This window comes from Phocoena sinus, chromosome 1 (assembly GCF_008692025.1).
Source record: "Phocoena sinus isolate mPhoSin1 chromosome 1, mPhoSin1.pri, whole genome shotgun sequence".
NCBI classification, from domain to species: domain Eukaryota; kingdom Metazoa; phylum Chordata; class Mammalia; order Artiodactyla; family Phocoenidae; genus Phocoena; species Phocoena sinus.
In genome coordinates, this window is record NC_045763.1 from 18,987,293 (window position 1) to 19,106,169 (window position 118,877).

General features: G+C 47.2%; 2 protein-coding genes across 2 annotated transcripts; one reads left to right on the forward strand and one right to left on the reverse strand.

The window, feature by feature from the left end:
• Positions 1–26,714: 26,714 nt before the first annotated feature.
• GRHL3 (grainyhead like transcription factor 3) lies at positions 26,715–62,242 on the forward strand. Its single transcript, XM_032642325.1, has 16 exons — positions 26,715–26,944; positions 38,673–38,859; positions 41,602–41,663; positions 43,901–44,246; positions 44,504–44,577; positions 45,037–45,190; positions 45,395–45,506; positions 46,911–47,005; positions 49,255–49,413; positions 50,005–50,083; positions 50,205–50,338; positions 52,048–52,082; positions 53,276–53,364; positions 54,216–54,301; positions 56,737–56,801; positions 61,285–62,242. The coding sequence occupies exons 1-16, from the start codon at positions 26,928–26,930 to the stop codon at positions 61,397–61,399; spliced, it is 1,809 nt and encodes a 602-aa protein (XP_032498216.1). The 5' UTR covers positions 26,715–26,927; the 3' UTR covers positions 61,400–62,242.
• Positions 62,243–66,798: 4,556 nt separating this feature from the next.
• Positions 66,799–117,827, reverse strand: STPG1 (sperm tail PG-rich repeat containing 1). Its single transcript, XM_032644660.1, has 10 exons — positions 117,757–117,827; positions 115,303–115,421; positions 107,534–107,674; positions 99,779–99,897; positions 90,477–90,578; positions 85,933–86,103; positions 80,992–81,100; positions 77,078–77,243; positions 68,659–68,858; positions 66,799–66,875 (listed from the first exon to the last, which is right to left on the reverse strand). The coding sequence occupies exons 3-10, from the start codon at positions 107,604–107,606 to the stop codon at positions 66,799–66,801; spliced, it is 1,017 nt and encodes a 338-aa protein (XP_032500551.1). The 5' UTR covers positions 107,607–107,674; positions 115,303–115,421; positions 117,757–117,827.
• Between the last annotated feature and the right edge of the window lie 1,050 nt (positions 117,828–118,877).

Below are 118,877 nucleotides of genomic sequence, written 5' to 3' on the forward strand. Positions count from 1 at the left end.
CCTTTTCACGTATTCTTTGTCCCACCTTTCCCTTCTCTGGCTGCACCTACAAAAGCAGACAACAATCTGAATATTGGAACATTGAAGGCAATAAAATTACTTCCTAACACCAGGTTGAATGGGAACTTTTCCCTTTGAAATGATGGTCCTCTTCTCTTCTCTCCCATCACCTCAGGTGTGACCCTGGGGCTCTGCTCTCTCCTTGGGATTCCCATGAGTCTGCTTAGCACAGATCTCGCTGCTTATGGTTAACAGTCAAAAAAAAAAGCTTCAGGCTCGGAGCCAGGATGGCAACTCACTAGGGCTGGGCTGCTGTTTACTCATCAATATTCCCTGTGCTCAGCACAGATCAGTGCCTTGTGAAAGGCTATCAGCTGAAAAAATAGGGCCCAGGAGTGAACGGAGCTTCCCACTCCAAACCTCCCCCAGTACCAGGTAGAAGGCAAAGAACACGTGTCAGCAGTGTGTGCTCAAGAAGCAGTATCTCACTTACTGGTATTTTCAGCTTAGTCTAGTCCATCTAAACTTCCTAAATGGCCCTAGACACATTTTTTCACTCTAACGAAACTGTGGTTTCATTAGACATTTCACCCTAATGCAACCTGGGAGAATAATGTAAATTTCAATTTTTAATTTTAAGAAACTTTTAATACTGGAGAGAATAGTCAGAAAAACGAAGGGAGCAATGGACAGAGTTAGCACTCAAAATATATTTGTGGAGGGGTAGGAAAAGGGAGGAGGCTAAATGCCTGACAACTGGATGACCAGAAAAACTAGCAAATGAACCAATGCATGAATGAAATGGAACCGCTGTATCTCCCCCACACCTGACCACGGCTGGAAAGGGAGAGTGGTGAAGTGAGTTGGCCAATATAGAACAGGCATTAGCACAGCAGGTATACTGGCTATGCGACTGGTTCTGTGCTGTGCCTTTTGAATGTATTAACTAACTGAAACCTCAAGCCAATTTCTAGAAGATAATTATTGCTGTCCCCATCTTACAGATGAGCAAACTGAGGACCCTGAGAAGCAAAGCAACTTGCCCAACCTCACAAGGCTGGTTAGCAGGGCAACTGGACTTGAACCCACATGGCTGGCTCCAGAAGCTGCCCTCCCAGCCACTACAAGACACTGTCCCTCTGGGCTGTGATGGCTCTGGTCCCTCAGAGACACTCCCAGGAGGCCAACACCCTACCCGGTGGTGCAAGAGAGGGGTTGTGCCCTGCTCAGGATGGTGCCTAGATCCTGCTGCCCAAATCACTGGGTCCGGACTCCTTTGCTGCCTCTTTCCCATTTCTCCATAGTCTGGTTCCAACAGAACTTTTTGCATCTTATCTCCTTCTGCTTTTCCTGTACCAAGTGCTGCGTCCCAGCCCGGCTGCTCCCTGGTCACACCCATGCGTTCCTGTCTCTACGCCTATCCTACTGCTGCTCCTGCCCTGGCCCAGAATGCGTTCTATTGCAATCCTCCCCACGTCTCCAAGCCAAGCTTCCATGCTACCTAGCCCATGAAGCCCTCCCTGGTTGTCCCTGCTGGAATGCATCACACCATGCCTGCCTTTAGGCGTCAGTAGCTAACTATCATACCCACCCCCGCCCCCACCCCCGCCCCGCCCTGGTCCTCTCCCCCTCTGCCCACCATTCCCATCCTAAGAAAGTCTCATTGACCAACAGCGTGTGCTGCACCTTCACACCCCTCCCCACCCCAGACCTTAAGATGCTGGAGAGCAGGGAGCTTAGTCCATCTCACGCCCTTGTCCCCACAACCTGGCACTGCAACTGACATAGTAAATGAACATACCTCTGACCTTTTGGATACAATGAGGGTATTAACAGTAAAAGTCGATGACAGTTTAAAAGCCATCTGCTCCATGAGTCCATGTTCCGCTGCTAGCTGCTAATAACATGCTGGCGTCCCAAAGTCCTTAATTCCAGGACTCCTTAAGACTCCCTCGGTACACACCGCTTTTCATCACGCTTCTGTGCCTTTGCCATGCTGTTCCAATATTTGGAATGTTCTTTCCCATCTCAGTTGCTCAGAGAGAGAATCCTTGTAAACTTGGTTCAATGTCCCCTCCTCTAAGAAGCCTTCCCTGACCACTTAGCGCCCTCCTTTGCCCCAGAGTGAACCACTTCTTCTTTCGAGTTTCTCTGCACGTCACACCTACCTGGGTGGTTACCAGGCTTGCTGCTGTACTGCAATGGATATTTCCATGTGTCTGTCCCCTGATAGCTCTTTGAGGCCAGGAACATGTCACATCATCTCTATGGCCCCAGGACCAAACATGGTAATGTTCAAGCATATTTTGGGGTAGATTTCTCCAAAAGAAAATCTATGTGTATTTGGATAAATTACTACACATGTAGTGCTTAGAACAGCATCTGGCACATAATAACTGCTACAGACATATGAGCAATTGACACAGCCCAACGGAGCTGTGGTGAGGATTAGATCAGATCATACTAAAATGTGCCCTGTCCAGAGCCTGGTATATGGTAAGAGTTCAATTGACAGAAGCTGTTATTTCGTATGAATTTAGCTCAAATTCAGCACATTACATATGAGCTCTTGGGGAAGAAAAACAAACCTGGACAGAAACTCCAAGGCTTTCGATCTCACTCTGCAATCTCCTGTGAAAGGGAAGTGGGTGTGTCCTGCTGCCTGACTCAGAGAGAGGCGCCCCCTCCCACCTGGTCCTACCCGTCTTCTTGTGTCTGCCCATCCATGCAGTGATCAGACTTGACCCTGGAGAGGAGCAAAGATCCTATCACTGCCCCAGGGTGGGGGCTGGCAGGAGGGGTTATAATTATGGGTTTCACTGAAATTGTGGATATAATGAACGCTGCTTTCTACGGCTCCTCTAAGGGTTCTGTGGGCCCTTCCACGACCCCTCCTGCCTGGGTGCCCCCGGAAGCCAGCACTCCCAGCCCAGCGACTAACTTAACTTAACTGTGTGCGCTAAGCACTTTATGTGAAGTATCTCATTTAATGTCCACAAAGGGCATTCTTTTCCCCATTTCACAGATGAGGAAACCGAGGCTCAGGGAGGCAAAGGGGGTGGCCAAGACAGGCTCCAAGGTCTTTTTGAACCTCGGGCCCGTGATCTTTTTTTTTTTTTTTTTTTTTTTTTGCTGTGTGGGGGCCTCTCACTGTTGTGGCCTCTCCCGTTGTGGAGCACAGGCTCCGGACGCTCAGGCTCAGGGGCCATGGCTCACGAGCCCAGCCGCTCCATGTCATGTGGGATCTTCCCGGACCGGGGCACGAACCCGTGTCCCCTGCATCGGCAGGCGGACTCTCAACCACTGCGCCACCAGGGAAGCCCGGGCCCGTGATCTTAACCTCCACTTGGTACCAAATGGTACCATTTGCATCCCAAATGGTACCAAGATCTGGTAGTAATCATACAGTTAGGAAACTGGGCTCTGGACCCCAAGAGCCCTGGGTTTGATTCTTGGCTCTGACCTGTGTCATCCTGGGCAGTCACAGCACCTCTCCGAGCCTGAGTTTCCTCCCAGGTTTGTTGTGAGGACTAGCTGAGAAAATGTATGTAAGTGTCTGTAAGTGCCTGGGACAGATAAGGGTTCAGTAAGACTCGGATAATAGTCATTCACTGTCATTGTCGTCGTTAGGCTGCAGAGTCCTGAAATCACTGTCTACATACATACAGACATCAAGGTGTTAAGAAACCTCTTGGTATTAGACATGCCACATGTGACATTTCCAATTTTGTCCAGATCTTGAGTCATGAAAAAATGCACTGAGTCCTGGGCTTTCCGTTTTGCTTTTATTAAGCCATCAAGTTGTGGGATGTATAGTAAGCAATAGGATCTTCAATGGAAAGCAAATGAAATGGATCCCTGATTTGCTGTGTGAGTTGCATCCAGTCAATGAACCTCTCTGTTCCTGAGTTTCTCTCTGAGGTTCATAGTGACCATAGGGTAGAGCCTGGAGCTCTTGGAGGGAAAGGGGTTTTAGAAGCCCTGGGTCATCCTGTCCTTGTTTCCCTTTTCCTGTCTTCTGTTTCCGTGATGAATGCCTGGGAGGGGAAGATGTGCAACAGGGAGGAGGAAAGGGAGGGGACTGTTATTTACTGATCTGGGAGCACCTCTCCAAGACAAAGCACAGAGCCTCATGTCTCCTGTGACCCACTTCCCTCTGTGGCCCCGAGCAAGTATCACCCTGGCTCACGGTGACTATGCTACGATCACCTCCCTCCAACTTACTCACCTCTCCCGGCGAAGCAGGAAGGAAATACCGTGCCTGGCATTGGGCAATGCCAAGGCCCAGGCGGGGCTCCATTAAACCCCGAAATGAACCCCGGGTCCCATCTGCCGGGCCCTATCCACACGTGTGCTGGGGCTTCCTAGGTAATTTGTGAGCTTCTTCACTTTGCCTGTTTTTTTGTGTTTGTTTGTTTGTTTTTGTTTTGCGGTACGCGGGCCTCTCACTGTTGTGGCCTCTCCCGTTGCAGAGCACAGGCTCCGGACGCACAGGCTCAGCGGCCATGGCTCACGGGCCCAGCCGCTCCGCGGCATGTGGGATCTTCCCGGACCGGGGCACGAACCCCTGTTCCCTGCATCGGCAGGCGGACTCTCAACCACTGCGCCACCAGGGAAGCCCGACTTGGCCTGTTTTTATGTTCCTCTTATTAACGAGTGGGCTTAGGACATTCAGGACTTCCTTAATTATGGCTTCCTCCTTCCTGAGCATTCTGTCTTAGGATTTTTGACACTGTTCTAGACAACTCGGTCTTTCCACTGGAAACGACAAGGTGCGGGATGAGAGATGGAGATGCCAGGCCCAGATGGGCTCTTGCTCCCCAGGGCCACCAGCCCACCACCTCCTGTCCCCGGCGGGCAAACCCCACACACAGCCAGAGTGGACCTGCGGAGATTCCGTACACACATTTCTTTTAAAATTCAGAGGCCCAACACTTGGTCTCTAAAGGTAGTAGAGTTCTATCTGGTTCACTGCTCTTTTGAGCTTCCTGGTTTCTGAGGTAGGTCCGTGGGGCAGCTTTTAACTTTTGAGGCACTTTTCCCTCAATTTCTCTCGGGCTGAGATGGGTGCGGGGGAAGGGTTGGAGGTGAGGGGACACAGTCTCAGTGAACAAAAACGCCTTTCTTTTCATTCCATGGCATTCGACACACCAGCACGCTTAATAAAACAGGTGGCAGGCCCGGCGAATCCAGGTGCTGATTCAGGCCTGACACCACTTCCCTTTCATCTTGGGCCTCGACTGTTTAAGAGCCGCTTAAGGAGAAGAGATGGAAGAGTTGATCTCCTTAATACGCCATCCTGAAACTGCTGTGCGTAATCGTGCTCCTCCCCCCGGAGGCTGGGGGCATCGTTTCTGGTTATATTAGTAATTTATCTGGTGTGTCTAAGAACTATTGATAAGGTCATCCTAAAAAACAACAACAACAAAGATGAACCATTGATATGGTTTTTTGGGGGGAAAAAAAAGCAAGTTTATAAAACACAGTATCTGGTGTGCAATTCCATTTTTTGGTGGAAAAAAGATCCACTTATGGACAGAAATACAGTTTGGAAGGTTTAAAAGGTAGCATTGAATGTTGGTATAATGCAGTTTAAAAATTTTTTAGTTATTTATTGCCTTTGGCAATTTTGAAAAATTTCTCCAACAAACATACATAATTAGAAATTTTCTTAAAAAAAGAGAATCCCACACCCCCCAGGATATCCATGGTTAATTAAACCCAGGCTTAGCTTAAACTGTCTCTCCAATGCAGACAAAAAATCTAGATGTCAGTAGCTAATTTCCACTTTTATCCCTCATTCCTCAATTCAGGCCCACCTCCCCCAAAGCCCAGGGGGTTGAAGCTAATGAGAAATTATCGTTCATCATTTGTGTTTGACTCTGTAGCACATTTTTTCCCCTAGACCTGGTTTCTCCCCATAATGAGAGCTGTCACCGAAGTACGCAGGGGTGGGAGCGGCTGTCTTTCCACAGCCCTAAAATGTTTAGTTTCTCCAGCCTCTGCTTTCTCCTGAAAGGCCAGGGATTAGAACTACTGTTCCGTTCTCAGAGGGGGTTTGTTTATAAAAATTTTCTGTTTAAACCTGGGTTGAGGTAACCAGAACCTCGAGTGTGGAACCAGCCTTCTCTCTCCCATCTGTCTGGGGCTGTATCCTCTGCAGAAGCCAGGAACAAGCGAGGTCTCAGAGAGAGGCTTCTGTTACTGTCTCTTCAGCTCTCTCGAAAATGGCCTGCCTCCCCCCTCACCTGAAGTTAAGCCCGGAAAGTCTTGGCATCACGTCACTTTAAGGAAGGAGAAGGGCTTATAAAAAAGATCTAGAAGATCGGGAAGATGACAACCGGTCGTTTCAGAGTAAAACAACATTTTTGGCTGATGAAGCTTGAAAACTGATTTTGAAACCTCAGATCCTAGTTCCCAGGGGAAGGGGAGAAAAACCCTCCAGGCAGGAGTCAGCTACTACGGGCCATTGCTCCTCAGATGTTCTCCTGAGCCTCCCTTCCACTCACGGTCACAAAGCACCGTGGCCCGTGAGGAGGGCCTTCCGAGTGGCCCAGCACTCCCTTGGGCCTGCTGCCCTGCTGCTGTTTCAGATGACAGGATGCAAGCTTCAGAGGGAGGCAACCTCCCAGGAGATTATATTCACCCCAAGGAAGACTTGTGCGAGGAGGGCTTGGGGGAGACAGGGTATTCGAATGACTACCACGTGCACAGTGGGTGCTCGATACATGAATCTTGGAAAGCTGTCGTTAGGAATGTGAACTTTGGAGCTGGTGGATCTGGGTTCACATCCCAGTGCTGGCACTGGGACCTGAGTGGTCCTGAGCAAAGGAGAGCTGAATGCCCATGACCTAGGGCTGCTGAGGAGATGAAGTAGGAATGCTGTCATGCAGTGCAGAAATGAAAGCATAGAACAATAGCTGGCAGCACGAGGGAACTTAGGGAGTGTCAGAACTGTGCTGTATCTTGACTGTGGTGGAGGACACACAGTGTCACGCATTGTCAAAACCCACAGAACTGCACACCACAAAGAGTGAATTGTACTTGATGTACATTTTAAAAAAATTATCTCAAAGATTTCTTCTGGTTTTGACATTCTGTGGATTTCCTCACCTGTAAGACAGGGTTGTTACTGGAAAGGAATGATTAAACGGATATGTTTTTGCATTATGATGGGGAAAAAAGATGTGTATCCTTTTATAATTTCATTCATTCCCCTCAGTGATACCCATCTGCCTCTGGTCCCTTCAGGATTTACCCAGGCCAGAGATGGCCAGGGATGCCACTCAGAGCCTCTTGTGGTCGGTCACCTGGAGCAGCAATACCTCAGAGCTGCACCACCCAGTATGGTAGCCCTGGCATACGGCTATTGAGACCTGAAATGTGGCTATTGCTACTGAAGAACTGAATATTAAATTTTATTTAATTTTTCGTAAATTTACATTTAAACTTGGAAACTGAATCAGTGTAAAATATTTTCCTATTAAAGATAACTTTATTCAGACAGAGAAAGACAAATATCATATGATATCACTTATACGTGGAATATAAAAAAATGATTCAAATGAACTTATTTACAAAATAGCAACTGACTCACAGACTTAGAAAACAAACTTATGGTTACCAAAGGGGAAAGGTGGCAGGGTGCAGGGTGGAGGATAGATTAGCAGGTTGGGATTAACATACACACACTACTATATATAAAATAATCAAAAGGGACCTAGTGTATAGCACAGGGAACTCTACTCAATACTCTGTAATAACCTATATGGGAAAAGAATCTGCAAAAGAATAGATATGTGTATATGTATAACTAAATCACTTTGTTATACACTTGAAACTAACACAACATTGTAAATCAAATATACTCCAATATAAAAAAGAAAAAAAGGACAAAAAAAAGACAACTTTATTGCTTTGGTAGGATTACATTTTTATTTTTAATATATTGTATAATTAATTTTAAAAATTGAGATATAATTCCTATATCATTAAATTCACTATTTGAATGTATACAACTCAATGGCTATTCATACATTTGCAAGGTTGTGCAACCATCACCACTAATTCCAGAACATCTCTTCACCCCCAAAAGAAACCCTGTACCTATTAGCAGTCACTCCACAATCCCCCCGACTCCCAGCCCCTGGCAACTATCATCTACTTCCTGTCTCTATGTACTTGCCTATCCTGGACATTTCATATAAATGGAATCATGCAATATATGGTCTTTTGTGTCTGGTTTCCTTCCCTTAGCCTCTGTTTTCAAGGTTTCCTCACGTTGTACTTTATTCCTTTTTAAGGCTGAATAATACTGCATTGTATGAATATACCACCTTTTGTTAATTCACCAGTTGGTGAACATCTAGGTTTTTCCACTTTTTGGCCATTAGCCCTTGAAAATGTAGCATCCAAATTGAGATGTGTTATAGTATAAAATAGATACCAGATTTCAAAGACTTGTACAAAAAAAGGAATATAAGATCTCCTCATTAATACTCTATTTATACTGACTACACATTGAAACTATTTTTAATACATTGGGTTAAATAAAATATATCATTTTTTAAAAAGAGAGCCTAAGAACAAGGCAGGGGAGGTGTGAGCTGTTGAGGAGGGGGCGGGGACTGTCCCCCCAGGATCTCGCCCTTCAGTGCCCCCTGCCCAGTGGTGAGCCTGAATGAGGAGCAGGGTGGGCCAGGCAGCAGGAACAGCCACTCTTGGAGTCACCCAGCCTTGGCACCGAGGGGAGCTGCAGAGAGGACAAGTCCAGACAGGAGTTGGTGAATGATCTCCCCCTGGGAGGGGAGCCGGGACTGGAACTATTGGACAAAAGGAGTCATTGGAGCGGCCAGTGACAATAGCGCCTTCTCCTTGTATCTGGCTTATGCCCGCCCACAGAGTTGCTCAAGTCCCCACAAGCTCCTGGGCTCCTCTCCTCGCCTGGGAGCAAGGGCAGCAATGGGAGAGGCTTGTTTCCTCTGGGCACCAGGTGGCTGGCTCCTGAGCAGCCATTGCGAGGCTGGAGCCCAGGCCCTGCTGTGTCACTACCTTGCTGTGTGTCCTTGGGCAAGTCCCTTCCACTCTCTGGGCCTTGTCAGAACTGGATTAGATGATTTGGAAGGTGTTTTCCAGCTTTAACCTTTTAGGGTTCTGCAAAAAGTCCTGGCTTTATCCTTACCAGCTGTGTAACTTCTCTGCTCCTCATTTCCCCATCTTTAAGATGGAGAAAATAGGGACTTCCCTCGTGGTCCAGTGGTTAAGAATCCGCGCTTCCAATGCAGGGGGCGTGGTTTCGATTCCTGGTCGGAGAACTAAGATCCCTCATGCTGCATGGCGTAGCCAAAAAATAAAAATTAAAAAAAAAAAAAAGATGGAGTAAATAATCGTTACCTCACAGTGATACTGCAAGGTTTAAATGACAGTCATTGCTGACACTTAGCACTATGTACCAAGCACTGTCGTAATTGCTTTGCACAGATGAGTTTATTTAATCTTCCCACCAAACCCTCTAAGGCAGGTCTCATTAGTCCCATTGTCCAAATTCATATAGTGAGGATGCTTCAGAGCAAGGGTTTTGAACCCACAATGCCCAGCTCCAGAGTCTGTTTCCTTATCCACATGCCAACCTGCCTCCAGCACAGATGGGAAGCATAATAAATCCTCGATAAATGTTGGAAGGGAGAGAATCCCATGATTGTTAAAATACCTCTGCTGGAATCACTATTAAGCAGAGGGGGACACCAAGCCCCAAAGGATAAGGTGACGTGTCCTGGGCCACCGCCAAAATGGTGACAGTGTGAAACCCGAGTATCCTGGCTCAGAGCTCCCCTAAGTATTTGAAACTGGACTGGATCTCTAGTTATACATGCAAATCTGCCGGCAGATACAGAGCCCCGGCCCAGGCTGATCTCAGAACTTATCACATGTCTGATTAATATCTGAATATCAGGGCAGCGCTTCTGGAACTGCCTTTGCCTTCCTCTGTCTAGAGTCGCTGAATTTCCTCCAGGTACCATTCTTAGTTGTTAGGTTTTGCATTATTAAGAAATGGCTGTTCAGGGCACTTAAAGTCACTCTGTCTTCTGAGACTCAGTTCAGATATTTCGTGAGTGTTTATTATGAATAGAGCATGTACTAGGCATGGGAGCTACACATAGAAGGAACTGCCTCCCTGCCCTGCCCTCTGGGAGTTCCCAGTTGAATCAAACAGATAGAAGAAGTCTCCTTGCTCAAGAATAATTGCTTATAGATGGACAAAAATGATAAAAGCCAGTGTTGGTGATGGTACAGGGAAATAGTCACGCTCATTCCTTGCTGGTGGGGAAGGAACTTGGTGCAAACTTTCTGGAGGGCAGTTTGGTAACAGGCATAAAAAAATCATAAAATTGTGCCTACCCTAAAAACCCCTGCAATTCTACTTCTTGAAATTGGCCCCAAGGAAATAATGATGGCTGGGCACAAAGATTTAGCCATAGTTAATTTCACGCAGCATTGTTTCTAATAATGAAATATTGGATATGACCTAAATATCCGTCAATGGAGGACTGATAAATGAGGTCAGGTCTTCCATATAAAGGTCGTCATGGAATATCTGATGTTGGAAACAGATTCAGATTGTTGGCTAGTGGGGGTAAAAAAGCAGGTTACAAACAGTAGCTATGGTGTGACGGCCCTGTTTTTTTTGGAAGAATATGCATTTGCTGTAATAAGAGCTAACATTTGTAGGCATTGTTTCAACTGTATAACATAGATGCTCTGTTTAAAATTTAAAAAAAAAATTTTTATATCATAGATGCTCTTTTTATTTTCATTTTACAATTAAGGAAATGAGGCTCAGAAAGTTCAAGAGACTAGCCCACAGGTATATAGCTAGGATTAGAGTCCAGCCAGAGAGGCTGTGCATTTAATTGTGGGGCGACGGTCTTCCTCTATACAGAATAAAGGGTAGGAAAGAACAATGGTGGTTCTCTTTGGATGGAAAATTATCAGAATTTAATTTTTTTCTTCATTATATTTACCTGCATTTTCATTTTTTCCCCCTCCCAAAGACCATGGGTTGCTTTTGAAATGAGAAAAATCATTATTTTATTTCAAAAAACACTGACCTGTTGAATTCTACAAGTCAAAGAAACCAAAAGCTTGACCTGTCAAAAGGGTTTTCCCCTGGCAAGTCCTCCACTTGCCAGAGGGTTGTTTCAGGCTGAGGGCAGAGAACCCTAAGTTCTGATCTTTAGAACTGTAATGGGGGAACCTCATCCCCCGCCAGCCCCCCTCAGGCAGAATCCCAAAGGGCAAGGTTCCAGCTGGTGGAACTTCCCATCAACCCCTGAATTCCAAGGCTTGGACTTCACCAGCAATTCAAAGGTGGGCACTCAGGTCATAGTGGCCCCATTCTTCCTATTGCAAGCCTTCCAACCAATCCACTTCAGAATGAGGTAGGCAAGGAGAAGCCCAAAGCAGGTGGCAAAGATGCTTAAAAAACAAAAGAAATGTGGTTTTTTTTGTCCCAAATCAGCTAGGGATCCCCTGGAGTCTTCCCCACCAGGGAGTTAGCTGACTTTTTCTCCTCTTGGGCTGACTGGCTGCTGTGATGTGTTTATGATGAAAGTATCTGTCACAACAGCTCTTAGAGGACTATAGCCTGGGTTTCCACCCTCTGAGGAAGGGAGGGGTTGGGAACAGGCCACAGCACTGTTGGGGGAGGGGGAGGGGGAGGAGGAGGCAGGGAGTTGTAATCATAGTAAAAATAGCAAAATGATAATAATAATAAGCTCAACAAACATTTACTGAGAACTCACACATTCTGAGAGGTTTACATGCATTGTCTCATTGAATGACTCCTCCCTTAAAAGCCATGAGGTAGGCACTGTTATTATACCAGTCTCCACGGTAGGAGAACCCAGGCTGAGTGATATTAAATAACTGCCCATGGTCATGTTGTGTGGCTGATAAATGGTAAAGTTAGGGTTATAAACCCAAGTCCTCCTCTTGCTAAGTACCCACTTGCTGGAGCTGTGGGAGCCTCCCAAAGCCTTTACATTTCCCAGAAAACACACACACACACACACACACACACACACACACACACACTTTCAATTTCAGGGAAACTGCTGTTTTCAAGTCTCTTGGCTAGAAAGATGTCACATTTCTCCTGGATTTATGTGAAGCCACTTTGGAGGCAGTCCAGCTAAATGGATCTGAGAGATCAGGCAGTCCTTGGTTTGCATCCTATTTCCAGCACGACACATTTCTGTGACCTTAGGCCTCAGTATTCTCGGTGTACAATGGAGACTCATAATAATAATATACACACACACACACACGCACACGATCACGTAAAGCTTGGAAACAAAGATACTATTAACTTGCCTGTATTATAATGTAATACAGCTAAACCATTCACATTTGTTATGCATGTTTTTCTGTTTTCAGACTTAATGGCTACTCTGAATTTATCTCATGGGGGTTGTGTGTGTGTGTGTATACCTATATATACTTGTGTAAACACATGCATATATATATATATATAATTAAATATATGTGTAAGGAACTTAGCACACAGCTTGGCACACAGTAGGTGCTTAATACATGATAGCCGTTTTTGTTGTTCTTTTTTTTTTTTTTGTGGTAGGTGGGCCTCTCACTGTTGTGGCCTCTCCCGTTGCGGAGCACAGGCTCCGGACGCGCAGGCTCAGCGGTCATGGCTCACGGGCCCAGCCGCTCCGCGGCATGTGGGATCTTCCCGGGCCGGGGCACGAACCCGTGTCCCCTGCATCAGCAGGCGGACTCTCAACCACTGCGCCACCAGGGAAGCCCTGTTGTTCTTTATTTTTATGAATCTAGCCTCAACTCAATCTCGCAAACATTTGTCAAATACTTGCTGTGTGAGGGCCTTCCATGAATAATTATGGAAGGCTGTCTATGTTGAGTGATGGGCTGCCAGTATAGACAGAGTGCTTTGAGAGAATAACAAAGGAGTGCATTCTTGGCAGGGAGATCTAACTGGTAAGATTTTAATTTTTAGATTAAATTTACAATACAGGGAAATACACAAATCTTAAATGTACAATTCAATGAATTCTGACAAATGTACACACTCATATAACCACCACTGGAGTCAAGATATAGAGTATTTCCATACCTCAAAAGCCCCTTTGCGTCCCTTCCAATCAATCCTACTCCTCAAAGGCAACCACAGCTCTGACTGTTTTTTTCCACAATAGATTAGTTTTGCTTATTTTTGATCTTCGTATAAATGGAATCATTCATAATGTCCTCTTTTGGTGTCTGGCTTTCATTTAACATGGGTGGCGGGTTCTGAACTGAGCCCTCGTTGCCAGGATTGAATAAGGATCAGTGCGGGCAGGGGAGGGAATCTGAGGCAACAAGAATAGCCTGAGAAAAGGCAGGAAGGGAGAAAGACAAGCATAAAGTGCTTTGGGGGAGGTGCTGTGACTAGAATAAGGGGTACTCAATGGGGAGTAGTAAGAAAGAAGGATGAAAAGGTAGGTTGGAGTTTTATTTCGCAGGGCTTTGAATGCCAGGTCACGGCATGTGGACTTGATCCTGAAGGAAGCAGGTTGCCACACAGGATTCCTGGACAGAAAAGTGGACTGATGAGATCTGGGTTTTGAGACGATATATATACACAACAGGAAGCGTAATCGAGTAGGAAGAGTCTGGAGGCCAGGAGACCAATTATTTGATCATTCATTCATTCACCCAAAAAGTACTTTTACCTGATTCTGGGCTCTGGACTTTGATTATTCTCCAGTGCATTCCATCCCTGGCTCTGGTCCTTGGAATAGGAAGTAAGTGCTGTAAACCCTGTCTGCTGGTTGTTTCAAATTCTACTCCTCCTCTTCCCAAATTCTGAAAAATCCCTGATTTTTTTCTGCAAGTAGCATCCTCATCAAATCTTAAGAGAATCTCCATCCCCATTTAGTACGTAATTCTCAAAGACCTACTGAGCAGACATCACCTTAGATTATTTGCACGTTAGACTAGCCCAGAGAAATATGAAGGTCAATTTTATACTTTGGTGGTGGGCTGGGGGTAGCATTTCTCTAAGTGTGTTCCACAAAGGATCACTGGTTCTATAGGTTTTATAGGTATGTGGTGGAGATGGAGGCAGGGGGAGATGATTTCATGGTCATCTCAGTTTGGGAAACCTTGGGTTGAAAAAACAAACAAAACAGGATTCCTAACTGCAGAAATTTTCAGACACTTGACTTGATAGCTGTATACTGTTAATTTCTAATAAGAGCACCTGGTATGAAGCTTTTCCCAAGTATTTTGATCCCAGAACCTTTTCCGCCTGGAGCATCTTTGGCATTCTTGGGTCTCCCAGAATGCATTTGTGGGATTCCCTGACATGACTTGAGGGGACTCGGAAGCAGTTTGGGTCCAGGAGAGTTACAGAGCAAACTGCCCAGGAAGGTTGAGCCAGAGCAGGGTAGAGCCCACGGCTGTGAAGAAGAGGGAGCTACTTCCTCAGGAAGGCATAGGGAAAGGAGCAAAGGAAGTGGGCTTGAGCTGGGCCTAGCAGTTACACAGAAGTAGGAAGAGGAAAGAAACTTCCAGCTAGAGAAGGAACTGGCTCAGGGCTGGACTGGAGCCTGGAAAGGACACCCACACTGCAGAATTCTTACAGAAACGTTATCTTCAAAACGGGCTGCATCTGGACCCTGCATTTGCTGGACAGGAGGAAAAGGTCCACGGTTACTGGCCATTGGACATGACAGTGATCAGGAAATAGCGTCCCCCATTGCAATATCTATCCCTAGAACCAGCCTCTTTCCCACAGACAGAGGAGCCCTGAGCTGTCGAAGGACTAAAAGATGATCAGGTGTGTCTTCCAGAAAACCGAGTCTGAGATTTCATAAAAGGTGAGCAGATCTCTGCCTGGGCAGACTTCACCAAGAAAGCTTCTTTTAAGTTTGCACACTGAAGTCATGGCTGCAGCAGATGCTCTGCAACAACACAAGTTCCAGCACCACCACTTACTCTAAGCAAATCACCTTACTTCTCTGGACCTCAGTTTTCTCACCTGAAAAATTAAAATCATATTTTTTCCCCACAGTGAAGCCAATATTGTTTTTTAAGTAAGATAATGGGTATAAGATGTCTGGTACGATGTTGGGTACTCAGGGCTTCATAAAAGATACCTCTGTTTGTTAGTTACCACCAATAAATTCCTCTTAGGCCCACTGTCTCTGTAAAGGGAAATTTGTTGTGTTAAAATGGTTAAGTGGTGTTTTCCTATAGAGGGTAAAAACTGGTAGAACGAGCTGAAAGCAACTGCTTTTCATTTTCTGCAAATCCCACACATCTCATCCCCCTGTGGGTTCAAACAGAGCATAAGAATAACTCAGTGGGACTCTGCACTAACGGAGACACAATGGGGAGGGACTCTTAGGGATGCTGAACGCCTCCTCCATTCCCAGCATCTGTCTCCTGCAGGGGGTGGCTCAGACTGCTTGGGGGGCCAAGAAGGGGGGTAGTGTCAGAGGTCACTAGACCAAAAAGAAAGCGTTCTAGTTCCCTGGCGGGGCCTGTTTTATGACAGATCAGAACATTCCCAGGCTCCAGAGGAAACATCCCTCCCTTGCCATAAACTAATCCATTCTGGTAGAGTGAAGGGTGATGCTTGCTCAAGGCACAGAAGGGTAAAATCCCAGGGTATGATGCTGGGGGCTGGCTAGTTCATTGTGATGCCTGCTTTGCTTTCTACACGGAGTCCTGGCTGTGGCTCTAGAAAGCATCCTGGGGTCTTTTTAACAGTTCCTTGGGTCGAGAAGCTTCAGCCTAGAGGCTGCTGGATGAGGTGGCTTTTGAAGATGGTGTCAAGGTCCTGGGATTTGTGAAATGTAATCTTGGCAGATAAAGGCATCTGGTACTAATTCTTTTTCCCTTTCTGTTGTTGTTTTTTTTTTTTTGGTACCTTCGAAGTCACAGTTCACAGATCTTACACAGCTAGAAAGAACCCAAGTGACCTTCAAACCCAAAACTTTCATTTCACAGTTGAAGAAACTGTGGCTCAGAGAAGGGAGTTAACTTGCCTAAGGTCAACACAGCCAATGAGCAGCAGAGTTGGAACTCAAACCCCAATCTCTTGACTCTGGGTCCAGCACTGTCTCCCCCACTGCAAGACAATAGTACTGATAACAACTATGTGCTGGGCACTATATTAAATGCTCCACATGCATTTAACCCTCATAACCACCCTATGAAGTAAATACTTTTATTATTCCCATTTTACAGATGAGGAAACAGACTCCGAGACACAAGTTATGAAGCTCAGGGTCCTAGCTAACAAAAAGCTGAGCCAGGTTTTGAACCTGGGTCTAGGGCTCTAGAGACCTGGAGCTTGTCATCAGTAACACTAAACTATCTAATGCACAATTAAGTCTTTAAATTGAGAGCTTTAACTTTCAACACCCCAAGCCACCTCATAGGCTTCAGGGAACCCCCAGGGACTGGAGAGTCGAAGAGAGGGAAACGTAAGCTCCCGAGCTTGTCCCATCCAGACAGGGCTGTGTCTGAGATGCCACTTAGTCCAAATGAAATACTGTGACCCTCTATTGCTTCATAAATCCAGAGGCCACTAGTAGTTTGGAAATATGTACAAACAGCCAAAGCCACTGGCTAGAGAGTCAAGTCACTGTCATCTGCCTATCAAGACTCTTATCTCCACGGAGATTTCCCTAGGGCCCATCAATAGGTAAAACTGTGGGTATCTGCACATGACCTCGGAGGGTACGAATGACTGAGTTTATTGTGAAAGGGGAGTAGGTTGAGGCTGAAGGAAATCTCTCTTTAGGGAGAGCTGTCAAGCTGTGACTCAGATTTCAAAGGCTCCTGGGCAGAGGGGAACACTTATGCTCACATCCCCTGTGAGGCTGGGGAACCTGATGACTAACTTCCATTACCAGGCACACCTGCCCTGGGCTGAGTGGCAGGAGCAAAGGAAGAGGCAAGAGAGGAACTCACTGTTTCACTGGGGAGGCCAGATAGGCCCATCCCTAATGATAGCAACAGTAGCTCACTTTATCAGGACTTAGTGTACAAGAGTGGTGTAAATGTTTGGCATGTGTTACTTCATTTAAAACCCTACGGGGGGGGAAGGGTAAGCTGTGACAAAGTAAGAGAGTGGCGTGGGCATATATACACTACCAAATGTAAAATAGATAGCTAGTGTGAAGCAGCCGCATAGCACAGGGAGATCAGCTAGGTGCTTTGTGATCACCTAGAGAGGTGGGATAGGGAGGGTGGGAGGAAGACGCAAGAGGGAGGAGATATGGGGATATATGTATATGTATAGCTAATTCACTTTGTTATAAAACAGAAACTAACACCATTGTAAAGCAATTATACTCCAATAAAGCTGTTAAAAAAATAAATAAATAAAATAAAAATAAAACCCTACAGGGACTTCCCTGATGGCACAGTGGTTAAGAATCCACCTGCCAGTGCAGGGGACACGGGTTCGAGCCCTGGTCCGGGAAGATCCCACATGCCATGGAGCAACTAAACCCGTGTGCCACAACTACTGAGCCTGCGCTCTAGAGCCCGTGCGCCTCAACTACTGAGCCCGCGTGCCACAACTACTGAAGCCCGTGCACCTAGGGCTCGTGCTCCACAGAAATAGAAGCCACCGCAATGGGAAGCCCGCGTACCGCAACCAAGAGTAGCCACTGCTCCCTGCAACTAGAGAAAGCCTGCGCACAGCAACGAAGACTCAAGGCAAACCAAAAAAAAACCAAACAAACCCTACAAGGTAGGAGTGACTTTAAAGATGAAGAAACTGAGGATCAAAGAGATCAAAGGACTTGCCCAAGGTCACACAGGCAGTAAATAGTAGAGTCAAGATTTGAACTCAAGCAGTTCATCTCCAGAATCTAAGCTCTCAACTAGATGTGCTCTACCGTCTGTGCGTGTGTGCGTGCGTGCGTGTGCATGCGTGTGTGTGTGTGTGTGTGCTGGGGCAGGTGCTCTGCAGTACAGACTCCTGCATCACCTGGAGGGTGAGATTAGAGAATTCTCATGGAATCCTCCAACACACATGAATCCGTGAAATTCGATAGCGAAAAAGATTGAGCAAAACTCCAGCTGTAGATACAGAAACGAGGAAAGATTTTCCCCAGTAGAGGGATTTGATGAAGGTTCACCCACCAGGCTTCCTTGTGGGCAGAAAGAGACAGTATCCGTTTCTCTCCGCAGCCTGCGGTACACATGCTTGACCAGAGCAGGTCCTCACTAAATTTACTGAATGACTGCTTGTTCAGGCAACAGAAAGTGGTGGTTCGGAAACTTGAGTTTTTGAGGCAAACAGCCTGAGCTCAGTTCCCAGCTTGGTCACTCTAGGGCCGCGTGACATGATGAGGTTCCTTAGCCTGTGTCCACACCTGTAAGACAGAGGTGATGGCTGTAACTAAACCTTTGGGCATTTGTGAGGATTGAGTGGAACAGGGTGGGTAATGTGCTTAGCACAGTCTGGCATATAGTTAAGTATTTAAAAAATGAGAGCTACTCATTAAAGAATACCTTTTTAAATAAGTATTTAAAAAATGAATAATGCGTGAACACAGCTGGGTCAAGAAGTGGAGGAGGTTCCAGAGCAATTGGGGAATGCAACGGGGGGGGGGGGTGATGGAGTCAAATAAATGGGCCTAGTCTGGGAGGGAAAGCTGGCCACAGCATGGCACGTGCCCAGGCAGCATGGGCAGCCTGTCCAGACACCAGCTGAAAGGTGAGTTGGGGCAAGTGAGGGGCGGTGAATGGTTGGTGACCTTTGAGTGACCGCCTTCCCAAGGGCAGAGCCTGAGGGGCCTGATACTGGTGTAAGATATGGCTCTTAGGCCCCTCTAGGCCACAGTTTCTAAATCATTCCCCTTTCCCTTCCCTACTGCTTGACCACCTTACCCCAAACTGAGGGACTTAAAATTCTTCTGGGCAGGCCAGCCGTGGATTCAGAAAAACCCTCCCCTGAATGCCCAAGGTCCAAGGTCAAGCACTTAACCTCTGACCACATGGCCTCTGCCTTCCGCAGAAGGTACTGAGCTCAGAAGGCCCTAGCAAATCCCTTCCCCTCCTACCACATCCCCCTCCAGTGAGATCAGATCTAAACAAACACCAGAGGCAGCCTAGGAAGGAAAACCCTTAAGGAAAAGGAAGGGACCTTATGGATTAACTGTGCCTATTTGAACCTCCCTGAGCCTGAAGCAGGCAGGCCACTCCCATCCCAGCCACCCCACCCAACCGCACCTCACTCTAACCTAGGAAGGCAGCCCTGACCCCAGACACTCACTTCTTCCATTCAGCACTGGTGTACCAGGACCCCCTCCGTCCAAGCCAGGCCTTGGACATTTTTCCTCTGTAGTTCCACAAGGAAATCCTCATCTGAATCCCCAAGTCCCCAGTTTGACCCCTTCAGACAGATGAAAGAGAGGGGGAAATACATTTTTAGCCTTGTTGCCAGGGTGGTAGGGATTAACAGGTGTTTCTCAGCGAAACTCTCTTATTTGGAAGTGGGCAGTATCTTGGTTAATGGCCCTTTTCTGATGCAGGCTGATGATGGCCCACAGTAGCAGGTGGGCTACTAGGGCCCGAGGCCAGGTCCCTGGAAAGAGTGGACCTCAGGGGCTGAGCCAGCTGGGTTCTGTTCTTTCCAGTGGGTCCTCTCCTTCCAGGATTGAGGCTACATTCTTCCTGGCACTCCTCTCTCTAGCTGCCTCCTGTTCTGTCTGGTTCCTGGCAACAGAGAAGGAATCTCCAGACAGCACTCTGGCCTCTTCTTCCTTCTCAGCTCAGGGGTAAGCCTTCTCTGATTTATTACTCTTTAATAACTATAGTTTCTTTTTTTCTGTTAACGGAAGAAATAATGTCGACAGATAAGCAAAAAGAACAAGCTATACATCACCCCTGATCCTATCACCCATGATATTCTCTGGTGTGTATCTTTCCTCTTTTTTCTCTATTCATGTAAATGGATTTAAAAAATAGGAATGGATTAATTTACTAAAGGTAGAGTAAGTGAAAGACTTAAAGTAGGGAATCAGATCCAGGTTCAAGACCAGCTCAGAGACTCCCTGGAAATGACCCTGGGTAAGTCACTTCACTCCTAGGCCTCACTTTCCTCGTCTGTAAAAATAAGGATAATGGTACTTACTTCACAGCGTTGTCTTGAGGATTAAATGAGATTAAACAACTGAGTCTGGTGCCTTGCACACAGCAAAGACAAAAATGCTAACAATTGTGCTGTAAGTGTAGGAAGTAATTTCCATGGTGCTAAGGGGCCTTCTGTAGCATCCTTTTGAACCATGACTCAGTATCCAACTACAATTCAAGTACCTTAATTTACTTCCCTGAATCTCTGCTGAAGGGTATTTATATTAATTCTAATTTTTCAGGATTGTAACAATGCTCTGATGCATATCCTTGCAGATAACTCTTTGCATACAGATTATTTGCTTAGGCAAAATTCCTATGAGTGAAACTGTTAGATCAAAGGGTGGGCTAAAATCTAAAGCCAAAGTGTGGACTGATTCACACTCACTGTGGCAAGGAGAGAGCCTGTTTTCTCTCACCCTTGCCAACACCAGGGTTCAGCATCTTTTCTTTCATGTTTATCAACTTGATAAGTGGAAAAAACAAACAAACCAACCCTTCTTGTTTGCTTGTTTCCAGGGTTTTCAAACTTTCTCTTGGTTTTTTTTTCAGGGGAGCTTCCAGGATGGCTTTAGACCCCATGATTCCTCATGTCCTTCCATTCCTCTGGAAGGAATGTAGGTCATGTTATTGGCAGAACTGTGATAAAAATCTAAAGTACAGAGTGTAAAAGGGCCTGGAGGCTGCCTACTCCTTGTCCTGACTCTTCATGAGCACAACTTCCAGGTCGTTCCACGCCTTCCAATCAGGGCTATATTCTCTATGTCTGGTGTGTGGCCTATCCCTCCACTTAAGTCCAGTGACAGGGTAGAGAATATTAGGATGAAACAGACCTTTAGGTGAACATCCAGGATGGTACTTACGGGACCCACAGGATCCATAATGGTGTCTACGGTAACGCTTTATCCCAAACTTGAGGTTCCAATCCAAACTCCTTTGCTTAAGTAGGGGTGCTTTCTCTAAACCTCAGTTTATGTATCAAATGGGGCCAGTAAAACATTCTGCCCCCACCTCTCTGTGGCCTTATCAGAGGAGATAAAGCATAGGAAAACACTTTGTAAACTGAAAAGAGCTTTACACATAGAAGGGGCTCTTTCTAAGGGAGGCTGAGTGCTGAGTGCTGTGAACTAAGCTGTGTATTGAGGCTAGAAATAGGTGGTGGCCGGGGACCCCTTCCTAAGCTGAGTGCTCACCTATAATACCAGCTACCTACTGCTTGCCATTGGCTCTACATTGAGATCTTATTTAATCCTCAGGTCAACCCCACTGAGGGATGATGGGGACACTGAAATTTACAGAATTGAGTCACTGGCCCAAAGGTATATGCTAAGAAAAGGGAGGGCGGGGATTCAAACTTTGGAGGTCTTCCCTGTGGGGTGGGGGTAGAAGGCCACACAGCTGATTTGCCCAGAATGATCTTGTGTAAATTATACACACTCATTTTTCATTTATTCAACAAATATTTATTGAACACTTGTTGACATCTGGGACAGGTGCCATGTGAGATTTACTTTTCCTTGTAGAGTTTCTGCAGTCCAGAAGCTAACAAATCCTTCCTTTCTTCCTTCCTTCCCTCTTTCCTTCCTTCCTTCCATCCGTCCATCCATCCATCTTAGGCTTTGTTCCAGAAAGGAACTCAGGAGACTGAAAGGACTGTTTCCATGGTTTTGGGGTCAGGTAGAGGTTGCTTTGATTCTGTCTCTGTTACTAAGTAGATAGCCAAGTGACCTTAGATGAGTTACCTCATCTCTCTGAGTCTGTTCCTCTTCTGTAAGATGGGGATAATTATGACAACTACTCCATAGGACTCAAGAGAATTACATGATACGCAATAAAGCTCCTGGACTGTGTCTGGCATGTACTAAGGACACTGGGTTATCTCCTTTAATCCTCGCGGGGATCATGTCACTGAGGAGGAAACGTGGGTAATGAGGAGGTGAAGTTTCTTGTCCAAGGTCTCGGGCAGTTGACTCCAGAGTTACTCCTTTAGTAACCTGGTCAGTCTCCAGGAGTTTGCCAATCTCTGTCTGGGATGAATTATGCGATCCCATAATGCAGGGAGGAGTGAGATAAAGCATCTAAAGACAGTATCATAGAGTAAGTGCTCAGCAAATGATAATAATTCTAATTAAGATCCGATTCCTGAGCTGACTAGAGCTTGCAGGTTGGACAGCCCCCCAGTCTCTATCCATGGACCTCACAGGGAGGCTCTGAGCAAGGACTGAATTTTTACTATCTTTATCTCCATCTTTACTCCAGGAAGAATAGGGACATGATGACCAGTGAGTCAAAGGGCATTTATTTTGGTTTAATGACAGTTACACTGGGGCCTTGTTTAGAATTTCTAATTACAAAAGCACCATCAATGCAGAAAATTTGGTGGGAGAGGGGAGATAGGGAAACAATTAAAATCCTATCATTTCGGCACCCACAGAGAAGCACTGTTGACATTTGGGTATTTGTCCTTTCTATATTTTTATATATGCCAACAAATTTTCATTAAGTTTGGGATAATCAGGAAGTTTTTTTTTATATATATTAATTAATTAATTAATTTATTTATGGCCGTGTTGGGTCTTCGTTGCTGCGTGTGGGCTTTTCTCTAGTTGCGGCAAGCGGGGACTACTCTTCGTAGCAGTGCGTGGGCTTCTCATTGCAGTGGCTTCTCTCGTAGAGCCTGGGCTCTAGGCGTGTGGGCTTCAGCAGATGTGGCTTGTGGGCTCTAGAGCGCCGGCTCAGTAGCTTTGGCACATGGGCTTAGTTGCTCCGCGGCATGTGGGATCTTCCCGGATGAGGGCTCGAACCTGCGTCCCCTGCATTGGCAGGCGGATTCTCAACCACTGCGCCGCCAGGGAAGCCCAACCATGGAGTTTTAATGTGTTAGAAAAGGAAGGGCTGTTAGCAGGACCATGGTGCCCAACAGTGCAAGTCTCCTGCTGTAAACAGCCCTGTGACGGTGCAGTGCACACCTTCACAGACGTACGAAGCAGCCCTGGCGCTCAGCACTCACTTAACTCAGCGGTCCTAACCTTTACTCCTCCCCAACATGCCAAGAATGTCACACTCGTTTGGAACAGTGGCCCACGGGCAGTCATGACCCTGGAAAGCAGAGGGAGGAAGGAAGGACTGTGCCATCTTCCGGGGGGCAGATCACGAAGTCTGGAGGAGGAATATTTCTTTTCCAGAACTAATCTAGAAAAGAAAACCTAGGTGACGATATGTACCTCCGCCCTTACAGTGATTCACTAATCTTGTCTTATAGAGAGGGAAACCAAGGCTCTGAGAAAAGAGATTTACCCAGTCACACAGCTAGCTGGCAAGTGGCCAGCGGTTGGGCAGAACTTGAACCCAGGATAATTCCTAACTTAGTCTAGTTCTACAAGAGTGGAGGCAGAAAGATGTGGGTTCAAATCTCAACTCTTTCACTTAATTAGCTTTTGACTTTTGACAAATCATTTAACCCCTCTGAATCTCAGTTTCTTTGCCTGTAAAGTGAGGTAACAGCTTCCTCACTGAGTTTAAATGCGAATTAAATGAGGGGAAAAGAAGCTTTCCTAACAATTACTGAGTGCTCTGTGCCAGGCGCTGCACAATGCACTTCACATACATTATCTCATTTAATTCTCACGATAAAGCCCATGACGGGGATACTATTTTTATAACCATTTACAGGTGAGGAAACAGGTGAGGAAAGCTTAAGTCCCTTGCCCGACATCACACAGCCAGTAAGTGGCTGGGCTGGGATTTCAACCCAGGTCTGCCAGTCTCAGAGCAATACTATCCGATGACACAGGTAACTCTTAGCACTGTGTTTGCAAAATGCAAACATGAAATGAATAGCAGCCATCATTGTTTACTATTATTGTGAATATAATTATTATGTCACATATGATTGGATGGTCTCTGTTTTCAATCTCCTCCGCCAAGAAACCAAGAACTGGGCCAATCTGAGAACAGGAAGAGATGCCAGCCCAGCCAAGCCCTGGGCCATGCCCATGCTACAGAGGAGAAGGAGAGGGGCGAGAGCGGGAGCGAAGCTTGGGTGGTGTCTAAAACCTTGGCGTCTCTGAGGCTTTCAACGAAGGCCTACAACAGCCAGTACCTCCATACTGGGAGGCTTAGCTCCTGATGGAGGGGTCTGGTGACCTTATAAACTGGCTCATGGTACCCTGCCTACCTACCCCAGACCACTAGTCCCTCCATCTCATCCAGGGTGCCTTCTGGAGCCTTCCATGTGTGGAGACATAGAAACCCTGTGCCCCATGATTTGGGCCTCTGCTGATCTCTGCAGATGGGTGCGGGTGATTAAAGACGCAAGATCCAGAGGTAGATGGAAAGGACCCATTTTAAAGAGCCCAGCGAGCACAGACACGCTGCCTGGAATACCAGCCTCCACCTGAGCCCAGCCAGCATGAGTCACCCCCATGGCCCTTTACCTGTGAGTTGCAACACAGCTGACAGAAACTCCTCAGCCTTTCAGGAGGTGGGCGGACAGGTACACAGACAAGCGTGCCATCCCTTGGGCTATAGTAAGCTCTGCAGTTACAACTGGCACCAAATGGCCCTCCTGCCACCAATAACCCCTGTCAAGTGCTTGGGTACCCAGGCTATGCTGTCAGACCAGATCCCAGCTCCAGCTCTACCACTCCCAGGCCCTGCAGCTTGAGTAACTTATTTAATCACTTCGTACCTCAGTTTCCTCATCTCTAAAACAAGCATAACAGAAGTGCCCATCGCATAGGGTGGCTGTAAGGATTAGATGAGATAGTGTATGCAAAGGCTTAGCACAATGCCTGACGCATGCGGTACACTGAACGCCCACCATGTGCCAGACACTGTGGAAGGCGCTGAAGCTACAACAGTGAACAAGACAGACAAGGTCTCTGCTCTTATGGAGTTCACACTCCAGAAGAAGGGGAGAAAGACAATAAACAATTAGAAACATGTCCAAAAGTCATAAGGGATTTGCAGAGAACCAAATTAAGTGGTGTGATACAGTGACTGAATGTCTGCTTTGACAAGGGTGGCAGGAGAGGCCTGCTCTGAGGAGGTGGCTTCATTAGCAATTATTATTTGCTATTATTTGTCACGACCCCCTTGGCTATCCCCAACACAGCCTCCAGTGAGAAACCTACCTCTGACAGTTCTCAAATCCGGTACCCCCTTTCCATAGGCATGACTGCACCCCAGGGGGCTCCTCTGGATCCTTACGTTACCTTGAAAACCTCCATCAAATTGGCAGGAGTAGCTGAAACCCCGCCTTTCCGTGAGAGAGAAAGGAGTGGGCCAAGGTGAGGCTCCCAGGAAGACAGAGCAAAGAGATAATTTGCCAAAAGGGGGGTGGGGGGAGAACAGAAAGAGAGAAAGGAGAAACAAAAGATACCAAGATTGGCTTAGATTCAGTTTCAAATTAATCCTGGTGGAAGCTCTAAAAAAAACCTCTAGCATTCTCCTGTGTTTGTGGACCTTCTGGGTTTACCAACCTTGTTTTTACAGGAGACAGCTCATGGCAATCATTCACAATTACTTAGTCTAACGGGCAACTGATTTCTCCTGCATTTCCAACACAGAATGAAGAGCACTTATCAGAGTTTGTGAAATGACTGGCGAGCTAAGGCTTTGGAGGTGACTGACTTCGACTTTTCCATCCCTTCTGTGCTGGCCGGAGGTATGTGGTTTGCTCACCCCTCATTGAGGTCTGTATCACACCAAATAACAGGCTGCCTCCCACCCTACTGCCCCACCCCGCCACACCACCAACACCCCCCTCCCCCAGACTATAAACTCCTCTAAGAGCAGTGACCCTGTCTTTTTGGCCTCTGTCACCTCAGAACCCAGAGTAGGGCCTGGCACACCACAGGTGCTCAATAAATGTCTGCTGAATTGTGGCCACTGACTTCAGCTCAAAGGGAAAGCCAAATTTGCAGTGAGATGACTGAAGATTCAGATCTGGGCTCTGACACTCACTAGCTCATGCCCTTGGGCAAGTCACGTTACCTCTCTGGCTTCCATTTCCTCACCTGTGAAGTGTGTGTATTGGGGAGGAAGAGAGCGTGATAATCATAGCTACCACAGTGGGTCACTGTGAAAGTCAAAAGAAATCACCTGAATAACTGTAGAAGACTATTCAGAAATAAGATGTCGATATCTTAAAGGGAAGCTCTAGGAAAAAGAAAGGGAACTTTTACAGAGACCCACAGGGGAAGATCTGCTCTCTCCTTTGAGAATTCCCTGGTGGCTGTGAAGTAGTTGATGCTGGGTAGAAGAGGGGCCCAAGGAATTTGCGGGGGTGGGGGGATGTTCCGGGGTATCCAGGATACTAACTAGAAACAGGAATCGAGGTTTCCTGCAGCCAAGTATCTGTTTGTCCCTGTACTTTTCCTCTGGCTATCTTCTCTCCAACATTTTTTTCTCCTCCCTCCTCCTTAATCTCCACCCCCCACCCCCTCACCAAGGAAGGAATTGGCCAGCTCCACCCATGGCTCCGCCCCCAGCTCGGCAGGCCAGGAGTTAACAGCTGCACCTGTTGAGGTATACCTGCTGTCGCCGGCACCTGTACCTGTAGCCAATCAGCGGCAGAGCTGCCGGGAACCTACCTGTCAGCAGAATCCCGTCACTGAAACCTCAACATAAATCAAACACTTCCCTGGGCAGGGAATGTCTGTGTCAGGCAAGTAGTAGAGACGAGCGGTCAGCAGAGCCTTGGTGCGCGGTGCCGATCCATCCGTCAAGCCTGGGAGCCTGGGAGCAGGAAGATGTCGAATGAACTTGAGTGAGTAAACACCGGTGGATGCCTGGCGCGCTGTGAGCATGGAGTCTGGATGGGGTTTCTAGAAGGGGAAAGAGCAGGGAGGCTGGCGCCAAGATTCACAGAGCAATTTGTAAGGGTAAATGAATGGGCTGACGATCTCATTTTGGCGTGCTGAGGCAAGCCCCGTCTCAAGCTAGAGCTGAGTGTTTCCCTGGGAAAAAAATTTTTTTTTCCTTTCTCTCTCTGCTGAGCAGTTTCGAGCCAGGTAGGGAAACACAGGACTGAAACTGTGAAGGCTTTCAGCACCACTTTCTGATACTGTGAAGGGGGCCTTGGAAATCAGAGACAGCTCCAATCCCATCTAGGCTTTCTATCTTCTTGCCAAAAGGAACTTCTCTGAGGTGGTTCTAAGAACTGTCTTAGGCAGAGAGTTGGGTTTCTCTAAAGGGACTTGTTTGTTGGGTTGGAACAGTCCCAAGTGGGAAAGTGAAGTGTGCTGGTTAAACATATGCACTCTTTAGTCAGCTTGACCTAGGTTCAAATCCAGGCTCCATTCCTCATGGGCTGAGATCTTGATTTGGGCAAGTCATTCAACTGACCTGCGCTTCATTTTCCTCATCTAGAAAATGGGTACAAGAATGTTTTGTAGGATTCTTGAGAGAGTTGTGTGATAAAGGCTGTAAAATGCTTACCACAGAGCCAAAGTCTGAAGATGCACTCAAATAAAATGTGGTTGATTTCATCCAGAGGCGGTTCTAAGGCTGAGGAGGCTGAGATGTGGTTTTCAGTGAGGTCATCTCTATTGCCTGACAGGACACAGGTGCCTTCCTGCCCATATCTGGGATTTAGAATCCCCGCTGGCTGATGATGACTTTCACCATGGACCCCTGGCTTGGGGTCCAGACCTCAGAGAAGGTGGGATGAGGCTGGGATTCTGGGCTGCCGTAGCCTGGGTTTGGGAAGCTGGCAGAAGCCAGGCTTCTAAAATACAGACTGTCCTCTTCCTGCCACCCTCAGAGGTGAGTAGGCAGAGTCAAGGATTGAACAATCTTTTTTTCTAGCTACTCCTTAATAGACTGTTTTAAGAACTTGAAGACCTGAGAGCAGAGCAGTTGGTGGGTCCTGACCGCAGACAAGTTTCCACGATACCAGTCAGCTCTTGGATTCTCTGGGGTTAGCTAACTATGTTCATGGTACAATCACTGGGCATCGGATTTCTCTTGAATGGGCTCCCTGGGGCTGATAACATGTTAACAACTAGGATAAGAACAGGGGCAGTGGAGCCAACACCTGGGTTCAAGTTCCAGCTGCCACTAATTAGCTGTGTGACCTTGGGCAAGTCACTTCACCAGTCTGAATGTCAGTTTCCTCATCTGTAAATTGTGGCCATATTGGGACCCACTTAATGGAGCTTTTGGGGTATCCAGTAACTTTAGACAAGCAATTGACTTAAAGGCTGGTAAGGAGCAATCTAAAATAGCCTTGTTACTTCATACAGAAATAACCAATCAATGAGCATTTCTGAACCTCTTGCCTTCTATTTTTCCATACTTTGAAAACAAAAAATATCTTCTGATGTGTCTCCATCCCACTCAGATCTGTTGGTTAAAACAGCAGAGGCTGCGGACAGAAATGTATTCATTGGTGCCCCTTAGGGGGTAAATGTCCTGAAGCTGGGTTACTTGAACAAAAAGGTTTCCTGCATTTCTCCTCCTTAATGATTTGAGTTTGAAGTCAGAACTCCTGACAGTAGAGGCTTCTCCGGTTGGAGTGGGGTGAGGGGAACCTGTGCCTGCTGTGTAATTGCTGGCAGACTCTGAAGCCACCACTAAAGATTACAATGACAGTGTCTCAGTGCCTGGGGGCTCAAGTGCCTTTACTGATAAGGGGGGTTGAGGGGTGGAATCCGCTGCTTGGCTTGCAAGTTTTGAGCTCCTGCTGCTGCTGCATTCCCCCCAAACGTGTAGAGTTAAGAGGACTGGTCCTAGCATCCATTCTGATCCCGACAGAAACACCACCTCTTGCTGGGCCTTGGCGTAGTAGGAAAAGCCGGACTTGCACATGACTCTAAATTCTGCCACTTAGCAACTTCAGGGTCCTGGTGAATCTGCTTCTCCTCCCTGACCCTCAGTTTCCTCCTCTGTCCAATAAAGACTATAAACACCCACCTGGTCAGGGAAACAGTGAGCTCCCGTATGTAGGCCAGCCGGCCCGGAGGAGAAGCTCCATAAACGTGAGCCCTATTACTAGGCCACTTCGAAGGCCTGCGCTTGAGGAGCATGGAGGCCAAGGTGGTGGAGTTAAAAGCCAGCTCGAGGCAGCTGGCGGGGGGGGAGCGCACGGGACTTTTATGTGGTCGGGCCGGGAGCATCTGCCAGCCTCCAGGACTCCGCAAACTTCGGGTACCTCCATCCCGCTTTCCTGGGCGCCTCGGGGGGCTAAAGCCGGTCGCAAGGGATCCTGGGGCGGCGAGGGCGCAGGAAGTCGCTGCCGGACGCCTACTTCTCGCGGGAAAAGAGCTCCCAGAGAGGGCGACGGGCCCCAGGCTGGCCGCCATGTTTAGAGTCCCATCTTTAGAGTGCGCGAGGGCCTACTGGGTGCCTGGCCGGCCTGCGCTGTCCCGTCCAGCCCGTCGAGGATACGAGGGGATTAAGATTAAGTGATCAGCACGTAGTAGATCTATCGAGTGGACGAGAGAGAGGGAAGTCAGCGAGGCGCGCCAGGATTCCCCTCTGCAGCCCCGCTGGGGCCGCAGTCTGGAATCATCTTCGTCCCTTAAATCTTGGAGAGCCGAAGCGGAGGGTGGGAGGTGGACCGGACCTATCCACCGCTCCACCCAAGCTCCGGGAGCGCTGAGCTCCAGGCTGCCTGCAGCGCTGACAGAGTTAACTAGGAACGCCTCCCGCTGTGGTTTTGTGGTCGAAACCGTGATTGCCAGGAGCAAATTTTTGTCCTGCACGAGGTGTGTTATTAAAAGTCGGAGCTACGCTGCTGGTGAATGAAAAGTTAAAAATCCAAGTTAAGGCAGGGCTGTAAAACAGGCGGACTGGGCCCCGGTCCGAGAGGTCCCTCGACGACCCAAACGGCGGCGGTCCCTGCCACTCGTCCCGCTGCCCTCGCCCAGAAGGCCCGGTCGGTGCCTGGAGCCAAGAGGGTCGTCAGGGGTCCACATAGAGGAGGAGGAGGGGGAGGAAGCACCGCAGGGCTGAAAACACAAATAGCATACCCTAAGTGCCCTCCGGTAAAACATAAACAGCCAAGCGTTTTCTTGAGCGCTGACTCCACAGCGGACACAGTGTCCGGTACTTGATAAATACATCATCTCCTGTAACCCTCCCAGCAATCCACTGAAGGATGGGAGTATAAATTTAAGGATGAGGGGATTTCAGCTTGCCCCAGGCAATATATTCCCAACATCGCACTGAAGAGCTGAGATCTTACCAGGGGCCAAAAGGATGCCCACACCAATGTGCTACCCTGCTTCCTACCAGCACAGATGTTGAAAAAAGACTAAGAGACATGCCAGACTGCTACCAGTGCTTATTTCTGAGCAGAGGAATGCAGGTGAATTCTAGCCTCTGCTTCTAATTTTTCTATATGTTCCATATTTTATATACTGTGTTTTTACAAATCTGTGTTACTTTTGAAATGAGGAAAGGAAAGAAAGAGGGTCATTATTTTTAAAAGAGAGAATTATTGGTTCACCTAATTAAAGAAAAAACGGTGTTCTCAAAGTGTGGTCCTTGGACCAGCATCGTCAGCATTATCACCCGGGAACTCCTTAGAAATGCAAATTCTCAGGCCCACCCTAGATCTACTGAATCAGAAACTCTGGGGGTGGGGTTCAGCAATATGTGTTTTAACAGGCCCTCCAGGTGATTCTAATGCATGTTCAAATTTAAGAACCATTGGGGGATTCCCTGGTGGCACAGTGGTTGAGAGTCCGCCTGCCGATGCAGGGGACACGGGTTCGTGCTCCGGTCCGGGAAGATCCCGCATGCCGCGGAGCGGCTGGGCCCGTGAGCCATGGCCGCTGAGCCTGCGCGTCCGGAGCCTGTGCTCCGCAATGGGAGAGGCCACAACAGTGAGAGGCCCGCGTACCGCAAAAAAAAAATAAAAATAAAAAAAAGAACCATTGGCCTAGAAGACCTGGCAGAGGATTAGAAGACAGGAGATTCCCAAATCTACCACTGACCTACAGCGTAGTAGCTGAGTAGGCAGGCTGAGAGCTTTGCTATGCGGTCACACCTGTGTTTGAGCGCAGCTCTGCTGTGTACGGACTGGGTGACTTGGATGAGCTCCTTAACGTCTGTGTCAGTTTCTGCATATGTAAAATGGTGATAAGGCCCACCTCACGGCATGTATGAGAACGAAAAGGCACAAGGCCTGACGCATAAAATAACTTAGCTCCTTTCCTTCCTTTGTCTTCCCTCCCCTTTCTGGAACTCAGCTTTTCCATTTGTAAAATGGAGCAAATAATCCTGGCTGGCTGCCCTCTTCTTCTATTCCTTTTGCCTCCTTAAAAAGGTCAGAGCAGCTGATCTAGTGAAAGTCTTGAAGGGAAATTCTCTCACAAATATTCGATGTTATTTCACTGGGCCTTCCTAGGAGGTCAGCAAGAATTGAGAACTTTTGAGGGTGGGGGCAGCATGATATTTACCTTTGTGTCCCAGTACCCAGCACAGGGCCTATTCAGCAGAGTGAATGAATGAATGAAAGGATGTGGTGCCCTGGGTCTAGAGGTAGATTGCAACTTCTTTCACATCTCAATTGAACAACAGAGGAAAAAAATAGGAAAATTGGACAGGAAACCAAGAGGAGAGTTTAGCATGAAAGAAAAATTCCCATCGAGGAAGGGATTTTCAAAGGGGAGAAAGTGAGTTTCTGGTATAATTAGAAAATGGCATATAATTAATTTCCATGCAACTAGAGGTGTTGGCTGGAGCCTGATGGCTCTCAGTTAGCTTGCCCACCTGGGTCCAGATGATGAAGCTGGCAATGCTTGCCCCTCTTTATCTGGGAATCTCCAAGCATCAGGTCTCCTCCTGCCGCTAGTAGAAGGAGAAAGTGAGGTTGTGAGTTGTCATGCAATTTTCTGGGGGCTACCCCACAAAGTGAGTATTAGTAGTAATAGTTCATGTTGTTATGTGCTGGCATTGTGCTGATCCCTTTGCCTCCATTATCCCATTGCATTTTCCAACAGTAATACTTCACAAAGTTCTAAAGATTAAACAAAACGATGACTAGGAATTGTTGGGCCAGCACCTGGCACTTAGTAAGCCCTCGGTGAACGATAGCTATCATAATAACTCTGTGAGGTTAGTGCTCTCATCGTCCGCCATTTTTTTACAGGTAAGAAAATTGAGGCACAGAGAGGTCAAGTTGCATAAAGTCACACAGCTAGTAATAGCAGAGATGAAACTGGAACCCAGATCAGCATAGCTCTGGGGCCCACCCTGTAACTATTAGTTCACACTGCCTCATTCAAACTGGAGTCATTATAGAGCCATGCCCTAGGTGCTGCCATTTCCCAGTTGAGGCCCCCAAGTGAGCCCCAGCATGTGATAAGGCACATTTCACAACCTGTGCATCCAGAAACCAGATGGGCCACTGTCAAGCACAACAACCCCGGAGCACTCCTGTCATGCCCAGGGAACACCTTCCATGCGGATGACTGAAAAATGATTCCTCCGTGAGCAGCTGTGGCAGGGCCTCCCTGTGGGTAATTAGTGAATGTGATCGATCACTGCTGTTGAGGCTGGGTGGCTCACAACAGGGTTTGACAAGTCATTGGGTGTATCTGGGTGTCAACACCCAGCTCAGGCAGCCCCTGGAACTCTTCCTCCTCAGGCTGGAGGGAAGTGGGGCCCAGATCACTGGATCTGTCCTGTGTCAGGCACCTCCTTTGGTGGGGTTTGAGGCTGCCGCCTTGGTGGTGAGTTTTCTTCCCCCATCTGTAAGATTGAGTCAGAGGCCTTACTTTTCCATCTCTGAATTATTGAAACGCCTTTGAGGTAAGGTAGTGATTGAGCTGAGTACTGGGCAGGAGGCTAGGAGACTTGAGTCCCAATCCGGCTCAGTGCTGTGTGTCCTTGGGCAAGTCACACCTGCTCCCAGAGACTAGATTTCTAGGGAATTCTCTGGCGGTCCAGTGGTTAGAACGCAGCTCTTTCACTACTGAGGGCCTGCGCTCAATCCCTGGTGGGGGAATTAAGATCCCACAAGCTGCGTGACACAGCCAAAACAAACAAAACTAAAAAAAAAAAAAAAAAAAGAGACTTGATTTCTAAAGTCTCTTTGCACCCTAACTGGAACCCCAAAAGTCTCAACTAATGGCTGAGACACATTTACTTACTCTCACTGGGAGTTTTAAGTGGCTCAGCCAGAATGCAGTGAGAGTTAGAGTCTGAAAGGACTTGGGAGGAAGCCCTACTTCACCACTGCAGGCTTCTGAGGAGGCAGCCTAGTGAAGGTTCTTGATGATGGAAGACAGAGACCTCTGTTCTAGGCCTGGCACCATGAGATACCAGCTGGGTGGCCTTAGGCAAACCAGTGGCCTTCTCTGTGGTTCATTTTATCCTGCTATCAAATGGGGATAGTCATACCTTCTCTCCCTACCTTACAGGGGCGTTGCAGGATCAGAGGTGATGACAAATGTATGAGAAGCATGTTGAAAAATATAACACGCTATGCAAATGTGAGGGATTATCAAGTCTCAGACTTGAGTTTCCTTCTTAATGGGCTGGCCTTCCTTGAAACAAGGCAACATATGCAAAAAACCTGGCTCACACATGTCACACAGTAGGCAGACAAGCTCTGGGAGCTGTTCCAGGCTTCTGCCTTTGTCTTGCCTTTCACCTGGAAAGTCCAAAATCCTCCCCACCCATCTTCACACCCCTCTCCCCCTCCACCCCTCTCCTCAGCCAACATCTAGTCATTCCCCAAAGTTTAGGCAGGTCAGAAGTCCTCCTGCTTCTTTTCCTTCATAGCTTTCTTCACCTGATAGTAGCTGTCCGTTTGTTTTTGTGGTCACGTCTGCCTTGGCTGCCACTAAAATGCAACCTCTATGACAGTAGGGATCTTGTTGTGTTGCCCGCCTAGGACAAAGCCTGGCACATAGTATAATAAATATTGATAAATATTTATTAAAATGAAGCATAGATGGTTAGGTGGATGGATGTCACCCAGATTTATTGTTTTTTCCCCTCTCTTCTACATCCCTTCTTGGAAACTAGTGGTTGGTGGAAAAGTGACTAGTCATGGAATTAGATTCCAGGAGTCTCACTTTGTAACTCAGCCAGTCCCCTGGAACAGGTCACCTAACGTCTCTTTCCTTTGTCTATTTCCTGGTTGTAAAGTAGAGATAATAACATGTCATGTATGTCGGGAGGCTCCACGAGATAGTGAATGTGAAAATCAAGGCAAGGGGTTGTTACACTGTCTCTTTTGTTTTCGATGTGGAACCTGGTTCACAAACAGGAGGCTTGGAGAGGATGTTAGTTTAAGAACCTCAGGCAGAGTCTCCGCTTTACTTTCATTTGGGGGTTCTAAGAAGATGGTGATTATGATGATGATGACGGTGATGATGCCAATTAGTTACTAAGCTATGATTCTCTGGCAGGCTCTGGGCCAAACACATTTCTTATGTTAATGTACTTAATTCTCCCAACAACCCATGAGATTATCCCCACTCTAAAGTAGCCAGCCCTGGTAACTCCATCACATGACTGTGCTCTAATTTTCTTCACAGCACTTATCACTAACTAAAATTAACTCATTTATCTACTTGTTTACCGTCTGTTTTCCCCAATTAGACTGCAAATTCCAAAGGGAGAAGAGCCTTATCTGTCTTGTTCTTGGCTGATTCCCCAGTGCCTAGAAGAGTCCCTGACTGGCACACAGAAGACTCTCAATAGACCCCATTTAACAGATGAGGAAATAGGCTTGGAGGGGCTAAGTACCTGACCCAAGGACACATGGGTACTCGGGTCTGTCAGGCTATGACCCTGTTGCTCCTTCCTCCCATGGTGCTACAGATTCTTCTGTGCTGCGGCCTGGTGGAGACCTGATGGCTAGAAGGCTGCCCAGAGCCACTTCCTCTCCCTATACCCTCCTCCCCCGTTCCCCTTTCACCTTCTGATGGCTGAGGAGTTTGGCCTTGGACAGGGACACCAACAGAGAGTTTGTGGAGGCCCTCGGGTAAGGTGACCGCATAGGTTCCAGTCAGCTGGTTTCCCCTCTTTGTTCTGGCTCTGTCTCCCATTAGTAGGGCTCACTCCTTCCTGGAGCCCTTTTCACATCCTTACCCACTGCACCCTCAACTCTCAATTCTAATCTTTAAGAGAACAGGGAGCCAAAAGTTTTTGGATCCGTGTTTGGCACTGAGTCAAGGCTAACTAACCTTATCCATAGCCAAGACTTTCTAGAAGCCAAATGCGTAGTCTTGGAACGTGACGCTGATTGGTAGCGTACTTGGAAACCAGGACTCTAGAGCTCCCAGCGCCCGGCCAGGAACTCTTCCACTCATCACACTTCCTCACTCAGTCCCTCTTGACTTGTGTGGGTGGGAAATCCCTTTCTGTCTTGCAGTGGAGGATTGGTTCAGTTTATTCCAGAGGAGGGGAATTGCCAGAATAAAAGAGGCATTTGAAAGGAGACTAGCATGGGGTTAAGAGCTGCATCTTGGAGTCCAACAAGTCCAGGTTCAAGGTAAGCCTCTGCCACTTACTAGCTGAGTGACCTTGAGCAGGTAATATCACCTGAGTCTCAACTTCCCCTAAACCTATTGTGCAGAGTAGATAAGATGATGCAGAATAATAGGTGGAACAGTGTCTACCTATGGTAGATTCTTGAGGTATGGTAGCTGCTGTGTATCAAGGAATCAGACTTTGGGATCCCAACAGGATGGATTGGAGACCACTGTAGACTAGAAAAACCCTCCAAATGAACAGCAAACATTGCCTGTCCTTTCGTTTCTGATGTAACTTCATCATTGTCTTCTAAAAATTAACTTTTGAATAGGATAAGATAACTGGTAGCTCATCAAAGCCGATAATGGTCATTCTACCAGAGTCAGCAAATTGGGGCTCCAGGCCCAGATCTGCCAGTGACTTTCAGGGTGGCCATGTCTTGTACCACGTTGCAACCCTTTGATGTCTAGCTCCAGGCTGGGATGAGAGCACAATTTTTTTTTTTTTTGGCATATTACTCCTTTATTAGAAATTATAAATGAGGAATTATTTCAACTCCCGAAGACCAAAATACAGCATAAGATTCCATAGGCTCAAGATTTTTGACATTCTGGAAAGAGTGTTCTGTAAAGTATGTCCTTTCCGTGGCATGGCACATCATTCTTTTTGTATTAAGCACTTGTTATGTGCCAGAGACAGTTTTACGCATTTTTCCTGTGATGTTGCACTCAATCCTCATCATCCTACATGGTGGGTGCTTTTATTAGACACATTTTATAAACAAGGAACAGTGCTAAGCACTGGGATTCCTTGTTGACCCAGAGAGTGGTCCACCAGGCCTTTCCCTGTTTCTCCTGTGCCCCCTTGGTTTAGGAGTTCCATTTAGGCTGGTACTGGGAGGGGTTGGGGGCAGCCACCTAGGCTTGCTCTGTAAGTTCCTCTAACCCCAGGCCCAGGAGGCAGCTGGGAGGGGCCTTTTCTCGCCTCTCCATCTTAAGGCCCTTGATTTATAGAAGCAGAAACTTGGGGTGTGCCTCCCTCTACATGCCCCTGGAGCAGGAAGGTTTCTGTCATCTCTCTTTCCTGTGTGATAGCTCCCTCTCCCTCCCTTTCAGAGCCCAATACCCCACACCCTGGGGCTCAGTGAGATGGGAGACACTGCCCTGGAAGAAGCCCCTGGGAGAGTGCCACCCTCGGCCTGTCTGGGTGTGGCCTGGCTGCTGTTCCCATTCTGTGTCTGAGAATGTAGGCTTGAGCCGCCGGGCAGCAGGAGGGCACTTCCTGTGGTGTGATTTTTGAAGGTCCTTGCCCACCCACCAGTCTGCCACAGTGCCTGCAATTCCACAACTAGAGCATTTTTCTGTTGTGGTAGGGATTGCCCTCTTGCACTATGATAAAGCTGTGTGGCTTAGTGGAAAATGTGTGGCTTTGGTACTAGACAAGCCTGGGTTTAAATGCTGGTTGTGTCATGGACTAGTTGGGTGATTTGGGGGCATTTTCTTATCTCCTCCAAGTCTCGGGTTTCTCCATCTGTGAACTGCAGCAAATGATCCTTACCTCTAAAGTTCTTGTAAGGAGCAGAGCTGATGAGTGGAAAGGGTTCATATATAGTATAGTAAATGGCAGCTGGCATTATTCCTATGTCTCTAACATTAGAGAATCTATGAGACTCACCTAGAAAAGGGGCACCGGGGCACCAGGACACCAGTCTCAGGAGTTCTCTTTTCTCAGCCTGACTGTCCCCAGCTTCTTGCCTACCAGTATCCTTCACACATTCTTTGCTCTAAAGTGAACATAACCAGAACTTTCCCACCTCTATGCCCTTGCTCACGATTAAGAGCATGTTCTACACCAGTGATTCACAAAGTGTGGTCCCCAAACTACCAGCATCAGCATTACCAGGGAACTTCGGGGTGGGGCCTGGAAATCTGTGTTTTAACAAGCCTTCCATGTCATTCTGTTGCAGTGGAAGTTTGAGAACGCTATTCTGTATTACAGCATCTTCCTGCTCAAGCTTGAATCCCCTCTGGGCCACTCACTAACCCACTAACTGGGACCTTGGGCAACTCCCTTAACTTCTCAGAGCTTCAGTTTCCTCATGGATAAAATAGGAAAAATAATAGTACATGCCTCACAGTGTTGTTGTGAGAATTAAATGAGATAATCCATGAAAAGTGCTTAGCTCAGTGCCTAAAACATGGTCAGTGTTCAATAAAGATTAGACATTATTTTCATCATCATCATTAATCTGTATTATGTTCCTATTCCTGGGACACTCACCCTACATATCTGAGTGATATAATCCCCCGTGCTGAGTGTTCCCAACTAAAATGTCTGCCTCCTCCAAAGAGTCTTTCCTGATCTCTTGCCTTTGAGCTTATGTGGCTTGTATTTGTCCAAGTTCTCAGCTCAGTGCCCAGGTTCTGCCTGCCTAGGGGTGCCCTGCAGCATTCCACTCCAGTTCCTGGCATCTGAGCAGCTGCTTGGGCACTCTACAATAAATGTTGATCTGAAATGCCATTTCCCAAGACCAGGTTCTGCCTATGGGCTTCCTTGCTCTGGCTCTTTCTGTCCCTCACCACACTCTCTAAGTTGAAATGATCTCCAGCCTTCTGTGTCTTTCTCCATCTTGAGGAGAATTTCATCAGAAGAACTCATGCTGAGTTACCTGGAGATTTTATTCTTTGCGACTTGTCATTGTTATTTCCCATCCTTGTTACACTAATTCCCCTTGAATAAGTATCTACCATGGGAGCATTTTACTGAATCTTCTCTGAAGCCTTGCGAGGTTGGGATTACAGCCTTCATGTTGTAGATGAGGGAACTGAGGCTCCAGGTCTACAGCTTCTACATGGTAACATTTGGTGGTGACCCAAAGCGTCTGGCTCCAGAGTTTGGATACATTCTACTGCTCCATCTGCCCAATGATGACAGAAGAAGCAGTTTCAAGTTTTCAAGGCTGGTAACTCTCTGAATTCCTGGGTGTTGCGCTGAGGCTGACCGTTCACGGAACTTCTGCTGGGACAGCCTAAACTTGACCTTCCTTATTTGCCTTTCAGTTTCAGATCTGTACGGCTGCTAAAGAACGACCCAGTTAACTTCCAGAAATTCCCCTACACTAACGAGGATGAGGCCTGGAAGACCTACCTTGAAAATCCCTTGACAGCGGCCACGAAGGCCATGATGAGAGTCAATGGAGACGATGAGAGCGTTGCAGCCCTGAGCTTCCTCTACGATTACTACATGGTACATTTGCCACCTCTGGGCATGCCCCCCTCTAACTGACTGTGTGTCTTCGCTTTCAGGCCTCATGGCTCACTAGCCCACCATGACCACCCCCAGCCCCTCACCATGTTCTTTCACGCCTCTGGGCCTTTGCACATGCTGTTCCCTCTGCCTGGTACCCTCCCCTTCCCCCTAGCTAAACCGTACTCTCAGCTTTGGGCCTCAGCTTCAATGTCAGCTCATTCTGCCGGAGGTGAGGAAGGGTTTCTGGGGTCTCCCATTCCGTGCCTCCTCTGGGCACCCTCAGCAACCACCATCCTTTTCCTTGAAGCTATCCTTAGAAACTTGCTGTTTGTGCATTTATTCCTCCATCTCCCCCGTGACACTGAGCTCCTGTAGGGCAGAGTCATGTCATGATCATTACTGAGCCCCTAGCACCCCATACTGCCTGCCACACAGTGCTCAATACATATTGATTGAATGGATCAATGCCTTGACCTTACACACCACAGCAATACCCCCAACCTACCATCTTCTTTCTGCCCCTGTACCTTAGGTCATCCCAGTTGCCCTGTCATCCCCACCTGCCTATTCTAACCTCACCACCTAGAACATGCCTTTTGCTCTTGAATCCATTCCCTTCTTTCAGGGCCCTTCCCAAGGCCCACCTTCTCTTGGAAGCCATGCTGCCACATCACCTCTCCCTCTCCTGAGTGTCTCACTGTCGTTCGTACCCTCGCTGCCATTATATGCATTGTAATACCTCCTGACAGACCATCTTTTATTGTTCTCTAATTGTTTCCTGGGCCTTGGCCTTGACTCTGGGAGACTTTCAGTTCCTGAGAACAGGAATTAGGCCCTGTCATATATGGTGAGTGTGCTTAAACCTGTCAATAACCACAAGTACATAACACACGCCATCACCCCTCTTCCAGTGCCTGTGCCAGACATTGCTAATGGATTACAAACTGTATTCTCACTGAGGGTATATGAGGACACAAAATCTTTTTCAACCTAGTACTCCAGGCAGCCACTACCCATCTGTCTGAATTGTCATATGACAGCAAACTTTCTTACTCTTCCTAGGCTGGGTTATTGCTCCAAGAGACTTTCCCAGATCTCAGGCTGGGGGACATAAATAGCTAAATGTTGTGATAACTGAATCTGAACTTGAAGATTTAAAGCCACCTTGTAAATAAGCCCTCAAATTCACAGGCCCAAGAAGTAGTTTATCTATTCTACTACACAAAGGAAGGTAAATTCTCTGTAAATTCAGAGGCCAAGGGGGGAAGTGGCCTCAGATATGAGAAAGCCCCAAATTATCTCCCTGGCTTTGGTTCTCATCCTGGAGTAGTATGGTTACCCTACCTTACCTTCTCCCCAGCAGACTGATAACATCCTCATAGCATTTGACGGAAAAGAAATTGGAGCTGACTGCCTCAGCCTGGGGACATGGTAGGAGCCAGAATTCTAGGTCTGAGCTTAAACTCCAGCCTGGGATATATAGCTTGAGGTTGGGCCGTAAAATAAAATCTAGCACCATCTCCCCTAGGCAAGAGGCCATTCCCAGGGCCAGAGTGGTGGGGACAGGCTCTGAAGGTGACACTTGCAGTGGTTTATTGCAATATAGTGTTCCGGTGAGATACACCTGGCCCCCTCTTCCCATCCCAGAGCATGTTAGATTCAGAGCAGCACTGTGTATAGTAAAGACATGATCTAATGGTGTGGAAAGAGCACCAAGTTGGGAGTTCGAGACCTGTTCCGACCACAAGCTGGCAATGTGGCTTTGGGCAATATAGTCCTAAACGTGAGCGCTTACCATTCCTTACTGAATGCTGGTTACTGTGCCAGGCGCCTTTCCTCATGCTCTTCCACGGGGTGAGACTAAGAACCCAGGCATTGGAGTCAGTAGGCTGGGTCGGAGACCTTGTTCTGGCTTTATTAGCCTCAGGGAGAAATGACCTGGATGTTCTAAGATACAACAATATTATGATCATAATCATGAAAGGTAACATTTACATAGTCTCTCCACGTGTCAGGTGCTGGTCTAAACACTCACAACAGTCCCAGGGGTTGGTATTACTATTATTATTCCTGTTTTACAGATGAGAACAATGAGGTTCAGAAAGGTTAAGGGACGCGCGAGATCACACAGCCAACGTGTGGCAGATCTAGGAACTAAACCCAAGAAGTCCACACTCCTAATCACTAAGATGACGGAGCCTCTCTTACCTTCAGTTTCCTCATCCATATAATGGGGATAACATTAGTAGACATCATAGAGTTGTTGTAGGGATTAGATTAGAGGACACAGAGAAGGCACATAGCACAGGGTCCAGTGCATAGGAAGTACTCCATTAAAAAACAGTGAACATTATTTTTATTAATAAATCTTCGCAATCCCTTTGAAGTAGAGTTCATAATCCCCCCACTTGACATATGAAGAAACTGAATCTCAGAAAAGCACAGTCATTTATCCAGAGTCACACAGCACTTTTAAGTGGTAAAGCTAGAACTTAAGCTAGGCCTGCTTGACTCCAAATTCCATGATTCCTAACTGCTAATCTTGGGGTACTTCTCCCCACTCTGTAACTTGGGGCTCAGACTAAATGATGGCCTGACAATTCGAAGGACTGGTGGGTTTTCTCCCAGTGACCAAGGTAGCTACCCTGCCCGGCCAAGTCCCCCGGAGGGGGTTGAGGCTCCTAACAGCCAGATCTTACCCAAGAGCTATGCATAAATCCTTGCTTCCTCTCCTCTCAGGGCCCCAAGGAGAAGCGGCTACTATCCTCCAGCACTGGGGGCCGGAACGACCAAGGAAAGAGGTGAGGCTCACCGGCGCCACCATCTCTGTCCCTTTGCCCTTCCCCACCCCCACCTCTAGGCCCCTTATCCCCTGGGCACAGGAGGTACAGTCCCTAGGGCCCACCGTACTCTTAGGGGCCCACGAAGTCATTGTAATCTATTTTAGAGTCAGAAGAAAACAATGAATATGATCCAACCTGGGTTATATTTGTATTTATACCAATGCAATTGTGAAAGGTTTTTAAAATATTTTTATGGAGGAAGGGATCTATGAAGGCAAAAGAGAGTAGGGCCCACAAAATCATAGTGAGACTTTGCTTGAACACACAGACACACACACACACATACAAACACACACACACACACACACACACACACACACACACACACATCCTAGGTGCCTGTAGGCCATGTGAGCTGGAGTTTACTGAAAACAAACTTCAAAGCCATAGTGGTGGAAAAGCCCTGATGGAAGCTTTTCTGTCCTAGCTCCAAAACCCTCCCTGCAGCCTCAAAGGGAGGGGACACCTATGTTCCCATATTTCTTTCCCTTGGCTCTCTTGGGCCTCTGCCTGGCATTAGTGCCTCGGGGCACTGATGTTCCTTTTCTTGTAGAAAGCAGCCCAGGCCGTGCTTATGGCCAGATGGGCACTGGAAGGGCCCTGCCCCCTTTCTCCACTTTTCCTTTCCCCCCACTGGGCAGGGCTTCTGATGGGAAACCTTCTGGTCTCCTCTCTGCCTTTGAGAACATCCAAACTGCTAAGGCAGGCATTGCGACTCTTGCAGCTGCCTCAGGGCCCCTCCACTGCTAGAAACTGTAGGCTTTGGTGCAGGAGACTTTTCTCAAAACTAATTTTTTAAAATGTTGTTAGCTTTTCTGATTATAAAATAATACCTACTTGTTATAAAATATTCAAACTCTGTAGAAACGTATAAAGTAAAAAAGGAAGGAAGGAAGGAAGGGGAGGAGGGAGGAATGAACTGGTGGATTACATAATATACTTGTTCATCTGAAGAAAATTGTTTATAGGTGTATGACAGTTTTAGGGAAATTAGGAATAGACAAGTAGGAAATTATAAAATGAAAAAACTCGTTAATATCATAATTCCAATAACAACAAAAGTTGTTCTAAGAAAAGTTATAGTAAAATATTTGGCCAGCCAGGAAACAATATTTGTATAATTATAATAATTAAACTACCTATTGTTGTAACTATTTTTAAATTTAGTTTACTTTTTAAAAATAAATTTGGTGTAGTTACAAAATAAATATCCAGGGCTTCCCTGGTGGCGCATTGGTTGAGAGTCCGCCTGCCGATGCAGGGGACACGGGTTCGTGCCCCGGTCCGGGAGGATCCCACATGCCGCGGAGCGGCTGGGCCCGTGAGCCATGGCCGCTGAGCCTGCGCGTCCGGAGCCTGTGCTCCGCAACGGGAGAGGCCACAACAGTGAGAGGCCAGCATACCGCAAAAAAAATAAATAAATAAAAATAAATATCCATACTGGGGCTGGGCATTGAGAAACAGAAGTATGGTGGTGGGAATGGAAGACTGGCACAATTAAAGGAGAGCACCCACTGATAATAGAATCATCTTATTATAAGGTCTGTGTGTTCACTCAGTGTCTCTGATTATGTGAATCTCTGGGCCTTATGTGTGAAAATAGTCTATCTGGCTCTTTTGACAACCAAGTGAGGACCATATGTAAAAACTCTTTGGATTCTGTAAAATTAAATGCATTAAAGACACTGTTATCTTTGCTAAAAAATAAATAAAGTAAAAAAGTAAGTTTCTTGTAATCCTACTTCCCTGCCCACCTTAATAGTTTGGGGTATATCCTCTCAGACCTTTCTCTCAACGTGCATTAACTGTACTCGCAAATACCCACTCTTGCCCACACCATGGGTGACTCAATACGGCTTTTTTAGTGTGGAGACATTTGACTCTGGATAAGAAATAAATAATTAAACTTTCAGTTTTTTTAATTACCAAGTACTGTAATGGGTAAAGCAGACATTTGCCCCCTGAACTCTGAGCCTGTACTTGGCTCCATTCTTGACACCCTCCTCCCTGCTCATCCCTGTGACACACTGGCTTCCTGCAGTATCGTGTTTCACACATGTTGGTAAGACCTAACATTACGATGGATTAAAAGAGGTCAGTATGTCAGTGTGATGGTCACTCTCCAGTCCAGCCAAGGAACTCCCGCCCGTCAGAGAGAAGAGGTGCACCCACTTATCCCTCCTGTCTCTCCTCAGGTACTACCATGGCATGGAATATGAGATGGACCTCACCCCCCTTGAAAGTCCCACGCACCTCATGAAATTCCTGACAGAGAATGTGTCTGGAGCCCCAGAGTACCCAGATGTGCTCAAGAAGAATAACCTAATGAGCTTGGAGGGGGCTGCACCCACACCGGGCAAGGCAGCTCTCCTCACCCCAGGCCCCAGCAAGCTGGAAGCTGGCTCTGTGGACGGCTACCTGCTGCCCACCAGTGATGTGTATGATAATGGCTCCCTCAGCTCCTTGTTTGAGAGCATTCATGGGGTGCCTCCCACACAGCGCTGGCAGCCTGACAGCACCTTCAAAGATGACCCACAGGAGGTGAGGGCCCACCCCCATATCCTTCACAGCCTCCCTGGGTCTAGTCACACGTGTACAGAAGAGGAGAAGACAGTGAGGCGGTCAAAGCTTTGGAATCCATGGGAGAAAGAGTCCTTGAGCTGAGGCAGGGCTGCCATGTACTGTTGTCCAGGTTGTACACTATACAGCCTTCACAGTTGTATGCAGTGGCCCTGGACTGAGGTCCCAGCAGAACTGAATGTGGTCATTTATTTTCTCTGGATTGTGTTTCTCTGCAGTCACTGCTCTTCCCAGATATCCTGAAAACATCCCCGGAACCCCCATGTCCAGAGGACTATCCCAGCCCCAAGAGGTAAGTCAGCCTTCCTGGACCCTTGGCCACCTGGGCAGTGGGCTGCAGAAAGACCCTACTGTCTCCAGAACAGGCATCGTCAGTGAATAAAAAGAGGGGAGTGAAGGCACATAAAAGAAGAGAGTCATTTCTACATCCCTTTCCTGGGCTGTGACAAGGACCTCAGAGCTCAGCACCCTGTTAGAAAACCAAGGTTCTGTTGTCCTAGTCTTCCCTATAACTTTGTCACCCCTCAGGGGTCTCTGGTTTCCATTATTCATTATTCAGGAGGATTGTGGCTCAACAAAGCCATTAAATAGAAACTCTGAAAAAGAGGAAACTGAGGCCCCAGGAAGTAAAGTGATTTACTGAGGTCACATAATAAGGCCATAGCAGAGCCTTGGGCTTCCTGCCCTACTGCCCTTTGGGATACTCCTGCCTGGAAGCCCAGCCTCATTCTCCTCTCCCTTCTCCCCGCAGTGACTTTGAGTATACCCTGGGCTCCCCTAAAGCCATCCACATCAAATCGGGTGAGTCACCCATGGCCTACCTCAACAAGGGCCAGTTCTACCCTGTCACCCTGCGGACCCCAGCAGGCGGCAAAGGCCTTGCCTTGTCCTCCAGCAAAGTCAAGGTACTTGGGCAGTAGGTGCGGGGGTCGGGTCAGCCCTGCCTGCCAGGGACCCCAGGGAGAGGGTGCTGTTGTATGACTGCCCATTGCCACGGATTGGGGGAAACTAAGCCAAAGGGCCGGGCCACTTGACCCGGGCTCTGGCAAGGGATGAGACTGTCTGGGCCTCTTCTAAGGCTGGGGTCACAGTGACTGCTGTGCTTGCAGAGTGTGGTCATGGTGGTCTTCGACAACGAGAAGGGCCCGGTGGAGCAGCTGCGCTTCTGGAAGCACTGGCATTCCCGGCAGCCCACCGCCAAGCAGCGGGTCATCGATGTGGGTGAGAGCCCGCCCGAGCCCTCTGTCCCAGTCTCCCTTCCTCTGTCTCACAACACACACACACACACACACACACACACACACACACACACACACACACTCCACTTAGGCCTTGCTTGTTGTGTCCCTTTTTCCCAGCCCCCTCTGACCTCTGCCGGATTTATTTCTGACTCCAGCCGCCTGCCTGGCCCCAGTCTCCAGGTCAAATGCTGTGGGGTTTGCAGGGATTTGCGTCTGTTGGCTGGAAGCAGTGACCTCTTTTCTGTGTTGCTTTGGGATAAACAGGACCCTGGGGACCCTAGTAGTGTCAGATAAATACACCCCTGGGATGCTGGCCTGCTTGTCCCCATCAGGGGGCTTGGCCAATTGAGACACAAATGCATAACAGTGCAGGCAGTGGGTGATTTGGAAGGCTTGAAGCACAGTGCAAGGGCAGTTCTGCCTTGGAAGCTGGAACCTTTGGGCTTTGTCAGAGGGAAAGGGACAGGGGAAAGGCCTTCTGTGTGTGCCACCTTGTTCCGGGCCCCGAGATGAGTGGGAGGCACAGTCCATCCTCAGATCTCCAGGTTCTGGCTCTATCACTCTCTTCCTGGCTGTGTGACCTGTGTCACCTCCCCTTCCTGGGCCTTGGTTTCCTCAGCTGTCAACTGGGAAAACGGCAGCTGCCCTGCCTGCCTACAGTGCTGTTTCTGCCTTGGAGCCACGTGTACTAGAGAACATAATACAAATAGGTATGATTCAGTGACTTATCTGAGAGGCCAGTTAGTAAAGTGGTTAGGAGCCTGGGTTCAGGAGACAGACAGAGCCGGACTCCAGTCCTTACTCTACCTTTTATTAGCTGTGTGACCCTGGGCAAGTGACCAAACTTCTCTGAGCTTTATTTTCTTCATGTGTAAGCTGAATATTCATAGCATTGTTGTGAGGATTAACTGAAGGCTTGCCATATTGTAAATGTTCCATAAATGACAGTGGTACTATCATTTATTTAATATGACTAGTTCAATACTAGTAGTACTGGTACTACGGCTTTTACTATGGCTATTACTGCCACTGTTACTGCGATTATTACTACTGCTACTACTGCTTTGTCTGGGAGATGTCCTAAATCACAATCCCATGAAAAGTATAAGCTCCACCACAAAATCATGAGGGCCCTGGCCTAGTTGGCAAAGTTAAGGAGTCCCTCTGGAGTTTGGACAGATCTGCTTCTCAGACTGGACCTCAGTTTTTCCACCTGTAGCCCAGGGCACAATTACTAATTTCCTCCCTGCATTGAAGCATGGTCCTTGGGGGAGAGGATACAAGTCCCTGCCAAGAACAAAGGCCACCCCCTAAATGACCCCTCCCCATGGGGCCCCCAAATCCCTTCCCTTCTGACTCTCCTTCTGGTCTCCTGTGGTTTCAGCTGACTGCAAAGAAAACTTCAACACTGTGCAACACATCGAGGAGGTGGCCTATAATGCACTGTCCTTCGTGTGGAACGTCAACGAGGAGGCCAAGGTCAGTGCTGGGGTCATGGCCAGGATGGGGCTAGGCTGCCAGGAAGTCCCCATCCTGGGAAAAGGCCTTACCTGTACCTAGGATTGTGGCAGCTGCTCCGATGAGGGCACCAGTGGAGGAGGCAGGATACATAGTGGTGGAGAAGCCAGAAACGCTAGGCCCATTTCCCAGCTCTGTGACCTTGGACAGATGCCTTAGCTAAAAATTGGGGTGTAACCATAGCACCGACTGATAGGTTGGCGTGAGGATCGGGTGAGATAAGGAAAAGGTAGAGCACAGCCTGGCACATGAGCGGTGGCTGTTGTTAATTAATCCAATCCACCTATTTACCAGATAGGAAAACTAAGCCTGTGCGAGGCCACACAGCAAGCTGCCGCTGACGCCAGGTTTCCTGACTTGTGGGCTAGTGCAGAGTGTTGCAGGAGAAGTGTTCTGGAGTCTGGTAGATGAGGGCTTAAACCCATGACCTCACTTCCTGAGCGCACAGGAAGGGAAGAATAATCTGCCTCCTAGAGTTGTGGTGAAGATCCTATGAGATCACGCACGTCAAAGGGACAGGCCCGATGCCAGGCCCATCGGAGACGCCTGAGAAATGGAGCCTCTGGTGATTTTTTTGCACACCAGTGATTAAGCTGTTTAGTGCTTGAGACCAGACTTGAAGTCACCTGTGCTGCAGTGTCCCTCTGTGTCTTGGTTTTCTGTTTGGACAAGTGGCATCGTGGAAAGGGCAATAGTCTGTGTGTTGGGTACTCGAGTTGGGTAACCCTGGGCCTGTCCCTTCACCTACCTGGGCCAGACTTACCCCATCAGACCAAGGTTGGGTCTGGCTCTTGGCAAGGGCCTTTCTGGCCTAGAAAAACTGGGGACCTAATCCCTGTCTCCCTGGCTTGCCTCATGGGGCGGTCCAGGCTGCCTGGAGAAAATGGAGGTGAAGGGACTCTGAAAACAACAAAGGGAGGCACAAAGGCGAGGGATTATTATTATTCAAACAGACACCAGGGACTGGGGGAGGAGCTGGGGCCTCCAGTTCAGGGAGGGGGGGAATGAGTTTCGTGGGAAGGGAGAGGTGGGTTTCGGTTGGGATTTTCTCACAGCCTCTTAAGCCCCCAGGCTTGGGTCTTTCTCAGGCGTGTGCTGGGTGGGGGCTGCATTAGGGCTGAGCTGGCTGAGGGGGAGGTATGTCTGGCATGCACCTGTGGGCCTGGCCCCCCCCAGCCAGGGAAGGAAGGGGGTCTGCTGAGGTACCACACCCCACCCCCACTTGTGCAAGTCAGGGTCATTTCCAAGGGAAATGCCCCAAGGAACAGGGGCCAGCCTGGAGTGGGGTCTGGCCTAGGGTCCCACGGAGGAGTCAGCAGTAGGCAATCACTAGGTGAGCTTGCCAAGAGATGCCCAACTAAGACTGACCCCAGACTGCCATCAGATGCACATAGGCTTCGGGTTGAGACTCCAACTGTCCCACTTACAACAACAGTTACAAAATATCCAAGCCCCCTAGGTGTTCTGCCAGCCTCACAGCCACAAGAGGTAGGTTTAATTGTCCCCATTTTGCAGATAAAGAAACTGAGGCCCGTGAGATTAAAGGACTTATCCAAAGCCACATGGCTTGAGTGGCAGAGGTCTAAGTGGCCCGATGTCCAGGCTCATTCCACCATGCCACCCTGCCCAACTCCCTGTGGAAACGTTAACAAGTCACATCCATGCTCAGAGCCTCCATTTCCTCAGCTGTACAATGGGGGTGACTGGTTCAGCTATGGCTAGAGCTGGTGGTTGCCGTGCATAGGGGCAGTGTCTCACTCTCTGTGGCCCAGGGCCAGCAGGAAAGCGGTCTTCTGGAGCTGGCGGGGAGGGGGATTTGGCCCTTCTCTACCTCCTTGCTCTGAGTTGCAAAAAAATGGGCTCTGGATTTTAAGCTCCTAAAGGACCCTTAGTCTCCCTCCCAGGGCCTTGATCCTTTGGGCTGCCCTTGACAATCTAGTGGAAGCTGCATTGTCCACTGATGAAGACCTGAGCCCGAACTCCGGTTCCCTTATACATTCCCTGTGTCACCTTGGGACGGCTGCCACCCCTCTCTGAGCATCAGTTTCCCCATCTGTAAAAGAGAGGCGGTGATGTTTGCCTTCCAGGGGCGTTGTGCAGTTAAGGGTGCCCACCAGGCACACAGTAGGCTCCATAACTATACAGGGTGGTTATGGGACAGCAGGCCTGGTGAGCCGGGTTAGCTGTTTAGCTCCCTCCTCTGTCCCCAGGTGTTCATCGGCATAAACTGCCTCAGCACAGACTTCTCCTCGCAGAAGGGGGTGAAGGGCGTCCCCCTGAACCTGCAGGTCGACACCTACGACTGTGGCTCGGGCACTGAGCGCCTGGTACACCGAGCCGTCTGCCAGATCAAGATCTTTTGTGACAAGGTGGCTGCGGTGGACCCTCTGCTGGGCCCTGGGAGGGAGAAGGGCTGGCCCCCAGCTGTGCATCCTCCCCAGCCATTCTGGGCGTGTCTGTCTCTGCTTCTTGCTCTCTGAATGTCCCTCCTGCGTGCTTGTCATTCGTCTGTCTTGGTTTCTGTATGTATATTTTCCCTCTGCTCTCTGCATTTCTGTCTCTCATCCCTTCCTCTTTCTGAAGACCTCTTTCTAGATCTCTGTAAATAGTTCTTCAGGTTTCTTTTTCTCTGTGTCTGTCTGTCTTTTTCACATTTCTCGTTCTTCTTATCTCTCTCCGAGTCCCTTTCTCTTTTCTGTTTCTCTCTCTGTTCCTCTCTCCCCACACCTCTCTGTCTCTCTCAATTTCTTCTTTCTCCGTCTTTCTATTTCTCTGTCTCTCGTGGTCTACCTGACCTCAGAGGTAGGCTGCACTGGGCTGGGCCGAGTGCTGGTACCTTCCCATCTCCTGGTCTCACTCTGGGAAGAAAGCAACACCAGAGGGCTGGCCCACATTTAAGAGGCAAAGCAGCCAGCCCCTCCCAAGACCTTTGGTGACCGCCTTTCCCTTATCCCCCACAGGGAGCGGAAAGGAAGATGCGGGATGATGAGCGGAAGCAGTTCCGGAGGAAGGTCAAGTGCCCCGACTCCAGCAACAGTGGTCAGTGGGGATGGGTCACAACGGGGCAGGGTTGGGGTTAAGGGTATAGGAAACTAGAGGGCAGCGGTCGGAGGCATAAATGGAGGGACCTCACGGCACAATGCCTTCCTTTTCCCATCAGGCATCAAGGGCTCCCTGCTATCCGGCTTCAGGGGCAATGAGACCACCTACCTGCGGCCTGAGGCAGACCTGGAGACCCCGCCAGTGCTGTTCATCCCCAACGTGCACTTCTCTGGCCTGCAGCGACCTGGAGGGGTGAGGGTCTTGGGCTGAGAGAGGGTTGTGGCCCCTGGGTGGGGCTGTCTTAGCACAGACCAGTAGGGAGCGACCTGCTACTCAGCCATTACAGGCCAATTTAGATGTTGATAGGTCCTGACATCATCAAATTATCTTTATTGAGTCCCAGGGAACTAAAAAAATGTATATATGTCATATAACTTCAGTGGCCTTTTCTACTGAAGAGAAGAATGTTAATAAAGAAATGGACCTCATACCCATCAAAATGTTCACTCCTGGAGCACACACAGGGCAGGTTTCTAATATCAGAGTCCCAAGTTAGACTGTGGCCGCATCAAAGCTGGGTGGATAATAATCGTCACAGCAACACCTGTGAGCGCTCGCTTTACTCCAGGCGCTGCTCTAAATGCTTTCCATGCATTATCTCCTTTAGCCCTCACTACCTCCCTGTGAAGTTGATAATACGATTCTCCCTGGATTCATGGCATGGAAATTGAGGCTTTGAGACCAAAATTACATAGGACGTGGCAGAGCCAGGATTGGGACCCAGGCAACCTGGCTTCAGAAACAGTGCCCGTTACCATGAGTTACACCACCTTTCAACACAGGGAGCCATTTACCAAGCACCTTGACCGGCCCGCGGTGCTGGGCCCAGCCTTTTGCTGCATTGTCTCATTTCCCCCTCACCTCACCTGGGCAGCCCAGCCCAGCCATCCTTTGAGGTAGAGACTGTTATTCCCATTTTCCAGGCAAGGTCACTCAACAAGTCAGTGGCAGAATCAAGACCCCAGAGCCTGTCTGTGAGTTTGCTTCCATATTAAACAATCTGACTGTTGCCTTCCACTGAGCTCCCACCGTTTAGGTGGGAATGTTTGCAGAAATGGCCCTCGGTGTACGGATGTGTTCAGTGCAGTGACTTCAAACAATAAGATAGATTATGGTGCTGAAAGAGCAGCCAGTCCTGAGGTCAGCCCTGGCACACATTCAAAGCCTTCTCTGTGTCTGCCACACCCCCTTCGCTGCCCTGAAGTAGTTCTGTGGCCCCCATAGCACAGGAGGCTGCATTAACCCACTCTCTCTCCCCAGCCAGAGGCCTCAAGTAGGGAGATGACCACTTGGGCTCAAAGCTCCCTGTGGCAGGAAGAAGTGGGGCGCCAGTGCTTGTGCCTGTGAGCCTGAGAGAGGGCACCAGGGGTGCGGGAAGGCAGAGAGCCCGGTTCTGAGCCACAGTTCTGCCCCCATGGTGGTACCCCAGGGACCCTGCCCTCTCGGGGCCTGGGTGTCCTACCTCACGGGGCTGGTGATGGCTGCACCAGGTAGTACAGTGCCAGGCACACATGAGGGTTCAAAAAGACTGCCTCTTCCCCCTCCACTTCTTTTGCCTCAGCTCCAACTACCTAGTTACCAGCTGCAGGACAGTCTGCAGTTGTAGCCCTTCTGGGCCTGCTGGGGCTCAGATGGGACTCACTGATTCTGCCGCCCTTTCCTTAGCACCTCATGTGTTCACTGAGTCCTGACTCATCCAACTGGGGCTTGGTACTTCCTTTCAACTCAAGGTCTCAGCTCACTTGAGGGGACACATCTGAGCAGAATGAGCTAGAAAGCCATTGAAACTGCATTCCCCCGTATCTCCCCACAAAGATTGTTCACCCCAGAAAGCCTCCAGCGGCTGAGGGCTACTCTCATCTTCCTGTATGTGATGGAAAATGTCTTTCTCTTCATTGCAGGCAGTGCCCTCAGCAGGACACGGCACCTCCAGCAGGTATGGAGAGAAGCAGCCAAGGGCCTCACCTCCCTGCCTGTCCCCCCTTTACTGCTCGTAAGCTCCCAGCCTGCCCTTCCCTTTGCTGTCCGCCAAGCCAGAGGCTGGGCCCGGAGGAAGCAGTCTTGAGACCCTGCCCCCAACCCCCAAGCTAGACTCATGCTCCTTTCTCACTGAAATTGCCTGAGTTTTTATGGGTTTGTTTTGTTTGAAAAGTTGGAGAATCTTTGGCGAGACACCTGCTTGTAAAATGGGACAGAGAAAGCCTCTGAGATGGTGGTACAGATTCGGAGAGTAGGGAGGGGAGCTGTGTGGGAGGACTTAGGGGAATCAACCCCGTGTCCCCTCCCCCCACACCCACCAGACTCCAAGAGGCCAAGGGGGTGGCCAGGGCCCCTTGGCCCTTCAGCCCAGGATGGACCTCCATGTCCTTCCCTCTGTCAGCCACAGTCCCTTCACCTCTTCAAGCTTCAGCTAGAAATCTGTCAAAGGAGGAAAATGGCCTCATGAGAATGAGGCAGATATGAGAAGCGGCATGTAATAGAATCTTTGTAAACGGGAAAGTACTTTATGAAGATCGTGTATTGTTGATATCAGTCTCCTCCTTATAAACAAGAAGTACTTTTCATAAGGTTCTCTCACACCAAATTATGTCACTTATCACCTCACAACAGTCCCAGTGAGTCAGGCAAGCAGGGGTTATTGCTCTACTTTATAGATGAGGAAACTGAGGCTCAGAGGAAGTGAAATGACTTGCCCAACGTCACACAGCTTTTAGGAAGCAGAGGCAGGCTGGAAGCTAAGTCTGACTCACTCTAAAATCCACAAGCCTCCCTCCTCCCACTGACTCACGTCCAACTTGATTCTTTCAAAAAAGAATAATATTGATGATGAAACAATAGTCCCTGTTTATGGAGGGCCTGCTGTGTGTCACACACTGTCCTAAAAGCGGTGTGCATTGTCTCCTCCAGCCTCGCAGCCTGAGGCAGCACCTGCTATAGATGGGGACACTGGGGCTGCCACCCTGCTAGTGAGGGGCAGGGCTGGGATTTAAACCCATGCAGGCCAACTCCAGAACCTGCTCCTGTAACCTCTGTCCCACTGCTTTGTGCCCACCCTCATAGGGTCTTCTTCACCTCTGGGGCCCCTCAGACTCTGGGTTCCTCACAGCTCTCTCCCTGCCATCCCCACAGGCTGCCTCTGAAGCGTACCTGCTCCCCCTTCACCGAGGAGTTTGAGCCTCTGCCCTCCAAACAGGCCAAGGAAGATGATCTACAGAGAGGTAGCCTCACTCCCACCCCATCTGTCCTCTGATCCCAGCCCCAGCCTTCCACGTGGCCTCCCCAAAGCCTCAGACTGATTCTGGTCCAGGCAGCCAGGGCAGCGCCCACCCCAGCGGGGAGAGCACGAGGGGCTGCTTTACTCCCTGGAGTTTGGGTCTGGGCCAGGATTTGAGTGAGGGGGTGGAGCGGGTAAGGAGGGCATCCAGGGTGCTTGGAGAGACAGCCACGGAGCTGGGGGGCTTCTGCCTCTGACCCTGTTGAATGTGGGCATCCTGGGGCGGCTGGTAAGGCAACAGGCTCATGCTGTTGGGCAGGTCCTCCCCACTTTCTCTAATGGGGGTAGGAGTGGGGTGGGTTTTCAATACCTGGCTTTCTGTCTTTGACACAGTAAGTCTGTGACTTCCTGAGAGAGGGGTGCTCTAGCTGACCATCAGGAAGAAACCAACCAGCAAGCAAGACCAGAAGCTTCCAGCAGCCTGGAACTGAGCCTTGCACCCCACTTGGTGTTCTATCAATACTGCCCACAACAACTCTGTGAAACAGTGGGTGGAGCTGCCTCCATTTTCCATCTGGAAAAAATGAGGCTCAATGATATTAAAAGAACTTCTTCAGGGTCACAGAGCTGGCAGGTGGCAGAGCAGGGATTCAAACCCACCAAAATCAGCAAAGTCTGAGCAAGTGTGTAGGACCCACAGAGCCAGGTGGGGTGTTTCCCAGCTGGGTACACACCCTCAGCAAGGATTTGCTCTTTTTGCAGGAATCAATCTTAGGTTACACATAATATTTTTTAAGATTCTCCCACCCCCAGATGTTCCCTTGCACCACTAAAAGCCACCCCTTTGCTTCTCAGTGCTGTTGTACGTGCGGAGAGAGACTGAGGAGGTGTTTGACGCCCTCATGTTGAAGACCCCGGACCTGAAGGGCCTGAGGAGTGCGGTAAGAGGCCTTGTGGACCCTGGCCGCGGCCCTCTCTGCACTCCCATCTCCCCCGACTCTTCGCCATATAGTTCCGATTTCCCACAGGAAGACTCTGGGAAGGAATATGCTGGAACGCTGGCTTTCTGGTGGCCCATCCGTCCCACCCATCTGAGGGCGCCTGTGGGGCCCGGCTGGTGGAGGTGTGCCTCTGAGATGTTATCTCCCAGCCAGAACCCGGGCTCCACCCTGGGAGTCGCACACACCATAAATCCTCCTTAATCTGATGGCTGCTGTCTGACAGGCCAGAGCTTTTTGTTGGCTTTGCAAACCTGTTTCTATTTTAATGGGAATGAAACCCCAAAAGGCCAGGCCCCAGAGATACCCTTTTTTCTTTCCCAGAGGGCCTCATTCCTCCAGCTTGTGGTTGGACGGGGGGCGCTGGCTGGGGCGGCTGAAGGTGGTGTCTGGGCAAGGAGACCTTCCCCAACCCCCCAAACCGCCAGAGAGCAGGTGAAACAGCCCCGAACAAAATCCACAGCAGCTTTGTGGTTCAGCTAAAAATTGAGCAAACACAGCCTCTGCCAGGGCCAGCTGTGTTTCAAGGTCGAACCACACAGAAAAGCCAGCTGGTTCTAAGATGTCAGGTTGGGGAAGGGAAAATGAATCAAGTGATAACATAGCTACCTTTTATCGAAGACCCACTACGTGTCAGGCATCTTGTCAGGCGTGCTGCATTTGCTAGCTCACCATATTCTCTTAACAGCCCTGAAAAGTGGGTACTATTAGGTCAGGTGACTTGCCAAGTTAACTAGAAGTGACAGAGCTGAGGTTCCAGCCCAAGCTCTCTCCACTCGGCTATGTTATCCTGTTCTCTTCACATAGCATCAGCCCTGCTTGGCACCAGCCCCAGGAAGTTGGGCTCGCAAAAGGCCATTAATGTCACTAGAATATAGACTCAGAATCTTTGGGTTGGATGGTACCTTAAAGGGCCAGCTCCCATCTGGTGCCCCAGCTCTCTCCTCAGTGGCTCTTCCAAGTGGGTGCCCACACTTGACTTGCATACTTCAGGGATGGAGAGCTCATCGCTTTGGGGACAGCCATACAATGCAGTTGTCTTGTACAACATATAGTTAGAAAGCTCCTAAGTTCTCGCTTAGATTGACTTGAGATCTTCCTGATAGCCTCTAGCCACATCGCCTGCCATTAAGATAAGTAGTCTAAGAACTTTTCTTGCCTGGAGAGATCTCTGTCAAGGCAGAGACCGGTTGAGGAGCTGAATCGGCTCCTCTTCCTGAAAGGCCCAGAGAGGACAACCTCAGCCTAAAGCTTGTTGCTTGCCGCTCCCTGCAGCTCCAAGGCAGCCAGTAGTACTAACCAGCGGCATTTGACCGAGCTTTCCCCAGGGATGGCGCTGGGCCGGGCCCTTGACATAAGCGTCTCAATTCCTGTGCAGAACCACCTGTGTGTACATCCCATCATGGCACCCATCTTACAGATGAGGAAACTGAGGCTCCATGAAGTAAGGTGACTTGTTCAGAGTTCTGCAACCCCAGGTGGTGGAACTGGAACCAGACCAGTTCTGTCTGCCCCACAGGAGACTTCAGGAGGTCTGGGGAGAAATGGGCTGACGCTGTGTGAGCTCAGCCAGGTTGCTGAGGCCTCTGAGCTGCAATTTCCTCACCTGTAGACTAAACTCCAATGTTCTGGGATGTGATGGGGGCAGGAAATCTGGGTTCTAGGCTAGGCCTTGGGTGCATACCTTATCTTTTTCAAGTTCAGCATCCTCACCCATCAAATGGGGTAAATAATTCCTGCTAGAAAGGGTAAGTGTTTGGGTTATCCACCCCTCCCCCCCTCCACAGCAGGACAGGAGCATCCCTGCCACACCACTTCTGAAGTAATAATGACCACTTATTTGAGTACTGACATTTATTTAGTACATACCAGGAACTGTCCTAAGTGTTTTACATAGACCAATTCATTTAATTCTGTCAACAGCCCTATGAGCTAGGCACCATTTCCATCTCCACGAGTGGTTTGCACAGCTGGTCAGCTAGCTGGTGAGTGGGGAGCTCCCAGCACTGGAACAATGCAAATGTCTGATGATAGGCAAGGGTCGAGGGAAATGGCAGATGACCTTTGGAATAGTTTATAACCACTAAACATGCTGTTGGTCAAGAGTTTGCTGTGATATGGGAAGGCTTATAACATACAATGATAAGTAAAACTATCTCCGTGGGATATAAAAATACCCGTGTACATGGCCAAAAGACAGGAAGGAATACACTCAGATGTTATTAGTGTTTATCTCTGGGATACAGGATTATGGATGAGTTATAATTTTCTACAATATGGGTATATTTTATAATCAGGAAATTAAAAGTCATGATAGACAAGCCTGGCGTAAGCCCAGCTCTGCAGCAGATGGTGAATCTCCTATCATTCTCTTCCAGATCTCTGAGAAGTATGGGTTCCCTGAGGAGAACATTTACAAAGTCTACAAGAAATGCAAGCGGGGGTAAGTGCCCAGCACAGCTCTCCCTCCTCACACCCCCACCCTGCCCCTTTCCCTCTAAAACGTTGGCTCAGGGAGCTCCCAGCAGGTTCGCCCTGCCTGGCAGAGGCCTGCTGCTCGGAGCTGAGCTGTGTTTGTACTTGGCTTTGTGGAGAGGTAGAGGCGATGTGGAGTTGGGGTGCAGAGCGCCCTATCAGGCCAAGGCCACCTGCAGAGACCAGACACTGATCACTGTTGGGAAGGAAAGGAGTGGGAGCCGGGTGCAAGGGTCTTCATACGCCACCTACTCAGGGGGAGAGGGAAGCATAGGGCCACATGTCAGGAATAACCAAGGTAACCAAGTCATTTGACTATAATGGTAATGATGAGGGTGACTATCATCACTTAACCACCTACTACGTGCCACATACTAGGCTAAGCTTATCTCATTATCTCATTTAACCCTCACGGGTTAAACCCTCATTTAACCCATACCATGAGGTAGATACCATTACACACATTTTATAGATAGGGAAGTTGAGGCTCAGAGGTGATAAGCAATGTTCAGAGGGGCAGGAGCAGTGGAGGAAAGACACAGAAGCAGAAGGGCCCAGCAAAGTTGCTACCGGCTGAATCAGAGGGTCCGAGAAAGAAATGGCTGGCGATGAGTCTGGCAAGGGAACTGTGATTGGACGTCATTTTTTTTTTTTTTTAATTTATTTTTGGCTGTGTTGGGTCTTCATTCCTGTGCGAGGGTTTTCTCTAGTTGCGGTGAGCGGGGGCCACTCTTCATCGCGGTGCGCGGGCCTCTCACTATCGCGGGCTCCCTTGTTGCGGAGCACAGGCTCCAGATGCGCAGGCTCAGTAGTTGTGGCTCACGGGCCCAGTTGCTCCACGGCATGTGGGACCTTCCCAGACCAGGGCTCGAACCCGTGTCCCCTGCATTGGCAGGCAGATTCTCAACCACTGCACCACCAGGGAACCAGGGAAGCCCCCTGGAAGTCATTTTGAGGGAGCCCAGCCAGGGATGCTCCACAGGCCTCCTCCATCTTCAAGTCTGGATGAGGCAGGAGGGAGTAAAGCTTTACCTTCCAGGGGGCCGGGCAGTGACTGCCACCTGCCACGGGCTCCAGAGGATTAGTGCTAAGGACCACAGTAGCCTTTGCTCTCTGCCCAGGAGATCTCTCCTTGGCAGGGGTGGCATGGGGGGGGTGGGGTTGGAGGGCCACGTGGTGACAGCCCTCCCAGGCTTCCACCCCCGTCAGAGCCAGTGAGCCAGGCCTCTGCAGCCCTTGCTGCCTAGGTCGCTTCACCAGCCCAGCATGGGGGCCCCTGTGCAGTGAGGAATCATGACTGCCATTACCTGCCTAGAGGACCCTGGACTAGGGCCCTGGGAAACACGCCCAGCCCCTCCCCGCCCCCGAACAGCTCGGACTGACCCTCCAGCTCCGGACAGCCTGAGACTAAGTCCCGCGGCTCTTCCTGGAACGTGCTCAGGCTTTGCCCTGGGGCTACTGTCTGTGGCTCTTCTTTCAGGGGACTGCAAAATGAGGCATGTTTTGTACTCAAGCTGAGGGCTATCCAGTCAGGCCCAGGGGCCACCTCCTTCCTCACAGACAGGCCTCCTTCCCTCCCCTTTTTGTCTCCCACACAGCCTCCCATAGAAGGACCGGCGGTGGGGGGAAGGTGTGCAGCCCTGCAGCCCCTGGGAAAGGATCGTTTGGTTTTGGTTGTATGAATGTCTAGGGTTCTTTGTGTATTTTTTTCCTTCCAAGTTTCGGTTTCAAACTGGGAACTGGAGCTCACATGCTCTGTGGAGCGGAATCCACCTCATAGCGGAGGGCAGGCTCTGCTTTGCCCAGACAAGCCCAGCCCCACTTCCCCTTTGGTGCCAGTGTCCACACCTCCTGGCTGCCACCCCACCTGCCACTGCCATCCTCTCTTACAGCTCCCACCTCAGGCTGCGCTGAGGGGCTGGGAGATGCCTTGTGTATGATTGCGTACAAAGATGCCCCATAGCCCCACTGGCTGAGTTGCAAGTCTTTCCCTTAAGCCCCAGCCAGATATTTCAACTATAATTATAATAACCTCCATTTGTGGAGCACTTCCTACATGCCAAGTGCTGGGTTAAGGAACTCCCAAGCATCATCTCGTTGACCATTTGAATTTGGTACGATTATTTCTACAGATGAGGAAACTGGGGTTCGGGATAGTCCCAGGGTTACAGAGTTAGTAATGGCAGGAGCGAGCATGGCCTGTCTAAAGCCCGTGCACGCACCCATTGTTTTATCTTGCCTCCTGCTTGTTCTCTTAACCGCTAAGCAATGTGCAAATAAAGGCCGTGGCCAGGCCAGCAGATTTATATTTGCCCAGCTCTACAGCCCGGGGCATCACCCAGCGGCCCTTCAGAAGCACCCACACCCCATACACACCCCAGCTATGAAACCTCAGGCCTGGGATTGTCTGCGATGCCTAAATGAGAAGAATCCCCCAAAAAACCTGCTGGGAGAGCAGAGGCAGGCTCATCTGCTGCTCCCCTCATCTGAGGAGCAGGAAACTGTAACCACCGGCTTCGCTTATTTTCACAGAACCCTCCAGAAAGTCCTCTGGACAAAGGTAGATACAATCAGCTTTACAAGCACCACCGAGTGTGCTCGAAAGATGAACAATTACATTGTTTTTGCTGGCGGCTGGCCAGGGGTTCTATGCGAACTAGGTCAGAAGACAGCCAGAAGCTGGCAAGTGACAGGAGGCCCCCATTCTGGGACAGCGGCTCCTGACAAGCCCCTGCCTCTAGGGCCCGGTTGTCATTGACCTCTGAGAGGAAAGGGTCTGTGGGCCTGTGTGGGATCCCCTGTGCGCGGGCATGCGCTCCGGGCCTTCTGGGAGGCCCTGCCTGAGAGTAGGCCTTCAAGTTAGTGCACGTAGGGCACTCAGTAAATGCCACTGTAGGAAACGAACAAAAGCACCATCACCGACAAAGCGCCCACCCCTCTGCCCCAGCCCTGGTCTCCTCTGGTCTGTTCCCAGCCGGCAGCTCCCAGACAAAGATCCCTCTGTGAAATGAAGGAACTGCACACAGGACCCAAGGAAGCAGGATCTTATAATTAGATGCTGGCAGTCAGCACCCAGGCCTCGGAGCCTGAGCCCAGACCTCCTTCCAGAAAGCAGCGGCTGCTTGATGCTACTGCAGAGACACCTGGACGTGGGCCGTAGGCTTCAGCCTACTGCTGTCTCCATTACACCTCCTGGTCTGGGGGATTCGGGGTGGGGGGACAAAGCCACTGCCTCTCCTGGGGTCCCCGGGGAGAGCAGACGGCTGGCTACCTGCCAGGAGTAGTAGTCTGGGATTCTCACCGCCCTCCCTCCCGTCCCACTTAAATAATCTTGCCCTATCTTGAACTCTCCCCCAGCCCTGGATTTTCCCTTCCTTTTATATGCCACTTCCTAACTTATAATTATAGGGTTTTGGGTTTTGTTGTTGTTTTTCTAAAAAAATTATGCAGTGGAAAGAGACAAAAGTCCAGATTCAAATTCCAGTTCTGCCATCTCTTAACTGTGTGATCCCAGGCAAATGACTTTGCTCAGCTACCCCATCTATGAACTGGGCTAATACGGTTATAAGGATCCATTCTCCCGACCCCTAGTAGATTCAAAACTCCTGGAGGGCGGGACCTAGGATCTCTATGTGGCCCTTGTTTTTGTCTGGAGCAAGGTCTTGAACATGGAAAGACCTCAGCAGATGCTGGTGAAGTGGATGGAGGGGTGGATGGAGGAAAACACCTGCCCCATTACAAAGAGGAAGCTGCTGTGCTCAGGTCAGGTCACAGCCCGGTGGGTCCTTCACTGGGGAGGCAGCTCCTAGAGGGGTGCCCTTGGCTACACTATGGCTTTGACCCTCTGCAGAGGGCCACACCCACAGAGGCTCTGTCCCTCTCAGGTTGGCCTAGGTCCTTGCCTGAAGACTGTGGGGAGAGAGAGCCAAGCCCCTCAAGTCCACGATGCCATCCCTGAGATTGCAGCTTCCTGGGGTGAAACCGAGGGGGCCTTGCGTGGCACCTGCTTGTGGGTCAGGCGGGCACATCTGAGTGCCACATCGCAGCCTCCTGCTGAACCCAAACCTCACGGGTCCACCCGCCATGCCTCCTGCACTTGAACTCAGTCCGCGTCCGAGTGCTCAGTCTGGCCTGGTGACTAAGGCACACTGTGCTGGTTGCGTCCACGCTCGTGTGTGAGGAGAGGCCATCTGGTGCAGTAGGTGGGCGTGGCTGCCAGCAGGCCTGGGTTTGAGTTGGGCTCGGCCACTGGGAATTGTGTCCTCCCCTGTAAAGTGGGACAGTGAGTGCCCACCTTGTGGGTTGTTATGCGGGTCAGAGAGAAAGTCCAAGAAGTGCCTGAAGTGCTGGGGGCGCCCGATAGGTAGCAGCCGTTACTGTCCCCCTTTACTCAGAGGTCCTGTAAACAAGGGCCCCAGCCCATCCTACACACACCTTCTCTCCTCTTCCAGAATCTTGGTCAACATGGACAATAACATCATTCAGCATTACAGCAACCACGTCGCCTTCCTGCTGGACATGGGGGAGCTTGACGGCAAGATTCAGATCATCCTTAAGGAGCTGTGAGCCCTGGGCGCCCACAGCCTCAGACCTCTTGAAGTGGACCCCAGGCGAGGAGCCAGCTGGGAAGTGGCCCCGCGCCACACACAACCTCTCCGCATGCCTCAGTGCTGTTACTTGAATGCCTTCCCTGAGGGAAGAGGCCCTCAAGTCACAGACCCACAGACGTCAAGGCCAGGAAGGGACCTGGGAGGTGTCCCGATCCGAACCCTCATCTCGTGCTTGAACCTATTCTCTGAACTTCCGGCCAGGGCCTGACCAGCTAGAGACAGCGTCATGTTGGTTAACAAGCCCAGAGGCTGTTTCCTCCTCGGAAGACCTTCTCTACAGCCCCTCTCCTGCGGGCGGCCGTTCGGATGGGGGAAGTGGGCCCTGTCTCCCCAAGCTGACTTCACTCTTCCCGTTCTTGACTCTTCCATCAACTTCAGACCAATGAGTCCTCACCCTTTGGTCAGTTGTTAACTTGAAAACACGTGATTTCTAGTGCAAATGACTTTTGAAAGACACTGCAGTGGATATATTCTCCTCATAGATGTACTTCCTCAACACCAGACAGCAGTCAGAGCCGACCGACTGGAACGAAGTGGCCTCAGTGTAAAACGACCGCCGTGCCTGCTCACTACTGTATACATTTCTTATTTACAATTTTCATTTATGTTTTATATATATATAAGTATATATTGTATATATATGCAACATTTTATATTTTTCATGGATACGTTTTTATCATTTCAAAAAATGTGTATTTCACATTTCTTGGATTATTTTTTTTAGCTGTTATTCAGTTATGCATTTTGTATACTCGTATGGTATCTAGTAATAAAATTCTATGTATGTATTCCTTCAAATGCTACACTAGTTCCTTTTGTGAAAGCCTTCCAGAAGGAGAGGGTGAAAGTAAACAAGGCCTCTCTCCTTCTCTATCCTGTAAGTGGTTTGCCTCGAACTTGAAGGGTGCCGGTAAGTGCTGGGCCCTGGTGAAGCAGAGGTGCCACCATGGAAGGTGGCCGAGTCCTGATGCCCAGCCTGTCCTGTGTGGCCTGTCCTGTGTGGCCTGTCCTGTGTGGTCCCACAGGCTGAACGTTATGACGTCAGGATCACTGACTCTGGAAGGGAAGAAGTCCCAGGATGCCCTTGCTAAGGACCTCACAGCTGGGGCAGTGGGCAGAGCCCAGGGCCGGGAGCCGTGTGACCACGCTCTCCTGCCAGTTCCGCCCCCATGCTCTCGACCAACTCACTTTTCCCGTTGCCGGCTCCTACCGCTCACAGACGCGATCCAGCCGTCTCTCCCCGACTCTGAGGTCAGTGACGTCCTGTCAGTATGTTGGAGGGAGTGTTTACACCGCAGGAATTGACAAATGCTACAAGTCAAGGCCTTATTTTCCCTAGAGAACAAATGGCAAGTCAGAGCTTCCTCCCTCCCTCAGCCCTTCTGGCTTACCAGCACACCACCAGCTCTAGTCCTCAGCTTCTTTGGCTGTAAAATGGGTCATCGGGTAGCTATCATCTTTGGAGCCCTCGGTCCACTGGTGGGTCTCAAAGGCCCCCACGATGTGGGGGAGGAGACAGCATGCAGCCCTTAGGCATCCTCCCCAGACTCAGTCAGCAGCTCTGCTTTCCTTCGTTTACACGCTAAGATTTCTCGTATTAACTTTCGTCTGAACTAAACTTAAAAAAAAGAAGTATGAAAACCGTGGATGTCTCCAAGGGCCTTCCGGCTCTGACAGGAGGTCTAGAGTCCTAATTCTCAAGGCCCTGTGGCCAGGACTCAGGTCAGGCAAGTGAGGCCCTAGCCTCAGGCACAAAATTAAGAGGAGCCAGAGAGCTCAGTAACCAAGTTAAGTCACAGTCCAATGCGATGCTTTTTGAAATTAAGGCCAAAAGAACATGATAAAATATCAAAACTTTGACATGAGGGTCAGTATTACTGATGTTTCCTGTGGCCTCTGACTCCAATACAGCTTGCCCGGCACTGCTGGAGCGACCCCATGGAGCACCCAGAGCTGCTCTGCCCACTGCGGGCCTCGCTGCTACGTCCCCCTGGGTGCCGCGTGAGGGTGAAATGGCAGAGCATATGCAGAGTATCCGCACGTGGCCAGGCACGCAGAGGTGTTCCACACCTGTTCGTTTCCTTCCAGAGCCTCCAGAAGCAGGAAGGCGATCTTCTCAACCTTGATCGCACACGGGAATCACCTAGGCAGCTTTTATCCCCACTGCCCAGACCACACCCTGCAGCAATTAAATCAGAATTTCTGGGGTTGGGGCCCAGGCCTCAGTACTTTTAAAGCCCCCCCAGGTGATTACAATGTGCACTCAAGGTCGAGAACCACTGCTCTATGGCCGTCGTTCCATAGGCCTTGCTGCCTTTGCAACCTGCCAGTGTCTGGCTGGACTAATGCACACGGGGAACTCTGGGGACCAGTGCAAAGCCTGCTGCCGAGCTCAGGGACGGGGCCTGCAGCTCCACATCCACCTCCACCCACGGCCTCCAGCCAAGATGCCAGGGCCCATTTCTCTCCCCTCCACACGAGCAGACAACAGATGAGGCTGTCTATGGCTAGGAAGGCCATTTGGACCTCAAGCAAATAGAGCTCTGAAAGGCTTGAGGAAATTCTGTCCTGCCCTCAGAGAAGGTCGGGGAGCAAAGGGCAGCTCCTGAGCCCGACAGCAGCCATTCTGGGGTTGTCCTTCTTCAAAGAGTGGAAAGGTGAAAGGAGTGAAGGTAAGTCCTTTCCAAACGGGGGTCACTACAAACGCAGCTGGTGGCTGGAGGAATTGCCATCCCCTGCCTGCAGGTAGCTTCGCACGGTAGACAGCGAGTGAGTGAGGGGAGAAAAGGATGGATGAGGAACGCAGGAGTGAGGGAATGAACAAATAATGAGGAGAAAGAAGGAGGGAGGGAGGGAGGGATAAATAGGTGTACAGGCGGTTGGATGAACACGCAGAGAGCCAGATGAAGAGCTCCACAGTTAGGTGTATTTACTAGACCTTTGCTGCTCTAAGTGTGGTCCCTGGGCCAGCAGCATCAGCATCACCTGGGAGCTCGTTAGAAACACACCTAAAACCAATACAATGTTATATTTCAATTATATCTCAATTTAAAAAAAAAAAGAAAAAATACGTAGACTCTCGGGCCCCACCCGAGATCTTTTAATAAGATCTCCAAGTGATTTGTATGCCCATTAGGAAAATACTATCTACATCCTAACCCTAACTAGACACTTTGCAATCACACCAAGAATGTTAATAAAGGTACCACTGCCCAGACCCTACCTCAGATCAGAACTTTGAGGGTCAGGCCTGGGCAGTCTCTATAACAGCTCCCCAAGTGATCCTACCATACAGATGGGGCTTGAGAACCACAGGGCTGGACAGGGCTGTGAGCAGCCTATGACATCTTCAGAGAGGCTGGGTACAACCCAGACAGACCCTCTGAGCTCAGGGCCTCAGCTCCAGCCGTGTCTTCTATGGAATACCCCGATTCCGACTGGCCAAGAGCAGCCCGGCCATCCTCTTCCCAGACTCTCCACTTTCCTGACCCCACTTCGAGGGGTTTCTATAGAGACAGGCCCCACCTGCGGGTGCTCAGCCCAGCTGCCCCAGGGAGGAGCGGCCTGTCTTGTTTTTTATGCAGTCCCGCCAGCCTCTGCCTGCAGTGATCCCAGGGCCGGCTGCTTCCAGCCCAGTGGCCTGCTAAGGTCTCCTAGGGTCAGAGGGACCTAAAAGCCAAGGCCTTCAGGTCTGGCCCTATTGTCAAGAGTCTGGGTTCAAAGAAAGGTGCAGCTTCAAGTGTCAGCCTTAAAGGGGTCTTTCGGAATTTCTAGCGCCGAAGTGGACAATTGATGGTTAGCAGAAGAGTTTCCTTTAGCCTGAACAGAAAATTTTTAATTGAAATATGGTTGTTAACATCTCCGATCAGGAAGTTTCACATTTTAAAATTTCCCAGGTTCTTCTGAAAAATCTGCAGATCTGGCAATAGGTAGCTGGCCTTTAGATGGGCAGCCTCCTCAGCTCCTGGACCTCCTCTCGCCTCACCTGTTTTGCTCCCTTGCCTTGCCCGCCCAACCGTGGAAGTGCTTGACCTTGAACCTCCAAATTCGGATCTGACTCTTGACCTCTAGGAGAAGCTAAGGACCTGAGCGGACTCAGCACAAGGTGTCCACCTTTAGGTCCAGACCTTGGTCGCTCTTGGCGCCATGCTCCAGGCTGCCTCCCGCTCATCCCGAAGCAGTGGGGCACTTGTGGGAATCTGAGGTTCACAACAAGGCCAGCTTTTGGGAGAAATGAGAACTCTGTTCAACTGGACCCGTTGTGCCATCCTTCTCCCTCCCTCTCTCTCACCCGCCCCTCCCTGAAGGGAGAGGCAGTCAGCGGCCAGTTCTGGACTAACAGCCACGGAGGAAAGTCAAAGGAGAAAGCCAAGGGCAAGGGAGGGACACGCGGAGGGGAGGGAGGCTGCGCGAGAGGCTTCCACTTACAAAAGCCCAAGACACGTGGATAGTTGGGGAAGGAGCGGATGTGTGGTTAACTGCATTTCCTCTTGGTTCTTTGAGAATCTCATCCTCTTGCTGAGGGGGACCGACTTGGCAGGCCAGAAAGGATCCATTAAAGATCATATTGGACTTGAGCATGAGGTGGGAGGGACGGAGACCAGGCCAGGGAAGGGGAAAGGCCGGGCAAAAGCAAGAACCTGCAGGCGTCCCTCAGAACCACTGTGCCCAGCGCTCTGGCCCCAGAGGGTCCTGCCCACAACTGCCCTTTGTGCGCGGAGCCAACAAACGGATGTGGAGGCCTCTCCTGAAAGTGGGTGATGAGCTCATGTGACCACGGTGACGCTGCCATGACCTTCCTAGGGTGAGACACTAGGCTGAGCTGGGGGCGAGGGCAAGGCAACCCCTTCAGGTCCCTGTCACAGTGCCCGTGGGCCTTCCCGGCTCCTGGAACTCCGGGAGGAGTCTGGAGGTCAAGGCCAGAGCGTGGGAGTGTGCCGGGGCCACAGCCTTGCGCTGCCCACCCCGCGGTCCCAGAGCCCTGGCTCAGCAGCCGGCTTCCGGACGGGGTATCTGCCGTCGGCCACCTCCTCCTGGATCCTGAGCTGCACGAGCTCTGAGGGCTGAGGGCAGGCGGGCTGAGCCAGGCCGGAGGGCACGTGGCCAAGTAACCCAGGGGGCTCTGTCTGCTCAGGAATCCACGGGGGTCCGTGGGGTGGGGGTCCACGTTCCGGGGGGGCAGCTCAGGACAAGGACAAGCACGGCAGGCCAGCTGTAACACCAGGCAGGGGGCAAGGACGTCCCAAGTCATCAGCCGTCACACACGAGATGGGCGCTCTCTGAATGACCGTCCGGGGTGCCTGGGGTGACAGCTGGTGGCCGGGTGGGGGGTCTCCTTGAGCTCGGATGAGGTGACTACAACACTGGGATCCATTTCTTATGCTCATTGTAGAGAAAGGACTGCTTTCCAGGGAATTCCGGCTTGTATGTGGCTGTGAGAGGAGAGAGAGAGACACTGTTGAGAGAGAAAAGGCCAATTCTCAAGGTCCTGGCACTCGGCGTTGGAGCGGGTGAGGCCGGCGGGACCCCTGCACCTGACATGTGGGGAGACAGGGAGGGAGGGACTGGGCCTAGGTCATCCGGCTCTGAACTGGCCCAGGCGGGACTTGAACTCCGGCTGCCCACCTTCTTCAACTCACTAACTTTTTTAACAGAAGAAAATTTACAAAAGAGTTTTGTAGGAAATTTGAAAAGAAATGAATAGAGCAACACTCTTATAGAAGCAAGGTGTCAGCTTAATGCGGGTTTGCTTTGATTTAGTTCAGAAATTTCAGGAAAACTGAAAGCCATCACAATAGCAGCCAGGACCACGCAGGGCTTGGGAACCACAACCTGGGGTGGCTGGAAACTCTCGCGTTGATGCTGATTTGTTCACGAGGGCCACGCACGGCCTCCGGTACACCCTCAGGAAGCTGCTGAGGGGTCCAGGTAGATCCGCGCCCACTGGAAGCCAAGAAGGCAGATGTCTGCATGTACTTACTCTGGGAGGCCCTCAGGGAAGCCCACCTTGGCCTAGGTGATCACAGCAGCAGGCCCCGGCCTGTACCTGCACTCCAGGTGCCCGCATGGAGAAGATGCTTGGAGAAAGCTCCTAGAGGACTGGGCCAAACAGGGTCAGACGAGGATCCGCCTGGTCTCTGGGGTCCTGGCACCACCACTCCATGGGGCATTCGTACATTTGCGGGACCAAGCTGAGTTCTGCCTGGACTGACCAGATGACCCGTAGGTCAAACCTGTACCACCTTATTGGCTTATCACTACGTTTCCAAGGACAGAGCCATGAGAATGATATTCTCCCTGTCCCGCCTGCCTTACATTTTACTCACCTGTGTGTGTGGAGGAAAGGGGACGCCTCGGGGGCCAGCACTGAGCCTCAGTCATCTTTGCCTCCGCAGGGTGGGAGCATCAGCGATGCTCATTGAGAGCCTGACTTTCACAGGTCTGGTGGCCACCTCAGCTCTTGCCTTCCCCCTCCCACGCCACCAGCCCATCAGTGCACCTGTCATTCCCCAATGCCATAAACTCTGGCCAGGGTCAGGGGGTGGTAAATAGCTAGGGGCTCCAAGTAGGCAGGGGAGTGCAGGGACCACCCACTGGAACAAGTCCCTCAGACTATCAGCTCTCAGGCAGATCCTGGGGGTAACTATATGGCTTGAAAGAGCTGCTCGGGTGGAGCCCTGTTTTATTTCATGACAGACAAGGCGTCGAGGCGAGAGAGTCTGGGCCTCTGCCCTCCGCTCACCCTCTGCAGGGCTATGACACCTTGCTCTCCGGACCTTCCCCATCTGGGAGGTGACCCCGCCAGACTAGACCTACGATTTAAACATTCTTAAGAACATGAACTTTTTAGACAAAAGCTATGGCTCTTTTCCACAGAAAATAATATCTGCATGCTCCAAATTTGCAGACAATTTCAGGGTCACAGACCTCCTGGAGCCCAGCTTTGTGTCTCTTGAAACATTCATAGTCCTCAGTTATAAATCCCTGACCTGGATCATCTCTAAGAGCCCTTTCACCTTAAAAAAATAAATTAAAAAAAAAAACAAAAACCCACCTTTCATACTCTGAAAGTGTAAGCTGAAAAGTCTTCTAGATCCACTCTAACCCCTGTAAACTGTTTGGCAAACAGCCTATAAATCAGTGGTATTTGATGGCCCAGGAATGACAAACAATTCCAGGTTTGGTTTTTACAATCACTGAAAGCAATCCTCTGACCTGGGCCAGGCGAGACGGGCAGGCCTGGCTGGGACGGCGCCACTGTCCACCGGCTGGTGTTGGACACGAAGGATGCACTGGAGATGAAGTGCTTGGGGGGCCCCGTGTAGTCCACGATCTCATACTGCCCAGGGCCTGGAAGAGGTGGCTTCGGGGGCAGAGGCAAAGGCTGGGCAGAGAAAGTTAGGATGGGGTTTCTCCTTCAGAAAAGACAAAAATGGGAAGATGTCACTAAATCAGTCTATTGGAGAAATGGCAGTTTTTCGACATAGCCAGGACCTGTCCAGTGCCCAGCCATTTGCAAGAGGACTGGATGAGGCACTGGGAGACCTATTTCCTCTTCCGGCTCCACTGCTAGTGAACTGGGGACCCGGGACCCCAGTCTTCTCGCCTGCACAAGGGCAGTCATAACGGTACCTACCCTGTAGGCTTGTTTTCAGGGTTAAAGGAGATGACACACCTAAAACACGGTAGTCAGGACAGGGCCCAGCACAAAGTGAGAGCTCAGTACATTTGTCGTTGTGGATGACGGATGTCGTTGAGCTAATCAGGAATGGCAGAAGACATCGATGCCATGTGCCAATTCTGATCGCTTGGTAGTGCCTGGCTGGAGCTCCATGTAAAGAACTGAGGCCTCGTTTGGGGTCTATGGGAAGAGCATTGGTGAGCCACTTGTGATGTCTGCCATGGCCAGGAAATGGGAAGAGGAATCCCAAATTCCAAGGATTTGCCATCCCAAGACTAGTAGATCTTTAGAGGCCATTCTAGCACTGACATCTCAGAAACTTATTAAACATCTTTTTGGCAAGGCAGGATGTAGGAGTGGAAAAATACTGGGTTGGAAATCAAGAGACCTCTGAATAACGATCACCACTTAGATTGCAGTTGTTTTCAGGTCTGTCTTCCCCCCTTCAGGAAAGGGAGTCTTTTAAGCCTGTTCTCGAGAGAATAAATGAGAGAACCTGTATTCGAGCCCTCACTCTGTTACTAATTCACTCTGGGACTCAGTCTCCCCATCTGTAAAATGAGGGGGTTGGACATGACGACCTCTGAGGTCTCTTCCAGCTGTGACCTCCCATCTGGCCTTGATTCAGAGAGGTCTGCTGGGTTGCCCAGGAATCCTGGGATTGTTAACAGGAAATGTCCTACCCTCCTGGCCATGCAATAGAAGGGCTGCCCACTTCTGCCTCACATCTGAAGCTTCTTCTAAGGTCTCTCACCAAAATGAAAGAGAGATTTCTCAGAACCCTGAATGGCCCCAGGAGACTCACCACAGCTCAAAGCCAACCCATCCAAACAGAGGAGGGAACTGGGATGCCCAGCCACTGGAACTCTGCTGCCCTTTGGCCGACACCTTCTGAAGCAGAGGCATTCTTAGACTCGGAGAGCTAGAGGAGACCTAGAGATGTCTTATCCAACATCCTTATTTTGCTTAAGAAGTTGGTGCCCAGAGAGAGAAAGTGAGTCACCCAGTGTCACAGAGCAAGTTCATGGTAATGCCAGCACTGGAACTCAAGTCTTGGTGACTAGCAAGATGGGGAGGGCATTGTGGCAGAGGAGAATTGTCGAGTTTTAGAGTCACACAGACCTGAGTCTGAATACCGGGCAGCCAAGTCCCTGGACCTCTCTGTTCCTGGCAACAAGGAGTAGTAACACTCACTCCTTATATGCGGGTTGATGACTGCAGAAAAGCTATGTAAGGTGCCTAGCAGAGCGTCTGAACACAGTAAGTCCTCAGTAAAAGCAGTTGTGTTATCACTACGATCCCTTGCAGCACCACCATCTGCTGCCTGGACGGGCAACGGAGCCTCAGGAAAGTGAGGTTAGGGGGCCTCTCACCAGAGTTACCTTGCGGCAGGGTGGACACTCCCACTGCCAGCGGAGGCTGCTGGCAGCCATCGTAAACCTGCGAGAGGCTCACGTCTTGGGATGGAGGAACAGCTGGCTTGGATGTATATATTTAGGATAAAGGTGCCCACAGGAAAAGGGGGGGAAAAGGTTGCCTCCTTTCTTTCCCTCGAGTCTGCGTGGAAGAACTGGTTACAGTGTGGATCCGCCACTCTCCCCTTACAAATAAAAGCTGGCGTCTCCTTGTTCCGGCTGCAACGCCCCTTCAGAGCACCCTCGGAAATTTGATCATTGAGAGACAGGCTTGACTCCTGGAAGTTAGAGGTGGAATGAGCCAATCACCGCATGAGGTTACTCCATGGGTCCGGGTCACCCTGAGTCTTTGAGGAAACTGTGAGATGTCTACTCTCCTGACCAGGGACAGCCTGCAGGGAGCTGGGCAGGCGGGGGTCAGCATCTCACCAGATTCTTTTTTTTTTTTTTTTTTTTGCAGTACGCAGGCCTCTCACTGTTGTGGCCTCTCCCCTTGCGGAGCACAGGCTCCGGACGCGCAGGCTCAGCGGCCATGGCTCACGGGCCCAGCCGCTCCGCGGCAATGTGGGATCTTCCCGGACCGGGGCACGAACCCACGTCCCCTGCATCGGCAGGCGGACTCTCAACCACTGCACCACCAAGGAAGCCCATCACCAGATTCTTGCTGAGAGTGAGTGAGACAGGTCCCTCACCCTCCCCTCCATCCACACGCCCAGGAGAGGCTTTGCCCCACCAACTCAGCTCCCCGGATCTTCAGACCGTGTCAGCCCCGTGTGCAGCTCTGTGCCAGGCACTCTGGGGAGTCCAGACTGTTCTGTGCTAAGACACAGACCCTGAATGCCCCGGAGGGCTTAACAATCCACTGCCAGTGACAATCATGGCCAGTGACAACTTACAGGCTTTGCACTCAGACAGACTTGAGTTTGAATCTCTGCTTCCCCCTCCACCAGCTGTGCATCCTTAGAAAAGCCTCTTAATCTCCCTAGGCCTCAGTTTCTTTACCTGTAAAATGGTGGATAATAATACCTGCCTCTCAGGGTTGTTATGAAGATTAACGAGTGCTTTTCTGGTACCATTTTTTTTTTTAATATGAAATGTTAGAATAGAGGTGAGAGAGACTAATTCCAACCGGGTGAATCCAGAAATCTACCCTAGAAGAGGTATCATTTGCTCTGAAAGGTAAGCAGGAATTCTTTGGGTAGAAAAGGTGGAGATGGGGGCATTTCCCACAGAGGAAACAACAGGGGCAAAAGCCTGGAAGAGGGACAAGCCGTGCTCCATGGGGCCGGGACTGGGGCACAAGGAGCCAGAGGCTAAGCCCCTGGACCGCCTTCAAGCCTCCTTCCACCCGTGAATTCTGGGTTGTTCGCTTGGGTTTCTGACCAACCCCCGTCACAGGCCCTGAGGAGGAGCTAAAGGAAAACTACCAGTGGCCTCTCAGTGAAGCCTAACTCCCAGGTCACCTCCCAGAAACACCCAGCACAGGGACTTCCCTGGTGGTCCAGTGGTTAGGACTCCATGCTTTCACTGCTGTGGGCCCAGGTTCGATCCCTGGTTGGGGAACTAAGATCCCGCAAGCTACCCTGTGCGGCCAAAAGAAAAAAAAAGAAATGACCAGAAATACCCAGAACAGCGTTGTCCAACGACTCCATGCCTTTGCCGTGTTGTTCCTTCTGCCAGGATCACCTCCTTTCCCTGCCAACTCTGGTTTCCTCTTTGCTTCTCACCTCCTCCAGGGAAACTCCCCGGGCCACAATTCTCCCCCTTCCCCGCCTCCCTTCCTGGGCTCCATAGAGGAGCATGGGTTTTGGAGTCAGGTGGACCTGGATTCCACCCTCTGCTCTACCACCGGGGAGAGTCTGCGTCCCCTGTAAACTCTATGTAACAATCCTGACCCGTGGGAGAGTTGGAAGATGAAGCTGTAGGAAGTCTGTGAAAACTCTGAGGGCTAGAAGCTGGCCCCTCAATACACTGTAGCCATTCTTCTCTTCTCTGCACAAAACACATTACTTTTCTATGCTTTTTACTTGTCTAGCTCTTTAATGCAGGGGATAGTGTCTTATCCATCACTGAGGCCCTGGTCCTATTCCCAAGGACATTTGCCTAACTGCAGAGAGGAGCAGAGGGGTTGAAGCAAGTAGGGGAGCCCAGGCACCTGAACCCCACCTGACAGTTTTATCATCACCCAGGGCTGGTCCTTCCATGTCATCACGAGGCTGGGCAAATCACTGAGGTCAGACTGAATGAAACCCAGGGCAGCCACAGTGCATTGTAACCAGGGCTTTTATGAGCCTCATCGCCCAGTTTTAAAAGCCAACCTGGTCCTGCCCCGTGGAAGAAAACATCTGTCAAAGGCTCTGACTTGGCCGCCACAACTGGATTAAGTTGTGTTTGCAGCTTCCAGTGTGAGCTGTTTGCAAATCACCAAAGAAGAATGAATGTCTCAGAGGACTCAGCAGGTCACTTGGGGAGGGCATCCGAGACCCTCGGGACACTCCCAGGCACAGATTCACTCTGCCTCAGGGATTCCCAGGGTCGGGAGGGATAAAGGGGCAATTTTTTCCTCATCATTAAAGGGCAGCCGATTGCCTCTGGGGTGGAATGCGGTATCTGTTTAACAGGGGAGTGGGTGACAGATTACAGCTGCTTGGGAAGAAGCATCCCATAGCTAATTGAAAATCCCAGGGGAACTTTAGGTGGGTCCAACGTAATTACCCAAATTGGAGTGGGGCCGATGGGGCTCTGGCTGTGACAGGACAGCGTGTCTGAGCAAAACCAGTGGTTTAAAAACTCCAGGAAGCAGATCAAGGGTTAGAAAGATGTCAGTGGGTGTTTCACCTCCCTGCTGGCGTGAGTCGGAAGGCAAGCACCTAGGAGGAAGTATTCTGATCTCCAAAAGCCCTTCCCCTGACTCACCCTGATCCATTGAGTCAGCACTGTGACGGATGCTGAAGACCTACAGAAGTGAAACCCTGGCTGATAACCTCCTCCAAAGACCCCCGGAAGCTGGTAAATCCTCTTAGCTTTTGAGTCAGCAACGTGGCCATAACAAAGACACTCTGTGATGTGTTCTTCAGCCGAGGAGCCCAGAAACGGCCACGCCAATGACCCTACAGCCTCTCACAGCATCTGTGCTGCAGGGCCACTCAAGAAACATCAGGTGACTGCAGAGGGCTCGCTCACACGTTTCGATGAAAGTACAAATCACGCACATCAAAAGTTTACGATTTGCCAGACCTGGTGAGTTATGTGAGTCATCTTTTCTTATCCTTGCAAGCGTGTTGTAAAGTGTGCTTGCCCCAACTCACAGAGGATGAATTTGAATTCCCAGGGAGTTAAGCGACACCCCCTCCACCCCTACCCCCAGCCTCCCAGGGCTGGTGAGAGGGGAAGACAGGAGTTTCAGCGGCCTGACGACTCCCTGCCTGTGCTTATGCCCTCAGTGCCACGGCCTCTGCAGCCGGTTCCCAGCTCAGGAGGCCAGCAGGGGTCGGTAACACGGCACCAGTGACCCCAGCGAGAATTAACATCTCCCCCGTTCTCCCTGCATCCTGAAGAAAGCAGAGCCGAAATACCATCTTTGCAAACTGGAACCCCACCCATGAATGGGGAGCCACACACTTCCAAGCAAGAGAAACAAGGGCAGGCCTCACATCCTGTCACATGCGTGTGACACCTGGGCAGCCCGTGCTTCCACAAAAGAAACACTGTGATGATTCTCAGATTCTCCACCTCTGCCCCATGCAGCCCCTGGAGATCCGAGCATGATTAGGCTTGATGTAGACAAAGTCTCAACATATCAATGGGGAGGAAACAACGCAGACCTTCTCCAGGGCCTGACAACCCCAGGATGGGCCCTCAGGTGCTTCTGCCCCTCTCCTCCCTCCAGGGTCACAGGAAAGGAAACAGAATTTGAATTTGAGAGACTGGAGTTTGGATACTCCTTCGATACTATCACATCCGGCTGTATCTCTTCTTTATATTACATCCCTTGCTCCATCGTCCCACATAAATAGATGGATGCTACTTTAGAATAACCAACAGCACACTTTAGTTTTATCTCTTTGCTTTTAAATGAAATTACAGATTTCTCAACCTCACCCTTTCCATGCCAACTCAACAATATATACTGGACTTCCTCTGTGGGTCCTGCCTGGCCCCATGTTCACTGCCTCCGTATGCTCTCCGAAGTGACATGGTGAGCAAAGCTGGGGTCACAGAGTGTGAGAAATGGAAAGATTTCTCCTCTTTTCACAAATGGAGAAACAAAGGCCCAGGGAGGCGCTGAGAGCAGCCCCAGACCACAGAGCCTGCCGTGGAGGCTGGGGCACTGTCCACTCACCAGGGTGAACCCCAGTTTAAGAGACACTGGGTTTGACAGGTCTCTTTACTGCAGGCCTTCTCAGAGCCTTTAATAAGCTCATGTATACTGTGATGCACCCGGGGGCAGAGGGATTGTATGCAGTGCTTCCTAGGTTTATTAACCCAGGATCCACCATTCACGAAGCATCACAGAGAGCCAGTGCGCCCCAGATACCCCCAGACACACCAGCACTACTGCACTGCTCCCATCAGAAAGCTGGCGCCCTTGGTGGGGGAGTGTGGTCATGCAACCTTGGGGCCCACACGATCCGGCGTTTTGTGGCACGTTCCTCTGCCTTGCTCTGGAGTTGTTGCCAGGTGAGCCTGAAGGTATGGATGGTGCTCTGTCCATGTGAGCTCCCCCATAGCCCTCAGCACAGCACCAGAAACCTCCAGAGCCTGCTGACTGACAGATGCAAATGACATAAAATGAGGCTATTTCAAACCACTCGTCCAAACTCAGAAGCAGGCCAAATGACACCGCTCTGGGGAAGGCGGTTAAACACCGAGTGCCCCTCACCCTCCTCTCATCGTTTCCCTGAAGAAGCTTCCAGAGTCAGGGTGGGGGCTTGAGCCTCCATGCCGCAAAACAGCTGCATCCTCTATCGTCACATATCCTCTCTAGGATATAGAATAATAGCTGCTGTAATAAGAAGAGTGAGAGCTATTTTCAAGCACTTTCTCATCTAATCCTCACAGAACCCCCATGAGATAAGGTTCTTATCTCCACTTAATACATGGAAACATGGAGGCTCAGGGAGGAGAAGTCTCTGCTAGAGACAGAGCTGTGATTCTCACTCACGTCTGCTAACCCCAAAGCCCATCCTCTCTTCCACTCCATTTGGGGGCAGCATAGGGAAAGGCTGTGTGTAGTGGTGCCCAAGCCAACCCAGAGGCAGGAAGTCCCTGATGTTTGGAGAGAGCCTGTTCCTGGAGACTTTTCCGCCCCGGTCCCGAGTCCTGCAGCCTATGAAAGGTCAGCCTGCAGAACCCCAGATCTGAAGGGCAGAAGGGACTCAGCTGGTGGACTCCATCTGAGGTCTGAATCCCTTCCCCAGGTCCTGGGTTGGACTCAGCAGGCCCATGTCTTGCTCCTCTCCCTTACCCCTGACCCCTTGCCCTGGGCTCATGGTCCGAGTAGACCCAGTTTGCCAGCCTCCCCGGGCCACCCAGCCTCCTGACCCCCTGTGGCTCTGCACCCAGCCAGCTGCCTGAGCTCTCTGGAGGCTCCCAGGTGGCCTCTCTGGAGGCTCCCAGGTGGCTATACCCTTGGTCCCAGCCCTGCTGGTCAGCCCTCACAACAGCCAATCCCGTTGAGAGTGACAGGATGCCTGACCTTAATGGCACTTAGCTCGAGAAGTTCTAGACCCATTTGAGGAATATTAAGCCCCGTGAATTTTTGAGCCTCTGAGGTGAAAGTAACATCAAATGTACAGGAGATTAAAAACAGTAACACAAATCCCTGTCTTTTAAAATTTGTGTTATTGACTCACTATTTGTACCTACTACATCAAATATATTTTTTAAATCAGAAAGCAACTTTCGGATAAATTATCCCCACTTTACAGTTGAAGGCATGCAGGCTCAGAGGGGTTAGCACAGTGCTGACGGTCACACAGCATGAATACAGCAGAGCTGACATTCAAATCTAGCAGGTCTGACCAACTCCAAAGTCTAGGCTGTTAACCTATCAGTACAAAGCTATGAGAGTTTCACCACTTTCGTATATCCTGCCACCCCAGTGGAGATTTTGTATTATAAAGATAGAATAATATCAGCACCAGGAGAGTACAGCATCATGGGGAATGTTGGAAGGTCCAAACAGTCCTGAGCCTGAGTCCCAGGTGCATCTCAAGTTAGCTGTGTGGACATACGCAAGTCTTTCAGCCTCGCTGAGGCCTGGCTTCCTCCTCTATGAAGTAAGAATAATCATTCCTACAATAGAGTTGTTATGATCATTGAAGAAGATGTTAAGTTCCTGGCATACAATAGTTACTCAGTAAATACTACGTATTCAACAAGTATTTCTTGAGCACCTGCTATGTGTCAGCAAGGGCCCCAGGAGAGCAACTCGGCCTGTGTCTGCCAAGCTGTGACACCCCTTCTTTTTCTCCCCAGGTTCGGGTCCTTCCCCAGAATACCTTTCAGAAGAAAGATCAGGATGATCAGGACTCACGGGATAAGAGTCTTTTTTTGAACTTCGGTGTGACCTCCTGGGTTGTAATAACCGGGTCCTGGGCCTGTCGACGTCAGTTTTAATCCACGGTCAGTTTTTGATTTAAAACAAGACATTAATATCTTCGGCGACTGCTTCACAAGGGATTCGTTGACATTATAATGCCCTGAGCAGAAAGAAATTTTAAAACAGAATAAAGAACTCCTCTCAAAACAATAAAAAGCAGTAAGAATACATTTAATGACTGTAAGGCAGTATCACTCCAGGATGGTCAAGTAGAAGGGGCCTGGAATAACTGAGAATAACGCTCACCATTTAGAGAACATGTGTCCATGCATCACATATGTGGCTCATTTAATCCTCACGGCAGCCCTGCAAGGTGGGTATTAGCACCTCCACTCCAAACATGAGGAAATAGACTAAGAGATATTCAGTAATTTACCAAAGGACATTCATCTAACCAGGGCCTAAGCCCAGCTTCCTCCTCCATAAACTAAGGATAATAATTCTTCCAACAACTGGGAGGCTATGGTAGAAAAAGAACATTTTAGGTTCCTGGCACATGGTAGCTGCTCAGTGACTATTAGGTAATCAACAAATATTTATTGAGCACATACTATGTGGACCCAGACCCACCTTCCTCCAAGGTCCATGCTTCCCCACCATGCCTTGTCTCAAGAAACTGTCAGAATATAAGTAATCTGGCTGTGCACAAAGCTTTAAGGAAGAAGAGAATGGGCTGAGCTGGGGTAAAGAGGGAGCAGTCTCACCCCAAAGAGCAAGTAACCCTGTAAGTGGTGGCAGGCATTTTGGGGTGCAAAGCGGCAGTACTAGGCAAAGGCCTTCAAGATGCTGCACACTTTGACCCTGGCTTCCGATTACTTGGAAGTTAAGGAAATTATTCAACATAATGGAAAAGCTCTAAGCCTAAAGATGTACACAACAGCAGTAGCTACAGTGTGAGAAACGATGAATAGCCCAAAGGTCCAAGTACAAGGGCACAGTTATGGGAAAACAGCCTAATCTGGTGGAAAATCAGCCCTGAGGGGGGTAAATGCAAAGGCCATGAAGCCTATGGCAATGTTCTCAAAAATAAAGGTGAGCGAGAAAAGTAAAATAAAGCCTAACAGTCTATACTGTATATACTATGACATCAGCGTGCAAATGGATACATGTGAGTAAAAATAGGTGGGAACCCAGAAAAGTGGGAAAAACTATATTAATGGCGGCATTGTGGGTGGGAAAAATATTTCAAATTTTCTAACCACTGTAAAGTTAATTTTAAAAAAAATAAAATCGACTTTTTCATTGCAAAAGCACTGAAAACAACAATATGGGACATATTAGCAAGATTTTATTGAAATGGTAATACTCATTGATGGCAAAGGTGAGAGAAAGCATATTTCTCATGGAAGCGGGAGGATAAATTATCTCTGTGCTGAAGGGCAATTTGGTCACAAATATCAAAAACCTTAAATATTTTACATACCTTTCGACTTAGCAATTTCACATTAGGCCATTTATGTAAGGACATAATCTTGATTGTACACAAGTTGTGAGCTATAAGGATGTTTGCTCCCACTCTATTTATATGAGTGATCCATTTAAAACAACCTAAATGCCAGCAAGAGGGCATTTGTTCCTTAACTGATGGTAGCACCAGATAATGGAATACTATGCATCCATTAACAAAAGATGTTCTAGGAGGATTTTTAATAACATGAAAAGATGGTCCCAATATATGCTTAAGTTAAAAAAAAAAAAAACAGATGTCCAGTTAGCAGCATTTATAATACTGGTATCTATCTCTCAAATTATCTTTCTGGGTTTTTTACATATACATATATTTATTTTTTATTTTTATTCCCCCTACCAAAAAAAAAATAGTTTAAAGCAACGCTTGATTATAAAATGTTAAAAAGCAGAAGCAAGGGGGAAAGGCATTCATGCTCTCACGGCCCAGAATAAACCAGGGTTGGACTCTCTGCTGTATTTACCCCCAGTCTTTCCATCGTGCACTGGACACTGTCTCACGGTGTTGGGCCCACAGCATGGATTTGATCGTGTCACCCACGTTTTTCAAGTGACACTTTACCATAGCTGTTTCCCCATGATCTAATAACTTTTTTGTTTTTAAGGAGAAATAGAGAGGAGGATGTTGGGGAAGTGCTTGGCCTTGTGTTTGATGCAGCCAGACTTTAGAAAATCCAGCCGGCCAACGTGTAAAGGTGAGCATTTTGCTCAGAACTGAAGGCAGACGAGACCCGGCCCTCAGCCTCTGAGCCTGGGCACTCTGAGTGGGCGGAACCCAGCAGGGATGCCAATCATGGCTCCACATCTGGTTTCTTCCCACAAGGGGGAGAAACAGAAACCACAGCGTTTTTCTGAGAGGTCAAAGCAGATTGTTTCTCTCAGAGAAGCAGATTCCCCAGGCTGTGGCCCCTGGCAAATCTGGGGGATGTGGCGAGAGTCCTGGCATCGAGCTGGATTCAAATCCAGCAGTGGGACCCTGGACTAGTCACCTGTTTTCTATATATCATTTTTGTTTGTAAAGTGGGGATATAATAATGTTAACAATAACCCGCACTCTCGGAGCACATATGTGCCAGGCAACCCTCCATGGGGTTTTGGAAGTTCCTGGCACACAGTAGGAGCTTAAAAGATGCTGGTGCCCACCTCTCCCCTTCCTGCTGTGTTACAAGGGGCCCCTCGGGACCCTCCCAGAGGGAGGAGCTGCCCACTTCCCAGGGGCTCTCTGGTGGAACCTCTGGCCAAACCCCAGGGATGCTGGCTTTATTCTCCTGTATAAACAAACAAGGTGGGGTTTTGCCTGTGGTGATGCAAGGCAGGGAGCTTTAGCCGGGCTTAGCCTCCTAATTAGGGCTGGTTTTGTTATTCAGCCTCAGACTGATCTCAACTTTAATCTGGATTTGCTGAAATCTGACATGCACTGCGATTTTGCTCACACCCCCATCCGAGAAGCATGATTGCAGAGGTAAACCCTCCCTGCTCCTCCTCTGGGCTCTGGGGCCCAGAGCTCCCTCGGGGGTCTTCTGGACCTGTTTGGGAAGGTCTAGTCTAACCAGTGGTCCTGGAGTATGGACTGCTATGTCATCAGACCCCTCTGGAAAATTTTCACTAAGGCTGGGGTGGGGAGGAGGTCTGAGGGCACAGAACAGGTACAATGCCTTTCCCCAGCCCGGCAGGGAAAACATCTGCAGGTGAGCCCTTGTGTATTCCTGAATCCTGGAGGCTTCAGAAGTCACATTGGGATGACGGGGTTAAGAGGTTCCTCAGTCAGACACCTCTGGGCTTAGGCCTGCCATTTATTAGCTGTGTGATGCTGAGCAAGTTGCTTCAACTCTCTGGACCTCCATTTCCTCACCTGAAACACAGGACGAAGAGTGTGGCCCTATGAGGACAGATGTGTGAGGACCGCGTGGAAAAACTTAGCACTGAGTAGGTGCTCTGTGAACAGAGCTATTTCCCATCATTTGATGATAGATGATGAAGCCGCTTTGTAGACATGGGAGGAAGGGAATATTGCAGCCGAGTGTCCAAGGATCAGAATGTATTGTGTGCCCCGCCTCCCCCCAGCGCCGGGGAGGGCACCTGGGGTATGCGCATGGGCACACTTCTGGCATGAGAAGCCCCTCCCCAGCTGGCTGCCCAAAGCAGGTGCTCTGGGTCTGGAAGGCAGGCCAACGTGATAGGCCGCCCGGGGTCCATTTCCAGAGCCGCCGTTCCTCCCCTGAACGGGGAGCCAGTCTTCTCCTCTTTGTACAATACCTGCCTGCATCCCCTCTTCCCCCAATGCCTAACTCCTTCCAAAGAGACTCCCTGTGAAGGAATGGGTGCCCTGCTGATCAGATCTGGTACAGGAAGCCTTAGGTCAGTGCGAGGCAGCTGCTTACCTGGGGCAGGTCCTGTTTTAGTAATAGTGAAAAGTCCTCTCTGGGTTTTGGACATGAACCCGGCTCGGGCACAAACGTTGTTTGTCTGTTTGCAGCAAGAGACAGAGGCCTGGGGGAGAAAATAAGCACGGTGTGCTCAGTGTCTTGCCTTTCTTTGTCCTTGTTGTTGTGTCTGGACGAGGGGCACTTTGGGGTTAAAAAAAACAAACAAATTTAAACCTGTCTTCAGAAAATGAGCGCACGTGAGTGGAAAACGTCACACTGGCTGTGCCTTCCCCTTCACCGCAGCTGGACTGGGGGAAGAGCTTGTCATCGTTAGCCGGTGTCTGGGGACCCAACACAACACGGAGGACGGTGGCCTGAACCAGCCAGCAGCCCTGGCTTCCGGGCTCGCTCCCTGCGCACAGGGCAGGGTATCCTGCTCAAACAGATTAATTTCTCTGAATTTGAGTTTTCTCATCTGTAAAATGGATCAGATAATCCCTGCTCGACTTGAGGCAGAGTGCTGTTGGGTTGGGGGTAGGGGACAGCCAGTCAACACAAATCATCTTTTTTTCTAAAAAGTGTGTAACATTACATAGGCAAATTATTTTCATCATGTTTTCTACGATTTTCATTCTTTTCAGAACACTTAGTCCTACATATCCCCACCCTGATTCCTCACTGCTCAAATAATCCTTCAATATGTGTGGGATTTAGGACATACAAAGAGATTGTGTAACTTAAGATTATGATCAGATTTGTAAGCACTGTCTTGACTTTTCTGGGCTGACCAGAAATTTAGAATTTTGGTTGACCCAGGCAATATACATTAGAGAGTGTCCAGTGAGTTCAGAACGCTAAAAATAATTTTGGAAAAAAAGAACCCTGAGATCATTCTTACGATGAATCATAAATATTTTAAAGGCTAATTTGCAGTCAGTCTTCTGTATTCATTAGATAAAAGATGCAATAAAAATTGTGCCTGCAATGGCTGGAATATTTACTGAATGAGTGAAACTATTTGCTGAGGCCAGGATGGCTTGATTTTCTGTGCTACTCCTTTGTCAAAAAAAATGTTTCTTGAGAAATGCAGATGGCATTTTGATTTTGTGTTGACAAAGGCAGAGGAATTTCACTTTTCCCAGGGTCCTGACGGCCAGACTGCCTGCAGAGAGGGCAGACAAAAAGATCAGGTGGACCAGGCTAATTACTGGACACGGGGAGAAGAGCCAGGACGCCAGAGAGGAAGTAATAACAGGTACCAAGGGAAAGGCTTCTAACAGAGAAGCGGGGGATCGCAGTAAGCAAAGGTAGAGAGGTCTTGACAGCCTCAAAGCACAGTGTGGCTAACAGGATTACGGCATTTCTGCTCCTCGCCAGTTGACTCAACCATTGTTCTCCAGGTCTGAAAAAAGCCTCCTGTAGACAAAACACTACTTCAGCTTTATTCCTCGCCCAGACAGAAAAGCAACAGAAAAAGGGGGCATTTTTGTATGCACTGAGTGTGTGTGTTACTGGAAGATTTCACCATTAGACTAGGAAGAGTCAGCTCCACTGGCAGGTTAAAAAAGAATGAAGCAGATTCATTGTATTGCCATGGGAAAAAACAAATCCCAGATATAATTAAGTAGAAAACGCACGCATACTGGGGACAGCATAATCCCAAAACCAAGGGAAGGACCACGGGAGGAAGAGAATATGAACAAAATTGCCCCCGTTTTTTTTTTTATTTTTATTTTTTTGTTGCGGTACGCGGGCCTCTCACTGTTGTGGCCTCTCCCCTTGCGGAGCACAGGCTCCGGACGCGCAGGCTCAGCGGCCATGGCTCACGGGCCCAGCCGCTCCGCGGCACGTGGGATCTTCCCGGACCGGGGCACGAACCTGTATCTCCTGTATTGGCAGGCGGACTCTCAACCACTGCGCCACCAGGGAAGCCCTGCCCCCGGTTTTTGATGTTTGTTTGCAGAGCAGAATGAGGAGGGACTTCCACTTTCGGGCTCATGGGTTTCTGTGATGTTCGAAGATACTTTATGATGAGCATGTATTATTTTCAGAGCCACATTAAAACAATAATGAACAAAAAACATGCAAACTAAAATTGATCTGGTGGCAGAGTCCTGACGTGGGGAATGGTCATTTCTTGATTACCAAAGAAGTTATTCCTTTGGAGTCATAAACATTTATTGCATGATTACTGCATGCCAGGACCTGAGCTGGGCCTCGGAGATAGGAAGCCAGGGTGAAGGAGCAGTGGGCTGGGGAGGTGAAGGCATGAAGCACTAACACCACCTCTCTTTTGTTATCATGACAGCTTCCTAACTGTTTTTTCAAAATCCACCCTTAACCCCCACTGCAGTCCATTCTCCACACAGCAACTGGAGGGATCTTTTTTAAAAGGTACATCAGAAGACATCACTCCACACCTCCTATCCTCCTCAAGGAGGGCTTCCCAGCACACAGAGAACAAAATTCGAACTCCCTCCTGGGGTCTTTAGGGCCTTGCATGAACTGGTCCCTGCCTATCTGTCTGGCCTCTCCTCGTTCCCTCTCCCCCGAGACCCCCTAGTTCATTCTACTTTAGATACTTTGGTTTATTTTTGGCTGCGTCACATGTCTTACAAGATCTTAGTTCCCTGACAAGGGACTGAACAGGGGCCCATGGCAGTGAAAGCGCCGAGTCCTAACCACTGGACCACCAGGGAACTCCCTCTAGCTACCTTCTTACAGTTCCCCATGGGCTAAGGTGTTTGCTGTCCCAGGACCTTTGCACGTGCTCTTCCCCGTCCCAGGACCTTTGCACATGCTGTTCCCCCAACTCTGGCTCTTCCCTCAATCCTTGAGTCTCAGTCTCAGGACCTTCTCTGACCACCCAGTCTAAAGTACATGGTATTGCCAACCTCCACACCCCACACATACTCTCTTTCTCGGGCTCCAGCTGTTTGTCTCCCTCAGAGCTGGCCACACAGTAATTATTTTGTTTGTCTGTCTCCTAGTTCTCACCTTGAGTTCCCCGCTGCAATCTAAGCTGTATCACTGGTCTGGCACAGAGCAGACACAGGATTTATGAAGGGAAGCCTGGCAGGGCTGGAACATGGGGACTCTGATCACTCCCCAGCTTTATACCTCAGCACCCGCCCATGCTCACCGATGTGGGAACAGTCCCTTCAAGCTGGGTAACTTTGGGCAAGTCCCTTCCCCTCTCTGAGCCTCAGCTTCCTCTTCTGTAAATTGAGAATAAGAGAATCCACTTCCTGGGTTCTTGTGAGTATGAAATAAGTGAATACACAACTCTTAGAACAGCACATAGACCGTGAAAAGTGCTTCATCATATCATCATCATTCTTATTTTCAGGCTCTGATTATCCTAAGAGAAGAGTATCTAGAGCTATACTACCCCAAGCAGTAGCCATTGGCCACATGAAGCTATTGAGCTCTGCAAACATGGCTGGTCCACATTCAGATGTGCTGCAAGTATAAAATATACACTGAATTTTAAGGACTTAATACGAGGGAAAGAATGTAAAACATCTAATTAATAATTTTTATATTGATTAGATATTGCCATATCTTGAATATATTGGGTTAAATAGAATCTATAATTAAAATTAATTTCATCTGCTTCTTTCTACTTTTAAATGTAGCTACTAGGAAAACTTAAATGATGTATGTGGCTCCTGTTATACTGATATTCCTTTTGGACCATGCTGGCCTAGCAGGCACTTGTATTGCTTTGAACATGTTATAATTGATTGGATTCATCATAGAAGGTAGGCAGGATCTTTGTAGTCAGAAAAATCAATATTATTTATAAATATTATAAAAGAAAAAGGAAATTTAAAATGAAGTATTCTAAGACCAAAATATTCTTAAATATAGTGTAATAATATTACTACCTTATGTACAATTCATGTCTTAGGTATTTCAGAGTGCTTTCATATTTGTAGTCTCATATGCTTCTTATAATAACCCTGTAGGGCAAGTATAATTAATTCCCTTTTACAATTGAAACTCAAGAGGTAACGGGGCTTCCCTAAAGACAGTTCTACCAGTTTTCATGTATTGTAGAGTCCTCATGCACCAGATATTGTGCTAGGTAAGCACTCAGCCTAGACTACCTCATTTAATGTTTACATTAATACCATGGAGTAGACATATAACCCCACTTTACAGATCAATAAACTGAGTCCTGAAAGGTTAAGAGACTTGCCCAAAGCCATACACAGTTAGAAAATGGCAGAGTCGAGATTTGAACCTGAGTCTGTCTCTTACCTGTTAACCACACCATTCTGCCTCAGTGACTACAAAGTGATGGGAAATGGTGAACCACTGCTGTTAAAAAACCCCAATTTTCTGGTATGGGAAGACAGAAGTTTATTTTCCCTGTAAGAATAAAATAGTGTCAGGGCTTCCCTGGTGACGCAGTGGTTGAGAGTCCGCCCGCCGATGCAGGGGACACGGGTTCGTGCCCCGGTCCGGGAAGATCCCACATGCCGCGGAGCGGCTGGGCCCGTGAGCCATGGCCGCTGAGCCTGCGCGTCCGGAGCCTGTTGCTCCACAACGGGAGAGGCCACAACAGTGAGAGGCCCGTGTACCGCAAAAAAAAAAAAGAATATAACAGTGTCTGCAGATAAAGTGGTACGTAATATAATCATTGCTACAGATGAGAAAACCGTCCCATAAAACTTATGTGATAAGAGTAATTGCAGTAAGTATTTTCCAGGGCAGTGGTCTTCCCACTGCTCTATACTGACCTCCGTGTTGCCCACACTTTTCTCTGGGTTCTGCAAATTCCCTATGAGAGTTTTGCCCAGCCTCATGTAGCCACTGGGTAGTCAGCATCTGCTAGCTGGCTTACCAATTGCAGTAAATGCTATTCCCCAAAGCTCCCCCCTTCCTTTCTTTTATTTTAGCAAACCATTAATTCAATATATATTTAAGAAGCATAGGCAGTGTTCTTACATTGTAATGGTTTGGTGCGGGAGTTTCAGATTTGGGAACTTTCATGAAGCTTGGCAACAGGAACATGCTGGAACAGGAATTACTGAAGTCCTTCTTCGAAACAAAACGTGATGGTATAGTGTACGCGTTAGCTGCAGGGTATTTAGAGACGATGGTGTCCAGTCGGGCACACTGTGAGGAGAAAGTCAAGGGAATCCACATCATCACGTATCTTATGGCTCCGAAGGGCCGATGTCAAAAAGATGGTGCCCAGCACCAGGTCTAAACACATTTTATAAAAGGTGAAACCCTGGCAGGTAACAGTGATAAAATGACCTTGGGCTTTGAGAATTTGCTCTTGGAAAATGCAAGTTCAGACCTGTGTTAACTTCTGTAAACTAACTCTAATTATTCATCTTATGTTTGGGACTTGGCAATTATAATTCTTCCATAAAAGCATTTCCACCCAATCTCATTTCAGGACACTTATACTTGTCTCATCAGCTGGTGGGTGACTTATATGATGGGACGCTTTACACTTGCTTCTTCCAACCTTGGTTTTCCTTTGAGTAAAACCCTCACTTTTTCTTTCTATGTTTAAATAATCCAAATTTCCTAAATAACAAGTTTGCTTCTAACATCTTAAAGGTACAAGGCTCCATAGGGCTTGCCTCCCACCCACACCTCCTATCCACCACCTAATCACTGATTTCATAAAACTCTACGATATTTTTGCTGTCTCAACAGAAACCAATCCTACTCCTTCCAGTAAGCCATGATAAACTATTTTCAGTTAAAAAAAAACAAACAGAATCAATGTTTGCCAAATGAACAGGGACAAAAGCCATAAAAACTCGGCGATAACATCACCTTACCCTGGGATAGTATGGCAAGTATTGAAGTCTGATAAGACAACAACAAAAAAATTTCATTATTTTATGGGTAAAAGCTTGAGAACATTGCCCTGGGTTTCCTCCACTTGACAGGGGTCAATAAACAAGCACAGAAAGTGGGGGAGGTGTGGGAAGGCATCAGCCCCTCGCCTGACTTCACTCTGTACGTGGCGGCAATGGTTCTCACCATCTGGTTCACAGACCACCAGTCATGTGGGTGGATGTGCCACCAGAAGCAGGAGTGTTCTTTCCAGAGCCTTAGCTGTCCTGAGTCTAACCTGGGTTCGAGTCCCAGCTCCACCTCCTCCTAACTGTAGGGATTCATTGATGTTCCCAGAAGTAAGGTCACCCCAGCCTTGAACTCACCTTACCTTTGCATTTGGGGCAATAGTTAACCCAGTACTTTGCGGGGGTGTTGCATTGGATCTTCCTGACAACCCTGGCTCGAGGATATTATGAATATCCCCACTTTACAGATGAGGACCCTGAACTTCCTCAGCTAGCGAAGTGTTGGAACCAACATTCGCGCCTCCATGAGAGGATACGGATCAGATATCCATTCTGAAGAAGAATGAGCTGAGAGGAGTCACAGCAATGCGTTTGCAGCTACAAGATGAACAGCTGATAAATGCCTGTGGGAGGTTTTAGCTCTGGAAGAATCACTACCCGAAATCTGCTGTGCCTGACAGGGCGGACGCACCTCTGCTCTTTCCTTCTAACTTCCACAGAAGAAGGGTGGCAAGGTCAGACCTTCCTTGGTGCTGCCATTTGTAGCGTGTCTATCCTGAGTCACCCAACAGAGTGGGCAGAGGGTGTTCTTCTAAAGCGCTAGTTCCCAAAGTGTGTTCCTCGGCCTTCCGGGTCTGCGAGATAAGGTTGTGTTGGTGGTAGCGGCAGCAGGGAGAGAGTTCCAGGGTCAAATAAATTTGAGAAGTTTCACACCGTGTTCCCATTTTGAAGATTCATAACACACACTGGTGTAGTAAATGCTCTGGGAAGGTCTGCAATAAAGAAACCTCTCTAGCTTTGGGGTTTTTTTTTCTTTTAATATTTATTTATTTATTTATTTTAGTTGCACTGGGACTTAGTTGCAGCATGCAGGATCTTTGTTGTGGCATGTTTAGTTGCAGTGTGCAAGCTCTTAGTTGCAGCACGTGGACTCCTTAGTTGCGGCATGCACGTGGGATCCAGTTCCTGGACCAGGGATTGAACCCAGGCCCGCTGCATTGGGAGTGTGGAGTCTTACCCACTGGACCACCAGGGAAGTCCCATGTCTAGCTTTGTTTAAACAGCCTTCCCCAACCTTCCTCCATCACAGAATCTTTTGGCTTAAGATACCTACTAACATACCCTTTGGGAAAAACTACGAAAAAATTCCTATTCGAGGCAAAGTTTCATAAAGCATTGCGGTAGAATTAGTCTGAGTCTAGTTGAAGTTGACAGTCACTCAACAACGCTCCCCGCCCCTTGGCTTTCTTTTCATTGCCAGGCCTCCGGTCTCCAATTTGGCCACATGCTGGCATTTATGAACCTCTGTCCAGCTCTTCCAGAGCCGCTGCCGCCACCACACAAATACGGAAAGGCCATGGACACCTCCTCCCACCTGCCCCATTTAACTTCCTAGTCCGTCCCGTGAATAATTCTGGAGCAAAGCTTTGGAATACCGTCGTGAAGCTCTTCAGATGATTTGAATTTAGACGGATGACAGGTCCTCTCAAAAGGCTGGGCGCTGTTGCTCCAATAGTCATCAGGAAGTTTTTAAGGCGTGTTGACCCACAGAGTCTTTTGGTCAGCCTCACCCAGAGAGACACGCTCCTGCTGGCCATACTGGCTCCAGTAAGGCAGACCTTTCTCTGATGGGGACTACTTTTAATTCCCTCAGGGAATTGGGATCCGGAAACAAGAGGCACTGAATGTGAAAGGCAGCAAAAGAAGGGGCGGAGCAATGAAATTCTCGTCAGATTTGGGAAGGAACGAGGCGAGATGTGGGGATCTCCTGACAGACTTCCACCAACCGCTTAAAGTCCCTTCCCAAGGATATAGGAACTTATGTGTTTACCAACAGAAATAGAAACCCCCATATCCATCACAGCGGGGAGAGGGAGCCTAAACAACTCACCTTCTGCCTTCTTTGGGGTTTGGTCTGAATTTTTTAAAGACCTGATTAGATCCTGTCTTACACAGGATCCTGTCATACACAGAGCTTCCCTTGGACCCCTTCTCCAGGTGGCCCAGCCACGTCATTTGGAAAGTTACTACATGTAAAGCCTAGCAGGGAATTGATAGTGTGCTCTGATTCAGTGCCTTCTCTGGCACCAGGCAGGAATGGGCAGTGCCATTATTTGGCAACATCTCAGAGAGAAAACCTAGGTGCTGCAGGAAGTCTTGTTTGTGACTCAGGTGGTGACAATCATAACATTCAACATGTTTTTAATGCTCTGCAATTTCAAAGTCTATTTTACTCATTGCAACGTCAATTTGCCCATCGCCTCCAGGGAGTCTCCACTCGATGAGGTAACTGGGACACAGAGGGTGACGTGCTTGAGGTCACATCGAGAACCCACAGCTGAGTCAAGATTGGGTCTTAAGTCCTGTCTCCTGTGCCAGGCCATTGGGAGATGGCACTTCTTTTGCAGATCGCTTTGGAGTCTCTTTACTCACAGGGCTTGGGACAGAAGGAGAAGTAGAGGCGTGGTTATTCTGTGAACTCACTGGGGGCATGTGCAGCCTCAACGTCTTTGTTAATAAGGAGTTAACTCCAAAGTCGGTTTTCTCCTTGAGTATTCAACCCTGCCAAGCTTGAATTCCAATAAGTGGCTGCATTCAGTGTGTCTTAAATGGTCTCTTTGTGTGTGGTTTTTTTTTTAAAAAAAATCAATTCCAGTGTCAGGTATCGTAATACATTTTTGCAAGAGATTATTATAAGTTTTAAAGGGACAGACGGCATATGTGTTTTGTTAATGCTGGAGTTTGGGTTTGCTTTCTTTTTCACTTTCCTCCCTCAGCTAGTCTTACCCTACTTTGACCCTTTCTCCTTGTTATATCTATTTTTCTTGGCAACTGATAGGTGTTCAAATAAAGACTATCCTTGCCCAGGTCTGGTCAGAGACACTGGAACTTCATTTAGCTACTTGACGGTTGTAGCCTTCCACAAAGATAAAGACCCACATCTTACAAAGGAGAGAAATAAAGACCCACATCTTACAAAGGAGAGAAATGGGGAGGAGAGGAATATCACTAAATTACCTGCCTGCTGCCTGTTTTCTTTTTGGTCCCATCAGATTTCTCAGTAACTCGAATAACCCAATTAGATTAAGCAGTGTAAAAAGTCCTATTAGGGCAAGATGTCTAATAATAACTTTTTTCCTGGTCTGCCTAAAAATCTCAAGAAAACATCTGTAAGTCCATTCCACACTGACAAAATTGGTTTTGGATGATCAGGTTCTGAATATTCTTCTAGCTTCTCTTCCCACTCTGGCAACGCTAGCAGTGGGGAAAAAAATTCCTTAAAGACATAGGCTCCAGTTTACCTGCAGGAAATTTGAGGAGGCAGTTACTCTCCTAATTAGAACCACGGGCCTTTGGAGAGAAGGGACCAGTTGTCCAATGTATGATTATGCAATGAATGAAGGAAAGTACCGAGCAGTTAATGTTCAGAGAAGGGGTTCTCACCACAGAGGGAAAAGTACACGTCCCTTTCTTAGACAACGACACACTGTCAAACACAGGCGACTGGTGAATGCCGTTGTAGAACCCAGGACCTGGGATATCATCCTGACAGGGAAGAGAACATAGTGTCATTGGAATACTTTCAATTCCATGGTGCTTTTCTGCAAGTTTTACATCCATTAACACTAAGCCTTACTGTAACCCTCTGGGACAGGCAGGGATGCCACCTCATGGATGACAGCCGGGCTCCACCAATTCCTGACCTGCCCAGTCACCATCTCAGTTAGCAAGCGCTGGGGCTGGAATTCCACCCCGGGTCTGGGACCGCACCCCACCAGGGCCCTTGCTCTTTCCACTGTGCTGTACTGCATTCCAGGAGAATGCTGTTGTTTCTTTGTGCCATTAGAGATATGAGCAGAAAATGCAATCCTGAGTGCGGCAGCGGCTGTGCAGTGTGTGTGTGGCAGTGTGTCTGTCAGTGTGTGTTGACTGGGTTCACCAAACCCACGGCGAGGGAAGGGTGACCGATTTCATGTTCACCACACCCCACCTGACTCAGCTTCCTCCCCAGCCTTTCAGAAGAGAAACCAGGGAGTGTTTCTGTTTATAAAGCAAAATGAAACAAAAACAACCTTCATCCCAAACAAGACCATTTCTAACTCTCAGACAAAAAGAGGCGGGTTCATGGGGCTCAAGTCCTAAGTGATGCGGGTACGGTAGAGAGGAACAAACAAAAGCTTGATTTCTAAGCTCATTTCTGCCGTCACAGTTAATGGGGCTTGGGTCTCATTTCCCATGCTAGTTACCAGGGGGAAGTAAATGTTGACAAAAGTTGGCCAGGCAAGTGACATGAAATGATAAGGATGCCCCACCGTCTCGAGAGTTTACCGGGTGCCTCCTTGGTGCCAAGAGCTTTTCAAAGGTTGTCTCGTTTAATCCCCCGGTGAGAAAGTGATGCCCCCATTTTATAGATGGAGACACTGAGGCACGTAGAGATGAACTTGCCCAAGGTCCCACTGCTGTCAGTGGCAGCAGCTGAATTCAGCGCTACATGATGGTGTACACAAGCCTTTTGCAGTGGGGCTATTAGCAGGTCCATTTTAAGGAAAGCGAAGCCCGGAGACGTTGGGGCCGCAGCTAGTAAATGGTGAAGCGCAGATTTAAACCCAGGCAGCCTGACTCCAGAGCTTGCTACCTCCAAGACCTGCCACCCAGGCTCCTCCTGTCCCCACCATCCCTACTACCTTCCTCAGAGCAGAGAGAGAGCTCAAGGCACCATCAGGGCCTTCAAGGACTCTCCAGTGTGGCCCAAGCAGTGTGTGATTATGGTTTAATATAAGAGCTATTAGCAGGTTCTTCTGTGCTGAATTTTAAATGCAGTGAGCCTTTGAGCCTTGCAGGTGGAGGCAGGGGAGCTGATTCCTGCCTTGTAGGTGATTATGGTCCCTGGTGGACAGAGGGGGAGCTGACTACCAGGAGAGTGAGGCAGGAGATGCAGGAGATGCAGCCCGACCAGAAGAGCCCTGGCATGTGGGTGCAATTTGAGGTGCTACAGGAAGGAACAGAAAGAGGTTTTTCTCGGGGGTTGTTTGCAGGAATGGCATATGTTTTTTTTGTTTGTTTGTTTTTTAAGTTTATTTATTTAATTTATTTATTTTTGGTTGCGTTGGGTCTTCGTGGCTGTGTGCGGGCTTTCTCTAGTTGCAGTGAGTGGGGGCTACTCTTTGTTGCAGTGCGCAGGCTCCTCATTGCAGTGGTTTCTCTTGTTGTGGAGCACGGGCTCTGGGCACGCAGGCTTCAGTAGTTACAGCATGTGGGCTCAGTAATTGTGGCTCGCAGGCTCTAGAACGCAGGCTCAGTAGTTGTTGCACACAGGTTTAGTTGCTCCACGGCATGCGGGATCTTCCCGGACCAGGGCTCGAACCCATGTCCCCTGCATTGGCAGGCGGATTCTTAACCACTGTGCCACCAGGGAAGCCCATGGCATGTGTTTATTGATGGTCACTGCATGCCGGGCACTGTTCTGAGTACTTTATACACACTAGCTCATTTAATCCTCATTTTAAAGATGAGAAGACAGGGCCCAAGGTCACGCAGCAAGTAACAGAGCCAGAATTTGAACCCAAGCAGTGTGAGGACAGTCGACTCTTGACCACTAAGACAAACTAACTCTCAGACGAGTGCAGGATAAAATGTGCAGGATAAAAGGAAAAACAATCCCGCTGAGTTTTGAATTAGGATTCTAGCGTCAGTGCTGCTACTAGCTAAGTAACCTTGATCTAGTCACCTCTCTAGACCTCAGTTTCCTCATGTGTAAATCGAAGATGTTGCACTAAATGACTTCGGGCACGTTTTAGCTTCCAGAGTCCCTACAGTGAGGGAAAGCTGAAGCAGGAAGTGTAACTGCGACGCTTCTAGGTTCAAAGAATAAACAGTCTTGGACATCTCCAGCCCCCAGTCTGCTGCCACACTCCCAAAACCAGCATCAGCCCACAAGAATTTTCTGGGCACCTATATGTGTCTGAGGATCTAGGGTTGCCAGATAAAACACAAGCCTGCTCCATCCCACCCTGCCCAGTTAAATGTGAATTTCAGATAAACAACAAAAAGCTATTTTAGTATAAGTAGGTCCCAATCAATATTTGGGATATACTTACACTAAAGTAGTTTGTTATTTATCTGAAATTCTAAATTAAGAATCCTGTATTTTTATCTGCTAAATCTGGCAACCCTACTGGACCTTAATCACATTTTAATTCTGCCACATTGCAAACTGGTTTGAGTCCAGGACAAGTAGGAAGAGAACTGTCACCTCTTAGCCTGGAGGGAGAGCATGCTGCCTATTCGCTCTTAATGAATATCCAAGAAGAGTCCTCCAGGCAGCAGGATGCTGGGGCTTGCCAGTGGTGGCTCCAGAGGGCGACTGTTAAATATTTTCCGAAACGTTGCTCGTGGTAGCTTGAAATTGACCAGGTTGGGGGCGGTATTTACACCACAGAGATTGGCCAATGCTCTAAATCAGAACTTTCCTTGTGGAGGAGAGAGCTGGTTTACCAGCACACCACCACCTGCACTCCACACCAAGTAAGTTTCAAAGCTGCCTGGAGGGAAAGGTCCAGCTGTAGGGGGCTCAAGCTTTCTCCTGCAAAAGCTAGAGGTGGTGGATGGATCCCTGGGAGGGCAATAAAAGTCCAGCCTTTGGCCTCTGAGATAACAGCTCATGTGACTAATGTTACATGAGGTTGATGAGTTCTGGCCTCTCAGCATCTCCCAGAGAGCGAGAATCCAAGTCGAAACTGGTGTGAACTCAGCCAGCCCTCGGCCTCTTGGCCGAGACCACTCCAGAAGGCAAAAACCAAATAAACCAACCAAATAAAATGGGTGTGGGGAGGGAGAAGGGAAGAGAACTATTCATTTGAGCTCTGCTGACTGCCTGTTGTGTGTTCCACGGGGAGCTCTGGGCCAGGGATACACCCGTTGTCCCCTGTGCACGTGAGAACTGAATGAGTCAATGCTCGTCCCACCGGCCTCATCATCACCAGTCCTCAAGTTGGCACAACAGCCTCAAGGGAGCCAGGACCTTCCCTCGGCGGTTAAAGACCCTCAGAGTGGGATGGAGCAAGAGATGATTGATGTTGCTGGGCAACATTTGGTGGAAATGCACTTTGAGAGCTCTTTTGAAGGATTAAAGTCCCAAATGGGCAGCATGTACCAAGGGCGGGACACAGATTGACATTCACTTGACCTTGGGATAGGTTTACAGAGGTCATGAGGAGGAGGGGAAGGAGGGAGCAGGGCATTTACCCCCTCACTCCAGACAGCTCCTTAGGGTATGGCAGGGCCTAGTGTCCACAACCTGGACCCGGTCACATCTGCACACAGCCTGGATTTTCTAGTCCCGGTTTCATAGATTCTGTCCAATTAAGACTTTCAGGTTTGTCAGCCCATTTCCAGGTTGGAAAATGCGGTCTCTGCTGGATCATTGGCTGCCTTTTGACTCTTCAGGGATGTTCCGCTCTGCTTTGGTCTCTTATGGTGGTGGCCAGCTGGGGTTCTCAGGAGTGTACGAGATGAATGAAAACTAAGAGTCTGTGGAAGGGCTAGCGGTATATTATAGGAGGAAGACACGCCTGAGGTAGAAACAGAGCCCTGTCCTATGGTTAACCCACTGGCACAAGTGCCCAGGAATTTGGAGTTCCTGCGGGAAAAATTTCCTTTTACAAATACTTCTGGTCTTAGGGTCTCGGGACAATGCATCCATCCACCCTTTTCTCAGGCTGATGTGGCCAAAGTGGTGATAGCATGGGCCAGTGTCTGCCCCCAGGGCACGTCTCCTCACTGGGCCTCAGCCCTCTCATCTGTGAACCTGCAAAGAGGCAAGTGCGGGTGTGGAGATCTGTAGTTTTCAACCCCACTCCGGGCCTCCATGAGGAACTCAGGGGAAGGGGGCCCGATCGGCAGTGGCTTCGAGCAGCAAGTCCCCTTTACCCGCTCCACCGACGGGCCTCAGCATGGGATGCTGTCACAGATGGGGCCCCTCTGCTGAGCCCAGGGATTTCGGGGTCACTGAAGCCCTTCTGGTTCAAACTGTCTACAACCCTGAGAAGTGCCCCTTGTAAGACGCCCTTCCTCCTTTCTGCTTTCTCCCCTCTCCCAGCCCCAACTCCATACACTAACGCCTGGCATCAAAGTTTCCAGGCCTCTGACAGCAGAGGAGAAGGGAGAGGCAGGGAGCGTACTTCAAGCAAGAAAATGACACTTTTTTGTTCACAATGGGGATCTCAGAAATGAAAGATCCCTGGGCGCCCTCAGGGAGCAACCAGGAAAAGTGGGATGAGTTCTCTTGAGGAGATTGTTTCTTAGTGGCCCAGGTGAAGAGCAGGTGTGGGGGAAGCCCAGGGACACTGGCCACCTGGGCAGATGAAAATGGGGACCAGGTCTTTGCCCATCGCTGGCCTGGCTGGGTTGGAAACACAGTCAGACAAGAGAAGCCAAACCTGCATTTTCAAAGCATCAGTTTACGTCAGTAGCGTCTCTGAGCACCCGCGGTCCTCTTTTGCCGACCCCTCCTCTTTGTTAACGCTGGTGTCAGCTCATCAGCAGCCCTTTGAAATCCCCTGAGTGGAATGTGCGCCAAGACTCAATTCAACAAGCACACACTGAAGTCCGCTGTGGGCCAGGGCCCGGGCTGGGGCACCAGGATACAGGCGGTTGGCAGCTTAGATGTTCTAGGAATGGGATGGAGGAGACGCAGCAAAGCAACGCAAGATGGGTGGGACAAGTTCCCGTGGCTCGTAGACTTGAGTTGGGATCATTCATTCGACCCACTTTTGAGGGGCTTTGGGGGTCTGGAAAGGACAATGACTGCTGCCCGAGGAGTTCCGGCTGGGTGGAGACAAGATGCGCGTGCCCATTGCCACCCTGCCAAGCAGAAGGTGCTCGCGCATTCAGGGGAAGGGGTGCTGGCTTCCACCCGGGAGACGCGAGGAAACAGTGTGGGAGCCTGGAGCTGCTGCCAGGGTCGTCCTCATTCTGCCTGACCCTGGCTGTGCCACTTACTCAACCCTCTTTTTGTCCCAGAGTCATTATCTGAAAAGTGGGGATAACGGGACTTAGCTCCCAGGGTAATCGATTATGGGGATTAAATGAGTTCTTAAAGGCAACATCTTCAAGGGGAGCCTGGCACACTGTGCCAGCCAGGTGTTTGCGATTTCCACCAGCGTGTCCTGCAGACCCCTGAGGAAGGGGTGCTGGTGACTGATATGGAAGTGGTCAGGCTCCTAGAGCAGGAAGGTCGGGCAGACCCCACTGTGGTTCAAACACACAGCTGAGTGCACATGTGGGGAAATTATCCCCCTGAAGGTGGCGGTCTCTGCAGACTGAACTTCCTTTCACTGAAAAAGCTCTGACATTAAAAAATTCATTAAAAAATATCCCTGGTCTGGTGCCTTATCAAGGCAGTAAGTGAACCGTATTAACTTTGTACAATTTCACCACAAATTAAACACTGTCCTGCTTACCGCTGGGGAGGGTGGATTTGCTGTCAGGCTATGTCTGAAATTAACATGTATTTAAAAATTGTGCATCTAGAGGAAAGGGTGTCTGTATCCTACCAGTATCCCTTCGTGTGTGCCTGGAAGGGTTTAATCAGGTTTAGGATCATGGAATAGTCATCCCTGGCAAGGGCCTACCTATTATAACATCCTTACTTTTACGATGAGGAAACAGAGATGCAAAGACTTTAAGGGAGTGTCCTTAGTGTTACACAGCTTGGGAAATAGTGACCACAATCCAGGGTGGCATGGGGACAGAATCGGGAGGTGGAGGAGGAAACTGTCCCTCGGGTGGCTGGGCTGTGCTCTGTCCCAGATTAGGCATGTCTCTTCATGCACCCAGTGTCAGCAGCACATCTGTACATAACTGTAACGTGTTCAGGGAAGCAGACTTCATTTCTAGCAGCCAAAATTGCAGCCCGGACACCGAGCCCAGTGAAGGTTTCCTCGTACGCAGCAGTCAGATTCTCATGGGGAATGGGAGCCGGGCAACGAGGCCCTGAAGTTTCTCTCCGAAGTCAGACTGATAAGGTAAGTGCACATTTCAGAGGGCACTGATTCTCTGTGTTAAAGGTGTGCTAGATGGGTCACAGAACGAATGTGAGGACACAACCAAGTCATGAGATGAGGCACAGGGTGTGTACGATTAATGTCATAAGAAGGGTGGTGAGACACCAGAGTTTTAAAATCTGCTTTTAATCTGTATTGCCTCACTAAATTATTGGGTGATGTTAAACAGAATTCTTAACTTCTCAATGCCCATTTCTCTCAGGAAGAATAAGAATAATAAGCAGGCAATAAGACATGTTCTTCCTGTTTTTATAGCTTGAAGAACCTAAAAAAGTATAATAATCCAAATTGTACATTTCAGATGAGGAAACTGAAGCCCGGAAAAGTCAAGTGATTAGTCTAAACCCGGTCAGCTAGTAACAGAGCAGAAGAAATGGAGGGAGTCCTTCAGGCAAGAGAAAAATGATACCGGTTGGAAATCTGGATCTACATAAAGGAATGAAGAGCTCTGGAACTAGTAAATACGTAGGTAAATGTAAAATGTAGAACCTTGAGTATAAATTGATGCATTTAGATATAAACATAAAATTTTATATCTAAAAATGCATCTAAATTGATGCATTTAGATATAAACATAAAATTTAAATCATTTTTTAAATAATTGACTATTTAAAGCAAAAATAATAACCCAGGGGCCAGGGTTTATGGATCCCATGCCCTTTCTAAAAAATTCCATACTTATTTACAAAATGCTTTCAAATGCTTAGATGAACGTTTTCACATCGTCAAACCAACGCAACCACGTTTGAAAAGTACTAATCAAATTTCTGAGCTATTTCTCTCTATATCGGATGCTGCCTATAGCTTTGGCTGGCTATCACCTTGGTTCCTTCAGCAGAAAAATTTCTGAAAAGTAATAGTCGTTTAAAATGCAAACTTTAAAAGCCAGACCATTCAGTTTCTGGATTTGAGTCTTCAGAACATGATCATGTAGAATGGGGTCTACACACACGACATCTTCCCCTATCTTGAGTTTGGTCTGTTTGGCGGAGGCATTTTCAGAAACGCACGCGCTGACTTTCATAGATGGACTTGATGGCTTTGCGGGCCACAGAGGGAGGTGTGGTGCCATGTGTGGACAGAGCATGAGGCTTAGGAGTGAGGTGGGCCTGGGTTTGAGGTCTAATTCTTTCAACGTTGATTCAGCAGATATTCATGTGGGGCCTCTTATGTGTCAAACCCTGCATTGTGAGACCTCGGGTGGGTCAGTCATTTAACTTCCCTAAGCCCAGGTTTCCTCTTCTGTTAAATTAAGGTATAAACCCTTCCTCTTAGCATTGTTCAGAGGATTAGAAATATGGTCTAAAACTGGTTTCACGCATAGTAGGGATTGGTAAATGGTGGCTGTCATTATTTTTATTGGAGGTCGGCTGCAGATATCTGAGAGATGGACAGTATACTGTCGGTAAATTGACAAATGGAAAACCAGACAAAAAACAGACAGAGAGACAGATGGACAGTTAAAACATAGAGAGGAAACACCTGAGCGGATAGCTTATTTATCACCGTTGGAGAAAACATGCAAGTAATTAAAAATATATGTGTGTGTGTACACACACACTATATTCTTTACTATTTGCTTTCTCGGAATCCTAAAATATCAGAAGTGGAGGGAACTTAAACATTCTCTAGCTCAGCGCTCTTGTTTACAAAGGAAGAAACAGGCCAAGGGGCACAGGGGCTTGCCGAGGACTCACCTGGGTTCAGGACCCAGATCTCCCCATCCCCTCTCGCCATCTTGGCGAGGGGGTAGGATGAAAAACATTTTTAGAATGCAGCAAAAGGTAACTGACATGATGACTCCTCCAAAAGAATGTTATTCTAAAGGTCCTAGTTAAACGAATAAAGGAATGAAGATGTTAAAAGACTCTTGCGTCTGCGAGTTGCTTCCGTCCCCTGCTGGTGAGAGGGGAGAACATCAGACCTGGGCTGTCAGCCGGTGAAATTACAGAAGTTAGGTGAGGACCCACCAGGACCCAAGCAGAACGTTCCAGATCAAAGAGAAAAAGAGACACAGATATTTGGGGAAGAGGGTAAGGAAGGGGGAAATGCAGGAACAGTTCTAACACATTGTCAAAGGAAGCTTAAAAAAGACGGGGGTGTCATCACAAAGGTAATTTTACGTTTATTAGACTCGTTTATTTTTCCTTTTATGTTATTTGAAGAAAGTCTTGTTCTTCCTGTCATGTTTTGAGTGAGGCTGGGGGGAGGGGGGAGGAAAGCATTTTTATCTTTTACTTCATACGTCTGGGATTTTTGCATTTTTGATTTTTATAGTAATTTTTAAAATACATTTCTTGTGAAAAAATGTTTGGTTTCAGTGTGGCCCCATAAGTCCAGACATGTTTTCCACTGGATTTAATATCTTTCCAGCTCATTCCTACAGCCCAGTCAGAGCGCACAGCTGGAGAGGGTGCTGCAGCTCCTTGGATGACACTGCCCTCTACTGGTCACAGAGAGAGACGCACCAGCCAGACTCGCGTGCCTGTCCCCTAAGGCTAAAATCCAGACTAAAAGTAAAGCATCTCTAAGACAACGCCATTACCTTTTTTCTTTTTTCCCCACGGTTTTAAAAACTCATTTAATGTGTTACTTTTCGACACAAAACATACCACAGGCTAAACTGATACAAACAACTACTACATTTGATTTTAACGAAAACGCCGAGAGGCGCGCCATTACCTTTTTATGGTAAAACCTCTTGGCTTGACTATTAAATCCTTTTTTTTCTGATTCTGGAATTCTGGAAGGCTGATATTTTAAAGGAATGGAGGATTGTGTTGGATACACAGCAGTAAAACCTAAACGACAAAAATAGAATAAAAAATAGCACAAAACACAGAACTGACGAATGCACAAAACAGAGAGCTGTTAACATTTTATTTTAAATGGAATAAAAAGAGAAACTTGCCTTTTGACAAGAGATAAACATGAAACTGGGTTGTTTTTTTTTAAAGACCCTCTTGGTAATTTATTGGTTCCCGCCCCGCCGTCCACCCCACCTTCCCAAGCACCTCCAGCTCTTAAACTAGTGAGACTTGGTCACACAGCTGAAGCATATTATCAAGGGAAGAGGAAGGATCCGACAGGAAAGGCGTTCTTGCCAAGGAGGAAGGGGACACAAAACCATTTGGAGCAGCCTTGGAAGAGAGCCAGGCAGGGGGACAGAGCAAGAGTCCTCACTCATCCTCAGCCCAGAATCACAGATCAGCAAAGCACCGTAAAGATACAGAGAGGTCAGGGAATCCCAGAGCAGAGTGGGGCTCGCTCTCATTCTTCAGGACACAGTGCAACACAAGTGTAAGTTTAGGTTTCTGAGCAGACTTGGGGTGAAAAAGCAGAAGGATCATTTATAGAAAATCAAGTTAAAACTTTATATGTCTGGGTTGTGATGTATAAATGATATACAAACTCCCCCTTTTACATTCCTTCCAGTGAATGGTGCAGAGAACCAGAGCAAAGAGAGCTATACAGAGAAAGAGTTCCGGAGATGTGCACTAGGTTCCCCTCAAGTAGTTTCCTGAGTATCAATCAGCCCAGGCATGTGAGAAAACTCCCCAAGGCTGGGGAAAGATTCACCTGAAAAAGTTAGGGTAAACAATATCTGAACACTGGGAACAGGAATAGCTCCTGTTCCCACAAGTCAGAGTGGAAAACCTCATAATTCATGGGACACAAGGAGAATATGCAGAAGGGTTTCGCCTCAGAAATAGGGTAAAATTACCCCCAGGCTAAATGCTTCTCTGGTTCCAGCTAACAAAGCTTAAAAGCAAGACTTGAAAAGATCAAACTTCCCAAGTAACTTAACTGCATCCCAGAACGAAGCACAAGAATTCATAGGACTACTAAAATATACAGCACCCAACAGGTAAAAATAACTGGCATTTGATAAAAAATTAATGGGCATACAAAGAAGGGAAAAAATACAATTCACAATGAGGAGAAAATAAACAATCGATCAAATCCAACTCAGAAATGATATAGATGATAGAATACAAGAACATTACATTACAATAATAATTGCATTTGATATGTTCAAGAAGCTGGAAAAAAGATTGAACTTATTAAGTAGGTGCATGGAAGATATAAAGAAGATCCAAATCAAACTTCTACAGATGAAAACTAAAAAGTCTGAGATTAAAATACACTAGACACTGCAGAAAAAAGACTAGTGAACTTGAAGACATTGAAATACAAACCATTCAAAACACAGAGAGAAAAAGGACTAAAAAATACAGAGTATCAGTGAGCTTTGTGAAAACTTCAAGGAACCTAATATACGTTCCAAAGAAGAGAGGTGGGAGAGAGGAAATAGAAAAAAATCTTTCAAGAAAAAAGTGGCTGGAATTTTCCAGATTTGATTTAAAAAAACATAAACCTGCAGATCAAAGAAAGGCAGTGAAACTCAAGCACATGAAAACAGGAATTTAACTCCACCAAGGCACATAATAATCAAATTGCTTTCTGTTTTTTTACTTTTAATTTATTTTTTAAAAGTTTTTGGCCTCACCACTGTAGCATGTGGGGATCCCAGTTCCCTGACCAGAGATAGAACCCGTGCCCCCTACAGTGGAAGCACAGAGTCCTAACCACTGGACTGCCAAGGGAAGTCCTCATCAAACTGCCTTTTTAAAGTGATAGGAAGTCATAAAATCAGGCAGAGAAAAAAAGACACACAAAGCAACAAATATAACAGCAGATGACCATCAGAAACAACGTCTGTTAAGGTACCAGAAGGGAAAAACTATCGGCCTAGAATCCTGTACCCTGTAAAAATATCTCTCAAAGATGAAAGCAAGATAAAGACTTTTGAAGATATACAAAAACTAAAAGAATTAATCACCAGTAACCTGGAACTACAAGAAATGGAGGGAGTCCTTCAGGCAAGAGAAAAATGATACCAGTTGGAAATCTGGATCTACCTAAAGGAATGAAGAGCTCTGGAACTAGTAAATATGTAGGTAAATGTAAAATGTAGAACCCTGAGTATAAATTGATGCATTTAGATATAAACATAAAAGTTAAATCATTTTTTAAATAACTGACTATTTAAAGCAAAAATAATAACTCTATTGTGGCATTTATAACGTATGTAGAAGTAAGATGTTTGACAGCAACAGTGCAAAGGCAAGGAAAGAAAAAATAAAAATATACAGTTGTATGGTTCTTCTACTATATGTGAAGTATAATAATATCACTTGATGGTAGAATGTGATAAAATTAAAGATGTATATTATAAACTCTGTAGTACAGATCAGCAAACTTGTTCTATAAAGGGCCAGATAGTAAATATTTAAGGTTTTGCAGGCTATATTGTCTCGTTGCAACCATTCAGCTCTGCCATTATAGAGTGAAGGAGCCACAGACAACACATAAACAAATAGAGGTAACTATGTTCCAATAAAATTTTATTTATAGAAACAGGCAACAGGTCAGATTAGGCCCAAGGGCCAAAGTTTGCCAACCCTTGCTCTAAAGCAACCACGAAGAAAACACTGCAAAGAGTTATTCCTAAAACGCCAACAAAGTAGACAAAATAGAAACACAAAAATATTCAATACAAAAGAATCCAGAAAATGTAAATAAAGAACAGATGGGACAAATAGAAAGCAAATAGATAGATGGTAGGCTTAAACTCACACACCAATAATCACATTTAATTTAAATAGTCTAAACATCCCAATTACAAGACAGAGATGGTTGGATTGGATAGAAAAGAAAGACCTAACTACATGATGTCTACAAGAAATATACTCAATATAAACCCAGGAACAGGTTAAAAGTAAAAGTATGGGGAAAAGATACACTATGCTATCAAAAGAAAGCCAGGTATTAATATCAGACAGAGCAGATTGCAGAGCAAAAAATATTACCTGCAATAAAGAAGGTAATTTCATAATGATAAAGCGGCCAATTCCTCAAGAGAATATAACAATTCTAAGCACTGATATACTCAATAACAAGAAATTCAAAATACAGGTAATAAAAACGGATAGAACTGCACGAAGAAATAGAAGATTCCACAAAAATTGTCAGAGATTTCAAAATCCCTCCCTCAATAATTTAACCAAGTAGATGGAAGATCAATAGACATACACGACTTGAACAATACTATTACCTAACTTGACCTAACTGACATTTATAGAACACTCCACCTATCAATTCTATACAATCTATCCTAGAAAACTGAAGAGAAAAAGACATTTCCCAAATCATTCTATGAGGCCAGTTACTACCGTGTTACCAAAGCCAGACAGAGTCATTACAGAAGGTGAGAGGGAATCACTATAGATCATTAACCCTCATAAATATACACGCAGAAATTCTTATAAAAATGTTAGCAAATTAAACTCAACAATATATAAAAAAGATAACACATCAAGATGAAATGAGGTTTATCCCGGTGATCCAAAGATAGGTTAACATTTGACAATCAATGTAATTCACCATATTGACAAACTAAAAAAGAAAAACTATATGGTCATGTCAATAGAGGCAGAACGGAGTCATACAATATGTACTCTTTTTTGTCTGGTTTCTTTCACTGAGCACAGTTATTTTGAGATTCATCCATGTTGTTCAAGTATCAATACTTCATTGTTTTTTATTGCTGAGTGGCATTCCATTGTATAGAAATGTGACAATTTTTTATCCATTGTTGATGAAAATTTGAATTGTTTCTAGATTGGAAGTATTACAAGTAAAGCTATTAACAACATTCAATCCCAAGTCTTAAAATGGACATAAGTTTTCATTTCTCTTGGGTAGATACCTAGGAGAGGAATGGCTGGATCATACTTTAACTTTTTCGAGAAACTTCCAAACCCTTCTCCAAAGTTGTGGTATCTTTGTGTATCTCCACTATTAGTGTGTGAGACTTACTGTTACTTCCCATCCTCAACAACAATGGGCAGTCTTTTTTAAAAAAAATAATTTATTTATTTTTGGCCGTGTTGGGTCTTTGTTGCTGCACGCGGGCTTTCTCTAGTTGTGGCGAGCAGGGGCTACTCTTCGTGGCAGCGCGCGGGCTTCTCATTGCAGTGGTTTCTCTTTTTGCGGAGCACGGGCTCTCGGTGCACGGGCTTCAGTAGTAGTGGCTCATAGGCTCAATAGTTGTGGCTTGCGGGCTCTAGAGCACAGGCTCAGTAGTTGTGGCGCACGGGCTTAGTTGCTCCACGGCATGTGGGATCTTCCCGGACCAGGGCTCGAACCCATGTCCCCTGCATTGGCAGGCAGATTCTTAACCACTGCGCCACCAGGGAAGTCCCATGGGCAGTCTTTTTAATTCCAGCCATCCCATTAGATGTGTAGTGGTATCTCATTGTGACTTTAATTTGCATATCTCTAGTGACTAATGATGTTGAGCATCTCTTCATATGCTATTTACTACCTGTTTATCTTTTTTTTTTTTGGTAAAGTGTCTGTTTAGTAGATGGAGAAAGCACTTTGTAAAATTCAGTGTTCTTTTATGATTAAAAGAAAACCCTAGCAAACTAGAAATAGAAGCAAATTTCCTTAATCTGATAAAAGGTATCTATCACAAAAGCCTACACCAAGCATGTTACTGAAAGCTTTCTCTTGAGATAGAGAACAAAACCAGGTTGACGGCTTTCATACTTCTGTTCAACATTGTACTGAAGAACTCTAACCTGTACAAAGGCCAAGAAAAATAAATAAAAATACATAGATCAGAAAGGAAGGAAATAAAGCTGTCATTATTCATAGACAAGATTGTATATGGAGAAATTTCAGAAGCATCTATAGATAACCTATTAGAGGTAATAACTGAATTTAGCAATGTTAATATACAAAAATCAATTAATTTTATTTCTATGCCAGCAGCAAACAATTAGAAAATGAAATAAAAATAGTACCATTTAGGGGCTTCCCTGGTGGCGCAGTGGTTGAGAGTCCGCCTGCTGATGCAGGGGAAACGGGTTCGTGCCCCGGTCCGGGAAGATCCCACATGCCGCAGAGCGGCTGGGCCCGTGAGCCATGGCCGCCGGGCCTGCGCGTCCGGAGCCTATGCTCCGCAACGGGAGAGGCCACAACAGTGAGAGGCCCGCGTACAGCAAAAAAAAAAAAAAAAAAAATAGTACCATTTACAACAGCATAAAAATCAAATGCCTGGAATAGATATATAGAAGATATGCAAGGCCTCTACATAGAAAACTATAAAACATTATTGAGAAAAATTTAAGAAAATAAAAGAAAGGATACACATGGATTGGAGAACTCGATATTGTAAAGATGTAAATTATCCCCAACTTGATGTCTAGAATCAATGCAATCCAAATCAAAATGACAGTAAAGATTTTTTTTAGGACATTAATGTGATGATTCTAAAATTTATACGGAAATTCAGTGTGGCCAAGAGTAGCCAAGATAAACATAGTACATAGCTGAAGGACTTATACTAGACAAGAAAAAAACTTGTTATAGAGTTACAGTAATTAAAGGTGGTATTTGAACAGCATAAAGAATCCGGAAGCAGACCTGCATATACATAGACATGATTTACAACAATGATAGCACTGCGGAGTAGCAGAAAAAGAACGCTCTTTCAATAAATGGTGCTGGGCAATTGGATATACATACTGAAAACAATAGATTTGGACGTCTTCATACCATACACACAAACAATTCCAAGTGAATCGTAGGTCTAGACGTGAAAGGTAAAATAATACAGTTATTAGAAGAAATTATTTTGGGATAGGCAAAGATTTCTTAAATAGGACAGACATTACACACTAACTATAAGGGAAAATATTGATAAAATGGCCTATAGTAAAATCAAGAGCTTCTCTTCATTAGCACACCATTAAGAGAATGCAAAGGAAAGTCACAGACGGAGGGAAGATATTTACTTTACCTATAGCCAACGAACGGATACATTTCTAGAATGTTTTCAAGAACTCCCAAGAAAAGAAAAACCCAATAGAAAAAATGGGTAAAAAACGGGAACAGCCACTTCTCCAAAGAGAATATCCTAAAAGTCAGCCAACACATGAAAAAGTGCTCAATCTTTTTGATCAAAGGACGATGCAAATTAAAACCCTGATGAGCTAAAAGTGCTGGTGAGGATGTAGAGCAACTGGGATGATCATACATTGCTTGTAAGTAAGTAAAATTGGCACGCTCACTTTGGAGAACTAGTGGTATCAACTGAGCTGATCATAAACACACTCTGTGACCCAGCAATTCTCCTAGGTATAGACCCAAGGAATGTATACATACATGTCCCAAAAGACATGAACAAGAATAGTCATAAAAGCTTTTAGTCATAGTGCCTCAAGACAGGAAACAATCCAGATGTCCTGCAATAGTATAATGGATAAACTAATTGTGGTACATTAGAACAAAGAATGCTATGCCATTTTACGGCAATGAAAATGAACTAATCACTGATACATGAAACATGAAGTTAAATCTCTCAAACATGAGATAAATAAGCCTGAGAGAAAAGAGTTCATATTGTATGATTCCAATTTATATAAAGTTCAAAACAGACTAAAGTAATTAATGGTATTAGAAGTCAGGATAGCCGTAGTGTTTACATTTGCAGAGAAGGGGGATAATGCCCAGGAAGGGACAAGACAAGGGCTGCTGGGATGCTGGTGTTTACCGCGGGGTCTGAGAAGTGATTCCATAGGTGGTGGTTTCTTCGTGAATATTCATTAAGCTGTACAATTATGATTTGTTTTCTGAATATATATTAAGCTTCAATTTAAAAGTATTAAAGAAAAAGAGAGAGCACTAAATCAAAAGGTGGGAGGAAGAAAGAGAGGTCCAGCTGTGGGTTTGAGAGCAGCAGGGACTCTAGAGGCTCACCAGGGAGGTGGTAATACCCCTAAAAGAAAAAGCAGTGGAGTGAGTGAGGATCTTGGAACGAAGTTTCCAGCCTCAGCAATGATTCCCCAAGCCCAGAGGTAGTCCCGGATTAGTGCATACTAACAAAACCAAAGGAATACATGGGCTGAGACAGTGGAGCTCTCACCTGTCTGGATGGATGACCCATGATCTGAGTACCTCTCCCCTCCCTCACCCAGACTCCCATCGTCACATCACCTTTTTCTACTAAGAAAGGTCCAAAACTTGAAATAAGGAGGAATAGCATTTGTGCCAGTAATGGCTGGAGTTTAACTTTCCAACAACCTGGCAGAATGGGGGCTTGGGTTAAGTTTTAGGAAATAAAGTAAGATCTCTTCCTCCTTCTCCCCCCCACCACCATCCTTTCTTCTCATAGTTTCTTCCCAATCATCACCCTAGAGGCAGTGGGAGAATGACCAAAGCAATCTATCTGATATACTTAAGAGTGGCCTTGTGGGTATAACCCAGGATTTACTATATCCCCCTAAAATTTGCTCTTATGTACTAAAATGAACATATGTCAGGAGCTCTCGTCCCTAAAGACCTCTGTTATAAAATTCACTAGACCTTTCTGTACTTTGTCAGTCTTTCTGGAATATTTTTTGCCAGAGTGTTGGTCTTTTTGCATGGAGTTGTCCATCTTAGCAAAGTTCTGTGATATATTCCACGTGTTTGATGAAAAACTTGACTGCGTGTTCTTCTAAGCACCTGAAACAGCAAAATACAGCATTTGTAGGGATCACTTCACAATCTTGGTAAGTATGTTGATTGGGTTCTGTTGTATCTGCAAGATAAACTGAGAAATCTTGTGGGTAGAGGCTGAGATTTACCAAGTTCCACAACCCCAAATCCCAAACACATTGCACTGCTTGTAGTAGGAACTCTGTAAGTGGTCTCTGTTGATGTTGCTTACAGAGCTCCTGTAGGCTTGAATTTTATAAATTTATTTCTACTGAGATAATTTACATACAATATAATTCATCGGTTCAAAGTGTACATTTTTAAGTTTTGGCAAGTGTTTACAATTGTGTAAAATACCACAACAATTAAGATATAAATATATCCATCCCCCGCCTCCCCAAAGCTCCCTATGTCTCTTTGCAGTCAATACCCTCCTAACCCTGGCATCTGGAAACCACTGCTTTTCTTTCTGTCACAATAGTTGCCTTTTCTAGAATGTCATATATGTGTAATCATACAGTATATATACTGTTTTGTGTCTATTTTTTTTCACTTAACACAATGCTTTTGAGATTCTCCCATGTGGTAGCGTGTATCAATAATTTGTTCCAGTTGCTACACATTCTCACCAACACATTTGGTAAGTCTTACTAATTTTAGGCATTCCCGTGATTGTATAGTGGTATCTCATTGTCATTTTAATTTGTATATTTTCATGTGCTTATTTGCCATTTGTTTACCTCCTTTGGTGAAGTGTCTGTTCAAATCTTGACTATTTTTTAAACAATTGGGTTATCTCACTATTGAGTTAAAGAAGTTCTTAATATATTCTGGATACAAGCCCTTTATCATATATGTGTTTTAGAAATATCTGCTCCCAGTCTGAGGCTTGCCTTTTCATTTTCTTAACAGTGTCTTTTCAAAAGCAGAAGTCTTCATCTTGATCAGGTCGAATTTATCGATTTTTTTTTTTTTATGGTTTGTGATTATTTTTTGTCTTGTCTAAGAAATCTTTGCCTAACTCAAGGTCACAAATATTTTCTCCTATAAATTTTATGCTTTTAGCTATTATGCTTAGGTCTAAGATTCATTCTGAATTAAATTTTATATTTGGCATGAGATATAGGTCAGGTTTATTTTATTGCATTTAAATATTCAATTGTTCTAGCACCATTTGTTGAAAAGAATATCCTTTTCTCTATTGAGTTATTTTGGCATAGTCATCAAAAGTCCAAGAATTCTGTTCTTTTGACCTATATGTATACCCTTATACCAACAGTGCACTATCTTGGCTTTATAAGTTTTGAAATCAAGGTAGTTGCAACTTTGTTCTTCACTTTCAAAATTATTTTGAGTATACTAGTTCTTTTTAAAGTTATTATTATATAAGTTTCAGGAGTACAGAATTGTAATTTGACACCTGTGTAGGCTACAAAATGATCACCACCACAGGTCTAGTTACCATCCATCACCATACAGGTCATGCCCTTCACACATTTCACCCCCCCCACCCCCCCAACACACTCCCCCTCTGGGAACCATTGGTACTGGCCCTTATAAGCTCTTTCAAATTACCATGCAATTTATACAACTAGCAGGTCAATTTCTACCGAAAAACCTCTTTGGATTTGAATTGGGATTGCACTGAACCTATAAAACAATTTAGAGAGAATTAATATCTTAACTTTGTCGAGTGTTATGATCCATTAATGTGGTATATTTCTCCAATTATTTTCAACATTAAGTATGACGATGCTAATTGTAGGTTTTCTTTTTTCTTTCTTTTTTAATTTCTTTTTTAATTTTTTTTGCAGTCCGCGGGCCTCTCACTGTTGTGGCCTCTCCTGTTGCAGAGCACAGGCTCCGGACGCGCAGGCTCAGCGGCCATGGCTCATGGGCCCAGCCGCTCCACGGCATGTGGGATCTTCCCGGACTGGGGCACGAACCCGTGTCCCCTGCATCGGCAGGCGGACTCTCAACCACTGCGCCACCAGGGAAGCCAAGCCCTGTAGGTTTTCTTATAAAAGCATTTTATCACTTCCAATTCTAGTTTCTTCAGAGTTTTTAACAGGAACAGGTGTTGAATTTTATCAAATACTTTTTCTGCATCTATGGAAATGATCACATTATTATTCTTTTTGAGTATTCTAATGGGATTATATTGATTGATTTTCAAATGTTAAAACAACCTAGTATTTCTGGAATAAATTCTACTTGATCATGATATACTATCAATTTTGTATATTGCTGAATTCAATTTACTAAAATTTTGTCAAGGATTTTTTTGCATCTGCATTCATGAAAGATATTAGCCTGCAGTTTTCTCTTTTTTGTAATGTCTTTGGTTTTGGTATCAGAGTAATGCGGGCTTCATAAAATGAGTTTCTCTTTTATTTTCTGGAAGAATTTGTGTAGAATTGGTATTATTTCTTCCTTAACTTTTTGATAGAATTTATGAGTAAAGCCATTTGGGCCAGGAGTTTTTTCAGTGGGAATGTTTTGTTTGTTTGTTTGTTTTTTTGCGGTACGTGGGCCTCTCACTGTTGTGGCCTCTCCTGTTGCGGAGCACAAGCTCCGGACGTGCAGGCTCAGCGGCCATAGCTCACGGGCCCAGCCGCTCCGCGGCATGTGGGATCCTCCCGGACCAGGGCACGAACCCGTGTCCCCTGAATCGACAGGTGGACTCTCAACCACTGCGCTACCAGGGAAGCCCAGTGGGAAGGTTTTTTAATGACAAACTCCATTTGCTTGTTAGATATAGGGTCTTCAGATTATCTATGTCTTCTTGAGTGAGCTTTGGTAATTTGTGTCTTTCAAGGAAGATTTTCCATTTCATCTCTGTCGTGTAATTTATGGGCATTAAGTTGTTCATAATAGTCCCTTATTATCCTTTATGTCTGTAAGTTCTGTAGTAATATCCCTCTTTCATTTCTGATATTGGTAATTTGCATCTTATATCTTTTTGTTAAGACTGGCTAGAAGTTTATGTATCTTTTCAAAAGAAAACAGCAAGAGGTTTCATTGATTTTTTTCCCATTTCTGTTTTCTATTTCATTTACTTCTACTATTACCATTATTATTTCCTTCTTTCTATTTACTTTAGGCTTCATTTGCTCTTCTTTTTCTAGCTTTTTAAGGTGGAAGCTTAAATCTAGGAATTTAGACCTTTCTTCTTTCTTAATATAAGCATTTAATACTGTGAATTTTCCTTTAATCCCTGTTTTAACAGCATCTCATGTATGTTGAAATGTTGTGCCTTCATTTTCTTCCTAAACTAGCTTCTATTTTTCATATAATATCTTTTGACATATGGTTTATTTGGAAGACTGCTGTTTAATTTCCAAGTAGCTGGAGGGATTTTGAGTTTTTCTGTTGTTATTGGATGGAGGTTTTTAAAAAATGTCAATTAGGTCAAATTGGTTGATAATGTTGTTCAAGTCTTTTATATCCTTATTGATTTTCTCTTTATTCATTCTTTCAATATGGAGAGAAAAGTGTTGAAATCTCCCACACTAAATTATTGTGAATTTGTTTATTTCTTTTTTAAGTTTTGTCAGTTTTTGTTCCATGTATTTTAAAGCACTGCTTGGTGCATGCTCATCTATAATTTTTACCTCTTCTTGGGGAATTGAACCCTTTATCACTGTGAAATGCCACTCTTTATCCCTGGTAATATTCCTTGTTCTGAAGTCTATTTTTTCTGATATTAATATAGTCACTCCAGTTTTCTTTTGACTACTGTTAGCAAACTGTATCTTTTTGCATCGTTTTACTTTTAACCTATCCGTGTCTTTATATTTAAAGTTGGTTTGTTAAAGGTAACATATAGTTGAGTTGGATCTTGGTTTTTTAAAATCTGTTCTGGTTATCTCTTTTTTTTTTAAGAAGATGTTGGGGGTAGGAGTTTATTAATTAATTAATTTATTTTTGCTTTGTTGGGTCTTCATTTCTGTGCGTGGGCTTTCTCTAGTTGTGGCAAGTGGGGGCCACTCTTCATCGTGGTGCGTGGGCCTCTCACTATTGCAGCCTCCCTTGTTACGTAGCACAGGCTCCAGATGCACAGGCTCAGTAGTTGTGGCTCATGGGCCTAGTTGCTCCGTAGCATGTGGGATCCTCCCAGACCAGGGCTCGAACCCATGTCCCCTGCATTAGCAGGCAGATTCTCCACCACTGAGCCACCAGGGAAGCCCTGGTTATCTCTTTTTAATTGGAGTGTGTAAAACTTTTACATTTAATGTAAAAATGTATATGGTTGGATTTAAATCTATCATTCTCCTATTTGATCTTTGTTCCTTTTTTCCTTCATTCTTTTGGATTAAATGAGTATTTCTTATGATTCAATTTTACCTTCATTGCTGATATATTAGCTATACCTATTTTATTTTTAGCAGTTGCTTTAAGGTTTAGCGTTTACATCTTTAATTTATCACAGTAAAAAAAAACACCACTTCACATATAACGTAAGAACTTTACAATAGTATACTTCCATTTCCCACATTCCATACTTTTGTTGAGATACATTTTAGTTCTACATATATTATGAATCTCATGTTATTATTTTTTTTTAAGACTTGTTTTAATTTTATTCGGTTTTTGGCTGCATTGGGTCTTTGTTGCTATGCGCGGGCTTTCTCTAGTTGCGGCGAACGGGGACTACGCTTTGTTGTGGTGCACGGGCTTCTCATTGCGGTGGCTTCTCTTGTTGCAGAACTCGGGCTCTAGGCATGCAGGCTTCAATAATGCAGCTCACGGGCTCAGTAGTTGCAACATGTGGGCCCTAGAGTGCACGGGCTTCAGTAGTTGCGGTGTGTGGGCTCAATAGTTGTGGCGTGCAGTCTCAGTAGTTGTGGCACATGGGCTTAGTTGCTCTGCGGCATGTGGGATCTTCCCAGACCAGGGATCGAACTCATGTCCCCTGCATTGGCTGCCACCAGGGAAGTCCCTCGTGTTATTTTTCATTTAAACAGTCAATCATTTTTTAAGGAGATTAAAATAAGAAAAAATGTATTTTATATTTACCATTGTCAGTGTTCTTTAATTCTTTGGGTTTATCTAAGCTTCTGTCTGGTATCATATTCCTTCTGTCTGCAGAACCTATTTTAACATTTCTTGAAGTGAAAGTCTTCTGATAATGCATTCTCTAGGTTTTTGTTTGCCTAAAATAATCTTTTTTCCTTTCATTTTCTTAGTCATTTTTATTGGTAATAGAATTCTGTGTTGACAGTTTCCCTCCTCTCCCCAACTTTAAAATATATTACTCCATTGTCTCCTAACTTGCGTAGTTTATGATAAGTGATCCACTGTAATTCTTATCTTATGTCCTAATACATCTTTTTTACCCACTATTTTTAAGTTTTTCTGTTTATCACTTTTATTCAGAAATTTGATGATGACTTTGCATCATTTTATTATTTTCTTTATGTTTTTACTATTTTGGATTCATTGAAATTCCTGAATCTGCAGATTTATAGTTTTCATCAAATTTGGAAAATATTCAGCCATTATTTTTTCAAAAAATTTTGAGCCTTTCCCCACCCTGGCTTCTTTCCTGGAGCTACAAGTATACGTATATAGATTACTTAATATTGTCCCACAATCACTGAGATTCTGTTCTTGCCCCTCCCCCCCACTTTCATTTGGAGAGTGTATATTGCCTTTAAGTTCAATGATCTTCTGTAGTTTCTAATCTGCTGTTAATCCCATCTATTATATTTTTATTTCAAATATTGCATTTCTCATCTCTAGAAGTTACATTTGGGTCCTTTTAAAAAATATTTTCCATTTTTATCTTCATTATGTTCATGTTTTCCTTTACATATTTGAGCATGTTTATAATACCTGCTTTAATGTCTTTTTCTACGAATTTTTAAAATTTTATTTATTTAATTTATTTATTTTTGGCTGCATTGGGTCTTTGTTGCTGCACACGGGCTTTCTCTAGTTGCGGTGAGCGGGGGCTACTCTTCATTGCAGTGTGTGAACTTCTCATTGCGGTGGCTTCTCTTGTTACAAAGCATGGGCTCTAGGCGTGCAGGCTTCAGTAGTGGTGGCTCAAGGGCTCTAGAGCACAGTCTCAGTAGTTGTGGTGCATGGGCTTAGTTGCTCCACGGCATGTAGGATCTTCCCGGACCAGGGCTCGAACCCATGTCCCCTGCATTGGCAGGCAGATTCTCAACCACTGTGCCACCAGGGAAGCCCCTTTTCTACTAATTTTATGATCTCTGTCATTTCTGGGACTGCTAATATTGACTGCTCTTTCTCTTGGATATATGTCATATTTTCCTGTATTTTTCATGTCCAGTAATTTTGTACTGGACGCTGGACATTGTGAGTTTTACACTGTTGGGTACTGGATTTTGAAGTATTTCTGTAGAGTGTTGCATTTTTTTTTCTGGCACAATTTCCAGTAACTTACAGACACATATGCTCCTTTCCAGCTTTTTAAGCTTTGTTATAGTGAATCCAGAGCAGCTTTTATTCTAGGAATAATTTATCTCCACTACTAAGACATGATATTTCTATAGACTCTGCCCAATCAATCCTCATCTGATACAGTGTCTCTCTATTCTGGTTTATGGGAACATGAAGTAGTCCCAATTCTGTATAAGGCCCAGAAATTGTTCAGCCTACTGCTTTCTGGTGGTTCTTTCCCAGTCTTAGTTTCTTCTCATGCATGTGCCCGTCATTCCTCAGCCAAAGACTTGAGGAGAACTCTCTTCCTATTTCTGAACTTTTTATGTGCAGGTCCGTCCTTTATGGTGTTCTACCCTGTAAATTCCAGCTGCTTTGGTCTCCCTGAACTCTGATTTCTATCTCCCCAGCTCAGAAACTGAGGTTTCCCTCACCCTGAACTGTGGCCTAGAAACTGCCCCCAGCACTAAGCTGGAGCAATTGTGGGGCTCACCTTGTTTTTCTCCTCTCAGGGATTACAGTACTGGGCTCCCTGTTGTTCAATGTCTAAAAACCATGATTCCTATATTTCTCTGTTTTTTTAGTTGTTAACAGCAGGATCATGATTTAATTTTCATAGAAGTTAATCTTTCATGAACAGACTTGAGTTTTATTTTGCTCACCTTTTTTCCTAAGGAACGTACATCATTTATAAATACTAAGGAATGAAGGATTGAATAAATGATGTTATGCTCTACCAATCCTTTGCTCCTTCAGTATTTACTCTTCACTTTATTCTATCACCCTCACAGCAGCAATTCTCAATCATTTATGGTGGACAATCTATACTAAAAACTTAATATTTAATATAATTATTGGCAACACACTCAAAGAAATTAAGAAATCAAAAACAACAGAAACAAGTCAATATTGATCACAACACAATCACTACTCTAGTATAAGAATGTCTTTTAGGATCTATAAAAGCAGCCACTATTCACTTATCACGTCTCAGTGCAGCGTTGTTGTCTTAGTAATAACCATCTACTTCCCTAGCTGCAATAAAGTTGTTATTTTTTAAATGCATTAGTGTGCTAGAGTTATGAGTAATTAGAAGAGGTTTAAGCTTCCTATTACAATGGTTATATGTACATATCATCAAATTTTTGGAAAGATAAATTTAAAAGATTGAAAAAAACAATCCATATTCCTACCACCCAAAGACAACACTATTAATAATGTTTTCCAGCCTTGTTACTGCATACCTGTGAAGCCAGGATGAGAGAAGGTGCAGCCCAGGTGTGAATGGAGTACTGTGCAGATGTGCCTCACTGGTGCACTTGCTTGCATAACTGTTCATGACAGGATGTTATGGGCCTGGAGTCTAAGAAAGAGCAATGAAGATATACTAACTTCCTAATCAACAGCATATGTTTAAGCAGTTCCCAGGTGAGGGCCAGTGCAGTGATCAAGAGTATCCAGTCCTCTGTTCAAGGTTAATAGTCCTGGGTTCTGCCACTTAATAGTTCTTATTTGGATGAGTCACTTGACCTTTTAAATCCATTTCCTCTTCCATAAAGGGAGATTGGTAACAGTACCTTCCTCTCAAGTTGCTTGTGAGGATCAAATACGATGATCCACAAGTAGTAGTTAATGCTGCCTAGCCTACAGTAGGCTTTTATTAACATTAGATTTTAATACATGCACGGGGATAATGTATTAACAGCTTAAAATAATAGCTGTCATTTCTTGAGCCCTTACACTCCTAAATGCCTTGTATAGAATACTTCACGCAACCCTTACAATAATCCAGTGAGGTATTAGCCCCATTTTACAGATGAGAAAATTGAAATTCAGAGGGAGGGGTTAAGTGGCTTACTCAAGGTCACACCAGAAGTAAGAGGTGGAATCAGGCTTTGAACCCAGGAAGTCTGACTTCTGCTTGCTCTGAACCACTATAATAACCTCTAAGGTAGCACACACTAAATGTTAACATGCTAAATGTTGACATTTACTATCCTTGAGTATGTATGGTTGTTTTTTTAAAAATTAGGACATTGCACAGAGTCCTATACAATGTACTATGCAAATAGAGTCCTATGCAAATATTTAGGCTGTCTTGAATTTTCACAGGATGCTGGGGGTCCCCAGAACTCAGTTTGAAAATTCCTGAGGCAGTTCACTGTTGGGTAGTTCTAACTGCTAGAAAGTTCCTGCGTGAATCAGCTCAGAATAAGTCTCACGCCTCTTCCACATTGGTGAGTTTTGAAATGCAGGTCATAGCTTGTAGTCTTTTGTGAAGCTTTTATGTGCATGTGTATGTGTGCTGGATCACAATATAAAATGCATTTCTTACCATGGGTCACAGTCAAAAAGTTTGAAAGCCACTGTTCTATATGACTATTCTTCAGGTATTTGAAGGCAGCTGTCATAACCCACAACCTAAAGACTAATCCTCTTCTCCACAAGCGACCTCTTCAGCTTCTGCAATACCCTTGTAACATGGGGATTCCTCCCTTATACTGGGTACCATCCTCTGGCCCTGTCACCAGATTCATCTGGGCCTCTCCTCAAATTGCCTTTGGGATGACTTCCTTGACCACTCTCTCTTCGGAAGCACCACCTATCTCTCTCTAGTCCCTGACCCTGTCTTATTTTTCTCAAAGCACTTTTCACTACCCAACATCATATTTTATATGTAATATGTAAAATATTATTTTATGATCTTCATCAATAAGATGTTCATCACTGAATCCCCAGTCTGTTTCCTGGCACATAGCAGTTGCTCAATAAATATTTGTGGAGTGAATGAATGGATGAATACTAGGAGTAGACACATTTTATCCATAATGTATGTAGATGTACTCATAATATTAAATACAACTCTTTCCATTAGGAGCTACATTCTAGAAAGATTTAACTCACAAAACTACAACTGTAGGCATGTTTTCATTCTACCATCTCTATGTTTTAAAAAACCCTTATTATTTATCTTATAGTATTATCACATATTTCATATATTTATGCATGTATTTTACTGTACAAGTATATCAATATATACTACCTCATGTATACTGTTACCTTTATGTGGAATTTTATGGGACTTGCATGAGTAGTTTTGACTGTATGAGATTTTTATTGATTCACTTACAATGCTATGGTGCATCTTGGAAGTATTTTACATTTTTCAAAGCAATCTTGGGTAAATAATCTATTTGATATTTTTCTGAAGCCGAGAAGGTGTGTCGGAGAGCTGGAATAAACTTCCGCTGCCGGCTAGTGACCTCTAGATTCCAATCACAGCCTTTCGTTTCACAGATGGGTAAACCGAAGCCCCGAGCAGGGAAGGAGATGGAGTGGACCTGGGATTAGAATTTAGCTCTTTGTGGTCCACCTGCTGCCAGACGCCCCCAAACGTTTGTCCACTCGCCGGGGCTGAGGCAGGGGAGTCAGATGCTCACGCCCCTCACCGGAGCTCTATGAGGAAGGGATGCCCTGGTTATTATCACCACTTTTCAGCTGGGGACTCTGAGGGCACACCTCCAGGGAGGTGAACCTCCAACAGTGGCTTCTTCCGGCCCTCAGGGCACCACCTAGCTCGGCAGCGGAATTCCGCACGCACCGGGTAGGCGGCAGTCTCAGTGGGCGTCCCATGCGGTGCGCCGGGTCCTCCTCCCCACGACCCTGGCATCCGTCCCCCGAAAGGGACATCTTCCTACCTTGTCGGGTCCCCCAGGGCTGAATCTGGCCTGTCAACCTCCCTGTCGCTATGGCAACCACAGGCCTAAACATTCTAACTTCCACCTCTGCCCGCTTCCGGATGAACTCGAACCAATGGTGTCCTCCGTTTCTTAAGCGTGAAAAGTTGTTGGCCAATGATCAGAGGCATTTCAAAAACCGCTGGGAAGCGGCCAGAATTTTAGGGTTCGGGTTAACTACGTCAGGATGGGTGGGGAACCTTAACAGGGCTTATCTAGGCAACCCCCCAAAATCTTGTGATAGACCCAAAGCCTTAGACTTTTGATCACCCAGAAATCCTACTTCAAGGTATAAACCTAAAAGAACTAACATTCATCGAAGCCCTGTTTATAAGAGGCAAAGAAAAAAGACTGAAACGGGCAACATACGAGGGCAGCCATGTAGTGCTCCAGGAGCCCCTCTTTACACACTTAAGAGCACTCACAGTGATCTTGTCATTCGCTCTCTTAGAACACTCCAAGGGCTCGCCTTTAAACTTAGGATGAAATCCAAACATCTTCATATAAGCTGTCCCTTGCCCGTCCCGCTCCCCTTTCCCACGCGCCAGAAAAATCTCGCACCAGCCACGCTGTCCTTTGGGCAGTTCCTACAATATGTCAACCTCGTCCTGCTCTCGGGTGTTCCCTCTGAGTTCGCTTGGTGTCAGGGTCTGAACCACAACTGCCTCTTTCTCATCATCGAGGTCTCTGTCCAAATGTCATGTCTTCACCTGTAAAATGGGCATGAGCCCAATGTCTCGCTCAGGGGGTTGTTGAGAGGATCTGAAATGAAATGCACGTGAGTGAAAAAGCAGACGCTCCATGCACGTATTAATTATTTTTTAAGTACAACTCATTTTTTAAAATTTTAATTTTTAAATTGAAATATAGTTGCTGTACAATATTATATGTTACAGGTGTACAGTATAGTGATTCACAATTTTTTAAGGTTTATACTCCATTTATAGTTATTATAAAATATTGGCTATATTCCCTGTATTGTACAATATATCCTCGAGGCAATTATAATTATTACACTTGTACATTACGGAAGCATTCAAGTGCTGGGCTTACTGGTGGACCTTAAGTATTGCTGAGCTGGG

Bases quoted from the DNA above. Each gene is read 5' to 3' on its own strand.
- STPG1 (XM_032644660.1), bottom strand. From the start codon at position 107,606: ATGGACAACTCCATGCAAAAAGACCAACACTCTGGCAAAAAATATTCC. The intron at 99,898-107,533 runs GTCTAGTGAATT...TTTGTCGTTTAG, and splicing joins GACTGACAAAGTACAGAAAG to GTTTTACTGCTGTGTATCCA. The intron at 86,104-90,476 runs GTGAGAACCCCT...TTCTCCTCACAG, and splicing joins CGTGTACTTTTCCCTCTGTG to TGTGCCCGACTGGACACCAT.
- GRHL3 (XM_032642325.1), top strand. The intron at 50,339-52,047 runs GTGAGGGTCTTG...TCTTCATTGCAG, and splicing joins GCCTGCAGCGACCTGGAGGG to GCAGTGCCCTCAGCAGGACA. The intron at 53,365-54,215 runs GTAGCCTCACTC...TTTGCTTCTCAG, and splicing joins GGAAGATGATCTACAGAGAG to TGCTGTTGTACGTGCGGAGA.